Source organism: Lemur catta, chromosome 12, assembly GCF_020740605.2.
Source record: "Lemur catta isolate mLemCat1 chromosome 12, mLemCat1.pri, whole genome shotgun sequence".
In the NCBI taxonomy this organism is placed as follows: domain Eukaryota; kingdom Metazoa; phylum Chordata; class Mammalia; order Primates; family Lemuridae; genus Lemur; species Lemur catta.
This window is the reverse complement of record NC_059139.1, coordinates 15,661,480-15,805,658: the sequence shown is the minus strand read 5'-3', so window position 1 is coordinate 15,805,658 and position 144,179 is coordinate 15,661,480. Positions and strand designations below refer to the sequence as shown.

General features: G+C 32.8%; 1 protein-coding gene across 2 annotated transcripts; it reads left to right on the top strand.

Annotated features, from left to right (window-relative positions):
• The first annotated feature begins 54,279 nt into the window (after positions 1-54,279).
• On the top strand, positions 54,280-141,462 carry CDH10 (cadherin 10). 2 transcript variants are annotated; one of them, XM_045565688.1, is made up of 11 exons: positions 54,280-54,516; positions 97,591-97,885; positions 99,470-99,589; positions 100,026-100,193; positions 119,366-119,553; positions 121,062-121,315; positions 124,658-124,794; positions 130,287-130,408; positions 135,758-135,866; positions 136,831-137,082; positions 140,421-141,462. In XM_045565688.1, exons 1-11 carry the CDS (start codon positions 54,286-54,288, stop codon positions 140,903-140,905), a joined length of 2,361 nt encoding a protein of 786 aa, XP_045421644.1. In that variant the 5' UTR covers positions 54,280-54,285; the 3' UTR covers positions 140,906-141,462. The 2 variants fall into 2 exon arrangements, with proteins under 2 accessions (XP_045421644.1, XP_045421643.1); XM_045565687.1 differs by having other exon boundaries at positions 140,415-141,462.
• Positions 141,463-144,179: the final 2,717 nt, after the last annotated feature.

Genomic DNA, 144,179 nt, shown 5'->3' with positions numbered 1-144,179 from the left:
ATGAGTTCAACTTCTTAAAAATTCTGATGACTACATAGGGCAGAGAAATAATGTAAGGGAAAAATAAACTTCTAGTTTGTTAAGAAATTTTTATTTGGGGAAAACATCATTGCAACATGTATTCAAATTAATAAAATAACATTTTATCTCAGATCTCAGCCTTTCATTATTTTTTCAACTGGGCCCATCTAAATATAATCCAAAAATTCCTCACATTATACAGCCATTTATTTTGAAATTATCAACAAATGCATAATACTAGTTAATCTAATAGGAGAAAAACCTATGTTTTGTGTTTCTGTGTGTGTATACTAAAGCTGCTGCATAATTAAATACTACATATTTCTCTTGACAGCCAACTTTAATGTGTCAACAACGGTATTATATTGAACACTACATATATATTATGTTAACATAAATACACACATTACAGACACACAAATGGAATATTTATTTTCACCTGACTCTGAAATTAAGGCACTCTGTCGGGAGGGGGAAAAAACGAAACAAAACAAAAAACTCTGGGCAAATGATCTAGAGTTAACTCAGAATTATAGCTTTATTATTATAAAACTTCAGAAGGGTCTTTAGATTTTCCAGATCTTAATGCCCTCATCTCTAAAATTAAGAATTTCAAAAATCCCTTTCTGCTCTAAATACCATTTGGATGAGTGGAAATGTTTGATATCTTTAAATATAAAACTGATGGGTAGTCTTGTGGTACACTAAAACTTTTTGGAAATAACGTAATTTAGAATCTTCCTCTCCCTTTTTTTCCCCCAGATTGAGTTCCTTTCTTTTTTATTATGCCAATTATATAAGGGGTCTAGGGATTGTTACAATGATCAAATAGGTACTGAGGCGGCAGTATTGCATCCCAGAAACAATATTAAACTGGGAGTAGGAATTTGGCATTATAGTTTTAACCTCACCTCTAGTTAGCTCTGTGACCTTAAGCAAACCATTTAACACTCTGAGCATTGCTATCTGCTGGGAAGGAAAAAAAAAAAAAATCACAGCTGGAAAAAATAATCTTCATAATTTCTCCTCTAGCTTTAAAATTAGTTTTATAATTAGTTTTAATAGTTTTAAATGTATGTACTTTATTTATGGATAGCACTTTAAAAAGAATCTACATACAGCCAGAAAAATGTAAAGATGTTAATTATTTTGTGGAGTTATACTGACATCCTTTGGTAAGGTTTGGTTGATTGCAATTTGATGTAGGCAGAGATAAGTAGGGAGATAGTTAGCTGGTTGATAAGTAGCTAAAACCATCCAAATGTATTCAACATCTGTCCACATACTTATTTGGGCATAAAACTCATATTTATAACCAGAAGAAAAAAAAAAGTTAAAAAGAAAAAAAAAAAAGGAGATTGTGTCAAGTCCAAGGTCTAAATATTTTAATAACATTAATTATATATTTAAATTAATAAAATATTTTATCTACAAAGCATTAAAATTTAAAGCCGTCAAAATTAAGCAGACAAGACCGGCTCACGGACATTCCAAAATGATGAGCAAGGTATGTTCCCCCATGACAGTAAGCAACAAAAAATGATCTTTCGAGCATCACGAAGAGAAAGTTTGCTGAAAGCAAAAAATAAACATTTAAAACTGCAACAGAAATCACTCCGGTAACGTATCAGATCTGATTGCAATTTGACTTGGCACTCCGCGAATACTTGGATTTCGGTAGTCTGGCGTAAGGATGGTGCAGGAATATATATGTCAGAAGAATTATCTGTTTAAAAAAAAAATTGCAAGAAGCAGTCCTGTTTCTGAGATTGTATTACGGACACAGGCGGATTAGATCGGGTTGATTACCTTAGCCTTGAAACAGAGAGTCTTTCTGCCCCGCGGGGGAGGGGACGCCTTTCATGCAAAGCCCGCCTCGCCGCTGCGCCCTCCCCTCGCATTCACTTGCAAATCGCTGTGTGCTCGCACCAGCCAGCGCTGCCCAGTCTCCAACCTTCCCATGGCGAGTGCTGCAGCTCTATCAGCAGAACCTTTCTCTCCGTGTGAGGAAGGGCTTTTTTCCCCCTTTGCTGTTTTTTTTTTTTCTTCTTTTTTTTTTTTTTTCCCCTTAATCAGAAGCACTGAATGAAAGCCAATCAGAGAGAGAGCTCGCCCCCGTTTTCTCCGGTTCCCTGCCGTCCAGAGTTAAAAGTGATGCTGAGGGAAAGCTTGAGTTAGATTGAAGTAGAAGCAGGGATAGAAAATAACAGCGGAAAACAAACAAAAAGGGGACATAGTGACAGTTTCTCCTGGGTTATTTTGACTGGAGCCAACTTCCATTATCCAGAAGCTGATAAAAAAAAAGGTAGGAAGACTTCACGTCTCTTCTTTTAACTCCCTTAAGGTCTTGTATTTTTTTTTCCCCCTGGGGGCAGAAATGTTTGTTTTTAAGTTGTATATAGCAATATTTAAAAATAATTTTCTTTAATACGTAAATAAATAAGCATACAAACTCTATATGTTAGATTCTGGAAACAACTGCTTTGAATATCTATATAGGTAACGTAAAGCTGGATAAATTATATATTTTGCTCAACAGTAGGTCATGATATTAGAGTTTGTGAATTCAATCACTCTGAAAAAATGCTAAAAATATATTATGGAGTGTAATTTGTCATGTTCATACTTGTTCATCTTTATTTTAAAAATCGGTTAAGAGATAACATTGTTTCTGGGAACTCTAACATCATCTAACATTAGTTTGCATTCCATATGAATGGATTCACTCTGCACTTATTCATAGTCGTAGTTCATTGTACCTTCAATATAAAGAGAAATGACAGCCAGAAGACAGAATCCTTGAAACTGTCAATGGTCACTAAGCATCTACATAAATATAATAGATTGACATTTATCAGGAATAGAATAGGCATCATTTCTGTTTTCACATCTTATATCTGAGTCAGAAGTATTAGGGATGAGAGATAAAGAAGGGGAGATTAAATCCATGTAGTCAGCAGTTGCACCATTTATTGTCTCTGCTGCAATAAAATCCATATTTTATGTGGTGTTAAATTAATGCAGCATATTGCAAGTCTAAATGCGTGTCCCCAACAAGTAACTATTGATTGCACTGTAAGTATGGGCAAAAGCAGTAGCCTGAAAGTGGTTTTATGCTATTACAATAAAAACCGACTATCTCCTTATCATTAAAATAGGGGAGTCTACAGGTATAAAGACAAATACCGTTTTAAAACTGACGTATCGTCTTTTGCTTTCATAGTACAGATCTCTTTCCTATAATTGTGGTCCTTCATTCCAGTAAAAGCATCTATTATCCAAAACTGCACATCCATTACTTCTCAGCTCTTTGGAGATGCATTATTTTTTCTTCTCTCTCTTTTTTTTTTTCTTCTTGAAGGATCTATATTATAATAAATATAATCTGTCCCTCTGACGCCAACAACTGTTATACTTCAATGCATATGTTAGTAGACTTTCTTCCTCCACACCATCCCCCTCTCTATCTTTCTTTAAACCGTAGCTACAAGAGCTTCTCTGTGGTGAATAACACTTGGCAAGAGTGTGCTCATTTTTTAGGTCTGGTATGGTGAGGATTTTTAATTAGTAGAACTTTCATGAAAACATTATGTCATTGACAGAGCTGTATGTTCATTTTTAGTTAAAGTGATGAGAGGAAAAAGGAAGAGGTTATGTCCTATAGAAATAGGTAAATGATGAGTTGCATAGATAATAGTGTAGTAAATGTGGCACATATGTATTCGATGTGCAATGCATAAGGAAATGATGGTTTATTTGGGGAGGGACGTGGTGAAGGGATTGGAGAGTGCACAAATATAAACAGCATGTGCCTGTGCCTTAGGTACACATCAAATACAAACCCATTCTGATGATAAAAATATAAAGAAATGCTTCTTTCTTTTGCTTTCACTTTTTTTTTTTTTTTTGGCTGTGTTTTTAAAGTGTGAGTCAATGTCTGCTTTCATTAAATCAGATACTTCTTTGGTTTCAAATACTTCTTTGGTTTCAAATACTTGCTGCTAACAAATTGACTTCCCTGGTGAATGTACATGCTTTCCCTGACTCCAATCAAAGAATAGAATTTCATACACTTAGATGTTTGGGGGAAAAAATGGGAAGAGAGAATGCACACTATATGAGCAACCCACTCACCTACGCATATGTATGATGTCAGTGGTTACATTGCCTAGTACCTGATTTATGCTCCAGGTGATGTTCCTTGCTGTTTATAAAAACTAGCTGTTTATTGATAAGAACAGTACTATACAGGTAATCAATTTAATATTTCATTGTTAGATTTTTACCTACACTAGGGTTTTCTTTGAAAGAAAAAAAAGGATAGAAAAATGATTTTCTATCTAGAGAGATATAAATTTCTGGCACATTATTAATAAAGTTAGTGTAATCTGAAAGAGATATTTTTTTTCCTTGTTGAAAAATATAGAATATTTGAAACTAAAAAGGCTAATTCCAAAATTTGGCAATCCCACATTAAACATAGGGTGAATTTCTTGACCCTCGTTAATTTCACATGTAAACACATAACTGAGGCAAAGTGTATGTTATCTGGGGGATTTATGGGCATATGACTTATTTCCTGTGTTTCTTAACCTAACCTACTTTGCAGCCAGTGATAACACCATGTCCTACAGGAATATGTCATTTTTATACCAAATCATTCCACTAGGCTGCAGCACAGGAACAGTTTTGACTCTGATGATGCTGATTCAGCAGCAAAGTGAACCATATTTCTGTTAAGTGTTATTATCAGTAATATTGTTGCATAGTAAGCAATTAATACAAATTAGGGATGTAAACCCAACTACCTCTAGTCCAACACTTGGGTGGCAAAAGCATTAGTCAAAATATATTCTTACTTTTAGTATGCCAGTCATATTGTAATACTGTTGTCATTTTAAAAGTGCTTGTGAAATACTGACAGTACAGAGAAATATAAAAATTGTTTATGCCAATCACAAGTAATTTTATGCAGATATTTGATTTCTAAATTTCAGGTCTATCTTTGGAAGCTACTTTTGATTAACCAAAATATTACATGATTAAAATAGGATTTCAGAAGAGTCAGTTTACTAACCATATTATGTTTAACAGTCATGTCTGAACTAAACTGAAGTTAAAAGCCAAGTAGCAAGGAAAAGTCCCTCATTTCTATTAGACTTCTATGGAGCAATGGTGAAATTGATCAAGCATTGCACTAAGTATGATGTATGATCCTTATGACGAATATTTTGGGGAAACAAAACAGAGTCCAGGGAATGACATTATGAATACATATTTGAGAAATTGAAAGTTAACACAGACAAATCTATTTTTTTCTTTTCTTGACACTTACTCAGACCAATGAGTTCACCAAAAAATTTATTTTGTCATGATTACAATAAACTGAAACATACAGATAGAAAAAAATGTTTAAAAAATTGTAAATCTACCTTTTTTTTCTAGTTAAAGCCTTTGGATCAAGTTCACAGAGCATTAATATAATTTTCTGCTTTTACCCCAATAAGTTCAACACTCAAAATTACAGATTTTTTTTCATGCATAAGAACAAGAGAAATTTTCAAACAACCACCACTGGTTTTTTTCTGAGGTAACAGTATCAGCTCTGGGTCACCTCTGTCCTCTTCTTCTTTCCTGACTCTATAGCAGCCTCACTCACTTGACATTTTAGTATGAGCCCTTGAGCCCTTTTACAATCCAGTTGTGCTGTCTTTCTTAAATAGAAGGGTACCTTAAACATATAAGGCCATTTTGCTTTGCCATACATTTGCTTGTCACCATTCAATTGAACTAACTCAAGACACATGTTGCCAAAAAATCAGATCTATCACATTAAAGTTGTAGATTTCTGGGAATATATTATCCCTAATGAAATATTAACATTGATCAGTTAAAATAATCAATACAACTTTTGCTTAACTCTATTACCAATGCAACTTCTCACACAAAAAAGGGACTTTTTAAAAAGAGTATAAGTGCTTTATTTTCACCAATTTCTTTACATTTTTATCCTATTTCTTTCCTGCAATGTATATGATGCCCTATACACTATATGACCAGGAGACATTAGTTAAACATTTAACCATATTGGAGGTGGAATTAAAAAAACAGAAAGCTGCAAACTGAGTAAGAATGGGTAAAATAAAATGATATTTTACGTCATTTTAGGGAATAAAATGTAGCATTCCTTGAAATGATGCCTGCCTGTGGGAGGCTGAAGTGCCTTCATATAACAATCCCTCGCAGTAAAGGGATTCATATCTTTAGAGAGTTTGTCAGTAACATTATAAAGCACTTTATCAAATCATGTGATCTCAATTTTCAATCTATTTTTTTCCTTAAGAAAACAATCTTGATTCTACATACTCTATATGATGCAGTGGTATAAATTAAAATTAAATGGCATGTCAAGCTTCAGGACAGAATTAAGCAATAGGCTATAAGATATAACACAACATTGCTTCACAACAGGAAATTCAGCATTAAATGACATGTCTAAACACTTCAGAGCCCTGCTGATCCTCATAAATCTAGCAGGGCATCTTTCTCTCTCCCTCTCTCTCTCTCTCTCTCTCCCTCTCTCTCTTCCTCTCCCTCTCTCTTTCTTCTCTCCCCCTCCTTTCCTTTCCTGTCCTTTCTCATTTATAACAATTACCAAAGTCCTTGAATAAATTTCCCATGTGCTTTTTTTTTAATATTACCCCATTATAAAATATTTCTGTAAATCTTGTGATTTTTATGGCCAGAATTCTATCCTCTGCTACATTATACATTAAATTTATTATATTATCCTTTGTATTACAGCATAAAGTGTATGACAGTTCAGTTGGCTGCTAGTTGTCTTTTAAAATGAAAACAATTCTTATAAATATTATAACTGTGTGGTTTCTAAGGAGTCAAAATTGGCACCAGTGTAGTTTACTGCACCAGCAAGCAAAGTATGGGCACTCAGCATTTATTAATGAAATGACTTCTCCAAATTATCAGAATGTAGAATGCATAGGCATGGATTATTATACTCAATGTATATGTTATTGATGAGGCATCTTTGTTGATTTACTGTAAGAGAGGATATTTAAATAGTTGGACAGAGCCCTAATTTTAAAAATAAATTAAATGTAAATTACATGTTTCTAGAGAGCAGTGTTTCATTAGACATGATGATTCTTCTTTGCTGAGCTAAACACATATTACCACTTTGTAATATAAAGTGAAAGCTGATACATAATGAGGAAATCTCTATTCTAGCCATTGTGGAGTAAAGAACTACCATTCCTCCGTCTTGTTTCCAAGTGAAAATTTGAGAAACATAAATCGTAACAATAATCAAGTTAAGCAGAATGTGTGACAAAGTAAAATCATCAATAAACTGAATAAAGTAAATATTTTAACATGAGTTTTACTGGGAATTCTCTACAGTGTTAATGTAATATGTATAAATATAAGAATTGAAGTTGAATTTGATACAGTTACTGGAAAAGATCAAATGCAATCAACATGTTTGCCTCAGGAATTAGAAAATGAGGGGTAAATTTTGTACATAACATTAATGTAAGTTTTTAAAATGTAACTGAGTCTTTCTTTTTTTATGTACCTCCACTCCCAATAAAATCAAGTTAAATAGACTTCCTTTGAATCCATTGCAACTTCTGGGATTTTTAAAAGTAATAAATATTTCCATAATTCTTGAATCAAACTTCAAATTTAAATGAGGGACCATACTTCAAGATAATTTGACTTCTAAAGATAAACTTTAAATTAATAGCCTCATATTTAGGTAGATTTGAAAATATTTGAACTGTCTGAGGAATTTTAAGGGTTTTGTGTTTACTGTATAAATCTTCAACCTGTGAAGTATATTCAATTATATTATTTAAAATATTTGCTTTCTTATCTCTTTTTATTACTTCAGAATATTACGGGGCTCCAATGTTTAGGTTACATATATTGCCTTTGCCCCGCCCAAGTCAGAGCTATAAGCATGCCCATCCCCCAGACAGTGCACACCGCACCCAGTTTGCTTTAAATAAAGCAAAACATTAAAATTTTTCTACCGCTAACTCAAGTGGTTAATAAAATAAAAAATATGAATTACATACTTTTAAAACCAATAGTGTGGTATTTATTTGCTTTAGCTATGACATAGAGAAAAGAAATCATTGGAGTAAAATAAAGTGTCTGTCAACTTACTTCATCAAATAAGGAACTGAGTACACAATGATTAACCATTAGCCTAGTCATCTATAAAATTTTCCATTTTTTTTTTTTTACTTCCTCCTAAAGCATGATAAGTTGAGGGTTATTGCTGCACTGTAGTCTTGAGCCATATTTTGTCACTAGAGTAATTTTTCAATATGTAGTCTCTGGAGAGTGAAAGCCACAAACATGCAGATTTATTCTGTCTGCATTTGCCTCCCTACATTTGAATATTTCTCCATGAATAGGAACTTATGGAAAGTCTTTATTTATCTACCTCCTCAACCAAAGCTTCAGTCATTCTTTTGGAGATTAGTTAAAAATTGAATCCTAAGCACAGGCATATATTTAGAGGCACTGTTCTCTCTTTTTTCCTTTTTTCTTTCTAACTGCTGAGTGAAGAGTGGAGGTTTTCTATAGAATTTCTACACTAAACAAATGATTATTCCCCCTACTGACATAAAGCTTTTTGGATGGATGCAATAAAAAAAAAAAAAAAGTGTTCCTATCTCTCCTCATTCATTGGGTGTGGGGCAGGTGAGAGCGGGGAGGAGGGGATGGGTATATACACACCTAATGGGTGCGGTGCCCACCATCTGAGAATGGACACGCTTGAAGCTCTGACTCGGATGGGGTAAAGGCAATATACGCAACCTAAACATTTGTACCCTGGAATATGCTGAAATAAAGAATGAAAAAAAATTAAAAAAAGTGAAAACACTGTTTTTTTTTCTGAGAATCTCTTCTAGCTACTATGCCTTTTAAAACATATGTCCTAATTTTCAACAGTTAATAAATAACTAGATAGTTCTACATAGTTTTTTAATTAATTTGTAAAACTTCACTAATTTGGGAATAAACACAACTATTTATTGTAAGTACTAAAAAAATGGGAGGCATGAAATACTAAAATCTAAGTTAAGAAAACTGTTTGATTTACTAAACATTTTTTTTCTTGGAATTGGATTATCCACCATTATAGAGCATGAAATATGAAATCCGGCCCAATGGAGATGTGAAGTCAGAGAAGTGACAACAGTAATCCTGACTTCAGAGCAAAGACATTAATTCACAATTCACTTCACTTTGTAGGTAAAAGTTAGGTCAAGCCTATTTCTAGGTAGGTCCAAGAAGATAAAAATGTGGTAAGAAAAATCTTGTCCTTGATTGAAGTAAAATAATACTTTGTATATAAACCATTGTCTCCAAAAACATTCTCATGGAAATTTTCAATTTTTAATAGTGCTAAAAGTCTCAGAATTATGACAGGGTAAAATCCACAATCATTAATTTACTTTCTTTTGATTTTGGGCTGTCATATATTGCTATTTATTCTTTTGCATGTGTTATACTTTTTCTTTCCCATTTTCCATTATAAGTTTAGATGGTTTCCTTGTTTCTATAAATAATTTGCTCAATTATTCATTGGCTCCTAATTAATTTCACTCATTTTGTGGGAAGTTACTATGAGACATTCCCTTGGGTCACATCTGGAGATATAAGCATGAATTTAATACACATTTTGTCCATGAGGAGAGGCAGATTCTAATGTGAGATAGTCACAGTTAAATATCATATGATTTATAATATAAATTACATTAGCTATGTGTTAAATGTTTCCATTTTTATGGACTAGTACTAAAATTAGCAGAGTATCATTGGGCGGTCAGTTACTCCTCCATCTAACACAAAGTCTTGAGTTTTGATCTTCTCTTATAAATACTACTGAAGAAAATTCTCAATATCTTGCTTCATTCATTCATTCATTCTTTCATTCTTTCATTTGACAAGTCTTATTTAAGTTCCTACCATAAGCCAGGCACTGTGCAAACAACCAGAGATACAAACATGGGGTTGCAGGGAGAGAGAGTGACAGAAAAACAAAAACCTCTGTTGCAGTGAGGCATTGTATGAATAATCATACAACTTGTTATATTCCAGCTTCGATAAACATAAGAAGGATAAGCACTATGGGCTTTTACAGTGACTAATACAGGGATCTAACTTCACCTATATTTTTAAAGCTTCACTATGGTATTTAAAGCCATACGACATCTTTCAAGAAAATATCAGAGTGAGTTAGCAGTTTGATTCAAGATACATGTTTGTGTAGCTTAAGATTCATTCAGTAGAATTTAAATTTTAACTTGTATCATGTAGTCATTTTGTACTCGAGTTGAAGTGAGAAATTCTTGGTGTTTTAAGTCTGATTCTCTCATTAATTCTATTGACAACATAATGCATTCTTCATTCCAAATTTTGTTTTGGGGGAAATGGAAGTTTAAACCATAAAATTTCCAAGGACACAATAGATTTATCTACTGTTGTAATCAGAAAGGGTTCATAAGTCTACGTGATAGTGAGAGTGGAATCTGAATTGGTGCTTCAGTGAGGAGCAGCCTCTTCGCCGGTGATCTGTGCTGTACTTCAAACTTGCGATAGCCGGTTGCCATTGAGATACAGGGGACTGTATGGGATAAAGCAAGGGCTCAAAGTGGAGACTGATATACCCATCCTGGTCAAGAAGTCTACAGAAAAAGTATATATCTTAAGGCCAAGTGGACTCCAAAGTTCTATTGCTGAAAATTTTTATGAACAGGAGCTTAGATGCCCTCCAAGTAATGAAAATATGCACTCCATAGAAGCCACTGAGTTTCAAACTCAGTCACTCTGTGAAAAAGACTCTCCATTATGTAATATTATGTTTTTGTGAGCAAACTTGTTGAAGGTCATGTTTAATAGAAAGACTGTACAGTGATAAGGTTGCATGCCAGCGGTCCTGAGATTTCTTTTCTTAGAAAATGTACTGAGCCTGACCTAAGTGCTCTCACGAAAAACTCTGATGCTTGAAAGCATGGCCATGGCACCAAGCTGTCTGGGTTTAAATTCTGGCTGTGCCAGTTTGCATATGCTTAATATTTAACATTGCTGGTAGCTTTTCATCTGTAAAATGGGATTAGTAATTGCACTCACACAGTAAGGCAGCTGTCATGATTAAAAGAAGCAGTTACCATAAAGTCTAACGAAAATACCTAACACACAGTAGGTGTTCTAGTGCTGCCTGTCATTGTTTACTGGTGTTATCATTAAGTGTAAATTCATGTGACCTATGTTTTTTCATTAATATTGAGTGTGTCTTGTCTTAACCATAGCGTATGATATGACTTAAGCTAAAACTGTAAAATTTTAAAATTTTAACTTGTATCATGTAATAATTTTGTACTTGAAGTGAGAAATTCTTGGTGTTTTAAGGCAGATTCTGTCGTTAATTCTACTGACAAAATAATGTATTCTTCATTCCAAATTTTGTTTTGGGGGAAATGGAAGTTTGAACCATAAAATTTCCAAGGACACAATTGATTTATCTACTATTATAATCAGAAAGGGTTCATAAGTCTATTATTGTAACTGGAAATGGTTCAATAGGTAACTATTATAAATATTATATTTATTCTCTAATGATTGTGAAAATGTCAGTTGTATAAAGAATTTACTGTAACCTGAAAACTTCAGTTGCAGTTTCAGATAGTCATTGCATGAACTAGGGAATTACTGAATATGAATTTTGAAAATAATGTGAAGGTCTTGAAACAGGGATAGAGGAGGGAGAAAGCATTAGGAAGGAAGACTGAGACTAACTGTTGTGAGTTCCATAAGCCACATAAACTCACTCAGGTGAATCATGAGCCATTTCTGAATATACTGCAGTAATGGTTCCTTTCACAGATTCTCCTTCTTGAGGTCAGAGTAATGAGAATTAGAAAAAGAATGATGAACAGAGGCAGTGCATTACAGAAATTATCCCATTAAAGTTTTGATATCTATAAATCTCAAGAATAATTCTACAGTCTATATTAGAAGCTGAAAGGTCAAGAGACTACTGATTTCCTAGACTAGGTCCCTGAAACTGTTTGATGAAGACATAGAACTTGCTGCAAAATGTGAAAAATTCATTCTATTCATTCTTCACATTCAAGGTGATATGAAGAGCAATTTAAAATCACTGTTTCTGTTTTTGTCTTCCTTTTTTTGTGCATCTATTTGTGTAGTAATTAAAAAGCATCTGGAATGATCTCTATGGATTACATAAACAAATGAAAACATTGAGGTTATAAAATATACATATGTATGGGTCCATAAATACCCTTCTCTTTAAAACTTTAGTTTAAAAATTCAGAACTATATCATAGTTTTTACTTTTCAGTATTATTTATAGACTGGGACTGATTAATGTATTATTTTAGAAATTCACATATTTAAAGGACATACTTAGCACTTTTACTTATCATTTTTGTTAAATGCTATGGCCATTTAATAGCATTCTTTGTCTTTGCCACCTTACTGTAATATTTGGCAAAATGATTTAACTATATGGCTGATTGATCAGGGTGGCTAATTTTATATATTCTATTATTATATACATTTTAAATTTAATTTACTTGAAAATTTAAAAGTATGCACTTTCAGAATTAGGCCTTGCATGGGCTAAAAAATTAGACATAACTTTTTCTTTAATTTTAAAACCCTTTAATTGTACTAGAGATAAAGTTCATTAGTTTGCATATGTTTTCTATATTTTTTTATTTAGTTGGAAATAAAATGAGACTAGAATTGTGACTAATTAGAGGAGAAATTAATTTTGAAAACCTAAGAAAATAAGTGTTATTGACTCATTAATTATGTAGACTATAACAATCATTTCCTTTCAAATTCCTTCAAATTCTTTAAAGGTTTTCAGCCATTTGATGTATTGTTTTGAATGTCTTCAGTTTAATACAACATCAAATAGACTTAAAAACTTGATCAGAGGGTTGAGATAAATTTATGGTTTTGAAGTATTGACCCATTTATAGGGTAAATTGATGCTAATATTTTTGGTAATATGCTGTTCACTTAACCAGAGGGAAAATAATATATATATTTTGGTGTTTGGAGCCACCTTGTGGCCATGTCATAGTATCTCGGAGAACGCTCTCTGGCTTCAGATTCTTTTCCCAGTGAACATTTGCAGTTGGAGCATTGAAACAGATGTGAATTTACATTAAGGGCTATAAAATGGTATTGGAAATGAATCATGTTTAGATGAAGATCATTTAATTTTTACATATTGACATGCATTTTAACAAATATTGTTTTACAAAAATCTAAATAAAATATTTAAACTACACTTTTGATGCAACATATAAATTTTAAACAAAAATACTTGGCTGTGTGGCTGCAAGTAAATTCCCTCCAATAACTCTTTAAACATTTAACTTTCTCAGAGAAAAAAATCCTTCCAGAATCCACTGGTGTACAACACAAACCAGGGGCTGCATTATTGTTATTTTTGCATTTTGTAAAACTGAAATGTAAATATGCTGCCTTCAAGAAAAGCAAGGAACTAATGTCAGAAAACACTAGTCATTGAATGTGCTTTTCAGTGAGTTCATTGGAAGTTCAGAGAGACAAATTTGTTGACTTCATTTTCCTATAAATAATAAAATAATTTATATTTATTTAGTATAATGCACATAATCATCAAATATCAAGCCTCTTTTACTAGATTTTATTTTGTGTGTGTGAATGGACCCTATAGTTACTGCTTCTATTGTAACTTTACAAGGATGTTCCTATGCTGATCTAGGTATTTAAAGTCTAGAACAGTTATTGATTGCTTATATTACTCACCATTATTTACTTTTTTATTATCTAAAGGTTAAAATGAAGAAATTTGATCAAAATAAATTTTCTTTGTACATATAGCACAGCAATAAATGAACATAAAAATTTCCCCTATTTTATTACTATATCTATCTATAGCTACAGCGATGTCCATAGTTTATCTATCTATCTGGACATATTTATCATCATTGTGTTATCATCAGTGTCATGATCATTATCACCATAACCATCAAGACCTGAATAAAACTTCAAGTCCAAGACTGGGTATGAGAGAGCTTAGTCACAATTACAGGCTACAATGTGAACAACTCCTGTATTGCCCTTTTTGGGATATGGGATAATTTACTTTAATTAACAGAATAGAGTTCAATGGGAACTGAGGACAAATTTATAAAATTACAAAAAAACCTTAGAAGATTATGACTATGTTATGTATTAAAGCCATGAGTTGTCCATCACTATAAGGCAGGTTATTTTCTCTCTCTCCTTTGAACATGCCAGATTGCCTTTTAATGTAGAACAAGTGGTTACAGCATGTCATTTTTAATGCACAGCCCAACATTCTGACTGAAAACAAAGATTACTTTGCTTCCCATTAAACCATGCTCCTTCTGTCAACAAAAGTGCTTCTACTTTGAGAGATATTACTATTGATTTGCTTTTACTCTCAAAAGACTGCTAGTTTTTTCTCTGCAATGCTGCACACCAAGTTTTATTTCAAATGAATACTAAGGTATTTATTTCAACTCCAAAAGGTAGACAGAAATTGAAATGGTGTATTTAAGAGTTTAGAAATGTTTAAAATTTGAATGCAACCTTTGATGTTATCATATTCACATTTAGTGCTATTGCTTAGGGCAAAGTTTTTTTTGCAGAAGGAATAATAAATGGATAAGAAACATGAGAACATCTCCCCAAGTGAATAAAAACCAAAACAACCCAAGATAATTTTAGCTATAAATTTCTAGTTACTTCTCATTTTTTTTAAATTTTTGACCTTAAATTTTCTGTTTACCCAAGAAAATTATCCTCAAGTGATAGGGCGATTTCCATAGTCAACTATCACCCCGAGACCACTTTTTAACTGTTTTCCATTTTTCACTGACCTGGGGCTACAGATGCATTGTCTATAAATTTCAACTGTGTTTTCTCTCAAATATAATTATTTGATAAATCATCTTATTTTGATCTCTATTAAAAATGATATTTTCCTTTTGATTCCAACTCCACACTACAGAAGATGTTCAAATTATATCTTCCTTTACAAGTCAACCAAATTTTAGAGTTTTTAATATATATTGTAAAGTTTGCTAGGAACTTGGAAAATGGATGTAAATGAGATATGGCCTCTTTCTCAATGAGATGAAAATATAGTAGGAGAGTTAACATTTAAAGGTAAATACGCAGTAAATTATTTAGTGTTTTGCTTGTGATATGAAAGGAGTTTTAGAAGAATGCAGAGAAGGGAACGCGGTAATTTAATCATAGCAGAGCTGACAGAGGACTTGAAAGGTGAGTACTCGTTCATTGGGTATTAAAAGATGAAACTCATGAACCAGGAGGCGTGGGTGTCTGCAAATCCAAAGACCTGGCTGGTCTTCATGTCTGTTTCTCTTTCCCCTCTAATCCTTCCTAAAAATATTTTTCTCATTTCATTTTTCTACAATTCATTTAATAATATGTATTTATTTTCTGTTCTGGAGAAGCCAACATGTTATCCAATAAGATATGAAAAGATATCAGACAGATTGAAACTGCCTGACCTTGAATGACTTCTGGTGTTTTCCATGAGAAAACCAAAACAGAAATTATAATATAGCCTGATAACTGCACAGAACAGTACAAGCACAGAATACTGTGAGTATTAAAAATGAAGGCATATGCCAGTGTTAAGATCTAAGAAATGCTTCCTTGAGGGACAAGGCTAAGCCAGGTCCTTAAGGCTATGACACTTTGTGCCACTCTGTAGTTCAAAATTTTTCCCATACAACCACATTATGAGAGGCACTACTGCGTAGTGGTAAATTGCTCTCACTCCAGAGTTGGGCAAATCTACAAAGAGTTTTATCTCTGCCACCAAGCAAGAAGCTTAAAAATCTTGGCCCAAGTTTTTAATCTAGCTAAGCCTCAGTTTCCTTGTTCAGAAGATGGGATAAAAATGTAGCTACCTCCTAACTGTGTTGAAAAGATTGAATGAAGCTATACTTGAAAAGCACTTAACAGTTTTTTTTGAATTATCAATTTCTATAAATATTATCAGCATTATTATTGCTTACTAGGTAAAGGTCAGATTTCTTAACCTAGTCTGTTCTAATTTTTCCTTCTTTAGATCATTGTAGCCCCTCTGCCCCTCCTGTAATTTGCTTCAATATACAGACAGATAGATCAATTTTCAGGTTTAGGAGAGTTCTCTTTATTATTTTATTATGATTATTATTTTAATCTCCAGTTTTGTTTATATTGGTCACTCTGCCCCCAGACTCTGCATGCTAAAATTCATACCTAATTCAAGTAAGCTTCAAATGTTAAGATATTCTTTGAGCTCTCCAACTATAAGGGTTCTCTAGCTTTGGAAAATTCATAACTATTTAAATGTCTCTTTTACTGTGGATCATCATCTGCCTTGAGTCATTTTTTATATGCCTTATCCTTTTTGTATATTTGTACTTTCTTAAAACCAGGGTTATTCTTATTTTTATCTACAACCCCAACACTTAGCTCAGTATTTCCCACATAGTAGCAAATAAGTAGAACATATGTTATGGCTTGCATTTTACAGATAAATATATTTCATTGAGTAATTGAAAGATTAAATGACTCATGAAAAACACACAATGTATTTTTCTTTCCACTGGACAATAGTCCCTATCTCTTTAGCCAAAAACAATTTTCTTTTTGAGAAGAAGAAACTCTAAAGCAGTTTTTTTTCACCTTATGAATTTGGTTTTTAATTTATTTATTTGTTATCTTATTAATGTAATATACACAACTGGCCTCACCCTAGACCTACTGAATTCGAACTTTTGGAGTTGTGGTATGGCCACATATATTTTAAAATTCTTGTGCAGTGATTTGATTGTGCACAGCAGATGAGTAATTGTAAATAGAAAATACTGAGTTGTTTTTATGTTTGAGCCCATAAGCTGATTCTAAAATCAGTTTTAAAAGTGAAACTTGCCCAAATACCTTGAAAATGACAAGTATTAATTCTTTAAAGTAGGCTTATTGAAGGGGACATTACTCATTTTAAGATATACAAATTATTTATTTTTTTGTTAAATTGACTCTTGCTTTATAGCCATTTATTGTTTTAAGCACATATTCTGTACAGAGGCTCGTGTTACAAACTGAGATAAATATAATAGAAAAAGTAAGAGATATATATTTGAAAAACAAAATAGTGCATGGAAGTATTAATACTTAGTGGCTTATAATTAGTGCCAAAATGACTCTAATAAACCAGTGAGTACTAGGAATCATCAGTATAAGTCAGAAAACCGAATTAATGGGGGAGATGGAATTTTCACTTGACCTTGACTTGGAGAATGTGCAGACTGTGTGTGAGGGACAAATATTCCAGAATTTGTATCATTATGAGCAAAGGCAGGAATGAACATGGAAGTTTGGTTGGTTGCTGAGGAATCAAGCTGGATTTATGCTGAGAAAATTATTTGTGAAGAAACTTGAACATAAGCTTAAGGTGTTCAGACATGATGAAAAAGCTTGTAAAAAGGTATTATTTTAACAGCTTATCTAAAAAAGCCCAAATGGACAAATAAGTTAAAAAAATAGCACTATTCCTAGCATTTTATATGCATGAACTGGTGGTGGTTAATACACACCCAATGCTTTCCTAGTCAACCCAAAGCTATTATTTCTCCAAGGTAACCCAATACGGGGGTGGCAACAAAAAACTATACTAATAAATAAACATATGCCTGTCTGCCCATTCTCCACCCTGAGCAATTTTCTCATATGTGTGCTCCCAAATACATATGTGTTCTGAGTCACCATCTGGTTTTTGCAGTTTCCTCCATTGCATTCCCAGTGCCTCATGGTTTGATTGCTGTGTAACGTCTTCTCCCACTGACGGAAGTATAATTTTCTCTAGTCCATGTTTGCTGATGGAGTCCTGGTGTACCATATCCATTACAATTACTGGTGGTCGCACTGATGAGTTAGCATCTTTGATGTGCCAGAGAGTTTTGCTTAAATCCTACTTCAGTATAGGGTCATCTGTGTAACCAAGGCAGGGTTATTTATTTCAAACTATCGTTTTGTTTTTTTAATGAGAAAAGAATTTTCTCTTAATCTAATAGCTGGTCATTAGCAAAAGACAAAGTAGAACTTATGCTTAAATTTCTATCTCTGTGTTACTAACACCATGCTATACAAATAGTAAAAGTTTTCCTCACTATAAAATAAAAACTTGGAGAATATCAATGTCATGAGTTTCTTGTTTTGTGATTAACTGAGATAATCCATAAAATATGCTAGTGTGTGGTGTGCAGTACATACTTTTCCTATAATTAAAGCTATCATTGTGCTTTCACTAATATTGATTTTATGTAGATGTTAGTTCTATTACACAGTTTTAAAGCAAATAATTAAATATTATATAATACCCATAATAATGATAGCTGTCATTCATTGAGTACTATCTGCATACTAGACACTGTACAGAGTGATTTGCCTCTAGCATTTCCATCATCATGTAAAGGAGGCAAGTGATACTATTATCCCCATTTTACAAATGAGGTAACTGAGGCACAAAGAGGTTTAGATAACATTCACAAATCACAAAGCTAGTATGAATAAAGAGAGAGTCAGAATGAAGCTCTCATTATATGGTCCCTGCCCCCCCATATTTAACCTCTACCCTGTATTTAAAGATTGCTGATAGGAGAAAATATGTGAATTGTTTTTTCTACTCTGCATTTTCCCCTTTAAAATTTTCTATTTATAACTGGCTTATTTTTATTATTTCTTTTTTAAATGAGAGGAAAATGCCCTAAAATGAAGCAGAATTAAACATTTAAAAGTACACCAAATGTATCATACTTTAAACACTGTTTTATTTTATTAATATGTAAAATTGAGTTGTCAAAATGTATTCACAATAAAGCAAGAAGACTTGCATTGTATGTAATAAAAAGTCACTAAAATAACTAACTTAAAAAGTAGCCATAAATTCCTCATTGAACTTCATGCAGTTCTCTTAGCATTATATAGTAGTTTTTTTTAATATTCCCAATATAGTGATATTTTTTAATATACATAGAATGTTTTTGAGTATACATAGGAAAATAGTCATAATGGTCACCTCTGGGTAGAAGGGTAAAGGATTCATATGTCTACAGTTAAAGGATTATTTTTCATTGCATATACTTAATTTTTTAAGAAATTGTTGTGAATATAGATTATTTTTTCAATGAAACTAGTTTATTTTAAAAAGCTTATCAATCATCATGAAGCCTATCATGTAGGAGAGAAATGAAAGATTCCAAACTTTAAATTCAAATTCATCTTTATGACATAAGCTGACCCACTCATTGTCTCCATGTAGCACATGTACAAATACACACACACACACACACACACACACACACACACTCACACACAACCCTCACTGAGTTTCAGCAAACTGAATACCATTACCAGGAAAACATTCGATAATATTTCTTCCTCATGTGGTTTTTAACCATAAGAGGAATTTAATATTTTTATAAAAGTTTACTATTAGAAAACCACGATGAAGTTGTGATATAGGCCAGTGTTTCTCAAACCTTAAAGTTGTATAAATTTTGAAAACTGGACTTTCATGTGATAATGTGAATATATTTAAAAGAATTATGTGTTTAGATGGATGACCCACTCATAACAAATTACCCTTGTTATTTCAGCCCCCACTTTTCCACTGTGATCCGTGAACTTTCATGGCTCCTTCAGGTTTCTGAAAAAGGAACAGAGGAGGACGTCTGATATGCTTTATTGGTTTTTGCTAGATGAGCTTCAAATGATTTAATGATTAATTATAAGAATTATAATAAAGTTTTGTAAATTATATAAAAGTGAATTAAGAATTATATGAAAGTTTTATAGATTATACAAAAATGGATTAATAGTTTACCTTACTTCATAATTATCAATCTCTAAACAATCTACGTTAGCTCTTCATGCCATATTCACATAGTCATCAACCACTTTGTTTTTGTGAGCCAAAAGAATCTACTTTGTAAAATTAACATTAAGTTGAATGGCTATTGGTTTTGTTGCTTTGGTTTACAGTTATTTTTACTTTTTGTGTTGACTTTACAAGTATTAGCACAAATATTTATCATTAAAAATGCATACAGACTTTTATGGTTAGTTTGTACACGTTCCAGTCACATTATTTATTCTACAAATAATTCACATCACTGTTAACAGCAAGTATCATGATAAGAAAAACAACTCAACAGAAAAGCCCAAGATAAATCTGAAATTCTCTCTCTCAATGTTTAGTAAAAATTTTTCAAATCATATTTCTTAGTGAGAGTAATATATAATGAAGGTATTCTATTCTGCAGCAAAGATTAACATTTTAAACTGTGATGAGCTTCATGATAAAAGAGAACTTTATAGATCCTTAACACCAAGAGCCTAAGACGGTTCAAAATAATGCTCTCCATGTACCAAAATCTAAAGTGCATATCTGGTAGGGAAAAAGCCTTTGGTACATTTTAATGTTTGTGAATTTATGAATATATGTATATTTGTGGACCTATCCCAGTCAGGCAGATCTTTCATCTAAATGTAGAGATTTAATCTACACACTTCAGGAGAATGCACCTTCAGAAATAGTTTGATATATCTAATTACATTTCCATAATGGTCATTTGGAAATTTTACCCTGGCTATAGAAAATTAATTCATTAAACAATAAGTATTAGATACTTATGTGTAGAGTAATGTACCACATCAATGCTTGCTGTTGCGTCTGTGTTACTAAGACACCTGGTTTTTTAATATTAGTGTGATAAGGTTCAAGCTTGGTCACTTCAAATATAACTGAAGAGCATGGAGAGTTCTGCACCTTCACAAAGATAAAAGTGGTATTAATGGTATATTGGGCCAATTCCCTTTAATAGTGTAGAATTGATTTATTGCATGTTTTTTATCTAAACCTTTTATGAACCTATTATATTTTCAGCCTGTGTTACTTCCATGAGCACTCTACCTAATAAATAAAGTAGTGTGGCACTTCCCATTATTTGTCCTAAATTTATCTCTTTTAAACTTCAAAGGGTGCCCTTAGACCTTGTATAATTGAAGTTTGTGGATAGCTTAGCTTTCACACTATCCACCTTCTTCATGATTTAATAGATGTCAGAGTTTCCAGATTGAAGATTCTAATCTTTAAAGCCTTCTTATACAAAGCTACTTCTTTTCTTTAATGATAGTTTAGTTGTCTTCCTCTGAACATTTTCTAACTCCATTATATTTCTTTGAGGTAATGCAGTCAGCTTGTGTGAGAAGATGCAGGCACGTAGCTCATGCAAGTTAATCATAGAAAGGGTGAGCATTTCAGCATCTGGGTTCCAATCCTCTCTTTTTCATCAATCAAGGGACCTTTACCATGTTCCTTAATATCTCTTGATTTTAATTTTCTTCCATAAAAAATAGGTCATTTAGGAGAATTGGCTTCTAAGTTCCATTCCAAATCTAGAATCTCAGAAATTAAATTACAACATTATTATTTTTTAAAGAGAAAAAATATTTTGGGGTGATTAATGAAGCAAGCAATAAAATGAAGTGATTTAGACTTTACCTTTGTGTGGTAATTAATATAGAAATAGCCATGCAATTCCATATACCAACATAGAAACCTTCTCAGACCTCACTGATCACCAAACCCAGTCTTGTCACCTCATCATACCTTTCTTTAAATGTCTCAGAAAATTATGTTTTCCTCTCTCTTTGTGTGTGTCATTTATCCACAATTTGTAAAATTTACAGCAATATTTGGTAATTATTTTATTTATTTATTGAAACATTGAGGCAGTGGAGAAAAATCCATAAATAGACTAACATCAATGACTTCATAGATTTTATATTCTAGAGTAGGGATCAGACAAAAAAAATTTAAATAACAAATATATTTAATGTGGCTAATTTTAATAAGTTTCTATGTAGTAAATAATGCAGAAAAGAGAGCTATTATTGGTTTATAAATTGTTCCTTCGTCATAACATGACACTGCTCCTTGATGGCAGGGTCTTTTATCCTAGTTACATCTCAGAGCACCTAGTGAGCTCTCAAAATAACAAAAAATACAAAAAACAAAAATAAAAACAAAACAGTTGCTGTGTGGGTATCTGGCTATGTTCTATTTTTCCCTTCAACCTGCTGTTATACTTTGATAGTGTAGTAATGTTACAGAAATGTATTTCTTAGGAAAAAAAGAAAGAACTTTCATTTCTCACTAGATAAGGTACAGTTCAGAAAGCAAAAAAAAAAAAATAGTTTTGAGTGATACATTTTTCATTTTCATCACTGATATCGTTGACAGTTATGTGAAGAAAAAGGACACATGCTGTGAGACAAATCCCTGAAAACACATATGCTGTTATTCAAAAGCACAGCTCACCCTGGAGTTGCCTTTGGGATTCAGCATTACCTTCTACTTGCTTTGTTTCTGATAGCTTTCCTTTTTTTCGAGGCAAGAGATACTTGCACTTGAGAGTTGTTTCAATTCATAAATATTTTTGTTCACATGATGCTTAAATGCCATTGAAAAATTCCTTACAGACCTGAATATCTGTTTGTTGTTTTCTTATTTCTCTGCTGCTAACTTTGCATCATTTTCCATTCACGTATGTTTGAGGTGATTGAAAATAGAGAATTTCTCTGATTCTTTATTTATGATCTGAAAGAAATACTCCACTATAGGAATGCACATTATAATGACAGTTCTCTTTTAAAGTTTGTTATGCAATTTACACTTTTGGCCTGGCACTGCACATTTGTTCCATTGCATATTGTTATTACTCTTTTTCCTCGTCACATGTCATATTTTATATGCAATCATCAGACACTTTCATGCTCAAGTGGTCGTTAGCTGTGTGCTCTCCAGCTGTTCAAGACTGTTAAATAAAACTAGTACCTCCACCAGGAGTGTGTCTGACTAGCTTCCCTGCATCTGCAGGACTGCTGGTTTGGAATTGGCTGCAGAATGAATGCTGTGAGGCTGCTCTGATCCAGGAGCTGTATTTCCAAGTCCTGTATCTTCCTGTGTGATACAAAGGAAAGGTGAAATAACACTCAATTCTGTCCTAGGCATACCATTTTTTTTTTTTATTTCCACATACTTGCCATTTTAAGCACAGCACCTTTTGAAGCTGTCTCACAGTTTTACGTGTCCTAGAAGGTGCCAGAACTAAGGTCAAATATGCAAGCCACGTAAATTTATTTGGTTTCAGAATCCTCTTTTAGAAATGAAAGGATTAAACTAGATAATTTTTAACATATTTTCCCTGAGTTTTACAAAATGAAATGATATTAAGTAAAGATTTTATTTTTAAAAAATATGTGAGTAGAATGTAAATATTACAGGATTGTTTTTTCTTCCTAACTGCCTATATTTTTATTTCTTTGTAATTAAAATACATGAAACAATGCTTGTTGTTTTGTGCATATTGAGAGCCTCCTCACTACCAGTGCCTCTGCCTTATAATTTTATTAAATTCTGGGGACCCGAAGAGGAGTTAGACAGAGTTTGTGCTCAAAAGTTTATTTTAGCAGATGTAAAGTACATTGTGATTATCACTGTTAAACTGGCAGGATTTTAGATGGGGCTTCATTCTGTAATCAGAAACTAGAATGATCTGGCTAAAGCACACATCTGATTCTGCAAATTCTCATCCATCTTAATAAATTCCAAATTCTGCAGCCCGCAAAAACAGATCCAACAGAGCTTGATACAGCTAGCTAGGAAAATCTCCCTTCTTCTCTCAGGCCAGCCCTTCTCCCTCCTTGCAAATTCTCACAGCCCAATTGTGATTCAATGTATTCTTGATTCATCATGTGTACTCTTGCCTATAATATTCAGAAGCTGAAAAGTTTTGTCAACAATCATTCACTGCATCAAATTAACATCTTTTGTCTAAAGTCGACTATAACTAGTGAGTTTGAGTTTGTGCTGACACTTTCTGGACTCTTCAACTTAACTGAATTGAGTAGCCTTCCAAGAGGTCTCTTTGTTTCTGTACTTGTCCCACCTTAATCTCTCTCAACCCAAGTAATTGCGATTATATTAGTCTTCTATGCAAATGTCTCACTTGATCTAAAAGCCAAAGACATAGCAAGGGCTGGCAAGATCCCTACACAGTTGAGTCTGCATTCCCTCTCTAACCTCGTCTCTTTCTGCTCTCCCAGGGCTCACAGCACTCCACCCATGCTGGTTTTTAGCTGGCCATGTAACATTCTGTCATGTCTCTGCCTTGGATAGGTCCTTTAAATTTTGCTGTTCCTTATACATGGAAAGATTTTCATATATGTGTATGTATATACACTTATGTATATCATATATGTAATGCATATAAATGTATACATTATATACATACATGTATATATGTCTATTTCTCTCTCTCTCTCTAAGACAGATAGCTATCTACTAGGCTTACCTTCTTGTCCCTCAGTTCTTTAGTCAAAATGACTTCTTCAGGAAGGCTTCCTTAGACTTTCCTGTTTAAAATAGAAATCTTTCAACACTTCTTATGCCATTTTTCTGTTTTGGGGGTTTTCTAAACACTTACCATGTGCAACATACTATGTGTTTTACTTTTTCCATTTGTTCATTGTCGACACCCTCCCAGTGAAATCCAGCTTCTTGCTGACAGTGAATTCACTTGTTTTGTTTATGCTGTGTTAATTATTGATTGTGTTTATTGTCTGAATCTTTCCTCAGAAGTGTAAGCTTGGTTCTGGCTGAGAAGGCTATTTGATTTGTTTAGATCAATGTTATCTCAATAGCTATGCATTGGTCCAATGGATGAATACATGAATGGGTATGGGGATTCTGTGGGGTTTCTAGATGGTGCCCAATGCCAGAGATTTCAGGGAGACCAGACTCCTCCTGTGCTTCTCCTTCTCCCCAGTCATCAGTATTGTGGGTGGGAGGCAAGATCTAGTGTGCTAAGAGACACTCTCTAAGGGCTCTCCTGACCTGACAGTTCTGCCGTCCTTGAGGAGACAGCTGATGGAGACTGCCTCCTGAATTAAACTGCATCAGGCCTACCAATATTTGCTGCATGCTGGCAGATATATCCCAGTTTTGATCTCAAAATATTAAGTCAAATGCTGATAGGTCCAAGTGTCTTGTATATTATGCCGGCAGTTAGACCTTGACGATAAGATGGAACTGAAAAGAGTTTTCCATAAACCTTCAAAAGTTGAAACAAGCTGTCCAGAGTTAGTCAGTCAGCTGAATTGATTGCTGCTTTATGGGATTTGTATATTTTGTTTGTGTCCCTTCTGTCAACATTCTTTATGTCTAATATGAATACAGACTGGTACAGGCACCAATTACAAAACGGTGGCAATGAGGAGAGGAGGAAAAAAACACGCTCTGCCCTGTAACTGTGGCAAAAAAAACTGGCATATTCAGAGTTGATTGCCTAGAGCAATTCTAGACAATATATAAAGGTCATAAAAGTATGACTTCAACAAGTATATGTCCTGTCCTTACTACATTCCTGGAAAAATAGTTAAACTTGTATGTTTTTAAATCAAATGCAGTGTTAATGTACATTTTCATTTTGAGAGATCTTCCTTTATTCAATAACCAGACTTTGAGAAGAAAAAAAAAAGGTGCAATCACATTTTCCTTATCTTTGTAAGGTCTTATCTTAAATTAGTACTAATTTAGGCCAATTTGTTTTAGACAAAAATGAAGAACTTTGCTTTTTAGTAAAATTCTTTCTCAGGCCATTTGGAGACCTGATTCTCTTGAGACAGATTATGTACAGCTTAAAAAGAAATGGAACCTTCTTTTAATATATATATGGTTTTGTCAAAATATAATAGATGTAAATAATTAAGTACTGAACTTTGAGCTGTCAGACAGAAGGCTATCAGGGAATAGTCTAACTTCAGTTACATTAGCAAAACTATTGCTATATCTTCTCTGATAAAAAGAATTAAGCCTATTAACATGTGTGAGAAGATAAGAGCTTTGTTATCTGAAGTTAACAAAGTAGAATTTAAAAGCAAAGAATTTAGGGTAGATTTTTGGAGAAGTATCTATGCTGATACATGTAAGTATGTATCATTAATTTTGCTGGTACAAAGTATTTCCTTTGGGAACAAAACTCAATGGTGACTATTTTAGTCTGTTCTGGCTGCTATAACAAAACAACATGAACTGGGTAGCTTATAAATATCAAAAATTTACCTCTCACAGTTCTGGAGGCTAAGGAGTTTAAGATCAAGGTGCCTGCTGATTCAGTGTCTACTGAGGACCCTTTTTCTGGTTCGGAGATGGCCCCTGGTCTCTGTGTTCTCACATGGTGGAAGGGGCTAGCTAGCTCTCTGGAGAGAGAGCTAGCTAGCCCCTTCTATAAGGATACTAACTCCAATCACAAGGGTGGGCACTAATCCCAATAATGACCTCATCATCTCTCAGTGGCTCCAACTGGTAATACCATCATTTTGGGAGGTTAAGATTCCAACAAGTAAATTTTGTAGGGAAATAAATATTCAGATGATAGTTTCTACACCTGGCTTTGCAAAGTGATCCCTTTCGTGCATGCCATATATATTTATTTTATCCCAGTAGCCTCAAAAAATCTTAACTCATTCAAGCACCAACTTTAAAAACTAAGTTTAAAGTCTCTTCTAAATATCCTCTAAATAAGATATAGGTGAGAGTCAAATAAGTATTCATTCTGAAGTGAACTGCCCTCTAAATGCGAATCTATGAAATCAAACATGTTATATGCTTCCAAATACAACGGTGGGGCAGGCATAGGATAGACACTCCCATTCCAAAAGGAGAAATAGGAAAGAAGAAAGAAATGACAGGTCCTGAACAAGTCAAAAACTTTTAGGCTCAAGAGTAATCATCTTAGCTTAATACTCTGCCTTCCAAGCCCCCTGGGAAGGAGATCCTGCCTTCAAGACACTTGGTTGGTGGCTCTGCCCCTACAGCTTTTGGGGGCACCACCCAAGGGCAGGGTGGTACAGTAGCCTCACTTCTGGGGTCGCTCTGTGCCTGAGTCATGTGCCTCTGGCTTTCTCTGCCTGGAATTGGGCTCTGGTGGCTTTACTGGCCTAGAGTCATGATTAACCACCATATAAGTAGTTAAGAATTTGAAAATTTGCATCATTATTGTGTATAATTGATCTTCCAAATCACAAATAAGCTCAATTTTAGGAGCTATTTTAAAATCGACTATTTTAGTGTATTACTCAACAATCCCATAGAATACACTAAAACAATAAAAATAACAATTATAAAAATTAAATAACCATTTGACACAGAGGTCTTTGGAGTTTGTAAACAATTCAAAATTAAATAATCCAGCATTTTATCAAATGTATATTGAGGATGTTTAAAAAGATACAAAATCATTACTCACAATACAAATTGCCTCTAGATGCCTCTTAGTAAGTCATTTTGAATTCTCTTTTTAAATTTCAGAATATTATGGGGGTACAAACATTTTGGTCACATGAATTGCTTTTGTACAGTTTTAGTCAAAGTTATAAATATGTCCATCACCTATATAGTGTGCATTGTACCCGTTAGGTGTGAACTTACCCATCCCCACTTCCCCCTTCCCACCTGCTTGAATTCCATTGAATTTTACTACCATGTAGGAAATCAAGGTTATCCACATGGGGAAAGAAGAGATCAAACTATGGTTCTTTGCTGACAAATGATCGTATATCTAGAAAACCCCAAAGACTCTGCCAAGAGACTCCTGGACTTGATAAATTCAGCAAAGTCTCAGGCTACAAAATCAATGTACACAAATCAGTAGCATTCCTATAAACCAGCAACACTCAAGCTGAAGAATCAAATCAAAGACTCAATACCTTTCACAACAGCAACAAAGGAAATAAAATACCTAGTAATATATTTAACCAAGGAAGTGAAATACTTCTACAGGGAGAACTATGACACACAGAGGAAGGAAACTGAAGAGTATGTAAACAAATGGAAACATATACCACACTCATGGATTGGCAGAATCCACATTGTTAAAATGTCTATACTACCAAAAATGATGTACAGATTCAATGCAACCCCCATTAAAGTACCCATATCATTTTTTGCAAATATAGAAAAAAATAATTCTATGCTTCATATGGAACCAGAAAAGACCTCAAACAGCCAAAGCAACCTAAAGCACAAGGAACCAATCAGGAGGCATCACTTTACCAGACTTTAAGCTATACTACAAGGCTATAGTAACCCAAACAGCATGGTACTAGCACAAGAACAGAGATCTAGACCAATAAATCAGAACAGAGAACCCAGATATAAAACAATAATCATATTGCATCTAATTTTTGATAAAGCAAACAAAAACATACACTGGGGAAAAGAACCCCTATTCAATAAATCGTGCTGGGAAAATTGGATAGCCACATGTAGAAGACTGAAAAGGATCTGTACTTCTTACCACTCACAAAAATTAATATGTCATTTAATTTCAGTGTAAAAAACATCTACCCAGGAACAGGAAGTCAAATTAAAGAAAAGGAAATGTTTCTGTAGCTATTGAGTTTTACAATCATGAATAAACATTTTATTAAAATATTATAGACAGTTAAAACATGATTTAGATAATTAAACAATACAACCTTGTTTTCTTCTATGATTCTACACTAATGGGCTACTTATTTAATCAATTGGATGCTTATCAATTAGATGGAATCAGTACTTGTTTGAAATCACTATGTCAAATAAAATTGAGGAGAGAGAGGTTAAAAGAAATATTTAATACAAATTTAGACTTTAACAAAAATATGAGGTACAGAAAAGAAAAAGGATTCATGCTTGTCCACTTAATGTTTGTGCAAAAATATAGTATAACTATGTCAGTTTTAATAGTGGTATTTAAGTTATTACGTAAATATCCTGTTCACTGAAAGGATTTTAAAAAACAAATGGTAATCAAGCACTCAGAAACTGTCTTACAGAATTGACTCTTCAATAGCCTTTCTCCTAAACTAGTTTCACTTTTTGCTTAATAACCAGTCTGCCCTCAGTCACATTCAAGAGAGTGCAGTTTCCAAAGATTCATAAATTATTGCCATCACATCCATGTTAAATTATTTTAAAACAGTTTTATCCATAATTATGCTTACAATAATGGTCTGTTTCTCTGAGTTGGGTTTCCGAACAGACAGATGATGAACCATGTCATGTTTTACATATAATAGGGGAAAAACCTAAAAACCAAAAAAGAACCCCTAACCAAATGAACATTCAGATTAGACTCTGGTGAGCATAATCTACCCTTTTATAATAGCAACTACACATGACACAGGTAAAATCATAAAACATTTTAGACACTTATATAAAATAGAGGGTGGAGAATATACTGATTGCTAAGATTCCTTATAATTCTAAAACTACATGACTTTGAAGCCAACAACCACTACATCAGTATTTTGTAGTTCTCCTTACAGAGATTTTTCATCTCCTTGGTTGCATGTATTCCTGAGTATTTTATTTTTTGTAGCTATTTTAAATTATATTGAGTTCTGGCTTTGATTCTCAGCTTGATCATTATTGATGTATAGAAATGCTACTGATTTTGTACATTGATTGTGTATCCCTGAAACTTTACTGAAATCCTTTATCAAATCTAAGATTCTTTTGGAGGAGTCTTTAGGGTTTTCCAGGTGTAAGATCATATCATCAGAGAACAGAGATAATTTGACTTCTTCTTTTCCAATGTGGATTCCTTTTCTTTCTCTTGCCTGATGGCTCTGGCTAGGACTTCCAGTACTATGTAAAATAGGAGTGGTAAAAGTGGGCAACTTTGTCTTACTCCAGGCCTTAGGAGAATGCTTTCAACTTTCTCCCATTCCGTATGATGTTGGTTGGGTGTTTGTTGCATATGGCTTTTATCATTTTTGGGTATGTTCCTTCAATGTGTAGTTTGATGAGGGTTTTTATCATGAAGGGATGCTGAATTTTACTGAATGCTTTTTCTGAATGTATAGCAATGATCATAGGGTTTTTGTTTTTAATTCTGTTTATATGGTGAATCATATTTATTAATTTGCCTATGTTGAACCATCTTTGCATCCCTGGAATAAAACCCACTTGATCATGATATATTATCTTTTTGAAGTGCTGTTGACTTTGATTTGTGATGTTCATTTATGAGGACTTTTGGATCTATGTTAATTGGGGATATTAGCCTGTAGTTTTCTTTTCTTTCTGTCTTTCTTTTTCTTTTCTTTTTTTTTTTTGTTTTTTGGTTGCTGTTCTTATGTCTGTTACTGGATTTTAAGCAAGGGAAAGAATGGCCTCATGGGATATGGAGGAAGATCTGCTTTTGTTAACAATGCAGACTCAGAGACATACATTTGGGAGCTTGCGGTACATTGAGATATCTGGATCCAACCATGTTTCTCTACTCCAATTTCTAGATTATTACATTTTCTAAGTCAAATCACTAGGTTTCACACTGGGTCGTGATAAGACTGTATGCAAACAACTTTAAAATTTACAGTCAGCAGGTTCAAACTTTTGAGTTTAGTGGTCTGCCTTTGGTCTACAGTTGCAAATGATACAAGATGAAATATCAGAGTTATAAAATTCTCATAGTTTTGTTCCATGCCTGGAGCCAAGATTTTCTTTGTGCTTGTTACTCTTTTTCTTCAAGATGTCAATGCACTCTGAAACAACCAACTCACCTTCATTGTATATTCTCTCCAAACAGCCACCTGACACCTCAAAGCCTTGTGCTCAGTTGGCATTGTACTCTAGGTTTCCATAGGAAATAATTTAATTAGCTATGTTGCTACTATGAACCAAAGGATGACATCTCATTTTTCATTTCAGCTGCGTTTTTTTTTTTTTATCAAGCCAGCTATACCAGGCTTAATAATAAAGTCAACATTTTTTTCTATTGTCCTGAGGTCCTGTTGCCTGCAACCACTTCTTCTACCAATTTATGTATCATTTACCATTTCAGTGCATTAAATTTGTGAAGCCAAATTCACATGTGGGTTTCCTAACTGCAAAGGAGACTAAAAAAGCTATTCTTTGGAATTCTTCTTTATGAGTAGGGAATTATAAGGCATTTCCTATGGTATCACTCAATATAAGAAAGATATTTGAAATAGACTTGACAGCAAAATAATGATAAATATATTTTACAGCAATTCTTAATATTACTTTGGGTATTATCTATTCATTACTCATTTTTTAAATTGTGGTCCTAATTGCTTTTTTCTTGTTAAATTATCTAAATACTCTTTTTCTTAAGGATATTAAATACTTTATCAAATATGTTGCATATATTTTTTTCCAAATATGCACATTGTCTCCAAAATATGTAGGTTTGTTATTATTGTAGCTTTCACATGTACTATCTTATTATTTAAATATATTAAATGTTTTAAAGACTTTTGAAATTGTCATACCTATAATTGTAGTATATATTTTTATAATTACCTTTTGGCTCATTTTGATTTAGATTCTATTAGGATCCTAAGTTTAATTTAGTTTTATTTTATCTTGTTTTGTTGTGTTTTTCCAAATATCTCACCAAAAGTTGTGAAGTTACTTTTTCCCACTGATATGAAATTAATGTATGTTTGGAAATATAGTCATTGATGCTTATATTTGTCAGCTATTTCCTTAATGTTGTGGAATAAACAAAATAAAACGGGACAAAGAGTATAGATATGTACTCCTACCAAAAGGAGCAGATGAAGCATTAAGAACTGTTGTTTAATTATTTCTATATTATATCTCCTATTAATTGATGGTTAGACATCTCTCTATTCTTTTGTTCTATTTTTATTCTAAGATCTGATAAATATTAAACAACATGTTCTTAGAGCTTTTAAAAATATTTTCACTTTCACATTTACTCTTAAAGTCATTTGGAATTTACACCAGCATGCGTAAGCAATGAGGAACCCAATTCTATTTCAAACAAGTCAACTAATTTTATCAGCAAATTTCACCAACTGTATTGGCAAATTTTATCAGCAAATTATAATGCAGAAATTATAATTTCCATGTTGTAAATAAGTAGAAACAGTTTCTTTTTTAATTTGGGAAAGTATTGTAAAACTGAATAATATGATGCAACCAAAGATTGCTAAGTTGTCAAAACTACCACAAATGACATTTTATTGTCATTATTTGCCCCAAACACAAAAATGGAAACATTCTTTCAAAAAGAATGTTGGATTAACACATTCCACTGAAAATCAAGTTGAAAATTGAGATATATTCTTACAAATAAGAATCTGTCTTATCCGTTGCTTATGGATAATGACTTTTTGAGCTTCTCTGAACCTAAGCATTCTTCCCTCTACCTACTCCCACATGCCTCAAGTGCCAGTTTTTCCAGCTAATTGCTTTGTCAATTATTGCAGAATACATCTTACTAAGCCTTATCAATCAAGTATATACTTTAGTGTAAGTGATCTTTTAGATACTTTCTTAAGTTTTAGTTCAGTGCATTGTGGGAGAGAGCCTATTTGTATAACTGGGAGTATACAGAGTGTTTTAGGGAATTTGATGTGAGACTGGCATATAATATTTTGGGTTTTTGGATCAGCTATGCTAGTAAGATCTCTTGAGAAAATGATTTACCTTTATGAACACTCATTTTTTGAATTTACGCAATTATTTATTTGGATTAGACTAACTCTGAGGTCATTTTGAACTTTAAGCTCCTATAAAAATAGCTTAGAAGTGGGAAAACACAACAATATCCTGTAAAAACTTGGCTTGCATTGTAAGTTTGCTTACGAATTAGTTAGCAAATATATGCTTAATACCTACTTCTATTCAGGACTTTAGCCAGGTCCTAATTTCAGTCTTATTTTTTTCTTTAAAATTGCACATTGTGTTTAAAATTTGCTTTCAGTGCTTAAGTTATTCATCTATACATAAATATTCTAGGCAATGTTACAATTTTGTGGTTCTCAGTTTGGGCAGGCAATTTTTCTCCTTTTCTTCCAGGATACATTTGGCAATATCTGGAAACATTTTTGTTTTCCATGACCTAGGTAGGGGGAGAAGACAGTGCATTGCTACTGGTATTTGTTAGATAGAGGACAGGGATGCTGCTAAACATTTTACAATAAGCAACAACAAAGAATTATCAAGTCCAAATTATCAAGAGTGTATCAAGAGTGCTACTATTGAGAAACTCGGAAATAAAGTTTTGAATACATTTTGAATACAACTTGATAAACTTGCAAGGGGATGAATTTACCATTCCTTTTCTTAATAAGTGATACAAAGATTTTTGAGTAAAAGGATATATATGTTTTGAAAGGATGAGGTGTTAAATTCAATAGAGTTATAATAATGAGAGTTTTGTGTTTTTCTAAAATTGCTATCTTGCTTAGATGCTCTTAAATAAAAAATAAAAAAAAGATATGTTCTTAAGATAGCTGTTAGAGGAGAAATAGTGTATGCACTCTGAGAACCAGTATAATTTATGGCCATGCCACAGAGTAAACTTAGCTGATATACAAATTGATAAACACAAGACTTTGGCTTTAGTCCAGTGGTCTAATAGAAATATGAATTTGATACTCCTGTTTATCTGGAATCAATGAAAGTATCTGAGTGCCTACCAAAACATTCAGGAGAATAAGTTTTATTTTGTTCCATATCAAAGCCCTCAGAACAAGAAAAATTGATTAAAGAATAACTTTTTAAAATATGGAAAGTATTAGTTATACCTAGATTTTCCAAAGATAATTGCAATCTAGTAATAGTCTCTACTTTGTATGAACTTCATTCACATTTATCAATGCTACTATTTGTCTTTCTATGTATCTTACACTTCACTTTACTTTTTGCCTTTCAGCCTTAAAAAATCTTGAGTATAAAACCCATCTTGAGTATTCTTCCCTAAAATGTAAAAAGTCTTGAAAATCATGTTAGGAATAATCCATATTTATTGGTTGAATGACAAATCCCTGATTCTAGTTAGCCTTGGGAAACACAAAAATTATTTATTTAGTGACTTAAGTAGTAAACATTTAAATATTAATTGGTCTTTGCAGTAGAAAAATGAGAAAACTGAAGTCTACTTTGTTTAGGAAACCGCAATATCTTCTCTTAAAACCAAATACACATAGATCTTCCTCTTTTTTTATAAACTTGTTGAAAGAACCAAATCTATGCAATTTAATGGAATATATACTTTTTGAAAGCATACAAACAAATAAAATAATTACAATTAACATTGTGTAAAATAGTATGGCTCTTATTGGTATAATTTGAAGTAATTAAAACAAGGCATGTTAATACCTTGGCATTATAAAAGGGTAAATGAAAAACATTATGGTTAAGCTCATGGCCTCTAATTATTACAGGATTTGGGTAATGAATATCTACTAAAGATGAACACATTAAGGACCATCTCATGCCTCAAGGCATAATTTCAGAATAGAAAATATTTGAAAAATGTGAAATATAAGTAGAAGAACTTTCCATGTAGGAGGAACAGCAAGTGCAAAGATTCTGATGCAAAAGTGGCCTTAGTGTATTTGTGGAAATGAATGGAGGCTATTGTGCCAGAAGAGAATTGATAGAAATAGTCAGGGACAGGATTAGCATGCATGTTGGGTAACTTAGGCAAGCTAAGAAGAAAGCATAGTTCACAGTGTATGTTAACGTGTAGGGGAGATGGCGACATGCACTAGTGACACCAGAACCTGAGGATGCCCCAGGTGTTTGATTTCTGCAGGTGAAGATGGCCTGATGGGTAAAGCCACAGCCTGCACATCATCATTGGCTATTGCTTTAGGCAGCAGGAATGCATGGGGAGACCACACAAAAAATTAGCCCTATCTTCTCAGGTTTTCACAGAACAATCAGATGGCAAAATGAAGAATGAAAGCCACGGTAGACATGGGTTTTGTATTATGCTACAGTTTACACAGGTACCTAGGATTCACACCCAAATATCACATTTTAATCTAGCTGGGAGAAGGAGTTGTTGTAGGTAGGAGTAACCTAATAATTGTGGTTGATTCTCTCTCTGTTTACTTGATATGGAAACCAAAACTAAATTCTAGCTTTGTCAGATGGTGGTCCCAACAATGAGAAGGTCATGAAAGGCAGGGGCAGAGGAAAGAAAAAATGATGAGATTCACCCCTAACCCATTTCACTGGCCTCTGCAACATCATGCTTCTCGTTTTCCCAAATACTTAATTTATCAGCCTGCTGTTATTTGATATGCACACCCTCAATTATGTTGAGACACATAGATAGTTTTAAAATTCGTATTTTTTCCATTTCCAGTTAATATTGTTCGAATTCTGTACCATAGGATCAGGAGGAAGTATGGCTAATATTGGAAGGGTATAACCTCTGGAATTAATTTCATGACAATAAGAGATCTATTTCTATTTATTTATAGTTTTAAGAGCAATTAAGGGATATATTGCCAGATTCCATTATTCAAATATCACTTTTATCCATATATGTTTACATTTTCCTACTTCATAAATGTTCATTGCAAAGATATAGCCTATTCCTAGAACTCACAGAGTTTTTCTTATGAATGGAAAGTAATTTTTTTAACACTTTTGGATCCTCCCTGTTTGTATTAGAGATATATAACAACACTGACCATGCAATAGAACCAGAAAGCACCCTTATAAAAATTATTATCACATTATGTTCTTTATCTGTCTGCTCTAACTTTAGTCATACTCTTCGGGAATGCATATTTTTACCCATAAAACAAACTGTTAGTTTTGGTGTTTTGATATCTCTCCACATAGGTAATTCTTTAGATTCAGTGTTGAATTTGTCATTTTTCCATTCTTAAACAAATGCTTTATTCAACATTTATTTATCGACTAGCATACAAGATGTTTTTAGTGGGGCGAAGGAGCAATAGATCCCTGTTCAAAAAGGCCTTTCTGCTAAAAGTCTTTCTGCCCCAAAATTAGTGAATATATTTCATCTGTATTACAAAAGTATATTCATGAGAGACTGATTCTTAAATGACCAAAAAATCATGTTCCCCCCAAATTCATTTATTTAAATTTTGAGACAGTTGCCACAATGTCCTTTGTAGCAAGATTGTCCCCATTTGTACTTCCTGAGAATGTCTTCACCAGCTGTCCCATACTTCCAAGGACATTCTTTCACTTTTAGGGTAAATGAAAGCTGTCATTTCCTTCTTTTTTTCCCAGCAAAGAGGATGTTTGCAAGCCAAACAATAGAGTGAAGAATACAATGAAAACAATGAACAAAATTTTGAAAACCACTATACAGTAAAAAAAGATAAAATATAGAAAATAAAGATGATTTAAGCTCCCTTTTTGTTAGGAAGGTTGTAAAACTGAATCACATTGCTGTGAAAATGAGTCTTTCCCAACTAACCGTTATTTATACTTGCTCATAGATATATTAACAGCAGAGACTACACATGCATTGTTTTTCCTGAGTTTTTTTAGTGGTACTTTTACTCACCACAGCTGTGGTCAAAGCGTGAAATAATAATGGGTCAATGCTGATAGCTAAGCCACTCTCTATGCATTCCCTACTGCTGATTTGCTGTTCAGTTATCCATTTTGAGTTTGAGAAACAGATACCTCCAGTAAGGATGAAATGAAAACCATTACATTGCATTCTTCTACATTTTTTCTACTTGAAAGTCGTCTAGAATTATCCTAGATAATAACAATGACACCCTAAATCAGTTACTAGTAATTTGTCTCAGAAGCAGTAGATATGGGTTACATCTCACGGAGGGCTTCCTCGGGCTTTGCAAATAGAATACTGCACAATCTTGATAAGTCCAGTCATCCTTAAAGATATTGAAAATACAATAGTAATATTCCATCAGGGTCTCTGATTACCACATACATTTTATGATGAATTTAAAAACTACCTTACGTTTCTAAAGTTCAATTTATGTCACATTAATTTTACTTTATTGATTAAATAAGAGCACACCAGTAAATTTGAACAAATGAAAAAAACAATTTTTAGATGCTATAAGAAATATGTGTATAAAACTGGGAGCTGTATATTTTCTCAGTTCTCATTATTCTAAGGGCCAGTGTGTTCATGGAGCTTTTTTGCCTAATAATAAAGAAATAAAAAAGCATTAAGTAATTTATAGCATTAACATATTTATTAATTATTGTAGTCCCTCAGTCGTATAAACACCATTATTTTGTGACACTAAGTAAGTAAACTGTTCTTAATTCAACTATGCCATTAATTTGAAATACGTTTTCTACATTCTCAAATGGTAAAATATGCAAAAAAGTACTGCATTTATGAATTGATGAGAAAAAGTCATAAGTAATGGAGTTTGGGCCAAAAATATTTTAAAGCTTTTTAAAATTTCCTTCTTGGGATATCTTACCGCAATTGGGGCCACATTAATGACAACATTTATTGTAGTTTAAGGAACTGTTCTTACTTCCAGTGGGTCACTAGGACACTTTGTCGCTTTCCTACATGTATTTGTATGATCATAAGCAACTGATACTTGTTACAAAAAGTATAATAAACAATTCTTATTAAAATTAATTTGATTATTATTGATTAGGTATGTGTTAATATGTAATATATTAACACAAAATTAAGCTGCTTAAAAGCAGCGTACATTTATTATCTCACAGTTTCTGCGGGCCAGCGATGCAGGCATGTCTTAGCTGGACCCACTGCTTTAGGGTTTTGTACAGGCTGCAATCAAGGTATCATCTGAAGGCGAGCTGAACAGATGGTTGTCGGCGGGATTCTATTTCTTTCAGGTTGTTGAGTTGAGATCCTCAGTTCCTTGATGGCTGTTGGCCTTTGGCTACAGTCAGTTCTTTGCCACATGGCAGCTTGTTCATGCGAGCATACAAGCTGAGAAGGCAACAGAGAGCCTGCTAGCAAGATGGAAGCTGTGGTCCTTTGTAACTAAATTGTGGGAATAATATCCCTTCACCTTTGCTGTATTCTATTTGTTAGAAGCAAGTCACTAGGTCAGCCCACATTCAGAAGGATGGGATTATACAAGGTTGTGCATACCAAGAGAAAGGGATCACAGGGGACCCTCTTAGAAGTCTGTTGTTAATAAAAATCTACTCTGAAAAATAGAAGATGGACATTCTGTGATCCCTTTTTGGTGATCCTGTTTTATTCTCCTCCTATAACTATGTTTTGTTTCTTTTTTGCTGTTTTGTAAGTGGGCAGTCTATTGTTTGAACACAATATAATAAAAAAAGAGAAATACTTTTAAAACCCCAGTTTATCCACTTACTAGCTATATTGTATTAGCTACGTTACTTATTTCCTAAGCCTTGTTTGATTTATCAATTATATAGAATTAATACTGAATATAACCTTTTTATGGGCATCTTGTGAAGGAAAAATAATAATATATTACTTTCCAGAAGTTATTGAGCAACTATCTACACAGGGATCCATGCTAGATCTAGAGATCAAAGCTAAGTAATAAGTAGTCCTTTCTTAAAGCAGTAAGAAGTCTAAAATAAGAAACAATATTTAAACTATATAGAAATATGCCTGGGTGGTAACAGCCACTCGGCAAATGACAGCCCTGAAGAGGGCTTTTGTTCTTTTTCTATTTTCTTTTACTAAATATTGATTGTTGAGCCTCACTGTGTGTCATACTTTCTATCTTTCAGTGACTACAAAGGAACAATTTTTATAGTCTTAGGAGGACGTCAATTAAAGGTACAGCTTCCCTCTTTTTCTAGCACTCTAACCTGTTAGTTTACATTTTTCTAGCTCCTTTACATCTCCAAATTGTCTTCCCTATCCCCTAAATGCACATAAGTACAAGGCACTTAAAATCTTCTTGAGTGTTTGGACTGAGGGAAATAAAATACTGAGGATGAGAACAATGCCAGGAAATATTTATTGATGTTAGTATGAAGATTTCTCCCGAAATAAATTAAATCAATATATAATCTCTATATTCAAGGATCATAATTCCATTTGGTAGAGCTGTTTAACATGCCATTCAGAGGCAACCTAATGTTTTATTCATGTGTTTTTTGAAATAGAGGCCAAACATTCATATTTATAATATGAAAAAAACCACATTAATATTTAAATACCTATCTCTAAATTTAATCAAATACAATTAGTACGGTGGAAGCAAAAATACAAATGATCCTAGTCAATACAATTTTTAAATGTCCTCTAAAAGTACTATTTAGTGGAATTAAGATAAAAAATTATATTTAAGAAGCTATTTAATATGATACTCTTTTCTGTATTCCAACACATGGATCTTTAGGATTCTTTGCCTTACTTTCCTCATTTGTATAATTAAGAATCTGCTTCATACCATTTCATGAATTAATTTAGCATTCATGAAAGTACACTGTTCAGTGGTTGGCATGTAGCAATTGGTCATATGTGAAAGTTTATTTTCCAGAACTGTCTTAGGATAAAATTAGACCCTCCAAATAAAGGTTAACTAGCTAAAATCTCCAGTGTATGTGTAAAACTATGGAACATTCTAGGTCCAGGGTCTCTTTACAACATGTTGGGAAGTGACTTTTACTGGGCTTTCCTCCCTGCTCTTCTCTGTATCCTGCCTTGTATTATAATGGTGACTGGATGTCACAGTCTGAATTCTGTGAATGGTAGGGGTAGGGGTTGGATGGACATCGCAACAGGCAGTGAACAGCATGATCAGTAATTTTGGTGGGAGCTCCTGACCATGGAGGCAAAGCCGGCTGGCTGGGGAGTTAGGAGATTGTCAGCAGTTGTGCAAATGACTCAAGCCAGGCTGGGAAATGTGTATGAAGGGGAGATCTAATAGGGAAGAGCAGAAATCAAAACATTGCAGGGAAACTTACATAGCCTTTCAGTGGTGGCAGGTGGTCTCTCGGATTCCTGTTGGTCTCTGCAGCAGAGGAGGTAGTAGTCCCTTAATATACATATACTGTAATCATTTGACAGGTGATCATTTTGGTAGATACCCTTGGGGTTGTGCTGGCCTCTGATGTAGTGTGGTTGCTTAATATTTTCTAGCAGTGTCCTGTCATAATCTGTGGCTGAAATCTGTGGTCCCCACTTTATCTTTTCCTTTCTCCCTTCTAATTTTTGTTCTGTTCCATGAGTTACACCTTAAGCACGTACTGGGCTGTATGGGGCTCTGTGAGGTTGTCTTCCAACTCATCCACCCACACACTTTCATCAACCATTTCTTATCTACCACACAGTCTGTGCTTCTAACTTTTCCTCCCCACCCCTCAAACAAGCCTTAGGGATGATGACTGGAGCCATAGAGAGGAGGAAAGAGCCTGACCCTCTTTGATCATCCACATTCTATTTCTTTCCCTGAGAACCATTCTTCAGAATTCATAATGATTTTCTGATTCCCAGTGGGGCTGGAATTCTCCTACATGTTCTCTTTAGTTTTCTCCATACTGAGAGTTTTAGTAAAGCTTTACAAATACAGCAATGACTGACTTTCAAGGCACTGATTCTACAAATACACTGAGGAAAATATAATTTGAAACTCAGGGCTATATAATCACACATTTATTCTATTCATACCTTTGGAACCTCACATCCAAAGCCTCCTGCTCAAAGAGTAATGTCAAGCCAATTGGGGTGTAGACACATATAAAGTGTGTCACAGGAAATTTTTAAATGCACAAATTTTAATAAAAATGTTGCTTATTCATTTTACATTGCTAATATGTCTATTTCTTCATGTTGAATTTTAAGATTATTTAAAACAGTACTGTTGTGTCTTTATGTCCTCATTATGGAGCTCAGTATCTGGTTTGTATGAATTATTAAATGATTGAACGAATTCAGTGATAGGATAATAAAATTTTCTTAAGTTTCTTTTCACTGAAACATTGTGACAATGTAATTTTCATTACAATGTTATAGTTTGAAATCTTTTGTTAAAAAATTCAGAATGTGAGTAAATCAAGGCGCTGAGGAGCAGCGCGTACAGTGTTGACAGAATAGGAAACGTTTTAGAAGTTTGCTCAGTTTGCCAATAAAACTCATTACTGTTCTGTATTTTTTCTTATTGCCACTGGTTTAAGATGGGATAATTCTATTAGCTGTCTACTGCATTTCATAATAATGCTGTCTCACATAGACTGTTTAGCATCCTTTCTCCTAATACTAACATTTCTAGTCAAGGATATTTCAGTAGCAAACAGTGAGGATTCAAACACCGTCAGACACCTCAAAATATCCAGGTTGATGCTATCAAATAAAAAAAAGTAGAGGACCTACTTTAAAGTATAAAATTATTCATATAACAATACTGAGTTAATAATTTTTACAGCCAGATAATCTTTCATATTTATATCAGGCTAGGAAATAAAATACTTAAAGTATTAATAAAACATGAAAATTGTAAATATTTGCTTTTTCTTCAATATGATCAAAACTTTCATTTGTACAATCTCAAATGAAAAGTCCTTCCTAGTTCTGTAAATGATACATAATTCAACATTTTTTTGAGCAATCATTAATTTGACCTTTTCTTGTATAATTTTAAAAGATATAAAAAATTAACAGACATCCTTAGAAAATAAATTATAAAATGCAATGTGTGGAATTCTAAGTCATATCATTTAAATTTCTATGGGATTTACAAGAGATTGTTAGAAATTTAAGCATATGTCATAAAAATGTTGTTCCTTATTTATAATTTATGTTGGAAATTTGAATGAATAAAGTAGGAACAATACAAGCCTGATGATGTCTTTTGTAACTTTCTTTCTTATAAATAATGCAACCCTGTCAAGTTCATTTCCCTCGTTGGCTTCCCCTAAAGTGTGCCTTTCCCTATTTCTGTTCTGTTCCATCAGATACTTGTAAATCTAAATCCCTTTGAAAATAGCTCTCCCACCCTTGTGTCTGTCTCCGAGGAAAAATATAATCTTACTTCAGTCATCTAATTAGGAGTAGAAGTCTCTGGTCTCCGTGCTGCAGGCATCCACATCAACACAAGTCTGATGAGCCAGTGTGCTGACATCAATGAACACTTTATTAAATTACACACTCCCCTAAGCAGCATGGATTTTCAGAGCCCTAATATTTTATGCACTATTGCACTGACTTTCTGTTTGCTGAAGCTGAGGGTATCCAGGCCAAGCTGAGGAAATAAAGTCCTGATGGGGTTATGGAGATTTTTTTTCCTAAAGATATTTGGCATGCTGTTAGGTGTTAGGTTTACTCTGTTGTTTTGACAACTGATAACTATTTAATAGCTAGCATCAAAGAATAACAGGAAACAAAACAAGTCATAATTTAGGGCGTCTTTCTCTTTGAAACACCAATGTCTCAGAATAGAAAAAAGAATCCATTCACCTAAGTAAAATTTTTAAATGATAACTCTTTTCTAGATGCTGCATATTTAGATAAATAATTAGTATGTACAGGTTTTTTCCTGTATAATTTATAAAATTAAATACTCTTAAAAGTTTTTGATTATTAAAATATTAACATTTAGTATCTGATGAGCAAAAATGTAATAAATGTAAATATCCTTTTTTAAAAAAGAAATTTCATTTATTCATTTATATAGTAGCTATCCTAACAGATGTGAGATGGTATCTCATTATGGTTTTGATTTGCATTTCTCTGATGGTTAATGATGTTGAGCATCTTTCATATACCTTTTGGTCATTTGTATGGAGATTATATTTATATACAGTAAAATACATACTTTCTAGGATAAACCTCTATGAATTTTGACAAATGCTTACAGTCTTATAACCACCACTTTAGTCAAAACAGAGAACATTTCTATATCCTCCCAAATTCCCTTATGTCACCTTGTGGTGACTAGACATTGATAATTACCGATCTATCTCATATCCCTATACTTATGCTTTTTCAAGAATGTCATATGAATGAAATCATACACTATATAAGCTTTTGAATCTAATTTCTTCATTTTAGCATAATGTATGTCAGGTTCATCCACGTTGTTGCATGTATCAATAGTTCATTCTATTTTATTGATAAGTAGTATACCATTTTATGGATTCACCCTAGGTTATTTATCCATTTGTCATCTGGGTTGTTTCCAGTTTTTGATGACATAAACAAAACAAGTACAAATATTTGTGTAAAGTTTTATGGGCACAAATGTTCTTATTTCTTTTGTACAACTACCTAGCATGGGAATGTTGTACCAAATAATTAGTACATGTGAAACATTTTAAGAAACTGCAAATTTATTTTCTAAAGTGGCTATGATGTTTTGTGTTCCCACCAGAAAGGTATAAAGTTCTAATTGTTCCACATCCTTTCCAACACTTGATAAAGTCTTGTTAAAATTTTATTTTATCAGTTTTAATTCAGTGTAGTGGCTTTAATTTTCAAATTTTCATTCCATAATGATGAATGGTGTTGAGCATCATTTTATTTGCTTATTTGCCATCTGAATATATTCTTTGTTAAAATGTCTGTTCAAGTCTTTTGCCCATTTCATTTGCGTTGTTTTTAATGATTGAGTTTGGACAATTCTGTATGCAGTGTGAATTAATCTTTATAAGATAGATATATGTTTTATTATTATCTTCTCCAAGTTTATAACTGTCTTTTCATTTTATTAATGGTGCCTTTTGAAGGGATTTTGTTTTTAATTTTTATAATCAAATTTTTCAATTTTTTCTTTTATGGATTATGATTTAGATGTCATCGCTAAGAAATCTTTACCAACTAAAAACACAAAAGTTTTGGCATACAGAGCTGGCGTATATATTTTTTAAATTTCTATCTAAATATTGCATTTTTTTGTACTTTGGTAAATGGTAATATTTTTATTTTTATTTCAATTACAATTGTTAAGTTTTAGTGTGTAAAAATTCAGTTTTGTTTGACCTTGTATTCTTGTCAATTTGCTAAACTTTTTTATTAGATTAGTAGCTTTTAAAGTAAATTCTCTGGGATTTTCTATGTTTAAGATAATGCCATTGGCAAAAGGAGGTAGTTTTATTTATTTTCAACATGCATGATTTTCACTTTTTTCTTGTTTTACTACTTTGGATCGGACCAATAGTTTAAAGTTGAATGTAAATGGTGAGAGCAGATATCTGTACCTTGTTCTTGATCGTAAAGGGGGAAACATGTTGTTTTCTCACCATTAAGTATGCTAGCTATAGAATTTTGTAGGTGCTCTGTATAAGATTAAGTTACATTTTGTTTGTAGTTTATTGAGAATTTTTATCATGACAAATGTCAAATTTGTCATGATAAAGATATTTGTTCTTCTACTAAAATGATCAGTTTTTTTTAATATGTTGATATCACAGTTACAATGATTGGTTTTCAAATGTAGAACCAACTTTATACTAAAAGAAAGTATGATGTCTTGTATGTTTTACATAGTGCTGTGTTCCACTTACCAATATTTTGCTGAGAATTTGTGTATCTTCACAAAGGTTATTTTCTACAATTTTGTTTTGTTTCGTTTTTCTCTTCTTACTTATTCTGTATTGTTTTGGTATCAGAGTAATGATATTATACCTTCCTAAAACATGTTGGGAAGTGTTTTCTTCCCTATTTTTCTTTATATATAGTGCCTATTTTTCTTTATATATAGGCACTATAATACTTTTGTATTAGAATCCAAAGAAAAAATGTGGAGGTTGAATTGAATGATCTTCACAACTAAAGCTAAGGAAGGCAGAAATTGACACTTCCGGCTGTACAAAACTTTGCACTTTCTTATTGCATTTGATTCTCTTTTCCTCTTGATAGAGCACAGATGTTTTATTTCTTCCCTGGTGATTGTCCTACCCATCTCTTATTTGAAAATTTAAAATCTAAGTTTTAGAGATTCATTATCAGATAAAAGTACTGTAATCTAAGATATGTTATGAGAATGATCAATGGGTTATACTGAAAAGAGTGAAGGAATATACATGTTTACAAAAGAAATCATGAGACATAGTGAATGAATTCAGGAAGTTCCTGTTCTAGAAAATTAGGGTTTGAGACATATTCTTCCCTGTGACTCCTTATTCATATTCCATAGATGATTTATGGGAGCAAGAGTGAAAAAAACTCAGTCTAAATAAACTCTTAACATTTTTTTTTAGATATCTCCTTCCCACCTCCCTACCTCAAGGTATCTACTACACATATTCCTAGATTTTGGGAGCAGGCAAGAGAATAAATGAAAATGACCTCAAAAGGAAATTCTTCCCTTGATTAATTCAGTCCATTAAAGTTCATTAAAGGGACACACACACATATAAACATGCAAAGCAATAAAATTATACCTTTCCCAAGTAGCAAAATGTCTATTTAAGGACATAGGCAAAAAGTGAGGGTATAACATTGTGTAGTAAGTATCGCTGAGCAGAAATTCAGGAGGTATCACTTAAGAATGGGGCGGAGAATACAGAAAAGGTCTACTGCCTGTGCAAGGGAGATAGGAAATGCTGAGTACCATTCTGCTGGAAATAGTTATTTTGTAATTAACTGAATGATGGCACTTTATAGATCGTGGTTTAATGGTCCAGAATTTAAATGTATTGCTTTGTTTCTGGTGCTGATTTTCATCTTAGCCCGCCAAATTCTTATTGAAGTGATGATCTCTCTGGTTCCCACAGTAATTGTGACTGAATATAGACCAAGTATATAACTGTTGTAAGGACCAATGCATAATCTTTTTTAATGTTTGAAAGCTTACAAATTTCACTGCCTTCAATAAGTGTGGATTTTGTTGTAGTGATTAGTTTAGTGTTATACTAGATTCAGGCACCAAATGATTCACTGATGCAGACCTATAAATTCTAATACTTCTAATGGTTAGAAACAATGAAAAGTAATGATTTCTCCGTTGGTGTTTACGCTACAAAAAAAATAGTTAGACATAAATACACAAGAACCAAAATTTGTTAAAGTGGGAAGTTATAAAATTCATCACATGAAAAACTGCAAGCCTTATTTTAGTTGGAATTGCAAGAGTGGGAGCAGGGGATTGATAATGGTAACTTCAGGATCGGGATGTGATGTTATGGGGAAGGCATCACTTAATGTATCCATACTGTTAAAGGAAATTTTAAAAATCCCTTTTCATTAACTAATTTACAACCTTAACCCATTCAAACATTCCTTCCATTGGCACAATTCTTAAAAAAGCAAACTTAACTATTGAATTTTTGTTCTCAAGGAGACATGAACAGCAAATGCATACTTAAAATTCAACATGTCAATAAGTTTCAAATCAAAAGAAGTCTGTGGAATTTAGATGTCCAACAAGTTTTTTAAAATGTTTTGAATAAATATTCTTTACCCAGAACCTAACTATGCATGTCCAAATACTTCCATGAGGTCTTTAATTCGTACTCTTCCCACTCCCAGTGGATCTGTCTTAATTGTGCTCAGCGAACTAGAAGCTAGCTGGGATGTATCCCAGATAAGAGCATTAAAGTGTAATCTTTAATCCTAACAATATTAATTTATTACTAAATTATGCAAGAGATTTCAGGACAGTGCAAGGGGAATCTGGTGACCCAAGTTATATTTCTGGTTATGACACTAACACTTTGAGACTGAACAAATCACGTAACATTACTCTTGAAACTGTTTCCGTATCTGTCAGATTAACCCACAGGAGAAAAAATTGATTTCTGAAACTGAGTTTCAAAAGTCCACGATCACATGTTTGCTGCTAAGTTCGGGGTCAACTTCCCCATTAGGCACGGTAGGTCCAGAGCTGAGAGCCTACGATACTTTTAGGGGCCCATGAAAATGTATTAATTTCTTTTAAAATTTAAGAAAAATATTAACTTTTAGGCTAAAGTAACAATTTAATACATAATATTAACATATGTGACTTTATCTAAATGCAGTTGTAAAATATATTTTCTAATTAATTTTTAATGAAAAAAAAAGTCCATGAAGGCAAACTGCCTAAGGCTCATGGAAGTCATATCGCAGCAGTGGCTAAGATAGAGAAACTTGTGGCTGAAGTCTTAGCTGATTTGGACTCCACATTGTATCAGGCCTGAATCTAAATTTGGGTTTCAACTTAGTCACTTTAGAATTGCCATGCAAAGTGAAATTATTTTATTTCTTTAATACATATGTTCCATTTTTTGCCCTGAGCTTTGCACATTCTTTTCCCTATTCATGACCCATTGCATACTCATGACCGATTTTCCCAATTCATGGAACACATTTCTTATCCATTGTGTTGCCACAACTCATTTTAACACCTGCACTTGTTTGCAAACATGTGCACATGCATGTACTTACAGCACACACATGTACACACACCCTGACACTCTTTCCTTTGTGTCAGCTAGGACAAGATTTCCTCAAAGAAAGATTTCACAGAAGACCCATGTCTGGACTAGGTGCTCTTTTCACGTATTCCCATTGTTAATTCTTAGATGACAAATAATATTTCAGTTTTGTTTACATTTGACAGCTTTCATCCAGAAGAATTTGTGCCTCCACAGACATTGCTGAAAGAATAATTCTAAGCCTCAATCACACCACTTATAGTAAGAAAATTCTAAACACACTCCATTGAGATACAAAAATAAAACCAAATACAATGATTTGTTCAATAACTGGTTCATTGAGGTGCTCACTATAGTATAGCTAAGTATTTGCATAACTAATAACATGTTTCAGAGAGGCATTGATACCTTTAAGAATTAAAAAAACAATAAACCTTGCGTTGTCATTTTTGTTCAATTGAAAACTGATGAAAGTACAATTTATATATACATATATAAAATTCAGGAGGTTATCCTTTTTTTATGGAAAGGGCCTCCACATAAAACATGAGACAGCCTATCTATAGGTGGGCTTTTTAGTATTGTGCAAATATTGAAGCATAATTAGAGTTAAAAATTAGTGCTGATAATTTTTTTCTGCTTCTTTTACTTATGTCTGACCATCTCACAACGACATGCCACAAAGATCTCTCTTACGATTACTGTACTTATCTCCAGGTAAATGACACTATTTATGCTTTTAACTTAAGTAGATTTTTAATGGCCAATTGTATATCTCCTTATATTTGTACCTTTGACTGATTTTCACAAATGAATGCCAATTAAGTTTTTGCACATTATGTATAACAGCAAAAACACATTTTATAGTATAGTTTAATCCCAGTTTAATGCATATTCTACACATTTTACATAATAGAACACATTAAAGTGTGTAGCGGTTTAGTTTACACACTAGTCATTTGTACGTGCACAGAAGGTATTCACAGAAGTAACTCAGAAGAAAAATGATCTTTAATGGATTCTTTCTTCCAGTTATGGCTGTTTCTTTCTTGAAATTCTAATAATAATGCATTAAGTGAAGAAAGACAACCCATCTAGCATAGGAATTCCTAATAAACCTCCCAAACACTCTCTCCCAATCTCTTCACTCATTGTTTTACAGAAACAGCTCAAGTCCTGGGTCAAAGAAAATTGGAAACCAGATGGCTTTTATCCATACATCTTTAAGTTACCCTGAGAGCATTCTTGCTACCAGCCTCCACATAATGAAATCAATCCTAGCTACAGTAAAATGAGACTTCCAGCAAGCAGCAGGTGTGAGGCCACAGCTGTATTAGCACTGCTAACTTGGTCATGGATCAGGTTACATCTGGGACTGTCACATTTGCTGCTGAGTTAAAAAGGTTGCTAAGAGAGTAGCAAGAACTCTTGGATGCTGTTCTGTAGCCTATTAGCAGGAATCTTCGAGATAACAGCCACGTCAAGTTATGTGCCTCACTCACCAGCGCTCTTTACCCCTGCCATAAGCTGTATGCACTGCCGTTAATTACCATGGGTTACATCTGGTTTTTGCAAATTATCATGTGCAGATGTTAGCGCATAGTATAGCAGGAGAAGTGTTTTACCAGTTAGTGTGCAGGTCACATTCCTGAAGAATAAAACTAATTTCAAACGGTTTTGCTTGAAGGGGAATTTTAATCTGAGAAGAATAGCAAGGACCAGAGCTTCTTGGAATTCTTTCTGCATTGGTAACAATCCTAGCAATGTGTGATAACTTATCTGAGACTACCAAACCTTTGTGTTGCATATTTCATTCAACAGTGATGTATTGATTGCCTATTTGATTAATGTCTTATATGAGTTCTGTCATGTTAAATACAAATAGGATATGAGCATAAAATGGTCCTTGACATATTTTTAAGGAGAGGGACCAAGTTTCCTTTTCATTGAAATATTTTAGAAAGAATTATAATGGTCAATCCAGTTGAAAAATATGTATTGAACATTTTGTATGATTGCCTATGTTAGTAACTTTGCATGCAAGACAGAAGACCTTGCTTTAAACTTACTGCCTAAACAGAAATACATATGCAGAATACTTAAAATAGAGTGATAAATATTCAATGCAGTATTATATATTCTCTATGACATTAGAGCACAGTAGGTAATGTGTAATGAACTCTTGGAAAATATGATCAAACATATGGACTCATATTATTTTAGTCCTTAGTGTAATGCTTTGATTCAATTATCTCACATAGTGCTTCATGCTAGATGCATAAAATGGTATCAGCTGAATAAAAAGGAAGTATTTAGTATGCACTGACTCATTTTAATTGTATAAACACACCAGAAAAATGTTCCTTTGTTTCTCAATGTTGAAATTTCATTAGAATGTATTTGTTTTATAAAACTCTAAAAGGATTAACATTTCTACCCATAGAGGCTTCGGTTTGGTTTCAGTAATCTTCAGCATTTTCTATTACTGTTATAAATGGTAGAATGTTTTTAAAAAGCTAGTACATTAAGATCCTAATCAACATAATCAATTGACTGAAGAATGACTAATTCCTTTGATTAGCCAAGGATGGATTGTAGCTTAATTGATCAACTGTGATATGTTGAGACTTAATTAGTAATTGAGATGTGCCAAAAGACTTATTATATTATATTCTGTGGTCTTTTGTTCTTGGCTGCCTATATAATCAAATTAACAGGTTATAGAGAAACTAATATTTGTGATGAGTATTTCAGAAGAATAATGAAAATCCTATGACTGTAAAAGTAAAATAAGGCCCAATGAGACAAATGCACAAAAAAACACATATAGCATGATCAGGAGAAAAATTATTATAGCCTGTGCTGACTTGAATCAAACATATTCTTCTGGTTAAAAAATTGTGGAAAAAGACTTAGAATATTTAGAAATAATGTTCTGATCTTCTCACTGCAGTCACCTTGTATTTTATCTTCCCACCATTGTGGTAGGCTACATGTCTGAACTCTGAAGCACAAAACAAGAAAAGGTCATAAACAAGTTCTGAAGATGATTTTAGGTTTGAGGCAGGTCTGCAGCTTTGCTATTCAAAGCACATGGTCTAGCTTCACTGGCATGACAGGAAAGCTTGTTAGAAATACAGAACCTTGTGCCTCATCTCAAAGCTGCTGAATGAGAACACAGATATTTAAAAAGTGATCAGGAGTTTTGAATGTGCATTAAAATTTAAGAAGCACGGGTCTAAAGGAAATATGAGAATGTAGAATGCTAAAGGATGGTTTAATAATTCTTAAACTTTATGTGATATTCGTATTAAATTATTTTTGAGATTAAAATCAGGAAATGGGGTTTTGAAAGCATTTCTTGGAAATGAAATTAACTGGAAATAATATTATAGAATTTCATTAATTTTTTTAGCATTTTCATTCAGGGAGATAGTTTAATTGTGGTCTCAACCCACTTGATTCCTTTTAATTATAGTTCTGTTAATAATTGCAACAGCTCCCTTATATAAAATTTTCATACTCTAAAACTTAGATATTATTTTTCATCATAAATAGTCTAACATTCAAAAACACTTTCATAAACATATCAAGTACTTAATTAAAGAAATATTTACTGATACACCTATATATACATAGCAATGTGCTATTCACTAATGAGGGAACTTCAATAAGGTGTAATCATTTGGAAATTATTCAGTATTACATATGAGTGGGGAAGTAGTTTATACACATTAGAAGTTATATATCAGAGTTGAGATAAAGAATAACTGGAAATGTGAAATAAATGTTTAAAAATTATCTGGTTCCAGATATTGAAAGAAAATCTAAAGTTTAGATGTTATTTTCCCATACTAGACATATTCAAAAATTTTAATTGATTTGAGCCTTGGAGAAGTGGGTTTTGGAAAATTAATTTAGCTAACACCCTGCAGGAGATAGCTTTAATAAGAAAGATTGAGGTTAAGAAAACCTGTTAGGAGATAATGTATGATGTTTGCATGAAATGATCATCATTTAAAATAGTGTGGTGGCACACTGAATGGGAGAAGAAAAAAGAGAGCTTAGAGCCATGAAGAAAGAAATAAAAGCAATGGGATACATTGACTGACCATGTAAGAGGTATACTTGGTTAAATAGAAATGTCAAAGATATTTGAGTCAGGTTACAGAAAGGGTGATTATTTGTGGTATTTATAGTAAAACATTGAAAAGTTTTAAATATCTAATATATAGGCTCCTAGCTACATAGAACATACCTAGGAAGAATTAACTGTGGGCAAATTAAATGTTGGGTTAGTTTCATATAATTTGCTGTTTTCATTTAATCATGTCATTGTTTGAAATGTTTTTTGTCAAATAATGTAGTTTTTTATGTACAGTATATTTTAATTATCTTATGTCAGTATTAAATAATGCATTTTACTGTGAATTCTTTGGGAAATTTATCATTAAATAATTGAAACTAGAATAAAAACAAAGAAAATGATCTCATGCATTATGTGGAGCTCCAATTATTTACTGACAACATTTATAGACACATTCCCCACCTACTCCTTCCCAAAACATTGGTGTTTAGGGTCTTAATGTTGTAGGTAAGGTTATAGTTTGTTGAAGGTGATCACTGATACAGCCTAGACTTGCTGGCAATTTTTTTAGTGAAAAAAGAGAAATGAAATGAGAACAATTGTTGCTTTAATAAGTTTCTTTTGTAGAACAGAGCAGAAACTCTCAGTTACGCAAATTCTCCCTTGCCCCTTAGGAAGAGTGGAAGTATTTGGAAAATACCATCTAGCACATCCTAACACATTAAAAAATAAAACCAAAAGCACAGTTTTAGTAAATATTCCTATTACTTAGAATACAATGAGTCTGAGTTTCTGTAAGTTCAGTCCTTTGTGATATAAGACCATTTTATTCATCAGATAATTTCTAAACTCCAAGTATTACATTGCATATTTTAAAATAATTTATGTCTGTCATGGTGCATGTCTTCATGTGCTGTGGAGGGCTCTACTCTCATTTGATACACTCAACGGAGAAATTGCTTCACCGTTAATCTTATTTCTGTGGCATATTTATATTAACCTTTAAATCTTCTTAATAACGAAGCAAAAATGTAAACAGATGGCTAACAAATAATTGTGGATGTAAATGCCAAGGTACTTAAAATGCATTGCCATGTTAGAGAAGCAGAACTCAATCCTTTGGGTCCTCAGACTACTTTGTATAACACATGTTTTATCATACCCTGAAATAAAATCCATACCTATTAGAAAACAAAGGACAATCTACACAAAAAAATTTCAATAAAAATAATGTACTAACAGTAATATAAACAAAGACTAAAATAAAAGTACCTATGATTTAAAAATATGTATTTTCATACATAAATGCTTGGGCTTAACAACATGTAGGAGGTAATGGTGGTCAAATATTTTTTATCAACTTATATTTTGTTTATTCATTTATCCAAACTGATGAGCATCTATTATGTGAAAGATTTTGTTTCAGGCACTATGAATACAGTACTAAAAAAGGAAACCTTTCTTTTGTACATGGGATTATAGCAGAAAGAGTATATACACAATAAATAAATAAAATAATATATGTAGAGTATATTGAGATATATGAAATGTCAAGGAATGTTTCAAAGAAAGGCCTCAAGAAAGAAGGGGATCTAGCTAGGTAACTGTCTACAGGAAAAACATTCTAGGCAGAAGGAACAAGTAGAAAGGTCCTGGTTGAGGAAAGGAGCATGTGACATGTGGTGCAGGGTGAAGCAAGAAGGACCCTGTGGCTGGAGAGGAGTCAGTTTCAGGGGGGTTTAATGGGGGGTTGAAGTGAAAAAAGGTCAGAGAGGTAGCTGGTAGGCATGATATTGAGTGCAGTATTGTTTGACAGTCTTTGAGTTTTACTTAAAATGAAGCCATTGGCATATTTTGTGCAGGGAAGTGACATGATCTGACTTATATTTTAATAGGATTCCTTTGGGAATTCTATTGAGAAAATAGTGACAGGAGTGGGTGGAGGACAGTTCAAAAGCTATTGCTTTAGTCAGACTGGGGAGTCATGGAGTTCTAGACCAGGGTAGTGGCAGTAAAGGTAGTTAGAGGTGGACAGATTGTGCACGTGGGTCAGAGGTAGAGCTGACAACATGATTACATCCTCCTACTCGCTACTATTTATTATATTACAAATAACTTCACTAGAGTAGTAATTTTTTCTACTTTAGGAAATCCTATGGGTTCCACAGTCCAACCTAAGAGGGAAAAGAGGAGAGGCCTTCAATACAAGGCACTCCTGGTTTTTATTTGTTTGTTATGTTTTGTTTTTGCCTTTACTTTTAACTCTGAGTAGGATTAAATTTGAAGAAACTGTGACACTGTTTAAAAAACATTTAAATATCATTTCATTGCACAACAGAATGCATGATTCCTGTAGTTTATTTAAATACCTATTTTGTTTTCAAAGTTTTAATTTATGCTAAATTACTCTGAAGAAATTGACATGCAGAATGAACTGTATCTCCACTCTATATAGGAATTATAATTCCTAAAAACTGTTAAAGTGCCAAAACAAAAAGCAAGAAGTGAAATAATGTCCCTTCTTTAAAATTTGTCTGAAAGAAATTATCTACAATTATCTTTTCATAAATTGTAGGCATGTTACTAGACAAGTACTGTTTCTCAAAACGAATCACAATTTCATGACTAATAGAAAAAATAAACATTTTGTTTGCTGTTATTAATAAATTATTGCCACTGTAAATTTAAAGTGACAAGTGATATTCATAATGTTATCAACTGACATTTTTTATTTGTTTATTTGTTTGAAGCTTTTGGAAACATGTACAAAACATTGATGAAATGTTGGAAACCAGTTGAAACGCAGTAAAATCCAACCCGGCAAAATAGGACTGCTTTTTCTTCATCCACATTGAGATTTGTCAAGAAGGGAACTATGACAATATATCAATTTTTGCTACTGTTTCTACTCTGGGTATGCCTGCCACATTTCTGCTCTCCAGAGATAACGTTTAGAAGGACTCCTGTGCCACAGCAAAGAATTTTAAGTGCACGCGTGCCAAGGAGTGATGGCAAAATTCTGCATCGTCAAAAACGAGGTTGGATGTGGAATCAATTCTTCTTACTGGAGGAATATACAGGATCTGATTATCAGTACGTGGGCAAGGTAAGTCTATATTGAAATACTTATGTTCTTTTTCTATATGTCTTATTGAGGACAATTGAAAGGTTATCGATGTCATCATTCTTATAAATTTGATTCTCTAAAACTCCCTAATGCATTATTGTTTAGGAAATACTAATTCTAACTTGAAAAATCTATGGAATGAATGTAACATGATAAATATAGGAATTCATATACTACAATTAATTTTGCCCAATAACTCATGGAGTAAAGAGGTACTAAAAGCTGTAATTTAGGAATTTTTAGTTAGAAAGCAATGACTGTAAGAAAAAAATGTATGTCAATATAGTCATTTAAATGGCAATGTGTGTATATATATATATTTTGTGTGTGTGTGTGTGTGTGTGTCTGTGTGTGTGTGTATTTAACATTACTGTTGGCTTCAGTGAGGAAGAAAAGACATATTTAAAAGTTGCTACTGGGCACAGTAGCTCACACCTGTAATCCCAGCACTTTAGGAGGCTGAAGTGGGAGGATCATTTGAGGCCAGGAGTTCCAGACCAGTCTGGGTAACATAGAGAGACTCCATCTCTATAAAAGTTTTTTTTTTTTTTTTTTAATTAACTGGGTGTGGTGGCACGTGCTTGTAATCCCAGCTACTTGGGAGGCTGAGGCAGGAGGATCGCTTGAGCCCAAGGGTTTGAGGTTACAGTGAGCTATGATGATGCCACTGCACTGTAGCTCAGGCAACAGTGAGACCCTGTCTCAATACATACATACATACATACATACATACATAAGTAAATAGTTTAATCTTTTATAGAATGAGAAAGCAAATGTCATCAAAAATATGACTGAAGGGCAAAAAAGTTGCTTAGTTATAAGATAACTTATTCCAGATATGAGTGTTATTTATTTTTCTTAAGTCACACTATGGGTGCATTTCTATAAACAGAAAGCAAATAGGAAGATTAGCAGGTAAAAAATATTTTATTTAAGTGCAGTACAAGATGGACAGAGAAGAGTTTTCATTCTATTCAATTATAAAGTTAGTGAAAATTAGTTGTGGTTGGGAATGAAATGAAATGTGAATCACACAAGTAATAATGAATGCTTTGATACACTAGATTATATTAAATTCAAAGTTTCTTTCTTGATACTATTTGAATCTAACTGAAGTTGGCTAATGTCTTAGTTTACTTGAGAATTTAAGAAGAAATTCATTTTAATAGTGTTATTTTTATGGACAGGTTGTGAGAATATGTCAAAAAAAAGGAAAATCAAGCACACTAACAAAAAGAAAACAGATATAGTCCCATGTGAATTCATCACGTTAACACTGTAAAATTAAGACAGATACATTACTGTGTTGATGACTTTTGCATTAACTTAAACTGTGATGGTTTCATTCATATAATTTAAATTGTGCTAAGATTTTTTGTCTTCTAAGAAAAACTATTTTTGAGAGAATACATTTTCATTGATATTAAAACATTTTGATATGTTTTGTCATATTTAAATCATTTTAGTCCTTTTTAAACATCTGCTAAGATGAGAAAGTTGACATTAAAGGTTAAATATAATATTGACCAGAAGAAGAAGGAAAAGAAACAGCAACCTAAGCAATCTTACCAGAAAACACAAAATAGCAGACTTATCATTAGTCTCATTGATTGAATGCCTGGGAACACAAGGTGAAGGTACATTTTATGGTTGCTCCAATAGTTGACTTTTACTTTATGAAACTAACCACATAAAATAGGATAACACAAATCTGGGCTATAGAAACTATAAATAGTTTTCTTTGTTTCTTCCTGGACATGGTAGATAGTTGGGCTATTTGCAGCTATTTCCCTTCATCTAGTCCTTAATGAGGATTTAATAAATGTTGGCAAATTTAGTTATCATTAAATTATGTACTTTAATGATAGTCAAGCTACTTCTTATTTACTTTTTGTTTTTCCCTCTTCTATAAAATATAAACACCTTGAACTCAAGAACTGTACTTCATATCTCTCTTTGTCTATGTTTCTTAGACAAGAGCTTAATATATATTTAGCTGATTGAATTAATCTCAGTCATATTGAATTGAATTCCCTCAGCCATCTGGTGCCACTTGGCTCTCTGGCAGAGAAAACTAGTCTAGAATTTTAATCATTGTGGACAATTAAAGTTGGTAAACTTAAGATATATGTATCTGGATATACAACTCAAATTTTCTTCTTCCTACTCTGCTTTATAAAAGCAAATTAGAAAACTTTTTAACCAGAATGGACATAAAGAATTTATAAAATGTGTTTACCATTTTTTTCTATATAAACTGTGCTGAACTCCTAGATCAACAAAAATTTATTATGTGCTGTAGCTCTCACACTACTTTGAGTCTACTGTTATTAGCCAGTGTCTATTTTTTAGCTTATATTTCAAGTCCCTTTTGTAGTTTCTGTGGTTTATTCATGTCATGACCTGTGAAATACATGTTTTAAGATTTTTTTGTGTATAATATTGTATTGTATTAATTACTTATTATTAGTGTCGCATTAATTACTCATGCAATTAAAAATCTTACTTTAACATAAACATACAGATTTTTATATGCCAAAAAGGCAATGCTCAACATATGATATTTGAATAAACATACATTTCAGTGAATATAAGTTGAGGCCAAGAATATTTTCTTCATGAAGTATAAAAAACTTAAAATCTCCTGCATATTCTCTGCAACATTATGTATAATTAATTTATTACACAGTCATCTTTTCCTTCAGAAATGTCTCTTCCAGCTCTTACTTCCTTTACAGTAGGCATGTGATGTTAATGCTAAGTGTTGCAATGCCTGTAGGCTGGTTTAGCCGTGGGAGTGACGCGTGTTCCTATTACTAGACATAGGGGTAGAAAGTGACAGACATGCCACTGTAGTGGGGGATGTTTTGGGAGCTCAGAATAGGGAGCAGTGGAGAGAATTACACTGGTGGGATGAGGACAAGACTAGAAACCATGTGTGTGCAGAGGGAGAAAAATAAAAAAATACCCCAAAACAATTAGTCAACCAGATCCTAGAAAGAATGGATGAATATAATTTCTCAGATAAAAACCCATTACCACTCATAGGGTTAAAGCAGAGGGAAGCTTAGGAAAACAAGCAGCTGGCAATCAGAAGACCTAGGATGTGATATTGTTCCTGCCACTATTTCTCTCCCCGTGGTTAACTAACTTCATTTTCTCATTTAAGAAATTAAAGAGCATGATTATGTCAGAGAATATATATGCATATATATTCATTTTTAATATTATTACATTGTAGATGTGACATGTGACATGTATGTGTATGTTAAAGCCCATTTAGAAAAAAGAAAGAAGAAATAAAGAGAAGGGGAGAGACAGAGGGAAAGAGAGAAACAAAACCCAGTGGCTAAATTATCACTGCTAAGACTCTTTTATTTTATTATGAAACAAAGTAAATCATAATGAACTTAAAGCATTTCTTTGTTCAACTCTCAACACCAAGAAGCATTTTCCTTTTCTTCTAAATCATTAAGTCAAATACATTCAAAACAAAAATATATCCTTCATGAGATCTTGTTTTCTTTTCCATGAGCTAATCATAACTCTGACATTTAAGAAATTTCTGTATATAGGAATTTATAGGAATTACAGAAATTCCTTATGTATTTGCTCCCTTCTTTCATCTTCCAAAGCAAGGTTTCTAATGTTGAAAATCAAGAAATCTACTTTTGAATTATGTTGCCTTCACGTTATAACCTTCTATAAATATACAAAAATTTCCAAATTTAAGATTAGTGAAGTATCCTGATTATAAACTCCTATTTTTTATTGTTATTAATGGTTCAATATATTTTTACAAGCAGCTTCTGGTCATAGTTTCCTATTGCTCGATCCAGTTGCTCAGAACAAATAATTTCAAATTTCTCATCTTTCATATTTCAAAATCTAAGAAAAATAATAACATCAAACTATAGGATGTCCTGAAGTCTCCATACAAAGGATAAATTTTGTAAAATTTTGTAATGAATATTTTGTAAGTAAAGGTACATTTAACTACAATTTCCCATTTTCCTTATTTGTGACTTTTGGGACACCCTATATATACTCTTCAATTTACTTTTTCCTTTTTTCTTTTTTTTTATTTGAGCATATTATGTGCGCACAAATGCTTAGGTTACATATATTGCCTTTGCCCTGCCAGTGTCAGAGCTTCAAGCCTGTCTATTCCCCATCCCCTTCAAGTGCACTGCACCCATTAGATGTGAATATACCCTTCCCCTCCTCCTCCTTCCCACCTGCCTGGCATCCAATGAATGTTACTATCATATGTGCACATAAGTGTTGATCAGTTAATACCAATTTGATGATGAGTACATATGGTACTTGTTTTTCCATTCTTGTGATACTTCACTTAGTAGAATGGGCTCCAGCTCTGTCCAGGATAATACAAGAGGTGCTGGATCACCATTGTTTTTTTGTGGCTGAGTAGAACTCCATGGTGTGCATTTACCACATTTTATTAATCCACTCATGTATTGATGGGCACTTGGGTTGTTTCCACATCTTTGCAGTTGTGAATTGTGCTGCTATAAACATTCGAGTGAAATGTCTTTTTAATACAATGTCTTTTTTTTCCTTTGGGTAGATGTCCAGTAATAGGATTGCTGGATAAAATGGTAGTTCTACCTGTAGCTCTTTGAAGTATCTCCATATTGCTTTCCATAGAGGTTGTACTAGTTTGCAGTCCCACCAGCAGTGTATTAGTGTTCCTATCTCTCTGCATCCATGCCAACATTTATTGTTTTGGGACTTTTTGATAAATGCCATTGTCACTGGAGTTAATACCATACCACATTATGGTTTTGATTTGCATTTCCCTGATGATTAGAGATGTTGCACATTTTTTCATATGTTTCATGGCCATTAGTCTATCTTCTTTTGAAAAGTTTCTGTTCATGCCCTTTGGCCACTTTTTGATAGGGTTGTTTGATTTTTTCTTGCTGATTTTCCTGAATTCTATATAGATTCTAGTTATCAGCCCTTTACCAGATATGTAGCATGCAAATATTTTCTCCCATTCTGTAAGTTGTCTGTTTGATCTCATGATAGTTTCTTTGGCTGTGCAGAAGCTTTTTAATTTGATCAAGTTCCATTTATTTATTTTTATTGCTGCTGGGATTGCCTTTGGAGTCTTCTTCATAAATTTACTTTTAATTGTAACAAACATACAGTTCTAAGCCAATTACTATTTTGTTTACTGCACAAAGGTTGTATTTTATATAATAATTGGTCTCACGTGGTTAAAAGCATGTTAAATATAAATTTTAATCAAAATCAGAAATTGAGAAAAATCCCAAAACACCAAGAAAATGAATAACATAAAGGGGAAACCATAAATCTAATTCTGAGTCAGTATAGTAAAAAATTCACTCCAGGAAGTAAAAACATAATAATGTGTATATATTTATAATAATCAGGATACCTGTCTATATCTCTTTTATATAGTGAAAACAAACACCAGAGACATCATAAGAGATTTGGGGCCCTCCAGGCCATTCCAAACTAATAATACCTCTTTGATATACTTCTCTAAAAACAGAATCTATTTGGCATATAAATTCTTAAATCGTTGCTGGTAAATCTTGTCAAGTTCTCAATTGTTTAGCATTTTTTAGAAACAGGAACCATGTTCAATTATTTCTTAATTTTGTATTCCTTGTTCCTGAAGAATTGATGCCTTCAGAGTGCTAGAACAATAATGATTGTTTTCCATTTTAGCAGATTAAGAATCCTGTTGGTATTTATAATTTTTTCTCCTGACAATTCTTTGAGATTCCTTTCTATCCATGAGCCACAGTAAGCCACATCATTCCCCATAGTCTACTATGGTTTTGTCCTTCCATAATATATAACCCAGGATGAACACTCATCTTTCATGTCAAGTAGCCAATTAGAAACATTCTCCCTACTCCTAACAAGCTTCTTCAGTTTGGAAACAGCTGCTTTTGTTTACACAAAGTCACTTGGCTTTTAAATATTTTAATTCACACTTTCTGACTCTAAACTCTCCCATAATTGAAAATCATGGAATGAGTCATATATTTTGCCAGTGTATCTCAACTCTATACCTTCAGTAGTTTCTTACTGGCTTACATCTCCTGAATGAGTATGATGAGCTTAGAGTAGCCTAGATTAGTGGTTCTAAATGAGAGTAATTTTTGTCACTTAGGGGACAATCATCTTGTGTCTGGAGGAATTTTTGGGTTTTGCAACTTGGTGTGTGCGTGCGGGTGGGTGCTACTGACATCTAGTTGGTACTGGCCAGAAATGCTGTTAAACATCCTGTAATGCACAGGACAGACTCCCATAGAATTTTTCAGTTGTCAATTATCATTAAGGCTGAGATTGAGAAACCCTGTCTTAGACCCTTTTAGTTTTTTAGAGGGTCTTGCCTTTTCCTGAACAGCTCAGTCTTACTTTTGATTCCTTCATTTGTTATTTCTGAATCTGCTCTCAAGTATGATCATGTTTCTTCCCTTCAGGGTTACTATTAGTGTTTTGTTCTCATGTCTTGGACTTCTATCAAGACCTACCCTTCTGTTTCTGTCTTGTCTTACTTAAGATATATATGTTTGGCTCCAGCCTCTAGGCTATCCTTTTTTGTAGATTTGTGGGCTCTCTGAACATCCACTATGAATAAAGTATTTATTCATTATTACAATAAATATCTAGAGGACTTTCCAGGTACTACTCTGGGATTAAGCATGCAGAGGTGAAAATATAATTTCTCTACTCACAAAATGCCCGCCTTAAGGAGGGAGGATAAATAATAAATAATGATAACTGGAAGTCATCGGGCTCTTTTTGTCTTAGATACAACACAGGCCCCAAAACTAAGAACAAAACAATAGGTGCCAAATATCCCCATGTGCCATTTCTGCAGTACTTGTAAATAACATAGATATAAGACAGTTTGGGGATTTGTGTTATATGAAACAAATATTATTGAATGTTAAGATTGAAGATTAAAAGCATGCTTTTATTTTTTATTAGTCTGTTTATTTCTTTGGAAGGTTTTTTTGATGCTCAATGCCTCATAAAGAAGTGATAATTAATAATTTCTAGAGGAAGGATCTCCCAGAAACTGTAAAACACTGATCCATGAAAGACCAACTCAAATTTTAACATCAGTAATGGCTGGAAATATCAACTGTGACCACTAGATTGGACAGTGTCCCTTTTCCCCTTAATAATAGGGGCACAATCAAGTCAAACCTGGTCACAGCTGGAGAAGGGGTAGTTGGAAATAAGAGAGAAGAAGCTGACTCCCACTACTTCAAGCTCCCTAGGGTGAATAGATTTCAAGTGCACAGTGCTTTGTATTATAAGAGTTCAATCATAGAACACACTCTCTTGGACATTTTGGTAACTGATATGAGACTTTTCTTGAGACTAAATATTCTCAGTTAACTTTTTTTTAATCCAAATATGAACAAAAGGACTGACATAAAATACATCTAGCTATATTTTAACAACCTGTTTTTAGTGATGAGATGGGGATGTGAAGAAACAGTTATTTTCTATTTAAACCTTGTCAATTGTAGGCTTAAAATGGATGAAGCATGAATAAGATAAATGCATTAGGTAATTACAGTTAGAAAAAGTCCTGGAGGAAAATAAATCAGGGTGGTGTGATAGACATTGGAAGAGACTTTGTTTGGATTAATTTATAAATATCTTTCTGATAAGTTAGCATTTGGAAATTTCCAAAATTTTCATTATTTTCCTGATATGTAAATACCACACAAAAAAAGTAAACCTGTATTAGAGTCTACAGGGCCTTCATCATGTAAGAGGTAAATAAAAGCATTTTTAAATAGAGGCATGCCCTGAAGAACCCTGATAATGTTTTCCAGGTGGACCACCTGTTTATTTTTAATTCTCAAAATCTGTACCATGTATGTGTCTCTCAATGCAGTAATACTTCAGCTGGTAGTTAGTTACAGAGAGAAAATGAGCTTGCATCTTCAAATCTCACTATAACATTTTAACAAAGTAGTATTCAGGAAGATCTTGACTGCATAAATTTTCCACTGAAAATTTTCCATCATACATTTTGAAAAACTTTATCTATTATTTAAAAATATTCAAATTCAAATAAAAGATTTAAATCTATAATACAACCAATCACTTTTAAAATATAGAACTTTAAAAATAGTAATTTAAGAATTAAGATTATATGAAAATTGAGTCAATGACTTTTAGCAAAAGCTCCAGAGAAATCTCTGTAAATGAAAATGTATTAAATCTCATATAAATTTTCTCTGCAAAAAGTATCTCAACAGAATTTATCAATAACAGGTACATGTATAATATAATTGCAGTGAAGTATGAGTAATTATTATTATGGTGTTATGAATGTCTATTAGAGTCCTCTCATTTTCTTTCTTGGAGACAATATATAATTATACGTTCAGTTAAATTTTGTACTCATTGTACTAAAGAATAATGTTCTTCTAAATAAAGAAAATTAAAAAAGAGGGACGTTTTTTATTGTGTTTGTTCATCAATGTCTCATACTTGGTACATGTTCACATATACAAATTCTCAGTTGTTTCATATGAAAGCATAAATAGAAGAGAGCACTTCAATACATTTCCTAAAACGAATTCTTACATATTCATTTAAAATATTTAAATTTCTACATCCATTGTCTTAAATAATATTTTTTATTTTATTGTTTTCTTCTTATCATCATCATTATTATGTTGCTAATCTTATAATCATGTTTCATGACTTGGTAATGTTAACTAAGAGTTAAAATAAAAGCATGTAAATTTTCAGGCAGATAGACTAAAATTGAGAAGAGGGAGCAGTAATTTTGTTGTAATGTATATAACATACAAACCTTTGGTTCTCTCCTTAGAGCCCTAATCCACAATAAGCAAAGGGTATTTTATGTAAATTTCAGATTCACCTTTTAGCAAAATATTTTCACTAATTTCATGTTTTAAACTGTACTTTATGCATTTATAGATTACATAAAGCTATTAGATTTAGAACTTTAAATTAAAATTTTAAAGCCTAGCCCAGGATTAGAATTATATTATCAAGTAGGAAATCGAACTATATGAGAATGTACTATTATATCAATTATTCTAAAGGACTATTTCATATTTGGCTGCTGGTTAGCTTACTTATATCACTATATTTCTCAGAAATCAGTAGTATCACTTCCAAATATATTTTAAAAAATCGCAAGACCACTGAGTTGGTTTTTTCTTTTTTAATTTTCCTTAACACTCCTTTGTCGCTATTTACAAACCAGCATCGTAGGCTTTGCACCAAATCTAGTTTGTATGTGTTTGATTTACCTGAGTCCAGCAGGTTAATGAATGCAGAGGGTTGGAGTTGTGAATTATGAGTGGACTAAGCTTCTGCATCCATGATAGTTGAGCTTCTGAAAGAACACAATAAAGAGAAACAGCACAGATCAAGGACAAGATCTTTGATTACGTTTACTCCTAGAGGGAGGGTATATCCAAGAAGACATGTATGTGTTTTGGGGCAGGAGTTTGTGTGTGTGTGTGTGTGTGTGTGTGTGTGTGTGTGTGTGGTATAGGCGACTAGGACTGTTTTAGACACCAAAGGAGAAAAAAACTCCAAAGAATTGACTACTAATCATGTTGAGTGATGCCTAGGCATTAAGGAGACAGGTTTAGCAATTTAGAGATAAGTGCAGGCCCAAAAGGGAGTCAGTCATTCTAATAATATGGGGCAAATGGGAGTCAGATGGCTTTGGTTTCTCCTGGAAGGAGGTCATAATACCCGTTTCTCAGAGGCATGTTATTAAGATAAAATAAGTGAAGATAAAGATATATTTGAAATGATAAAGAACTATAGATATGACATTATAATATGGACAAAAAGAGAGGATGGAAATGTGAACATCAAATGAGATCACCTTTTTGTTAAAAAATTAGAATTAAAAAATCAATATTAAGCTGATAGCCAGCTTCATTCATAACCACTAAACAAAAAAGCATGCTCATTTAAATCACCAACAAGAATAAACAATTTCTAAAAACACTTTTCTCACTATCGATATTTGACATTCTTCTGGAAGCAAAACAGTAGTGTAAATGCCATCACAAAGACTTTTTTGTGAGAATTAAATGAGATATATAACATTCTGAAACCTCCTGACACATCCTGATGATAATACCTCTAAAATTTATATTATTATTTTACTTAATATTCCAACAACCTCATGAAGTAGTTTCAATTATCTTTCATTTACAAGTAAGAAAAAAAGTATGTCCGTGTCTAAATAAGTTTTCTAGTGGTACAAATCTAGAAAGTTTTAGGGATGGGATTCTAACCCTGAATGTACAGCTACAGAGTGTATACTAATTCAACATTATACTTTATTGCATCATTAATAATAATATTCTCATTCTTACTAACATTATCTGAGGATTACCACACCAAATCAATAAATTAAGCAGTGCAATGATAAATAAATTAACTGATTTTCTTTTCTGATTGAGTACAAAACTAACATTGCAAAGGTAACAGGGATATTGTTACTATTTTACAGAAAAATCCAATTAATTTTGGAGCCATCATGTGTTTATTGATTAATTTATATTTAGAATTGATAATGCATGCACTTCGTGTTGAATTTAAAGGGAAAAAGTTGTATACAGATAAAATTAAGATTCCCATCATAAGCCTTGGGCATCCATAATTCTCTACCTAAAATAGTTCCTCACATTTTCTAGTGTTTTTGTTTATACTCCAAGAGAAATTCTAGAGCTGTGTAAATACATGTGTGTGATCTCGTTTTTTAAAAACATGGCGGTATAGTTTATGAAACGTTAATAAAACCTGCTTTTTTTTTTTTTTTTTTTTTTGAGACAAGGTCTTGCCTTGTGGCCCAGTTAGAGTGCAGCAGCAACATCATAGCTCACTGCAACCTCAAACTCTTGGGCTTGAGCGGTCCCCCTACCTCAACCTCTAAAGTAGCTGGTACTATAGACACGCGCCAGGCTATTTTTTGTAGAGATGGAGTCTCACTCCTGCTCAGGCTGGTCTCGAAAACCTGGCTTCAAGTGATTCTCCCACTTCTGCCTCCCAAAGTGCTAGGATTACAGGCATGAGCCACAGAGCTCAGCCTAACTTGCATTTTTTACTTAAAAATATAACCTGGGGACTCATCTCTTTTCAGTACATAAAGATATTTTTCCCTTTTTTTTTTAGTAACTGAATAGAATTCTTTCTAATTGCTTTACCATAATTTATTGTACCGTTTTTACTTCTGAAGGAAATTTAGTTCTTTAAAAAAAAACATTTGCTAATATAGCAATATGACAGGTGCTGTTTCACGCAGTGTTGGTAAATCTTTAGGACATATGACTGCAAGTGAAAATACTGAAGCAGTGTCTTGAGAAATTTTAAACTTTGATAGGGATTGCTAAATTGGTCTCCAATGAGGTGGTTTCAGTTTATACCAACAATAATCTATGAAAGCAACGATTTCTCTATAACTATATAAAATCTTTGTATTATCATAATCTTTTATTTTTTAATCTTATATATGAAAACATTTATGAGTGATATTTTATTTCCCTTATAAGTGTGCATAAGCATCTCTTTATATGTTTAAATCATTTTGCATTTTTAAGTGTATTTATTTTCTTTGCTACTTCTCCTATTAACAAAGTAGTCTTTTTTCCTTTTGATCCACAAATTCTCCTTATTAATTGACCTTTAATTATTTTTTAAATTCTTAAACATAATTCATACTGAAATTTGCAAAAAAACCGCATATATACACTTTAATAAATAAATATAAATCAAGTGAAATGACCACTACTCAGTCCAGGAAATGGAAAATTGCTAGCCCTTAAGAATCCCTCTCTGCAGTGTATTAACAGCAACACTAATCTCCTTCTTAGAGGTGACAATAAGCTTCATTTTGTGATAATAATGTCTGTAATTCTTTTATTTTATACTTATATGTAGCCATTCCTAAATAAAATACTAGAATTTTGCCTGTTTCTGAAATTTACGAATATAGCCATAGTTCAGATATTCTTTTGACAAATGTTGTGTAGTTTCTTTTTATATGAATATGTTTGAATTTAGTTCTACATCCTATCAAAAGTAGATATATGACATTGCTCCTTCCCTTAGCTTTGGCCATTACTGATAATGCTTCTATTTAAATTTGTGTACTTACATTCTGATACTTACATATAATAACTTTAAAGTACATAAAATTGGGGTAAAATAGTGTGTACCTAGCTTTAATTTTTCCACAAATTGCCATATTAATTTCCAGAATTTTAACCAATATATACTCCCACCAGCAATATATGACTTCCTGTTATTCAATGTTAACAACCAAACTTCTTATTTTTAGAATTTTTTAAAAATCTGTTATTAATTTTAATTTTCTTAAATAACAATAAGTTTTCATCTTAGTGAAGATGTTTTTCCAGTGTTTTACAAATTGTTTCTTCAGGTCATCTGTTCCTTTCTTATAGATTGCTTCATTCCAAAATCCATAACATGTGTGGAGCCCCAATTACTTTCCAGGCACTCTCTAGGTCACTAGGTCACATCACTGAATAGAGGGTAACCATCCTGTCCTCATGAAGCCCACATATTTAGTGGGAAATGCAGAAAATTAAAAATACAAGTAAGAAATATATTACTTAACAATGGTGTGTTAGAAGATGATGAGTGCTATCATAAAACAAGAGATAAAGCAAGGTAAGGAATAGTGGAGGGTGGGACAGAGCACAGGGTAATGGTGAATTCTTCCTCACTGAGAAGGTCATATTTGAGCAAAGGATTTGAAGGAAGAGAAAAAGGTAACCAATTATCAATGGGATACTATTTTTATGAAGAAAAAAATAGTCACTTCAAATGCTCTAAATTGGGAGATTCTAGTGAATATTTGAGGAAAGCAAGGAGATGAGTGTGGCTGGAGCAAACGGAGCAAGAGGCAGGTGGTAGAGGAAGAGGACAGGGGGGTAATGGGGGCCCAGAAACTGTAGGGTGTGTTAGATAGAATAATGGCTCCCAAAGATGACCATGTCCTAATCCCCAGGATTGTGAACATGTCACTTTAAATAGTAAAAGGGACTATGCAGATGTGATTAAACTAAGGATCTTCATGTGGGGATATTATTGTGGATTACACAGATGATCGCAGTGTAATCACATGGGTTTCTACAAGAGTGAAGCAAGAGTGTCGATGTCAGAAAAAAAGAGATGTGACAGTAGAACCAGGGTTGGAATGATGTACTTTGGAGATGAAGAAAGGGGACACAACCCAGGGAATGCAGATAGCTGGAAAAGGCAAGGAAACAGTCTCCCAGGAAGCTCCCAGAAGGAATGGAACAGTATCAGCTCCCAGATTTTAGACTTGTGACCTTTAGAACTATAATAAAATAAATTTGTGTTGTTTTAACTCACTAAGTGTATGGTAATTTGTTACACTAGTCATAAGAAACTAACATATAGGGTCTTGTATGAATTTTGACTTTGACTCTAAGATAAATAGGAAGATATTATAGAATTTTTAGCAGAAGACTGACATTATACTAATTATGTTTTAAAATTTTCACTCTGGCTTCTGGTTTAAAGTTGATACAATAGAAATTTTTGGAGATTACACAAGGAGTGTTTAGAGAGTGTTGTTATGGATGACTCTGAAGGTTTTGACCTCAGCAACTAGAAAAAAAATAGATTTGCATTAGGAGAAATAACCAGATTTCAACTTTGAGTGTAGTAAGATAAATGGAGTTTTGAGTTCTAAACTGACCTCTTAGGAGTCATCGGCATATAGATGGCATTTAATGTATTTAATTTAATGGAACTAGATGGTATCAAAAAAGTGAGCATAGTGAGAGAGGAGAGACTAGGTCTGTTTTCAGGGGCAAACCCACATTAAGACCTGTGTACAGTTAAGAAGGGTGTGGGGAGAAAGAAGAAAAAACAACAGATGAAACAGAATAAATATCCCTTGAGCTGCAGGGAAAACTAAAAACTTGAAATGTCTTAGAAGAGAGATGAAGAACATGCACGGAGAAGAGAATATGTCAACTTTGTCAAAAGATTCTACTAAGTCAACTATAATGAGAGTTTTTAATTGACTGTCAACTTTAGTTTCAGGGAGATAATAGGTATACTTGATGTTTATAATTTCAGTGATATGATGTGTCTAGAATTCATATTGCAGTGGATTTAAAAAGGAATACAGAGAGAAAAATTGGAGAAAGTACATGTAGGCAAAAATTAAGGAATTTTGCTAGAAAGGAGCAACTATATGCAGCAGTATCTGGTAGGGTACAATGTTAGCGTTCTAGAGAAAAAATATTTTTTTAAGTTGTCTCCCTGCATTGTTAAAGACCAATACAATATTGAGTAGAACGTTTTCAAATAAACGTTTATAAATAAACGTCTTCATTGTAATGCTACTTTCTATACTGTACTCTTTGGAAACCAGTCGCTAAACATACCTCACATTTAAGAAACTAATAGTTATTCTCTAACTCCTGGAGGGATAACATCTAAAAAATTATTTAAAATTCTTTTGTATGGGAGATTTGTCTCTTCTCCCATATTCATTTATTTAGTCATTTCATTTATATTCATATGACACATGGATATTTATTTTTTACTTTGGGTTATAATCTAATAATACTTGACTGACTTTCTTGCTCAGATTGATACAGCTTTGGCCATTAGTAGCTGCACTCATTCTTTTATTTATTTATTTATTTATTTATTTATTTATTTATTTATTTAGAGCACTCCCTTACCTTCTTGCACAACAAGATGTTCCAGTCTCATCTTGTATATTTCCTGGCCCAGCTGGAATAAGATATTTCACAAATAATTCATTTTTCAAAGAGAAGTATAGTGAGGAGATTTAACCTTCCAGAATTTTTTAAATTTCATTTTAGAATATTATGGGGTACAAACACTCTTGTTGCATATTGCCTTTGCACCACCAGAGTCAGAGCTGCAAGCGTGCCCATCTCCCTGAAAGTGCGCACTGCATCAGTTAGGTGTGAATTTACTTATCCCCTCCTCCCTCCCACCTGCCCGATACCTGATGAATATTACTTCCATAAGTGTTGATTGGTTAGTGCCAATTTAATGGTGAGTTCATGTGGTATGGAAAAACTTTCCAGAATTTAAGTTAAATTATGTCATAATCCTGCAAAGCACATGGCTCTGAGTTGAAACAAAAAGAAAAAAATCCAATACAACAAAAGAAATTCTAAAAGAGTATATAAAATATTAGGATATTTTAATTCAATAGGCATCAGGAACAACTCAGTGATGGAAAAATCATCCTAAATTTAATTACTAGTGTAACTACTAGATAGGAATCTAGAAAATTCTATTTCAGTTTATAGCTGATATAATTGAGGAGATGCAGGTGATAGATCATCACATAAGAAAATCAAATTGTCTCTCAACATGAGAAAAATAAATATCCTAAAATAATTAAAGTTGCAAAAATAAATAAAAATGGTGTTGGCAGGTCTTCAAGAAACATACACATGAATGATAGCTCTGTGACTGGATTCAAATTATCAGGAGTCAGTAGTTCAAACAATAAGTGAAGAACAGTAAATTTTTAAATCTTTGCTCTGATAATTCCATTTTGAACAATTTAGAAGTTGTTAACCCCAAAGAGAATAAAAATAATGTTTGTAGAAATATTATTTATAAAATAACAAAATGGAAATCTATACAAACTCCCAACAGGAAAATGCTAAACAATTAAGATACCTAAACACAATATAAAATTTGCCCAGTTCTTAAAAATAAATATACAGATTATAAAACCACAAGGAAATATTATTGGAAAGGAATAGTTTCATTACTATAAAGAATGTTATAAAATGAAAAGCATGCACTCTTTACATTTAAGTGAACATATGTGTTTGCTCATTCACATTCATTTATTAAGTCATCCAATAAATATTTGTTTGTTTGAACACCTACAATATGCTATCTGCTGAGAAAATAGTATGATCACTCATATGTAGCTGTGGCCTTCAAAAAACTTATATTTTGACAAAATTCCAAAACATTGTAAAGCAATATGAATAGAGAAAAATGGTCATGAAGTTCATTTTTAGGTAAAAATATCTTAATTCATGAAAAGATAGAAGCAATTGACTTCTATAAAATTTCAGACTGAGGATGTAGAAGACATTTTGAAGGTGAAGTTAACCTCTTTGTTTTAGATCAGTTCAAATGATGATGAAAAATCTACCTGAATCTCTTTTTTATAGTAATGGTTAACTTCATTTCTAAATAATATATTGAGGTATAGGTATTTGGACTATTTACATTTAATATATCTTTAATATATTTAGTTTTAATCTATCATACTATTTGTTTTATATTTGTAACATGTGCTTTTGTTTTTTTTCTTTTTAACCATCTTTTGAACTAATTGAATTTTTAAAAATAATTCTATATTATTACTTTTTGTTTCTGTTTATTTCTAACTCTTCATTTTATTATCTTAGTGCAGGAATTAGTAAACAATGGCTAATGTGCTAAATCTAGAAGGCAGTGTCTATGCCTTTGATCTAAGAATCATTGTTGGATTTTATAAGGCCATGTAAAAAAAAAAAGAAAAGAAAAAGAACATGATGTTGTGATTTATGTGCCCCTCAGAATCTAAAATATTTACTATCTGCCCCATTACAAGTAAAAAAAAAAAAAAGAAAACCAATATTATTGTGTATACCACAATTTAAAACATTAGAAACATTGAGAATTAAAGTTTTTCCTTTATTTATAATAAAAACTTAAGCATAGTTTAAATATCACTTGCTTTCTTCTCATCACAGAACATGATACAGAGTGAGCATCTATTTTATACCTTGGCAAATTTTCGTGCTCTTTACTAAGTTTGTTATAAAATATCTGTGAGTATTACTTCAATAGGATATTTTGTACTGATGTCACTTCCTCTGTGACATTTTATCCTTTTCTTCACATCCACTTTCCTCAATGTATCAATATTCTGTTCACCGCTCCATTGGCTCCATATCTGGATCCTCTCAAATGGTGCAGTAAGTGTCAATATTCCTATGGTCATGACTTCTTCTACAGCTGTACTTGTTTCATGTAAATTTCACTTTCAACAATGTCATGTTTTATCTGTTGGTACACTTTCATTTTTGTTGACCAATATCCTCTTTCAATTATCCATTTTTGTAAAATGTCATGAGAGCCAACAAGGCAACACAACCTTGCATTTGGGTGACTGTGCGTAAACTGAATAACAGATACATGGGGATTAATCACCAGTGGAGTTTGAAAAACTTGACATAATTGGTCACTAATCATAATCACTGTCATTTATGTAGTGGTTTGTGAACTGCACAGCTAGCATGAAATTAATATACTATGCAATTGAAAATTGAACTGCATTGTTGAGTGAATGGTGTTATTGAACTAAACTATGATAACAAATCCATTCATAAAAGAACTGGGCTCCATATACACACCTTTAACTTATCACAATTTTTGTTATATTTTATCACTTCCTGCATCATGTCAAAATCTGAAAATATTTCCATTTCTCCCCTTTGGGCAATATGGGTAGCGGTCTCTAAGACACAGGAAACTAAAGGAGATTAAATACAATGTTTTTCTCAGCATACTCCCTTGAGACACAAGTGCATGGAAGAACCCAGGTGGGGCGGATGCTGATGGCAAGCTTGTTGGGAGTGTGGGAAGACTCAGGTGGCTGGTGTCCGCAGGACAGGATATCAGAGATGAGAATGCTACACAAGAGAGAACTCCACAGATTTTTACAGTGTTCACTTCAATTAGTCAGCATGTATGAAAATTACCTGAGGCTGGGGAAAGAACTACCTAAAGGGATTAGAGGAAACAGTGCCTCATGCTCATAAAGTGCTGGGAATAGTGCTCATTCTCTTCAGCCAGACAGGAAAATCTTGAGATTTATGGATGATTGTACCTGTCACTCTACAATTTAGCCATATAACCAAAAACCACTTGTACCTTTAAATCTATCAAGATGTAAATTAAAAAGTACAGATAGATAGAAAGAATAAGTTCTAGCATTTGATAAAACAGTAGGGTTTCTATGGAAGCCCTGGTGTGGCGTGTGCACCAACAGGAGAAAAGTACCAGCTCCTGAGGAGCCCCGGCTCAATCATCTCTTTCAGCACCCATGGGTGGGGCAGGCGAAAGGGAGGAAAAGAGTCTGGATGTAGGAAAGCTACCATTCTGGTCGTCTCTGTCCCTCTCTCCGGAAGGCAGCCCACCCAGAATGTCCAGGCTCTGAAGTCAAGCAGATCCTGGGACCCGCTGGTCCCCTGTGGCTCCCACAGTCTGAGCCAGAGTTGGGAAATGTTTGTGTGGGAATGAGCAAGATGAAAACTGAGGGGCTAAAGGTCCCTGGGGAGGACAAAGGTGCACCGTGGGTGGATAAGCAATATGGTGCCTGCAATCTCAGCTAGGGTCTGTGGTCACAGGGAGCACCCCGAGGGGGCTGGCAGACTGGAGCTTTGTCCTTAAGAAGCTCCCAGTTCACTGGCAGCAGCAGCTTTTTGGGCTTGTGAGCATGGAAAGGTTCTCCCGCAGCTCAGGAGCCTGCCGACTGCCAGAGATGTGAGGGCTGGAGAATAAAACCGCTTCACCTACCCCTTTCACTGGACTCCAAACCTCTCAGGAGTTATCTCTGCCAATATCTTGCTCCCTTCTTTTTTCCTCTGCAACTTCTTCCCATGGAATCTCCTGTAGGTTCTGGCATTTTTGCCTTAGAATTACACTTGATCTATGATTGATTGTTTTTTTTTTTTTTTTTTTCTTTTTCATCTAAAACTTTTCCTTCTTGGTAAGATGATCTGGCAGCTGGTGTCTCTGGTCAGCCATCTCATCTCTCTCTCTCTACCTTGCTACTTGCCCAAACTGATCCGTTATGCTCCTACCATCAGCCCATATAACCATTCCCTTTATTCTGAATAAGCTGGTGTTAATTTTTGGGGGTCGTATTATATAAATTATTTTGTCAAATTGAACTCTTCCAGCTGTTTCTTAGATCCTCAGCTCCAAATGCCCTCTCCTGTTATCTTTTCCTCTTGATATTTTGAAATTCATAGTGTGGATATGGCCTTACCAAGTGTATCACTTGGTTTCTTCAAAGTGGGGACTGGTATTTTTCCTTCTCGATCTCCCAAATTCCTTTAGGTGTTTTAAAGAGGAAAAAAATGGGAAACTCTCTCTGTGCATTATTATTTTAAAACCAGAAGTTGTAAGGCATGTTCCAAGATGCCATCCTGGATGCCCAGAAAATGGTTGACTTCATTCCTCTGACTTTACCTCTTGGATTTCCATGGTCCTTGTAAGCTCCAAGTTAATTTTGATATCTTTTCCACCTAGAGCTCCAAGACAATATTGACTTCACCAAAGACATTCAGACAACCACTTTCTTGTTGCCTTTGTTGTTTATTTGTTTGTTTCTTGAAGATTGATTTCATAAAAATATGTATTTTTGAATGAGAAAAATTTTACATAAACTGGAGTCTACTATTCTATGAATTTCTGATTTGTAATAATGTCTTCATTTGTAAAATATACATAGCAATGGTGTGGTGTGCTTAAGCATGGTGGTCATGCCTACTTGCAAACGCACAATGTTAATTTTTTAGGATTTTTACATCCTAGCTGATGCCATGGGGGTAGTTTTCAATTGGGTGCGGTGCAGTATTCATACCATAAAAATTGGCAAAAACTACAAATCAAGCCTCCTACCCCCAGAGAATCAGTTGTTAAAGATTTGACATCTTATCTCTGTGTAAAATCATTGTTTTTCATAGAACTATTGCTAGAACTGGATGTAATCATTTATGGACTACTTTAAGTATGTTTCTGGCATACTATAAATGCTCAATAAATCTCCTCCCCTTCTTGCTTTCCTGCTATTCTGTTCTAGTCAGTGTCTTAACTTCAGCTCTCACTGCCAATATAAAATTTCTTCTGAATTGTTTCATTGTTCTTATACTGACCTTGACTCAAAACTGGATAATAATGCTTTCTTGGCTTCTGACTTAAATTAATTTATTTTCCTGTCACATAACTCCTCAGTTATTTCTTTCTCTGAGGCATTTTCTTGTTGCTGACCCCTGTGGCTTTTAGCATTAATCAATCCCTCCTTAGTTTAATTGAAGTTGTTCGTATTATTTCTTACATCCTGGGTTTTTTAAAATTTTTTTTCTAACTTCTTAAAAAAATCTTTCCCTTTATGTCTACAATCTTCAAAACTCATCATGAATCTAACTATTAAAATGCACTGAAGCATATAAATTATTAATATATTTACCCTATATAGCCAGTCTGCAACTGACAGCTGAGAGGTGATTGTGATGGATTCCATAATAAAGTGAGAGAGGATTGGTTCTCCCTAAAACACTTAAATTGGGTGTTCACTGGTACAAAATTCCATTTTGAATAATATGAAACCTTTAAATGAAGGAATGAGTTAATGGACACTGTTCCTCTTCTTTATCCAGATCAAATTTTAAAACAGTCCATCAGGAACAAATCTTTATTAAAACAGGTAATAAGCCAGCAGAACTTCAAAACCAAAGGCTACAATACATTCACACTACACACTGCAGTGACTCTAGCCCGGTCATAAATTCCTTTGGAAAAAACAAAAACGATTTCAAATCATTCACAAAAATGCTTATTTCTAAGTGGTAAAATGTTAATGGTGCCAAAGCAAATTAGATGAAAAATGTGAAGCACAAAACTATGAAAAGCAGACATTTTCTATATATTCTATAGAGACAGTTTTTAATGCAAAGACTATTTTACTAATATAAATTATTTACAGTAGTCAGGTAACAAGCAAATATTAATAGTGTATATTTTGATTGTTGCACAATGCAGCCTTTTAGAAGACCTGGAGGTAGGCAGCTTTTTGAAGCTGAGGCAATCCCTGAAAGAGATTTCATACAACTGGAGTAGCATTCTGTCCTTGAAGGTAGAACTGGGGCTGGTAACTCTATGCACAAACCACAGATGAATACTTTAGTCTTAGTGTTTTAACTTATTACTTTTTAACTTATTATTATCTGAAATTTATTGTTTGTTTCAGTTAAAACAAAGTTGAATGAATATACTTTATCAGAATTAAAAATCATATGCAAAAGTTTCTACACATTAATATCTCTAAGAGGATAATAAATTCCCAATGCAACAAAAAATTAGGACAATTTCAGACAAAAATCTCACAGAAAACACACACTTGCTCACAAACATCACACCAGTGGCAATGAATCTCTCCAATAAAGGATAAAGATTTGAAAAAAATACATATATATATTTGGAATGTTTACTAAAATTTTATTTAAAATATAAATTATTTGAATGAAGAAAATAATTTTAAAGAATATACATCTGCATAGATTGTGTTAGTAATTGCATTAATGGTTCTGAGGAAAACCCATTATTTTTGACAAAAATTATTTTGAAAATATCTAAATGAATGTTTATAGGTATGCACATATAGCATTTCTTTTAGCATATATATAAAGGGCATTATACATCAAGTTCATTAAAATTAGTGTGCTAATAAAATTCCTAAAACTCTCTTTTAGCATTGTCTTAAGTATATATAACTTAACATTTACTATGTTAACCATTTTTAAGTGTACAATTCAATGGCATTAATTAAATTTACAGCACTGTACAAACATCACCACTATCCATCTCTGGGGCATTTTCATCATCTCAAATGGAAACTCTGTATCCGTTAAATAACAACTCCGCTTCATTTCCCCCCCCCCCCCATCACCCCTAGTACCCTCTGTGCCATTTTCTGTCTCTATAAATTCATTTTATTCTAGATGTACCTCACATAAGTGGAATATACAGTATTTTTGTCCTTTTGTGTCTGGCTTATTTCACTTAGCACAATATTTTCAAGGTTCATCCATGTTGTAATACATATTGATACTTTATTCCTTTTTAAGACTAAATAATATTCCATTATATGTATATATATATATATATATACACATATATATATTTTGTTTGTTTGTTTATTCATTCATCTGTCTATAATGTTTCCACATTTCGGCTATTGTGAATAATGCTACAAAAATGCTGGTATACAAAAAGCTGTTCATGTTCCTGCTTTCATTTATCTTCTGTATATACCCAGTAGAATTGCTGAATCATACAATAATTCTATATTTAATTTTTGTGGAAGCATCATATTAGTTTCCACAGTGGTTGCACCATTCTATATTCTACATTCCCACATGTGCATTCACAAGTATTCCACTTTCTCCACATCGTTGCCAATATTTGTTTTTTGTTTGTGATGTTTTTGGTAATAACTGTCCTAGTAGGTATGAAGTGATGCCTGTTTGTGGTTTGATTTGCATTTCCCTGATGAGTAGTAATACTGAGTATCTTTTCATGTGCTTATTGGCCATTTGTATGTCTTCTTTGGACAAATATGTATTCAAGTCTTTTGCTTATTTTTAAGTGGGCTGCTTCTTTAAAATTCTGTTATTTTGAATGATTTTATTCTTTTATGTGAATTAAGAATACATTCTTCAAGGCCGATATTTCTTTATGGAGGTAATATATTCAGTATATTAATGTTTCCCATTTGGTTTCTATTCTATATTTCTTGATTTATTTTATAAGAGACCTTAAAAAAGTTTTAAAGTTGCTTATACTGAAAACTTAAAAATAAACAAAGCAAACAGTCTTGTAGATATTTTTCTGGAGAGTAGATCACGAGAATTCTATTGAATTCCATGTTCTGCTACTAACTCTCTATACAGTTATAGGGAAATCATTTGATTTCCTGAATTCCTGATTTGATCAGGATTAAAAATGGAATGTCTGGGTGAGGTTGAATTTGAGACATAGTTACAGTCTGTAATTCTATATTAACACTGCTGACAAAATGAAAACAAAAGAAAGGAAAAAATACATAGTTATAGGAAGATGACTTATTGTTGGGTTATTTATAGTTGGTCCCACATTTTTATAAGTTTGTAAGTGATTCAAATATTTTTTAAAGTCTTTTTTTCACCTTTCCAATTAGTACACCTAGGATTATATTTCTGTTTACTAATTGCAATGGTTAGGATTTTGATTATTATGTTAAATGGGAATAAGGAGAATGGACAATCTTGCCATTTGACCTTAAAGGAAAATCATTTTGTCTTTCTACATCATCAATATGTTAACTACAGACAGGAATTTTTGTAGAATAAAGAGAAAATCAAGTTTTCAATTGGCTTATAGTGAAACAATAAATAAAAATACATAGTTAAGGCAGATAATCTTTATTTTTACTTTTTTATTTTTTGAGGCAGAATCTCACTCTATTGCTTAGGCTAGAGTGCCGTGATATCAGCCTAGCTCACAGTAACCTCAAACTCCTGGGCTCAAGCAATCTTTTTGCCTCAGCCTCTCGAGTAGCTGGGACTACAGGCATGCACCATCATGCTCAGCTAATTTTTTCTATATATTTTTCGTTGTCTGGCTAATTTCTTTCTATTTTTAGTAGAGATGGGGTCTCACTTTTGCTCAGAGCTGGTTTCGAACTCCTGACCTCAAACGATCCTCCTGCCTCGGCCTCCCAATGCAGATAATCTTGTAGATTATCTTTTTCTGTAGGTATATCATGGGACATGTTGAATTCCATATTCTCCCACTAATTGTCAGTATGATTAGGGCAAATCATTTAATTCTTTGGATTTCTGGTTTGATCATGACTAAAAATGGAGTACTTAAATGAGATTAAATTTAAGACACCATTACATTCTTTAATTCTATATCAGCACTTCTCATAAAATACAAATAAAAGAATGAAAAAAAATCTCATAAGTATAGAAAGAAGAAATAACATTTCTTAACTTAATTTTCTGTATAAATCTCTTAAAAAGAAGTCTTTTTAAGTTATTGGAATATAATTTATACACAGCAATGAAATATAATTTACATATAGCATGGCCACATAAATATTATGAATATATTTTTATAAGTATAATTTGTAAATTTACATGAATGAGATTTTGTTTTCTTTTTCTTATTCTATTTTTTCCTCATTTTTCTAATTTTTCTAATTTTTGAAAGTACATATATTTTAAAGCTCTATAATATAATAATTCTGACATCTTTATTGTTGCATCTAACGATGACACATTATTTCATTATATACACCTACCAAATTAAAAAAAACCAAATAAACCATTTATCAGCCTTACCTAGAAAGATTCTGATTGAATTGGACTAGAGTCATGGTCAGATATATATATATATATATATATATATATATATATTTTTTTTTTTTTTGCTTTTGTTTTTGTTTTTTAACATTCTTGTGCATGGTCCACAGTGGGAAGAGAAACATGAGACTGACCTGCCCTAATGGTCCAAATCTTTGTCTTTAATTAATTACTATGATAGTCTCCCGTGACTGCTTTATAAAATTATGATGTGTTACTCCAAGCTTGAGCTTCTTTAGGATGTCCCAGAGAAGAATTGATCTTATTGTTGACTTTTTTTATGCTGTGGTTTTACTTTGCTTTAATTTTCCATCATTTCAAACAATCTGTGTTTAATTTTAATATGTGAGTACTTTTCAGACACTTTATAGCTTCTGTTCTAATACACTGAGTGGCTTTGTTCTTCAAAAAACAGAGGTACCTTCTTTCATTTTCATCTAATTGTGGGAGAGAGGGAATGACTACAAATTAGAATATGTCCCCTAGAATTACTACAGGGAGGGATAAGAGAACAGAAGAATGCAATAGGGTCATGAATGATGGGTCATTTCGAGCTAATCACCAGCAAATTACCCTTAAATTAGGTTCAGAGTAAATTAACTGTGACTCTGCTAAAAATGTGTATAGCATTGTCTTTGGCTTCTTTCCACTGAAGTTTATCCCCACGATTCTCTCATAGAATTGTTTTTAAAATTCTATTTTTCTTGATTATGAAATAAATTCAAATTTATACCAAATACCTATTTATGAAGTGGCTAATATAGAATATGAAATTTATGTTAATCCTTCAGAGATTTCTGCTTTTAAAAAACATGCATTCTGTTCCATTCATTTTCAATATCCATAAAAATATTATTGACATAATATTAGCATTATGTTTTAAAAAATGAAATATATGTGACACTTTTGAATGCAAAATTATTAAAAGAATACCAGTTACCTCTCTTGAGGGCAAGTGTGTGCCAGTATTGCTGGGCACTTTAGGTGCTGTATTTCTAATCTACTCAGCACTATTGCAAGACAAGAGTTGTCGTTCCTAGTTAACAAAGAGGAAACTAAAGTTTAGAGAGGTTGGCTATAATATCTAGCTATTTAGCTAATAAATTACACAGCTAGGCTCCAAATCTAGTGCTATATAGCCAAGAAACTGAATCTCACCATAGTGTAGTAGCATTTAAATAAATTTATGTAAAACATCAGGAGTCACTACAACTTTATTTTATTTTTGTGGACAGGGTTCTGATTAAATATATCAATCTATCAGCAATGCATTTTAAGAGTGAAATTGCTTTACCCTAAAAGCATTTATACAGATAAACATTTATAGAGAAAAGAACCCTGCAATTTTCATTCCAGCATCGATTAGCAGCCAAGATTCCTCGAAAACATGACCTAATCTTCCAGTCTCAGTTTCCATATATTTAAAAGAAATAACAGTATCTATTCATGCAAGCTGTAATTTTAGAAATCAAAATTCGGTGATAAATATGCAAACTCTTTAAAATCCATCAAGCCCCATCCAAATGCCCATCATTATTAAAACTTAGGGCACACATCAATTAAAAAAAGCATATTTAAGTCAATGCATTTTAATTATTTAAATGAAAAGAGGAATCTAAAATAAATAGAAGTGGAAGTAGCAGCATAAGTAATAATTATATTTTGGCAGTGTGCTGTGTTAATGATTGGGCTTCTTTCCCAAGATACTTTCCTACCAGTCTATTTAATATGCAGGAAATGTGAAAGCCAAAGGAAACGTGTAAAATATTGAAACATACACACATATGCACAGGGTTGGAAATATTTCCAAAAGAAACGTCATTATCTTATTTTTAATTTGATCCAGAAAGTAAAAAACAAAAAATAAAAATAATAATAATCTTGCTTTGAGTTGAGCAGCTGGGATCATGGATTAATAAAGTAAAATCATCCAAAATGTTAAATTAAAAAGTTAAAGGGAAGTCGCAAATAGTCATATGTTCACAAATTTGGAGATAAAATAATGAAAACTGGTAAGTCATTTAAGAGAAGTGATACAAAAGTGGCAAAATAATATAAAGTCACACTTTAAAAACAGAAAGTATGACCCCGTATTTACTTTGTTCTCTGGACAAAAGCCATATAATAACTGAAATCTGGCTTATCAAATAAAGAAACTGATTTTTTTGCATTTTTATCAGCTCAATGATTCCAAATGAAAATGTTTATTTTTCATTTTGGGAACAGTAATTTTAAACTAGACTGTAACATTTGTTTCTTATGAAATTTGTACTTTGCTTTCAAAGCATCATTTTGCAACCAGTCTTTTTCTTTAAAGCCCATGAATTACTGTTGTCACCTGTTTTATTGTCATGCAAAGATGCATCCATTATTGGTAATATTTAACACAATATTACTATATCAGAAGAGACTGTTTTTTTCTTTTTTACCCATGATATGTTTTCAGCTGACCAGAAACCTTTTGAATTTTCTCTTCCAATAAATACATTTCCCAAGATAAAGAAAGTACTGCAGTATGAATCAGTCCAACAGTAAAATGCCTAAAGGAAGTGTTGTTGATTGAGCATTGATCAATCAACAGGTCAATGTATGCATATTGAAGGCATGCATTCACCTGGTAAAAAAAATAATTTATTGGGAATGTTCCTCTTATATGCCCAGACATACATTTGTTTACACAGATTTATAGCTGAGTCATGTTAGAGCCAAGTAATAAATTTCAACAGATGCCTATTCATTGCTAAAATTGTGTGATACAACTTGGCTAAAACAGGTTTATGGAATGATTTGTCCAAAGAGTAAAATGTTAACAGCCTATTTTCTTTACCTGTTTATTTCTACTAAAAAAACAATAACAAAATTCCTCTAATACTTCTTTCCAATAGCATATTTATTTGTATGCACTAATAAAACAAAATACAGGATCAAATCTGTGTTTTTATGGGAAGAATTATACTACTAAAGAGACTAGTTAAAAAAAATAATTCAAACTAGGCAGGTTTCTTTATTACATCACCCCAAGCAAAATGTTTGCTTTTAAGGAATAAGATTTTAAAAATCAGTAAAATAATTCAAACTAAAATAAAGATGCTGAATGAGATTGGATTGGCCTCATGAGAGAATAATCTGGATCTTAAAACACATTAAAATATTTTGATAACTAATAAATGTTAAAGTGCATATTGGCATGTTACAGCAAAGTAAAAATGGAGACATCATAATTTAATATCCTGATCCTAACATAGTGCACATGCTTTGTAAGTATTTGTTGAACCAAACTTATATAAATTATAATAATCCGGTTCTGTCTTTCTTCTCACAATATTTTTTTGTTTTTTCTATGCTTTTTTTCTCTTTTGATTTTTATGCTGGCTTCTCCATTTCTCACCTCTGACATTTTTCCTTGTTCAGTTTCATTTCCTTGAGATGGGTCATGAATTTTATTATCTCTTCAAGTATATACTTACACCCTTTGGGAATTAGAGCATTCCTCATAAGGCATATAAATTATAGTTATCTAAAATATCTAGATTATGTTTTCTTTAAATTTCCATTCCAATAGATAGGATCATTTTATTTAGTTTCTTGTAATTCCCTTGCTATAATGTCACTGCTTGCTAAACACAAAATATAATGGGGGAAAATATTTGAAATTTTGAATGCCCTGGAAAAGTTTGAATCCTGGTTATAATTTATAATAATGAACTATTAAACAATGATGTAATATGTGTATAACAAAATATTCTGAAATGATAAAATATACTAACATGGCATTAAACAACCTCAGTTACTGACAGTTTGCCCAAACATAAATAATTTTCAACATTACTTACTGAAGATCCTACAGCTTTTCAGCACTTAAATGATCTTTGGTTTACATTGTACTTATTAGTCTAAGTTTAAAAAAATGTAATTGGTCTTTTTTTAATTTTTCCTATGTTTATTTTGGTTAATATCACATAAAATTATAATAGACACAAAGCATTTTATTTTTATACTTTGCCTCTTGTTTCAAAAAATTGAATTCTGGAGGTGGTTAAAAGTTTTAGGCAAAATATAAAATTATTATCATGATTTCTCAAAGGGTTTAAAAACAATTAAATGTAGTTCCTGCTTGAGAAAACTGGTATGCATCATTAGTTGCACCTTCAATCCATTCCATTCATATTATTTTGTTTAGTGACTATACCAATTTTTAAGTAATTGTTAGATTCAGCAGGGAGGAGTTTATTGGAACATCATTAGTTGCTGCAGAAGCTGAAGTAGTTATTTGTTCTCATATTAGACAGAGATACTTATTGGTAACCTCAGGCTTTTTTTTTTAACTAACTGGAAATAAGCGCTGTGAATTCATCTCATTTTCTTTCCCCTTGAATAATGACTAAAGGATGCAAGCAAACAACTTAGCTGAAAAATGAAATTAAGCTATAGAATTTTAATGGTGTTATCTTTATTTTTAAATGAAGGGGGCTGGAATCACAAATGAAATTAAGCATGAAATTATATGGAAATAAATTGAGTCCTTTTTTTAGCCCACAATTGGTTCTGTTTTACTAAAAACAAAATGGTTATAAATTGAAAATGACATAATGGGAAATAACAATGATTCTTTAAATTAAGGGTATTAAAATGGGGGAAAAAAATCACATCTTTCTTAGTTGGCAATAAGTTAATTATAAGTAATGCAAACAAACCAGATAATTTCAGCTTAAAATTGTGTAGAAGGTATCAGTGATAGAAATCATCTAATGCATAGTAAGCAAATGCAAATTAAAAAGGAATGGATTTTAATGATCCTACATTTATCTTTGTTTACATTTGCAGAATATAATACTAATAACAAAAGCTATCCCCCACTACCCTTGTTTTCTAGAGTTGTTCACAAAAATGTATTTTTATATACACTCCCACTTATTTGAAATGATTTTAAGCTAAATGGATAAATTTTAATCTGAAGGTTAAAATTAATTTTAAGATTAATTAAAATAAATTTAAATTATATGTAATAATTATCATAGCAATACAAAGAATAAATTATACTCAATTAATTTCCTCTATTACCAAATGACAGGCATAAGAAACAGATGGGCTGAATTTTAATAAAGTTACATTATGTATTTTATTGAATTAATATTTTAACTTTATTACTTAAAGTTTTATGGTTAAATTTTTAAAAATTATTCAATTAGCATTTAATGGTTAATTTAATCAAAATATATATAATTTATCAGTAGTGGACAGAACTTTAAGATTTTTTTTAGTAAAGATGGAGCTTAGACTATAATTTTGATTTTAATTAAATGTTATAAAGAAGGCATGGTGAGCTAATTATATAAAATAATTGTATTTTATAAATTTTAAATATCCTCAAAATTTGGAGGTTCTTCAGCAAAATATAAAAATTGACACAACTTTCACAGTTACATTTCATTTAATAATATAAATCAAACCATAATTATTTTTAAAGCAATTAGAGGCTACAATTCAATCTGACTCAGCAAATTGCATTACATTTTTAACATGCAGGTTTCCTTCTACATGGTATAAACTATTTACTCTTAATTATATCCTTTCTCACCTAATGAAAAAAATGAAATGATAAGTGTAGATTAGATGCACAAGAAACAATCTGTTGATACATCAAATGAACAAATACTATGAAGAATTTATTGGAAACAAAAAGCGAATTAGATCTCCATGATAGCTACACCAGTTACCAGAGCAGAAGTATACACTGATGAGTGGAGTGTAGAAGAAAGCTGAGATGGAAGTGGGTATTATTTTCACCTTTAATTTGAACTCATTTTTTATTTATTTTTTCCTTCCTGTTCAACAACCTGTTGTATTGATTGGCTTCCCATTCCTACCTCCCGAACTCCCACCTCTGCTAGTAGTATAAGTAAAACATCCAATAAGATATCTCCCCAGAGGTAATTATGACTCCCAATTTGGGTGTCACTACCTAGTTTCAAGCATGATATCTGTGTAGGATAGCAGAGTGGCAGCTCATCGTCCTCATGTTTCAGTTCTTCAAAAACCAACAGACATATGCTAACCTTGCTGGAAGACAATTTTTTATAAATTTCTCATATTTCTTCATTTCTAGGTATCGACAGCCAATTCACTTAGGTTAATTCACATTCCACAATAATACAAATATAAAATAGCTCACTCCCAAGTGATATTTGAGTATAGAAGATAAACTTCTCCTTCCCATTCCCCATGAAGATTGGCTCACATTCCAGATAAATATAGGTAATGCTATTGCTACAATTTCCCTTGGAGGTTTCCCGGGCGAAGAGTCTCCCAACTGTGACACAGAACCACTATATGATGTGTGGGTCTGTGATGCTGCATCATCCCAATGGGACTTCCAGGAAATGGGAAATGATGCAAATACAAAACTTATGCTGCCTACTCTGCTGACAGAGTAATCGACTGTCTAAAACTATATGGACTCATTGTGTCTTTAGTGGCTAAATCTATGGAATGTGACAAACCAACCTAATCGAAGTGTGGCAAATCGACCTTACAGCTGCTACTATGCTACTGTTTGGGAACTGCTTGACTGCTTGACAATTTGGATAGCTTGTAGTCCTTGTGTTCATTTAGTGATCAGGCTTGTAACAAAAGGGAAAAGTCGTATAAGCCTCTAATGAACCTTTTATAAAATTGCAAAAGAATAATATAATGTCACTGATACTTTAGGAAATCCAGCAGCACACACACACACACAAGAATCTCATTTAAGAACCTTGCTCTCCAGAGGACCAAGAAATAAGTCAGAGAAGAGTAAAGAACTTCAAAATAATTAAATCATATCTTCCAAGAGAGTTGAAAAAGTGTAAGACATTCTTATAAAAAGAATCATTTGAAGCAAACAAAAAGTCTATTTCAAATAATAAATAATTAAAGAAAACTTTAAAGGGAGCTCTGGAACCAATAGGTATAAATTGAGGTCTAGTAAATCTTTAACAGAAAATTTAAAGAGAGAGAAAGAGAAGAGCTTAAAGATCAGAAAATACAGAGATAATCAAATATTAATTTACATATTATTTTTTCCAGGGCTGAGGAAAAAGATTAATGGTCAGACTTAAAGCCCTTGACGATACATTACCATATAAAAAAGAGCTTAATTTCTAGAATTATTATCATGAGATTTTAAAACCACAAGGACAAGATCTTCACTCTTAAGTATTGTCAGAATAATCTCTTTTTTTTTTACCATAATTAAATGAAAATCAAATTTTGACTAGACTGCTCAACAGCAATATTGGGCACTAGATGAAAATGATACAATTTCTAAAATCTTCTGAAAAAAATTAGAAAATAATGTTATGTATCTAGTTAAATTATCATCCAAGACATTTGAGGAAAGCCATTACTAAAAAGCACAGAAAACAAAACAAATGGGAAGAAAAGCAATTTGAAGGAGTTGGATAATATGCAGAGAAAAGATAAAGTCAAAGAAAGCACCAATTTTCCAAGTATGTAAGATATCTTACAATATTAGTTAATATATATTATAGTCATAAAGTAAGAATAAATGACACTTCTGTTTAGCTCTTGCTTCCTAACATCAGAAAATTTAATGATTTAGCACAACAATAATTTTACCTGTCATAATTCCTGTGGTTCAGGATAGTGGAAAGGACTTGACTGGGTGTTTCTTACTTAGAGTTACTCATGAAGTTACAGTCAAATGTCGCATGAGGAGCTGGAGTACCTGACGAGTGGCTAGATCACCATCTCTCTTGTTCTCTGACTCTTGCTTTCATTTTCACTCTCTCTGTCTTTATGTGGTACCTTGGTTTTACCATGTGGTCTCTGTGTGGCCTCGTGGGGGGTTCCTCAGAGCCTGGGAGCAGCAGAAGAATCCCATTGTTTATATGGCAACTCAGGGCAGTAGTGCAAGTGCAAGTGTCTCACCCAGCCCCCCAAATAATGTAGCATCACCTTAGCTACCTACAATCTGTCCATTACAAGAGATTCAAGTGGAGAAGAATTGGATTCCATCTCCTGATGGGGAATCAATGGAAGATATATTGGATTATTCATCTTGATTAGGGAATGGCAAGTTATTGAAAGAGGATATGGAGTAGGAGATGTTGTTGTGGCCCCCTGTGGAAAATATTATCTACTACATATATAATAAAAAATGTATTCACATAAAAGAAAAAAAGTCTTTGGAAATTAACCATATGATATCAACAATAAAAATCTCAATAGATGGCTTGGGAATATTAGGAACATGTGACCTAGGAAGTGAAGCAAGAAGACAAAGAGATGGAAAAATTAGAGCTAAGGGACAATGAAATTAAAGGGAAAAGCCATGAGGACCAATATTTGAATAAATAGTAGTTCTAAAAAGACTGAACAAGAAAAACGAAGGAGAGAGGACATCAATGAAAAATTTATAGAATGTCACAGAACAGAATGGCATGAATTTCAGAGTGAAAGGGCTTGGCCAGCATCCTGTAATTTTGATAGAAATGTACACACACCAAGTAACAATGCCATCCATTTTCAGAAATCTGAACAAACAAAAAATTCTACAAGCTTCCAGAAAGAAAGGAATTCATGGATCTTTTCCAAAGATCAGAGATCAGAATACCTACAGATTTCTTAACAATACTAAAATGAAGTTAATTAAGTAGTGGGTTCCAGATTCTCAAGACAAGCTTTGACTCCTTTGCCCAACAAGATAGTACATGTACATCTAGTATTTTGATGTTACATAAAAATCAAAGAGTAAACAAAAAAATTTAAAAAAAGAGAAAAACATGTGGAAATTGGAAAGGTAATGCTGGTGAAGAACTATTACAGGATGATAACTGTAAACAAAATTTGAATCATAAATTGTCTCTTTTTGAACATGTCAGAAGGCTTTGGGAGATTTGTCTTCAGAAAGATGAAACCCATTTGTCATCAGCAGCTTGAGAGGAAATTTAGGCAGTCATGGAAGAATTTGTGACTGAATTTTTAAAAAAATACAAAGGAGTAGAGAAAAATAAGAATTTAGACAATTAATAGCTGTAAGGATAAAAGGAAATATAGCAGTAACAAAGATATTGAGTTGAAATTGAAAATTAAGCATTGTGGGGATGGAGCAATAAAACTAAAATCAACTCTGTGCATGCACGAGTCACTGCATTATTACTTATATTTGCAGAGAAATCTGTATACACAAATAAAGTTTGAAATCAATGAATGGAAAATAATATATCAATCAAACACTAAAAAAAGAATAATTTGACAATATGATATGATAATAGACAAAAAAACTAGATACATTGTAGTGAGGTATTTCTATCAGATTGTTGGAAAAATAAGAAAATTGCAAAAAAATGTTTAATGAAAAACATGTTGTATTGGTTATAATTATATTGATGTTGATATGCATACATAATGAATTTTCTTCCAATTATTAGAATGCATGTTTTGTATACAAGAAGTGACTATGCTAATAAAAAGTACATAAAAGATTCCACTCACAATAGCATAAAGTCTCTAGAGAGCTAACAAAGAGTCTTACAAATTCATATGATAAAAGTCAGTTACATATACAAAAAGTTAAATTATAGTGAAGGGCATTTGGATGTCCTGAATAAATGGAGAAATATATAGTATTTGAGAATAGAAAGTGCTCGTATGTTTAAGATGATATTCTCCTTAATTGAATCTGTAAATTCATTGTAATCCTGATCAAATTTTTGCAAGAATTTCATTTTTGTTTATTGTCTTGCTTTGTTTTTTAATAGAAGATAACACACTGATCTAAAATTCCAGGTAGTAAATACCAGGAACCCCAAGCCAATTTTTCTAAAAGTTGGAAAAGGAATGGTGTTTATTTGAACAGATAATAAACGTTGTAAAGCTTCAGAAAGTAATAGTGTTATTAGCTCAATGATGTGTGGACAAATGGAACAAGATAGAAGTCTCTAAAACAGACTTGTTTCCAATGGCAGAATTGGAATTAAAAATCAATGACTTAACCAGTATGTTATAAAATCTCATTAGAAAAAAATAGATTGTTGCTCACACCACACACGTGCACATGCAACCACACATTCAGACGGTGAAAGTGAGCTAAATGTCAAAAGGAAAGCCTTAAAAATATTAAAAGTGAAGAGACTATATGAGACCACATATATCACATTGGCTTAGGAAAATATTTCTTGAATAAGATACAAAGAAGGGTAACAATAAAAGCAATGATTGATAAATCTGACCATATTAAAATTAAACATTTCTCTTTTACAAATGTAACTATAATTATTTTTAAATTCAAGACTTGAATAAGACATTTGTAAAAATATAATCACCAAATGTTAAATCAGAATATATAAGAATTTCTTACAAATTAAGAAGACTATGACAGAGCAAGAGGAACAGAGGGAAAAATAAGATATAAAGAAGAATACTGAATAGTCTATAAAAATTAAGTGAGGGAGGAAGTCTCACTTGAAGGAATAGCAAATGCAAAAGTAGAAATAAACTTAGCATTATGCCAGTGTGGGAAATGGTTAAAGGAGAGTGGAAAGAGATGAGGTCAAAGTGACAGGCAGGGGCTACATCATGACAGGAGTAGTAAATTAGCCTAAGGGGTTTAGAATTTTTTTCTAAATGTGATAGGAGCCAAGGGGGGTTTTGAGCAGAGTAGTGACATGCAGCGTTTTGTATTAAATATTTCAACATGATTCCTCTGGCTGATGGGTAGAAAGTGCCATAGAAGGATGGAAATAGAAGCAGAGGGACTAGATGGGAATGGAGGTAATGGACTAGGAAGATCTGTGAGATTCGCGTTGGAATGGCAATAGAGAAGGCTGTGAGAAGCAATTGGAGGTATATCTTGAAGTCAGAAAAGATTTGCTTACTGACTAAATGTGTAGAGTTGGAGGGAAAATCAATGACTCCTAGGTTTTTTATTTTGAGCAATTGGTTTGATATTGTGCTGTTTAATAAAATGGGAAGAGCGGATTTGTGGGAAGGGTAGAAGTGATAAATTCTGTTTAGGATAAATACTATTACTCAGATTGTAAAAATATGATACATGAAAGAAAAAGATGCACATTGACTGCAGGATGGTGGTATGTGTAAGGACGTAAGGAAAGGAATGAAAGGACAGAGAAGGCTTTAACCATATGAGTTAGAATTCATTTTAATTTTATTTCTTAAAGTAAAAAGATCTGATAGAAATTTGGCAAAGTATTGACACCTATGGAATCCTGGCACTTGTTCTCTGTTTTATTACTCTATGTGTTTTCTTTATATTCCATTATGCTGGCATCAATTTTCTTGAAGGATTATAGCTAGACTTACAAGCCTGGAGTTGATGGTGGATGAAGGTGGTGGGGTCAGATTGGGAGATAGAAAGACATAAATCAGGAGGATTTAGTTTTGCTAAATCCAATTTAAGAAATATTTACTTAAACTCTGTTAGTGAATACTTATCCCTAGCCTTCACCTTCTTTTAAAACCTCCTGTCACAATGACTTTCTTGGTGAAAAGGAAGAAAGATAGATTCTCAGCTGTTTGTGTACCCCATAGAAAAGAAGTGATCTTTCTTTACTAATTCTTCTGTGACCTCTTTTCACCTTATTAATAAAAATGAATCTCTTCATTTTAAATATTTTTCATGTAAAAACTTTTTAGACATCTATATACATATGTCCCTGTATTGTAAATCCAAGATGCTTAAGAAGACTTTTCCAAGTAGATGGGGAAAAGTAAGGCTATAAAAATATAAAATGAGTCATTTTCAGGCAACAAGGTGATGTTTTTCATAATTTAGTGATTTTCAAAAATATAAGAAGAAGATGCCAGGCTTTTAAAGGAATATTTTAAAACATTTTTTCCAATAACTGTCTTTACAAAGGATAAGCTAATACATTAGAAAAAATATGTTTTTTGTGTGTTTTACAAAACACTCAAGGTTTTGTAAGGTTTTTTAAGTCATGTACTTAAATCGTTGGACTCTGAAGCAGTAAATGCTGATAAAATATATATATATTTTAAATTTCTGTCCTTGGAAGCACATAATGCCTGTGAAAGTATGTCTACAAAAAAAATTAAGTCAATGCCTTCAATGTACTTTTGGTAGTTTTCTAGTACTGGCAAATAATTATACCCTAGTTGAGAAATTTCAAGATTTGAATTAGCAGCATTTCTGACAGAGTATGTCTTCTATTAATAGAATTTATGACACTCTCTGCTAAGAGTTCTAACCAGTAGTATCATTTCAAGTAATTTATAATAACTTCACAAAAACACCCTACAGTTCTAGGATCATCCAAGATTGAACTCACCAGTGAGGGTGGCCCTGAGCACAAGGCCAACTTTGAATAGGATGCACTCTTGGAAGACCAAATGGGAAGAGGAATTCCTGGCTAATATATTTAATCCAGACCCCACTGGAGTTTTTCCTGTGGGAGGAGATCTCTGAGGAACCCCGTCAAATGTGAAAAACAAACCACTTAGCCACTTAATTTTTTGCCAGGCACTAACCTATGCAGACATGAGTGTCCATCCATCATTTAAATCCTTTATACTTGCCTCTGGTCCCAGAAATAAATTGTTAAGAAAAGTACTTATGAATCTAAATCATATATAGGGGGTATTTTTAAATTATTATAGTTGTTTTTACAATCCATTCCATTAATAGGCTTTATTTTTCCTCCCCATTTCCTTTATTGAAGAAAGAATTGTTTCTTTGGGATTCATAAAATTGTGTATATTTTTATATCATTAATATTAAAACAGTGCCCTGCAGGGAGCAAACTACACTCAAACTACACTTGCAGGAATATTTTGCTAATCTTACTCTGTAAACTTCCCATGCTCCAAGTCAAGGTTTGCCATCTTTCTCCCTTTTTTCCCCACACCCAACAAAATGAGTAACTACTTATTTATTTCTGACCAGATGGTGTTTGCTGGATTTAACATATTTTCAGCTGCTTTTTGATGCTGGGCCATTTTAACTGGTATTTTTTATTGGATGCAAATTTAAAGTTATCTGATTCAATGCTTTAGTTTCTATTTGATAATTATGTTTCTCACAGGAGCGAATAGAGCAGAATGCTAATGTTGATGCCACCAGAATAGCATAGTGTATTTGCCGTATTCTGGATTTTTTTCAACAAATAAAAAAAAAATTTCTCCATTTGAAAGAAAATCAGACATAAAATTATCACTGTACATTGGAAAAATTGATTCAACATTTTTTGACAATTTAGGTTAATGTGTTAAAAAGTAGAAATTGTTAAACCCAGGTAGTGAATGTTATAGTCCTTGTGATTCATTCATCAAAATTTATTTTTCAAGAAACTAGTCTAACCATTGCAAATGTAATTCTAATATAATTCTATAAATATAATTCTGATTTTCTCTGCTTTTCCTAGTTTTTGAAAGGGAACCAAATACCAATTGTCAGTGTCTAAAATGGTTATCAATATTCTGAAAGAGAAATAATCTGCCAATATAAGCAATATAACTTCCTATTGATAGATATGGTTTTTCACTTTTTAAAATTGGTTTTTAATTTTTTTTTCTAGCCAAGGGTGAAAATATAAGGTAAAACCTTTCATCTGTTATCCTTTTGGTAATAAGTTACTTAAACTCCCTGTACTTTGTAAATAGATAATTTGATTGTCTTTTATAATACTTACTCCAACATGAATTAATATTGCTGTGGTCTGAATGTTTGTGCCTCCCTCTCCAAATTCAAATGTTGAAATCTTAACGCTCAAGGTGTTGGAAGGGGGAGCCTTTAAAAGGTGATTAGGTATGAGGGTGCAGCCCCCATGAATGGGATTAGTGATCTTACAAAAGATGCCTGAGAGACCCCTTGTCCCTTTCTCCATGTGAGGACACAGCTAGAAGGTTCCATCTATGAACCAGAAAGGAGCCCTCACTAGATACCGAATCTGCTGGCACTTTGATCTTGTATTAATATTTCCGAGCCTCCAGAAAAATATTTCTACTGTTTATAAGCCACTCGGTCTATGCTATAGTCATGTATCACTTAACAACAGGGATACATTATGAGAAATGTATTGTAGGCAATTTTGCAATTGTGCAAACATCATGGAGGATACTTACACAATGCTAGATGGTATGGCCTATTACACATACAGGCTCTATGCGTGTAACTGTAACGCTCCTGGGTTATAAACCTGTACTGCATGCTACCGCGCTTCATACTGTAGGTAATTGTAACACAATGGTAAGTATCTACATATCTAAACATAGAAAAGGTACAGCAGAAATATAGTATTATAATCTTTATGGGACCCTTGTTGGTATGTGTGGTCTGTCATTGAGTGCAACGTCGTTATGCAGTGCATGACTGAAGTTTGTTATTGCAGCCTGAGCAGACTACAAGGTTCAGCAAACATAGTCCCTTTCCTGAAGTATAATCTTTATTTAATTTCTAAGTTATAAACCATTGGTTGGATCTCCTTTTCCGCTTCTTAAAAAATGTCTTAAACTAGACAGGCCACAAGACCCCTTTTAACTTATAAACTTCATTTTATATAAATATCATAAAATGAGTGTTTTTACAAGAAATGTTATAAAATTATCAGAAACCTACTACATTTCAAATTATCAAGCATTACTTAAATAATTTGTGTTTAAAATGTTTCTTTAAATTCGATGGATTGTTTAAGATATTAAAATTACGCAATATAAGCAAATACCATGATGAGTTAAAAGTAAGCATATCTGCAGAAAAAAGATAAATAATAGGAAAATGACTTTTAAATGTGCAGTGCAGTACCAGTTGTTCTATTTTCATTAGTTGTCACGTATCTTGCCATGTCCTTTATCTGCTTGTGAATTTACAAGGAACACAGCAGGCTGTGAATTTTTAATAGGCTTTTCTCAAGGAAAGAAAAGGTCAGTATTAACATAAAATTCTTCTTAAAAATTTGTGACACAAATGTTTCACACCGGAGAACAGGTGTTACTGAGGAAACTAAAGCCACAATAATCTAATATTTTTGTCTATGTTTAAAGAAAACTCAAATGTCTCACAAAATAGCACAAGACAAATCAATATAAAAGTTATTTCTTTCAAAGTAGTTGCTGTAAGTTTTTTGGCACATGACTCATTTATGCTAACTTCTCCACGACAGAAACGATGATTTTGTTCAATTAAATGTTTATTAAATTTACCTATTGATACCTAATATCCAAATAAAAAAGGGAAGAGTAATGAGAAAGCTACAGTTATAAGACTTAACCCTTGTCTGGTTATTACTTCATAAATGAGTTGAAAGGCGAAATTAAATTGTATCTCACACACACGAGCAATGGGGGAAGGAGATAATACCAAAACAACTGTGGAGAAAGTATACAAATAAGAGATAATTAAAATATTAAGGAGACACTAAAAAAGAAGACAGGAAGCCTAGGCAGGAGGGTAAAATTTAAGAACTTTATCCTTTGGTCTGTTTCTGTAACTGTGAGGAAAAACATTACCATCAACACACCTGTTGCTACTTAGCTCTTATTATATAACCCATCAGCATAATCTACAGGAAGAAGCAATTCCCCAAGTCTCAGGAGATCTGGAAATTCATTTCTCTGCCTCTCTTGTTATAGTAAATAGCTGCTGTAGTGACTTTAATTGTCCATTAATCAAATACATTTTTAAAGAAAATCTTTCATTAGATTTAGGCTAATGTCCTATGCCCAAATATAGTCCTTTTAGTCCTTTATTCTAGTGTTCCTGTTCAGTTATTTTCCTCTGTAAGAAAAGAAAGGACTTTTTAAAATGTAAATTATCATTAACGCAAGCTCTAGTGGTTCAAGAAAAATTTATTATAAGTCTGGCTTCTTAGGATCAAATCCTATAAATTCGTAGGTGTAATTTCCTCCTCTTAATTATATTCCCATTGGAAAGGTAGAAATCCTTTCAATTTTCTGATTTTAAAACCACAGTCTACTTGCAACCCTCATTTCTTTGATTCCCTACTACCATGTTCAATTTTCTAATCCAACAGCAACTCCCACAGTATGTGGTCCAATTATAAGATTTAATTTTCACTCTCTGTAGTATAAGTGAATGTAAAAATCCTGCTGTGATTTATATTCTAAAACTGAGCTTTATAAAAATTAAAATCTCACCATCTGAGCAGAATCTTTTTGTGTGTCTAACTGATTAGAATAGGAGAATGGATTTTAATGATCTCCATCTTGACTTGTATCCTTCTTAACCCCAAATCTATGCTCTATTAATATATTCATCCAGTGTTCTTTCTAAGATGTAAAATTTGTAAAATATAAAAATTTCCTAGGTTCAAATTCCTACTCATTCTTTGGTAGTTTAGGTGTCATATGCTTAAGAAATCCTCAGTCATTCCTGATGGCTAGTTTATGGGCTGTCCTGTGAATTTTCATTACACACAATATTTGACTCTTCCATAAAATTAGAATGGAGTTGTTGATTTGCTTTTAGATGTGTACCTGGCTCTTATAAGAATAAACAAATATTTCTCAATTAAAATTATTGAATGCATAGACAATAAACATTGTAACTATGTACTACAAACCTCAACATTATCTGATCAAATGATTGATAATATCAGTAAATTTTTCTTCCGTTATTTTGATTCTCAGACAGAACAAGAAATAGGGACTGCTCACATCTGTCATTTGGAAAATTGCCACTGTGTTGCACATGTATATAATTGAAAAGTTTCCCAGCAAATATATGCATTTTCAGTTACTAAAAAGCATCCATCTTATGGCTTTTTGAGAGTAGTTTCCTATACAACACAGTCACATGTTACTTCTTAGAACTTTTTAGTTAAAAGGAGATATTTCTTAAGTTTCTCAACTTTATTGTTTATGAATATCTAAAAATGTAGTAAAAAGTATTTGTTTCATCACTTCTTTATCTTTTTCACCAAAGTACATATCTAGTTGGAGTTTTCTTTCTCCATTATATCTATAATAATGAGTGGTTTATCCAGAAATCAGAAAAATGGAGTTTCATCCAGAGTTGAAGGCTAAATACTAATTACTACAAAACATTAATCAAAAAGTAGACTGCTTTTGTAGACCCAACAATAACTAGTAATACAAAATATTAGATATATATGCAAAGTATGTATTTATTTCAAATATTTTAAATGTTCATATGAAAATATTTTCACAGTGAATTTCATTGACTTTAATTCTCACAAAGAAAAAGAATCAAAATTTTACTTTAAAATAGAAACTAATCAGTTTAATATTCCTACGCTTAAGTACATGAAAGTGCATGTTGATGTAAGTAGTCTAAAGACCAAGAATCATATCTAGTTAGATAAATGTCTAACATAAAATTTCTACATTTTATGTGAACAGTAAAAGATAAAACATGTCAATTATTATGTCTATTATAACAAATGTTTTGTAAAGATTAAGAAAATCTACAGTTTTTTTATATCTCTTATAAATAACAAAATTTAAAAATTTAGAAGTATAATCTCTTATTGCAAATGTTAAAACCGTGTTTCTAACATATAAAAATATGTTAGTGGTTGGTGGTGCAACTAAAGAAAAACTTATAATTCTTGTGTTTTTCAAGAGGCACACTTTGTTCTTCCTGTGGCCAAGGTTTTTCCTTCAGAGTAAGAATTTCACACAGGTCATGGGAAATATTCATCTGAAATCTGCATCTCCACTCCAGAGCATCTTCAGGGTAGCTGAGACCAGTTATCCCCTGCCCAAACATCCCTGAGCTTGCTTGTAGGTCCTAGGAGAGTCTCTTCCCAGGTTATTCACCCAAAGGGTGGACAAACTAACTGGTACATCCACCCATAAGCCTGTGGGCTAGCTTTACAGATATATGTTGAAAAACAATATATATGAAATTTGCCCATGACACATGGCTCTTGGGCTAGCTAGCATTTGCACTGCGAATGTTTGTACATTGGACTGAGATGTCCACACAATAGCATGCAAAGATGTGATGAATTGATTCTAAAAGATTCAGTGTGGTTGTGTCTTAGGCACAGACAAGAGGGCAAGAAACAGGCCTTGCATTGCCTTGTTCCTGCACAGAACTTGTCCTTTGAGGTTTTTAAGAAGATAGATTTGACAAGGTAGGAGGCTGGAACATATTTTATTTTGGAGCTTATTAATTTGATTTATAACTTTAAAATATATAGACATGTATTGTGTGGACATCTATCTGTACCCTTGTTCTGAGTCTCACAAGTATTTGTGGGATAGTTACTGTCTATTGTATGAACCAAAAAATGAGGTATCGTTCCTAAAGTAGGAGCTATGTCTCATACAGCTTTGCCTGTCCTACAGTTCTCAAGATATCACTGATTCTTCAACAGAAATACAATAACTAATAATAAGTTTATGAGATGAATTTCCTGTACAGTATGAGAGTAAAATAATTTTTTATTCACAAAAAGATATGAAAGATCAGTGATTACACAATCTATCAAGACTGATGTCTTATATCTTTATCAGGATTTACTTGCCCATAAAAAATGGTTATTCACCAAGCAAAGCAAAGAGAGGAGCTTGGTTTATTTTTGTGACTTTTTTCCATTTAGGATAAAAATCATACTGATATATAAAAGGCTATTCCTATTATTTAAAGAATATAAATGAGTGTGATCAAACATATTCAACTCTCATTTCAAGAACTAAGATAACTGACTCAATTGTTCAGTGATGGGATTTGAAGGACGTCATTTGGATTGTTTCAGCAGTATGTACCTTTAGACGTTATCGTGAATATACTCTTTTTTATTTCCCTTAGCTTCATTCAGACCAAGATAAAGGAGATGGATCACTCAAATATATTTTATCTGGAGATGGAGCTGGTACCCTTTTTATTATTGATGAAAAAACAGGTGATATTCATGCCACAAGAAGAATTGATAGAGAGGAAAAGGCCTTTTATACTCTACGTGCACAAGCTATTAACAGAAGAACTCTGAGGCCAGTAGAACCAGAGTCTGAGTTTGTGATCAAAATCCATGATATCAATGACAATGAGCCAACGTTCCCAGAAGAAATTTATACAGCTAGTGTTCCTGAAATGTCCGTTGTAGGTAAGTTCATTTATAACATTTATGATGGTATTCTACTAAAAAAGTCTTTTTAAAAAATCAAGAAATCCTTATAATAATATGATCAATTAATTGAAATCCTCTTTGATTCCTTACCAAAAGTACATAGTTAATGTTTTCTTTTAGGAAACAATGAGTCAGGGAAAAAACGATTAATGCATTTTACTCTATGGATTTGTACATCTTTACAGTACACATAGGTAGATACTTTCCTCAAAAATCAAGAAAATATCATTGAACTTCAGTAGAAAACTATAAAAATGTTGTCACATATATTAGGATAAACATTGTGTAAAATCTTCACCACAAACATACTGTAAGTATGTTTAGAATGCCATAGATGTAATATAGTCTAATATAGTCTTTATATCCATATTCTAATCATAACTTACCTAAGGTCTTTATCTGGATTATCTACATATTTCAAATTATGGAATTGAATAGATTATATAATTCTTTCTTATTGATGATCAACAAACATCCTTTTATTATAAATATTGTATATAAAACTCAGCTGACAGAAATCTCATATTCAAAAAAACCAGTTGAATAGCCACATTCAATAACATACTGATACAGAATTACAAAGTTAAATTGTGGAACCTGTAAGACAGAAGGCATGAAAAAAGTAGAACTATAACATTCAAGAAAATATAATTCCCATTTTCAGTGTAAATAAATGGAAGATGTATTTGTAGACAAAGAAAGTTAAGGCTGCTTTAATATTTTTTTTTGTCAAATATAGAATGACAGGCAATAAAAAGCATCAGGAAACACTGACAGCATTTGTAGAGACATATTTTGAATTTAGTAGAATAATGGACACTTCTCAAATGTGTGTGAAGTTGTTTAAACTGATTAAACAATTGGGATACTTTTTTAACATGTAACAGTTATAATAACAAATTTTTAAACTCTGAATTTCTCAAAAGCATTGTTCTGGGATTGTTATTTAATATTTACATTACTAAATCCCAAGGACTTTTGGCAGTCATCTTACTATAATATAAAGCCCTTTTAAATATCTTGAACTTTTTATTAAATAGATTTTAGTAGTTCATGGAACTTGGGAACATCTTGGATTGTTTCTAAAATTAAAATTTAATCTATTCATAAAATTGTATTCTAAAGCAGATGTTAATTATTTTTAGAGTTAATTAGTGGAGAAGGGGAAAGAAGAATATACTTACTCCTTTGTGATTAGATATGTCCTTTACATGAAACAAATCTATTATGTGAAAATGAGTTTAAATATCAAACCTGAGCATTTGCAACGTGACTGCATTTATTATATTCTGATAGAATGTAGCATTATTTATTGCATATATAAATTACACTGGTTAACTAAATACATATCAGGTGGTTGAACTCAGATTTTACCTGTATTGACACTATATGTGTGTGTGTGTGTATATATATATATATATTTTCATCAAAATTATATATCAAAGTTTCTTTAAGAGGTCATTATTACAGCCAAAAATCATTTAAGTCTTCAATGAAAACCAGTGCTTTTGCTCCTCCTTCTGGTACTGTGCAGAACTAAGCTGAATTTGGATACTTCAGGTACTTCTGTGGTGCAAGTCACAGCTACAGATGCCGATGACCCTTCATATGGGAACAGCGCCAGAGTCATTTACAGCATACTTCAAGGGCAACCCTATTTCTCTGTGGAGCCTGAAACAGGTCAGGAATAATGAATCGGTGTTTGTTAATTTAATCATCTCTATGACCTTTATCAGTAGAAAGAGGATGGGAGAACAAGAACAAAACCTTAACATGAATACTCACAGATGAGTGATAATGCAACACTTAAAGATTTAAAAACTCAAAGTTAAATGATTGAGTGAGCTAATGGAAACATAATCATTTTGGTATTTTTACAGATGGGTTTACATCGCTCTACAGCACATGTGGTAGGTATTGCTAGGAATTAGAAAAACAACACAAATTATAAAATATTTTCACTTAATTATTTTACAATTTCTAGACAATAAAAATTAACAATAAAAACATATTTTGTCTTTCAGAAATCACTAGTTGATGAATAGTATTTGTGGGCTTAATCAAATAATAATTGAAACCTCAATGAAGATAACAAAAGCTTTTGTCTTTTCTCAAGGTATCATCAGAACTGCTTTACCAAACATGAACAGAGAAAACAGAGAACAATACCAAGTGGTCATCCAGGCGAAAGACATGGGTGGCCAGATGGGAGGCCTATCGGGGACCACCACAGTGAACATCACGCTGACAGATGTCAATGACAATCCACCTCGTTTCCCCCAAAGTAAGTGCCCTTTTATGGTCATTCTGCAGGGCAAAAAATTTAGAGAAAAAATAGAAAAAGGGAAAAAAAAGCAGTTGTCAAGTATTTGATTTAAAACACATTGAAAATGTGCCACAAAAATGAACAAAGGGTGTATATGCTGATGGAATCACTGTTATTAAAAGATAAAATTAAATATTTCAGGCATATTTCATTCAGAGACATGAAGACCTATGATCCCAAAACCTCTCCATATAAGAACTTTCCATCTCTATCTGTACTTTAAGACCTATTTCTCAGTTAACAAAAAGAAATAGTGTTTTATTAGAAAACAAAATAAGTCATAGTTTTACAATAAATGTTTGTTTCTACCTAGAATTTAATAAAGATGACCCTAACTTGAGGATAAAATTTTTCAATAAAAATCTAATTTGACACATCATAAGGAATCTTCTAGAAAGGGAAGTATGTGAAGAACCTTGGAAACTAATCAGACTTGAATTTAATTTCACCGTATGAGGAATGGCAACCAGACTTGAACACTTTGTATTCCTAATCTATGCATAGACGTATTTTGAATTCACCTGTCAAATTCTTAAAATAGGTTATGAGTAGGTTAAGAACCATTAGCTTCTAACCATACAACTGTACAATTTCTTGTACAAATTGAGTAGACTACATGTCTAAATCTGTGTTATCTTAAGTGATTTAATTTAATTTTTAAAACAATAATTGAAGAAAAAATCTATAGCTTACCTTCTAGTGACAGGCACTGTGTTTGCAATTAAGAGCATGAAAATTAATATGTCTTTATTACTTATTACAAGTGGCTTATCATCTGTCAGGAGAAAGAATATTTCAACATAAAATAATAAGTGCCATGAAGGAACTATGCACACATTGCAGTGGGCGTACAGAGGAACAGCACTCATCTGTATATAGGGTAATTGGCAAAATGAATGTACTCCTTACAGTGGAAGCTTTTTTAGAGAATTCATCTCTGTAGCTAATTCCTTTTTTAGAACAACTGTAAGCCGTAAGCAGAGAATGAGAAGGACAGTTCATGAAGTTGGACATTAGCAGAGTTACCAATTTATGAAAGAGCACACTCTGTGCAGGAAAAATGGAAAAGGACATATTTCAAAGTGATGGTGAGGATTATTCTAGATGTTGATCGAAATACTAGTTCCTTTTAATATTTGTTTATATTGGTATTTTTTATATATTTTTGTAATTTGAAAATACTAAGGCAAACAGAATACCAAGGAATGAAAAGTGACAATTGTTTCTAAAAAGCCTAATAAGATGAACCCTGGACAGCAGTTATTGGAATTTGCATAATGAGGATTATTGTAGATCCTCTTTCCCAGTTTGTTTTAGTAGAAACTAAAAGAGAAACTGGTGAGTAATACATTAAAGAATTCAAAACAGGAAGAACATCCAAGAAATAATGCCTGCATTTTAAAAATCTGGGATGGACAAGAACATAATGTAGAAGAGAAATATTTTATAGCAGTTAAAGAAAAGTCCTGGTTTAAGGGTGGGTCAGTGGATAAGTTTTGAGATCTTACTATCTGCCAGGCTTTAACCAGGATTTAGGGCTCAGTGACCAACAAGAGACCTGAGCTTCTGTTTGAAGATGTGGACAATAATGTGATAAACAAATAAATGTATGTGTGGTACATGCTGTGAAGAAACATGGAGGGTAAAGGGGTGGAGAAGGACAGAAGGGGGGTAAAGGGCTAGAAAAGGACAGAAATGCTATTTTAGGAAGCATGAATAGGGAAAGCTTTTCTAAGAATACATGAACAATTTAAGAAACTGAAAATGCATACAATCAGGCAATTTAGCTTCTCTGGACCTTGGTTCCTGCATGTATAATACTTATCTCTCATAGTGTTACAATTAAGAAATAGGTCACATAAATAAATAGGTTCTCAATAGATATGAATTTCTTCCCCTCCTTCTCAAAGATTGTGTCTCATATTTCTAATCTTAGTGTTTTCCTTGCTCTGATGCCATGTTACCATTCTTTTAGGGCCAACCAAAGATGAAATGAAAGCACCTTAAACCTAGAGAGATCTGACCACGAGGGCCACAACAAAATGAATGCATTTACCTCCTATGTACCAATTAACACTTCCATTCACAAGGACTCCAGAGCTAATTTCCCTGCTCTACAGCCAAAGATTCAATAAATCTTAAATTTTGCTGTTTTATTGTGCTAATGTTGAGAAAACACACTTCCACACCTTAAACCTACTGGCCTGGTATTCCTACTTTAATATTTTAGTACTATTTACCCCATTTATTTTCTTCTTTCCCTAATATCATCAAAACATGGAAAATTATGAAATTGTGTAAAATCATAAAAATGTAGACCATGAAAAAGATCTCTGAAAAGCCTAAATTACTGGAATGTGATCGTTGCTGGGCTTGGCAAAACTAACTGGGACAATAGCATTTGTTTCAAAATGGCCTTTGAAAAACATCCCTGTGGAAATGTTATAATATTGGTTTTTATTCAGTCCAGAGTCAATGATTAAGGGATATTTAATCTACTGAGACCAGTCTAGTCAAGCATCTTTGCCTTAATGCTACAGAGAATGTCTGTATGATAAGACTCTCAAATCTGTTCAAAGAAAAAAAAAAAGACAGGCACCAGAAAGGAAGATTCAGGCCTACAGAAAAAGAATTTGCAAAGCAATTAGCAGGCAGTCAGGTTCCCAACCAATTGGCTGGTGCCTAGGACTTGGCTCTAGTTCTTGAAGGAAATAGATGGGGCAATATAGCAGTTGGACTCAAGAAGGAAGGGAGGTAAGCAACTGAGTGTTAGGCAAGAAATTCCAACCCACAAATGAGCTGCAAAACCCTAGCAACATAGTTCAAAAAGACCACAGCTCTTTATTCACATGGAGGGCTTTCCCATACATCCTATTCCAGAGACAAAGGGCAGAGAGAGCAGATTGTTTTTACATTCTGCTTAACAATGGAAATGGGCTCCAAAGAAACCCATCTCATGTAGAACCATGCTTCTGTACACTCATTGATTCACAGACATTTTTGCACACAGCTTAGGGTGACAAGCGGAAGTCAGAAATGAATAACATATAAATTGTATAATGTCAGTTTAGCTGAACCTTTATGAGGGAAAAAAATCTCATAAACTGCAAGCAAAAGGTCATTCTGTGATTGAGCAACTCTCTTATTTGTATGCAGGATATTATGTATATAGATAATCAATATCAAATTAATGAGAATTTGATATGGTATTTATTATATAAGCATCCAGATCTATCATAAGTGCACTCAAAAGAGTGAATTTATTGCTGTCTGCTGTATTTTCCCCATGGATTATTGAGAATAGTAACAAAAATCAGTTGTCCTTTACCATTTGGTTAATGTTAGCTCTGAAAATTAATATAAAATTCCTCACTTACAGGAAAGTATTTATTATGACAAATTATAGGTGATAGACGACCTTTTAGTATACAAACAAACTTAAGGGGGTTTTTATTTCTTTAGTATTTGAATATCAACTCTTTATATTTCCCACCAAATTATCTCTAAAAATCATACATAACTATAGCCAAGGCAATTCAGAAGCAATAGTAGACAATTCCAGAATCACTTGGAGCCTGAAATAGATTTCATGTCTATGCATGCTTGTTTGACTACTGACTTTAGCCCATTATATTACTTAAATATGGATTATCTGGTTTGTCCAAAATAAATAAACCAGAGCAGCAGTATAAAAATAATAATACTATTAGGCATTGGAATAGCAAGTATTAAATACTATAAAATATAACACAAATATTAACTCATTTAATCTTCACAGTATCTGCATGTGGTAGATAATATAATTATCTAGCCCTTTTTATTAGTTAAAAAAACTGAATCATATAAACTTAAGTCACTTGTTTATGATTCTATAGCTAGGAAATAAGTAAGACGGAGGTTGGGGATCCAGGGTTTTGGCTCTAAAAATCTGTGCTTCTAAGAACTACATCAAAAAAGAAATTGGTACATCAAAAATTCTCTTTATCTTACTTGGTATATCCCTCTTTTAGTTAATTCTGTGATTCACTACTTGTATATAGATTACAGGACCCAATTCAGGATGAATTCTTGTCTGTGCCTTTTGATATATAGATAAGGAAATTTTATTTTGCTTTTGTGATGCCTGTGGACCAAACACCACTGACTCCTTTTCTGGGATCCTTATACTGCTTGGGCAGATAAACAAGTTTGCATGAGACAAGGTCTTTTAAGGAAATGTCAATATGATATACATAGGATTTAAGACACGTACGCTCAGTGAGCTGTGAGACTACCGTAATCCCTGCCTGGTACAAGAGAGATTTGATTTAATAAGTGCTGATTTTCTCTTTGTAAATAGAGTCAACCTCTCCTCTACTGAGGATCCCAAGGTAATGTAGGCCCCAGGCTGATTTGCATATTTTAAAATTATCAAGCACTTTTCAACTAGAGCAACTGTCAGGTATACCCCCAAGGAAGATGCCTCAGCATGAAGAAAGAAGGGAATAAAATTAAAAATGTCTCTTTTTCCCTTTTTTATTATCTGGAAAAAATGAACGTACTTACATTCAAAAGGTCTATTCTAATATTTATATTGGCTAGACATAGTGATTTCTACTGTGACCACCAAAATACCCTCAAATATTTGTAGGATTTTTTTTCGTGGTCTCAATGCCTATAGTTTGAAAGAATTACAAAGAAATGATGTTATTAAACCATTCATTGATTTATTAACCATTGACTGAAATCCTTCTATATGCCAAGAATTATGCTAGGAAATAATCATAAATTGTAATAAACTGTAATGTTGTTAAAGTAAAAAATAAGATACAGGATACATCCACAAATAATTTGAATTTTGATAGGGTATATAAACACAATCTCTCTCTGTGTCTGTCTCTCTCTCACACACAGACACACACACACACACACACACACACTTTCATACAGTGTAGTTTTCGTTATACTCGTTGTCTCATTCCTTTTCTTGCTAGCTTTTGTACAGAGACAGTCACGTACTCCATAACAATGTTTCAGTCAATGACAGATCACATATATGACAGTGGTCCTGTGGGTTAAAATACCATACCTTTACTGTAACTTTTCTGTTTAGATACAAAAATACTTACCATTGTATTACAGTTGCCTACAATATTCAGTACAGTAACATGCTATGTAGGTTTGTAGTCTTGAAGCAATAGGCTATATCATAGAGCCTAGGTATGTAGTAGGCTATATCATCTGGTTTTGTGTAAGTACACCCTGTGATGTTTGCATAACAATGAAATCACCTAAGGACACATTTTTTTCAGAACACATTCCTGTTATTAAGTGACATATAACTGTACATAATAGGTTTTATATAAATATGTGTCTAAATATAAACATAAACTCACATATGTACATATATATACATAAACACATGTGCACACATAATTGGAGAATAATGCAATACGATTAGTGCTACAAGTATCCAAATCATAAAATGATAAACTCTTAGGTATAAGGGGATCAGGAAACATAAAATTATTTAAAACTATTTCTTAAATAAATAGAGTTTTCCAGGTAGAAAAAAACAAGGAGGAATTGAAAGGAAGAGTGATTTTTTGTTACGGAGAACGGAATGAATAAAGGCGGCCTACAGTGGAATGTGTGTAATTTGTTTCAAAGCAGGGATTATGAGAGAGAAGATCTTGAGAGATAAGGCAGTGTTAGCATCATGAAGAGGGTTGGCTACAAATATAAAATGCTACATATATTATCTAAGAAATCATTGTTTTGTAGAGCATCAGGCACAGTTCCTCATTTTGACTAATTACTTTGGTAGCAATGAAGCACACCACTTGTATAGGAAGACCAAGTGTTGATAAGAGTCTGAACTAGTGTTGAGTAAAGGAGGGATTTGAAACATATTTCAGACAGGACTTAGTAACTAGGTCGATAAAAGGTTTGAGGGATAAATGGTAAGAGTATCAATAAAAAGATACTTCCAGCTTTCTACCAGAAGCATTTGTTTGAAGAGAGAGACAGGGATTTCAATTCGAATTGAACATCTTGAGTTGAGATGCCTGCAGAAAGTTGATGTAACTATCCAGTAGCTGGTGAGATGCACTGTGTCAATCTGAGGTGCATACATGACATATTAGTGAAAATAGACATGTAAGATGTCAGTGAGACTGAATGTTTAGTGACAAAACCTGAGAAAATAAGTAACTTTCCATATGTGATGAAATATATAATTCTCTAAGAAAAATCGTGTACATGGAAATTATACAAAAACCCACTTGAAATGTTCCAGGTATTCCAGTGGAAAGTTGCCTTGGACTAAACTGTTAGGCATTTTGCATAATGGGCTTGATTCAAAGTCCCTCTGTATTATAGTATACTCTAGAACTGTGGTTCCCAACCCCTGGGCCGTGGACCAGTACCTGGATGGGTGAGCAAGTGAAGCTTCATCTGTAGCTGCTCCCCATCTCTTGCACCAGGGCATAAGCTCTACCTCCTGTCAGATAAGGGGCAGCATTAGATTCTCTTAGGAGTGCGAACCCTACCATAAACTGCACATGTGAGGGATCCAGGTTGAGTGCTGCTATGAGAATCTAATGCCTGATGATCTGAGGTGGAGCTGAGGCGGTGATGGGAAGAGGCTGCAAATACAAATTATCATTAGCAGAGATGTTTGAATGCACAATAAATGTAATGAGCTTGACTCGTCCCGAAACCACCCCTTCCCGCCCCTCCCAATCTGTGGAAAAATTGTCTTCCGTGAAACGGGCCCCTGGTGCCTAAAAGATTGGGGACCACTTCTCTAGAACAACTTGGACAATACTCCTGAGTAGGTATAGAGATAGAAATACTGATGTAAAACTACCTATGCTAACAAATTAGGCTGTTGTTATAGAATTTTAGTGCATCTACAATTTCAGGCTAGACACATTGTAAAGAGACTGAGTACTTGGTACAAAGTAATGCATTTTTAAATGACTAATTGAAGGTTTGTTTTAACCTCCCTTAATCCTATATGCTTTCTTATGTTTATACACATTGCAATTGTGTGTACCTAGTGGTGCCAATTAACGTGGAGACAGTTTCAAAGACATGTATCAAGATGGATTCCATGGACTCTGGGGATCAATGGCAGCTTCCCTTAAAGCTCTGGCATGTTGCTTTCTTCAGCAGCACGAACAGGAAACCAAGATAGCGCACAGTGTCTCGTTTTGCTCTAATTTAACTTAAACGCCCAAAGCTAAGTTGGTGATCATGTCTCCAGTGCTCACAAATTTGGGTTGCTGTCTTTCCTCTGGTAAGAGTCTTCAATTCCAAAGCCTCAGTAGTTGTTCAGTCTCTGGTGTGACTTTCAACTCTCCTCTGCTTTCTCCTAAATGCCCATTTAGCATTGCATAATTTCCTTAACTACTCTGCCATTCCCTCCAAGGAGCTTTATCTTGTTTTTAATTTCTTCCTGTTAAGCTCATTAAAAAACATCTTTTAAACATTATACAATGGAATGGTTTATAAACGTGCATAATTGTGTCGTTCTTTTCTTAAAGCAAGTATTGTTCCAGATTATTATGCAGCATAGAGATGTTACAATATGATTATACACAAAGCAAACAAAAAAATTAAGCTAATGTTAAATTATTTCATTGATTCATATATGTGGGTGCCTTTTTTATCTCAACTCTGAAAAAGTGGAGAGTTCTTATGTAAATGTGAATAGCAACAAGGGTGGAGAACAAAGGATAAAAACAAATTATATCTCTTTGAACGTTATTGTCTTTTCCCAACAAAACAAAACAGCAGCTATTTGTTGCTAAGCTCAAAACCTGGAGGTAAGTAGTTTGCCTTTGTCACCCTCCCAGTTGATTTCTGGGATCTCTTTTGTTCTAATTAAGGAAGTCACTTTGTCACATGTTATCTCGTCTATCTTAAATCTTTCTTCCAAAGTGTATTCCTCACACTGAGCCATCAATTATTCCTAATTCTAGTGCACAAATTGGCAGTATTCTTAATGTTTAAGTTCATGGTCCTATTGATCAAATTTTTGATAGAATATGTGACCAAGAATATCAGTCTTCAATACTGAAAAACCTGAAATACATCAAAAAAATGGTTTGAAAGCTTTAATAATGACAATACAGGTATCCTGTGAGGTTGTTAATAGCAGTTTGAATGTGCACTTATTTCAGTAGCCATATGTATTTTTCTCAATCCTTAGGAAGTCTTTGCAATATAACCTTCTAGATTTGTACCTGCTCAATATAACTTTCTGTATGAGATAAGTAATGGTAGTTACCCCTCTCTTCCTCACATTTACGCCTTTCTGCTTAAGTGGATAACCAATCTAAGAACATACCAGGAAGAAATATTTATCTGTCCTAAACATTAAAGGAGAAGCAGATGATTCAATCTGACACCTGGGAATGAATTTAAAACAACTATAAATTGGAACTGATAGGAAAGCATACCGCATAATTAAAGCTCCATCAACTGTAAGATAAAAAATAAGGAGCATGCAAATAGGTGCCTTTAAGGACAAATGAAACTTAAGGTGCGTGACAGGCACTCCTTTGCTTTTGTGGGTATATGCATAACAATCTATGCTTCTTTGGAATCCCCTAGCTACTGTTCCCCCTACATGGCAAACACCCTTGGAAGGAAAACTTGCTGGCTCTCAACTAAAGTAATTTCACTTTGCTTGACAAACTAGGATACTTGGCTAGAGTGAGTGCTGTGGCGTCAGCCTAGCTCACAGCAACCTCAAACTCCTGGGCTTAAACGATCCTCTTGCCTCAGCCTCCCGAGTAGCTGGGACTACAGGCATGCACCACCATGCCCAGCTAATTTTTTCTATATATATTTTTAGTTGTCCAGATAATTTATTTCTATTTTTAGTAGAGATGGGGTCTGGCTCAGGCTGGTGTCAAACTCCTGATCTCAAGCGATCCACCCGCCTCGGCCTCCCAGAGTGCTACGATTACAGGCGTGAGCCACTGCACCCGGCCCAAACTAGGATACTTGTATTCAACAGACTAGTATTGGAAATAGATTTAAAAATGTGAATGAATCACTATTTCATACATTTAAAGTATAGAAATGCACTTTTCAATTTTGAAATACACCCAATAAATCTTGCCCTGAAAAAGACTTCTAAGCATAAACATAATTGTGGAGAAAGCATTATCAAATTATGTAGGTAGGGTACTGAATAGAAATTTGTTGGGAAAAAAAGAAATGTGTTGACTAAATTAATTACTAAAATCGCCATGTAATCAATTTTTGTTTCAGGGAAAATAAACATATGCATGTGCATGTATGCTTTAGAAAAAAGAAATATATGCATGCACACACACACCACTCACCTATATTCTTTCTGACAAATTACTGTGGAAGAGAACTGATAGATAATCAATGTGATTATATTGTATCATCAATAAAATTATAAAATTTAGGCTCATTATATTGTCAACCAATGGAGCATGATCGCTTTTCTGTTTAAGTCTTGAAGGTATTAAAAATTAACATGAATAACAATAATCCTAATCAAAATGAAATATACCTTGTAATGAACATTGTCTCTGTACCAATCATAAACTAAAATGAAATCATAAATAACTTGGGATACTTTACCAGAACTACAATGGCAAGTTCAAAGCAGACAGATTTTTAGAATCTAAGTATAGGCCCAAGAATACAAATCAAGCAATCTCAAAGTCCAAGCTATTAAAAAAGGGAGAAAAAATTCCCAGAGACAATACAAGACTCACAGTGAAATCTATGTGACAGTAAAATTAATGGGACAAAGAAACATTTTTTCTTTTGTTCTCTTTCTCTTTCTCTCCATCCTCTTTCTCTCTCTCTTTCTTTCTGTCTCTATCTTATCTCTGTCTGTTAAGAGATCCTGGAAACTTTTTGTCATAACCTGATCGTTTCTAATATCATCAGGAAAATTTTTATTAATAATTTAATATTTTTGGAAATAATTTTTACTGAAGTATTAAATGTGTGTGTGTATGTGTGTAAAAATAAGCTACCCTTCCCATTCTAATGATCACAGAAAATAACTTTAAACAGTTAGTCTTTTTAGTTCATCTAGAGTTAAGCTACAACTCTCAGTAATATCTCCTTGTTCTTTATTGAGATATTTTTATGCATTGCCTACTGACTTCCTTTCATGATCAATGAAAATGGAGCTCAGTTACACCTCATTCTATTCTCTCCAAATATAATTATGTCACCTTTTTCTAGCTTTCTCTATTGTTTATCCTGCAAATTTAAATACTATGCTATGAAAGGTTTTGTTTTGTTTTGTTTTGTGTTTTTTTAAATATTCAACATTGTCAGTGTCCCCCTCTGCCTTTCTGTCTCAAGAGTGCTCGCACTGCAGCACCAAATATATCTAAGATATTTTTATTGTCTAAAAAATAAACTGATTTTTTAAAGTGTGATTTTCAAAACGCTTAGCCCTTAATTGTGTAAAACTTAGGTCCTATGTGCCAAAATTTATAATAAAGCATACCTACCCCAGCTTGCAAAGCTCAAAGAGAAAAAGACAGACATTTTATTTCCCATGTAATTATTTTAAACTGCTGAATATTATAGATCTTCTTTAGTAATTACATTTTCACAGTATTACAGGCTTGTGCTTTTCCTGTGCTATATGTACAGCTGCTCAGAATTTATTAGTAGGCAGTTTTATCGCTTTCAGGTTCAACTTGACAGACCCAAAGATGCAATCCTAGAGCCCTGAGTATTCTTGTTCCAACATGGGCTTGCTAATGTCTAGTATCAAGAAAACCTGCCACCCCAGTCATTTCTTTTCTTTTTTTCCCACACTTTGGATACCTAGCTTTCTGGATCTCATGTATCCCTATATCTTAATTTAGCCTTTTATTTTCCTGGCATATATTATTCACTACCCTTCTTAAAAAGGTCTAAAGGCACTTTGCTGAATCTAAAACTATGTTCATTGAGTTATCACACTTGATTATTATGGTGGCTGGAGTGAGCAGTCAAAATTGAAAATAATTTTGTCATCAAAGTTTGATGACATTGCTCCATAATGCCCAGTACCTCAGAATGTGACCTTATTTGGAAATAGGATCTTTACAGAGAAAATCAAGTTAAAAGGAGTGTATTAGAGTCAAGGTCTTAATACAATATGAATGGTGTCCTTATTAAAGGGAGCAATTAAGACCCAGAGACCGACATGCTGAGAGGGAAGGTGATGTGAACACACGGGGAGAAGATGGCTATTTAACTGAAGTGTTGAATTTATAAGCCAAGGAACGCCAAGGAGTGCCAGCAAACTGCAGAAGCTGGAAGAGGCAAGGGAGGAGGGTTTCCTAGACTAATCAAGGAAAGCATTGCTTTTTCAGACTTTTAACTTGTAAAACTGTAAGACAATACATTTCTGTTCTTATAGGCCACATTGTTTTTAGTACTTAGTTACAGCAGCCCTAGAAAACTAATACATTTCTAACAGTCATTGGGCCAAATTCAACAGCTGTCAGCTCTGCATAGTAGTTTCTCTTATGCCACTTACTTTTAACACTCGGTTTTGTCAGACTTAATTTTTGTTAATGTAGTAGGCATAAAGTGTTATCACATAATGGCATTAATTTTCATTTGTCTGGTTAAGATCCAGTAAGTTTGTTTCTGTTTATTTATCTTCCTCGTTTCCTCCACTGTAAATTGTTTCTTATTCACATCCTTGACTAATTTTTCTACTAGGTTATCTGTCTTTTCATGTGGATCTTAAGACTACTGCATTTGTTAATATGTGTCCTGAAAATACCTTCTCTTTATCTGTAACATTTAACTTTTTCTACATTGTCTTTTATTTATAGAAGGTTGTGAGTATAGATTGATTTATCAAACTTTTTTTTGTTCATTATCTTGTTTAAGAAATCCTTTTCTAACTAAAGATAAGTAAAATATTGACTTAAATTTTCTTATAAATCAATTTAAACATTTGGAAACAATTCTTTATGAGTTCAGGATTGCTGTGGGAAACCAAAAAAATACAAACTGAGAATTTTTAACTAAAATTTTATATGTGTGAGAAAAAATAAAAGGAGTCCCTTGTAGGATAAAGCTGGAAATTTCCACATCTCAGTGTAATCTTCTCTCGTGTAGGTTAAAGCTGCCTTTGGCAGTAAAATAATTTTATTAATATGCAGATATGACTCAGTGTTTTGCAGTTAATGTATTATTTTGAGACATGCCAAGAAAAGGGGAAAAACTTATAATATTCATTGGAAGGGGAGAACTTGTGATCTTTGAGGCAGAGAAAACTGCAACACTCCAGCAGAGCTGAATTTGTCTTCCTTGGGAAATTTCAAAAGCTTATCTATAAAAAGCATGGATAAAATATTGCATTAAAATATTACAGATCTATTAGTTTTCTAAAACTATCATCTATCCACATATGTACATATCCACATATATATTTATATATGTATGTATAAATATGTATATATGATACGTATATATGTAATAGATATACATATATATATGTGTGTATGTGTGTGTATGTATATGTCTCTCTTTCCAATAAGCATTTGGAATATTGTTCTATATCCTAAGGTAGCTGGCTCCATCATTTCCCTTATTCTGTAGCTTTAGGAGCTAAGTATTTACAAATATATTTTCATTGGACTATGATATACTTTTCCAGAGCTCTTAATGTCCCTCACTTTTGTAAAAGGCACAAGCGAGGGAGAAAGGGATGGGGAGAGGGAGCCAAGAAGAACCCTCCCAGGTAGGATGAACTCGGTGATTTTCTTGTTGGTATGTAGATTCTCCCTCAAGTCATTTTGATCCATCAATCCACCTGTTGTGGATGCTACAGTGTCATCCCTCTCTCCTAGCAGTGAAAATTGCCTATGTCTGCAAAAATATAGATGATCTGAGCCCAGTCTGTGAATCTAAAATACTGTCCGGGGTAGCTTTCATCCAGATGCCCCTTACACCTAGTGCAAACCTCTTTAGTTTCAGTTAACTGTGGAGTCTATTTGCTGCTTGAGTACCCACTTTGTGAGTAACCTGAACTTTGGTCTCTGTCCTCTTTGCCTCAAGAGGCCATGAAAATAAAGATCACTTCTGTGAAAATGGCAAATATCATGAGGCCAAAGGGGATTTTAGTTTTCCATTGACTTCTCTAGGTTCTTATTTCCTTCTCTTCAATTTGGGGTTCGTGTTTCTACCTTCATATGTCTATGTCTGTCTCGACCTATAATCCATAAATATTAATTGTTTTCCAGATAAAATGTTGAACTAAATTATCTAGCTTGCATTTCCAGAAACCAAACCTGTTTTAGTGTGTTTTGATTAACTAAATTATTATTCTCTTATTGATGATCAAATTTTCTAAATGTTGGCCAGTGGAAGCAAGTTGATTGGTTTCTTTGTACTTTTCTATGATCCCATTAATCTTTGATATCTCACTTAATTTCTGTCTCAAAAAGAAATCCTAATCTCACATTTCCTTCAATTTCTCAGACTTAGAAACAGCACGTCTCCAAGACAATGTAGTTTATATCAGAGTAAAAACACTGGTGCTGTTGACCAGTGCTTGGGTACTAGGGTTTTCTTTCATGCCAACAGAATGAAACTCTAGGCCTTTTTCAGCAACAATGATTAAAATAAAAATGTACAACTACTTTACAAATATGAATTTATAAATCAAGATATGTATAATCAGTTCTAATAGTATAATGTTCCTATTTAAATACTTTTATTCTATCCCTGTAGAGAACTTTCTCTTATGCTGAAAAGTCTTAAATGCTAATATTATAAATCATAGAACTCAAAATTCCTTTCGCAAGATACAGATATTTGATTTCTAAACAAAGATCAATTAACATGTTAAAAGACAATAACTTATTGTTATTTAAATTTTTATGTTAAAGACATAATTAGATTTAAAAAAATACAAATAGTTATCTTCCTTTTGGATTTTTGACATACTTATACATTGTAAAGCAAGAGTTATATTTTCTTTGATTTTTCTATATTATACTATATTAAAAAATTATGGTTCTTTCTCCAGTAAAAGAAACCAGGACTCCTTGGGAACATAGTTGATTTTAGGGCTTGAGCAGAAAAAAGAAAGATTAAGGTGGAACATTTTGTGATGTCAGAAATTAAGGAAGTAAGCTTTAAAAAATGATGGAAGCATGTTGAAAAGGCACCAAAGCCACACTGAAAAAATCACCCCATCACTGAATCTGGAAGAAGTTGTAGAAAACAATAAATAACCATAGTAATGGATTCTAATACATAGAATAAAATAAATGTCCTTGAGTCTATACTGATACAAGTAAATAATAAATAAAAATAAATGGGAGATAAGGGGCAGTTTTTTCTTACAGAATAATTCCAAATAATAAATGTTGAACTGAATGAAGAAAATTGAAAATCACAATTAGTAAACCACAGTATTAATTATTGTAGACAAGATCACCAATTGATGCTAAAATTAGTGGGCAGATTTTTTTCTTTTTTGGGGGGGCAGGTTTTTACTTTGTAGCTCAAGCTGGGGTGCAGTGGCAAGATCATAGGTCATTGCAGCCTCAAACTCCTGTGCTCACGTGATTCTTCTGCCTCAGCCTCACAAGTAGCTGGGACTAAAGATGTCCACCATACCCATCTAATTTTTAATTTTTTTGTAAAGACGGGGTCTTGCTATGTTGCTCAGGCTAGTGTAGAGCTCCTGGGCTCATGCGATCCTCCTGCCTCAGCCACCCAAAGTGACCCACTGCACCCAGCCTAGTGGGCAAATTTTTAAGCAGAGATAGGATATTTGCATAAACTCCAAGTATTTCCCTCAAGATATGTATTAATTGTGAAGAAAAAATTAGTAACAACAATGGAGAAAACTGGCAGAAACACTTTAACCATGTGAGCAAGGTTAATATCATTAGTCACAAGACATATCACTATCACATACTCCCTGATATGATATGATACACTGAGAAGAGACCACTTCTGGGATATCCTTGACAAAAATGTGTAACCTTAAGTAATCATGAGAAAGCATAGACAGACTCCAGTTGAAAGGCATTCTATGAAATAACTTGACCAGAATTCTTCAAAAGGGTCAAGGTCATGGACAACAAAAAGAAAAAGACGAAGAGCTCTCACAGATTGGAGAGTAAAGAGACATGACAATCAAATGCAAAGTGACATCTCTGGAAAAGAATGACTTTAATGGAAAAGCTGATGAAATTTGAACATCAAGAATTTAGTTAATAGTAAAGTGATTAGAATGGTGTTTGTCATGCACTCAACTTTATAAATGTGATTGTGAATTAAAAATACAACACGAATTTACTGAATGTGACATGTTTACATCTGGTAGATCCTGAATTTTGACCGACATTACGTGATCACTGGATTTTTCTTGTCTGCTTTTTTTATCTGGGTCATACTGATCTCATATAATGAGTTAGGAGAGAGTCCCACCTTTTCTTTTTTCCAGAAGACTTTGCAGAAGATTAGAATTTTCTGCTCCATGAATGTTCCCTGAAAACTATTCCAGCTAACTGTTTGTATCTGGGAGGGGAGGGTAGAACATTTTAAATCATGCTTTATTTCCTCTTTAGTAGATTTTGGTATATTTTTAAGAATTTGTCACTACAGCTAAATATTCACTTTTATTGGTATATGTGTTCGTAATATTCTCTAACCTTCGCAATCTTGATATTATCTGCAGTTACATTCTTTTTTTGTTCAATTCTTAATGCTACTCTTTGCCTTTTCCCTCCTTTCCATAAACAATCTTGCCAGATATATGCTTCTATTGTTAGCTCTTAGGAAAAAAAAGAAAACCTTCTGGCATTTTTATTTTCTTTTTGGTGTATTTGTTTTCAACTTCATTAATTTCTGTCATTTTTATTGTCTCCTTTTATTCTTTGGCTGTGGCATTATAATGTCTTTCTTTTCTAGTTTCCTATGGTTAATGCTTAGCTCATTGATTTTAGCATCTCTTTCTTTATATATAAGCACATCAGATTATAAACTATCTTCTCGACTTAGTATCATTTTCTCTGCACTACGTTTTAATTTCTTTTCATTACTTTTTCAGTTGTAGGTGTTCTGTGGCTTTTATTGTCTTCAAGTTTGTTACCTTTTAAAAACCATATAGAGTTATTTTTAATTTTCTTCTTTTTAAATTTCCAAAACTATAAGGATTGAGTCTTTCTTTTGTGTATTAAACTCTAACTTAATTTTAGCATGGTCAGAAGATTTAGTAGATAGTGGTTTATTAAAATTAATTCAATCTTGCCTAATAACTCAGTACTTGATCAAGTTGAGTTAAATGCTTCACACCTGCTTTAAGAGAATTTATATTCTCTAGATGGTGCATTCAAGTTTTATATACATATTATCATATTATATATATTCATATACGTATATCATTATATACATATCAAGTCATTCACAGTCTTTGTTTTGTTCTATACATTTATAATTTTTTGTCTGGTTAACTGATCATTAATTAAAAAAGCATCAGTATGGCTGCTTTACATATATTCTCTAGATTTGAGAATAGATAATAATGGTACTGAAGATTTTATCAGAAACCAGATTTTATATGACTTTATAAACAAAATGAAATTAAGCACTTAACATTAACAAAAAGTGCTTTCAGTGGGGCAGTGACATCATTTTTCATTAAGGAGTAAGAAATCAACTTATTGAGGTGCTGTTTATATAAAATTTAACTTGTTTTTTAGAGACAGGGTCTTGCTCTATTGCCCAGGCTGGAGTGCAGTGGCATGATCATAGCTCACAGCAGCCTCAATACTCTTGGGCTCAAGCAATCCTCCTGCCTCAGCCTGCCGAGTAGCTCGGACTACAGGAGCTTGCCACTCTGCCTGTTTTTTTGTTATTTGTTTGTTTGTTTTCTTTCTCTCTTTTTTTTTGTAAAGGTAGGGTCTCACTATGTTGTTCAGGCTGGTTTTGAACCCTTGGGCTCAAGGCATCCTCTCAATTTGGCCTACCAAAGTGCTGAGATTACAGGCATGAGCCTCTGCACCTGACCTAAAATTTAACTTTTTAAAGAAAGTTCTTGCAATAAGCAGGTTAGAGTTTATGCTGTTCTATGGTAGAATCATAAGGAAACAGGACTATATCAAAAAGAAGAGTATGCGGTTGCCAGGCAGACTTGTGTGAAAAATCTTTCATAAGGAGAGAAAATGTATTTGAAGTAAGAAAAGTATGTTAGAAAAATCCAAAAGAGACCAATGCTAGCAGAAAGACTGACAGGATAGAGGGGCTAAATTATGAAGGGCTAGCCTATGGATGTTTTATTTTATCTCGTGTGCAATGGAAGCAATCAAAGACTTTTGAAGCACTGAGTAATGATTGATAAAATTAATGTTTTCAACAGGGTAATATACCTGCAGTGTGGACTTAGAGTATCTAAGAATTGATTGGATTTGGCCAAGCATAGGAGCCAGTAGATGACTTAGGAAGCTTCTATCCAATATACAAACAATTTATCCAATATACAAATACTTACATAGCAGGTACTACACTCAAAGGAACCCAATGAGAACATAGTGTTAAAAAAACACAATTTTTTTTCTATTGTCTGTTTTCTATTACACTCTTATGGTACATGCAAATAAATAAGTAAGTAATATAATGCCTAGCAATGGCAAGTGACAGGAAGAATGAATGGGAGCGTTTTTCTCATTAATGCCATTTTCAGTTAGGTTATTAGTGAAAGCTTCTGAGGAGGTCCCAGTTGAGCAGACCCTTGAAGGTAGCAAGAAAAGGAACCATCGGAATATCCAGGCCACAGGTGTTCCTAGAAAAATCAGCAGAGGCAAAGAGAGCCAATAAGAGAGTAGCAAAGGAATGAGTTGAGAGTTGCTTTCAATAGAGTGTTACCGGAGACAGATGGAGCAAAAGACGTAGAAAAATATAGGCTAAGAGACCAACTGTAGTCTGATGGAAATTGAGTTCTAATGATGTCTCTTAGGAAATGACTTCCAAAACTGAGTGGATGCACATGGCTACCTACATTTGTTTGTTAGGGCTGCCACAACAGAGTCCCACAGACCTGGTGGCTTAAACAACAGAAATTTATTTTCTCACAGGTCTAGGGGCTAAACTTCTGAGAACAAGGTATCAAGAGGCTCATTTCTTCTGAAGCCTCTCTCCTTGGCCCCTAAAACACTCAGCCCTTTAGAAAACAGTGCCATGTCCTCAGATTTGGGAAACTGAATTATAATTATATGAGGGTAATGAGGAAGGAATTTTACGGGAGAGAAATGACATGAGAAAATATATAAAGTGATATAAGAAATTAAGTTTTGACCAGAAAACTCTGAAAGATCCAGTTTGGTGCAAATCTTTCATGGAAGCGACTAAAAGCAAAGTACAGTAGGAAAATATACTCAGGCAAGATCATGACTAGCTAAGAGGTTTAGACTTTATTGTGTGTACTAAGGAGAATTACTTAAGGTTTATGAGCAAGAAGGTGCTATAATCAGAAGTGTGCTTCAGGTCCATTAATCCATCAGAAATATGTAGTTTATGATCAGGTGCTAAAACATAAATCTCATTAGCACTTCTAGGTACACCAAGGGCTTAGATAAATTCTTGTTTTGTTCTGTAATGAAGGAGAATTTGTCAGAATTTAGTGTTTTTGCTCTGACACTGTGAAGGGCATCTTTATATTTCTCCCACAGACTATCCTTTGTTTCTGCTGTCACAAATAGAAATGGGATTCCTACCCATTATGGCTGATTTCATGGGATTTTTTAATGTTCTGCTCTACAGCCGAAATAAATAACTAAATGTAGCATAGTAAAAACAATTAAATAGAAACATTCACCGTATATGCTGTGGTTTGTTGTGATCGGGTAAGCACTCATGGGTCCACATGATACTATTAGGGGTTGGTTCTCATTATTCATAATAATGAACCAAAGCTCCCAAAGTTACACTTTTCCTGTTCCTAGACCTTACTTTAATGTTATCATATTATGTGTATTCAACACTTGAACTAGTCAACATTTAATGTAGAGCTTAAGATTTTTAATATTCTCTCATGTACATTTTTACTTCTGAATTTCTATTGAGAAATCTGTCTATACATATCTCTGTCTCTATTCTTTTCTTATGCTTTACAGATACTATCCATCTTCGGGTTCTCGAATCTTCCCCAGTTGGCACAGCCATTGGCAGTGTAAAAGCAACTGATGCTGACACTGGGAAAAATGCTGAAGTAGAATACCGGATCATTGACGGTGATGGAACCGATATGTTTGACATCATAACTGAGAAGGACACCCAGGAAGGCATCATAACTGTGAAAAAGGTGCACAGCATCAGTGCAAATCAGCATCTGTGTGTTTTCAGAGTAGACATGGCATTATGTACTATTCACTCATGCATTATACCTTAAGAAATATCACTGTGACGTTCAAAAATATAATTTATATTGTGTATAAATAAGAGGGAAAAAAAGCCAAAAAGCTCCTTAAACATTTTGACCACTGGTTTTGTTGGTTGAAACATGAAATCTGAGATTTCACAAAATTTAAAAGGCAAGTTAATATATGTGTGATTATATTGCAAAGTTATGATAATAAGAGGTGACCATAATGACATTGTTTAGTTAAAAATTATAGTTAATAGCTAATAATGGCGATATATCATCACAGTACATAGAAAATACCGAGCCATCTATCCAGATGTGTGAATCAATAATTAGAGTTACTAATTAAAGGGATGGCATAGATTGGAACATAATTTAATTGTTCACATCTTCCCTTCTGCTATATAAATTAAAATTTTCTGCTAGCATATGCTCAGTGATACAATTTAAAGGTAACTATTTTTTCATGTAGAGTCAGTTCAGTAGCATCATTATGAGATAAAAATAAGGCACAGTAAAATTTAGGTTCCAGTGAAATGTCACACACAAAGTAATCAGTGAGCAATAATAATAATAAAATAGGTCAATAATAAAATTATCCTGAGATTCTCGTGCAAGGCATAGGGACACAACCAACGGTTATTAAATGGACAGTGACCAGCAAATGGCAAAGCAGCTGTCTTGTTTTTCATGACCAGGTAGCAGCAGTAATGCAACTAGAATCTGGTGCTTCTCTGAATAAAAAAGAAGATTGAGGGAATCTGAGCCAACAATGTCTTTTTACTGTTAACAAAACATATTTTTTAAAGTGCCTGAGAAGCAAGGTACTTGATTTTATACTTGTGAAAATTAAATTATATCAATATTTAAGGTCCTGTTTTTGTTTCATAATGTAACCTAATTACCACACTACTATGAAAATTTTCTCTTTTGTAATTACATAAGATTTTCCTTATTTTGAATGTTTCATATAACTGTTGAAAGTTTTATATTAGTCTTCAAAATTTCATAGTTTATATAATACTACAATCCCATTATATTGGAAATATCACAACATAAATTTAAGAAGATAATTGAATTTTTTTGCATAGACAAATTTAGCAGTAGCCAACACTTCAGTACATGCACATTCACAAACACACACAAACCACCAGCTTATTTTTTATAGAGTCACCACCTTATGAATATCCATCCTAATTTTTCCAAGGTTTAAAATATCATTTTCCTGTGTTCCAGGGTATTCACTATTGAATACATAAAAAGTAAAAGTTGAATCCAAAATGATATGTAAAGATTATACTATTATTTGCATTACTCTTTTTTATTTATAACTAATGAACAACTTGCCAGAACTCAACTAGGACTTAAAAATCATACTGTAACTTTGGGGCAGCATAGCACCTCACTTCCCTCACTCTAACTTGATGACTTATCATCTCTTTCTGCAGCCACTTGACTATGAGAGCCGAAGACTTTACACTCTGAAGGTTGAAGCAGAAAATACCCATGTGGATCCACGTTTTTATTACCTGGGACCATTTAAAGATACTACAATAGTGAAAATCTCTATAGAAGATGTGGATGAACCTCCTGTTTTTAGCAGATCCTCCTATCTGTTTGAGGTTCATGAAGATATTGAAGTGGGCACAATTATTGGTACTGTTATGGCAAGGGATCCAGATTCTATTTCCAGCCCCATTAGGTAATTATGCCTGAGTTGAAAATGAAAAGGAAAGGAGTTGAAATACATACAGAGATCATGAAATTATATTTAAAGCATGTAATGCAATTAAAGATACCAGAGTCTCTCCATAAGTTGCACGTACATTTGGTGAGCACAGTGCTTCAAGTGAATTATTTCTAAATGCTTTTGGGGATGGCTTGCATAGCCTCATAGTTTGCTTATTCTTATCATGCCCATTAGGTACCTGGCTGGTATCATTATCTGATTGTCTTCTTAAGCTGTTTGTTGTTCTGACCCCGGGTAAAGATCAAGGGCACTATGTCAGCTGTATGTTCACAGTGCAACCAAATTACTATATTTGTACTTCCAAGTTATTAAATAACATATGAGGTTGATTGAGAGAAATTTTAACAGTTAAAAAGAAGGTAATTACAGTGCCACACTGTGGTTATATTATTATTGTAGACATTGCCCTTATACTCCAGCCATCAAAGTGGGAAGTTTTTTGTTTTGTTTTGTTTTTATTTTCCTATTTTTTTGCCTATTTCAAAAATATTATAATATCCCAGAAATATTGGAGTCATTTCAATGTTTTTTTTGCTTTTCTTTTTTACAGCAGCCTAAAAACATATGAGATGTGATAAACCCATAAAAACGTGAAAGACTCAAAGTTTTCATTGTCTGTTCTATCACTTTAAAGAAATGCAGATATCTACATACAATATTCAACATCAAAATGAATGCTTGCTTTAATCTGTTAGTGCATCATGTGTTTTGGATTTCATCTGTTTCCTTGATTTTATTTGCCCGTTGTTCCACATGAGCCAGTCAAGTATGAGTTCTGATGATTATTGTGCAATCTCTGAGCACACTCTCCTCTGACTCTAACTTATGTGGCTACATAAAGTAGGGAACCTCTAATTTCATGTGCCATGGGACTCCCGCTAGACTTAAGTTAAAAATTCTATAGAGTTTGCCATTTCTTCAGTGAAGTCATATATTTCATGTATATATATATGCATATATATAAGTTGCTCTTTCACTTATGTAATTTTACAATAATATGTTTTCTTATATTCACACCCAGCATTACAGGCTACATACTGGCAGAAAAAACCTGAACATGGTAATCATGTAGAGTTTCCATCTGCCAGAATGACTTACCCATAAATGCCTCTTCCTTAATTCATTTATCTTTATCTAAATTGCTGCATTCCTTGGATTTTTTTCCCTTAGATGCTTTCATAGAACCAATACATGCAATCAATTTTCCCCATTAAATAATCATCAAGCTTTTCCTTGGCAGAGATCCTAACTGACTTTAGCAGGCTATGATCTGTGTTCTTGATTTTAAAATGAACTTTTTAAAAAATAAAATAGGATATTTTTAGTGAGTTAAATTAATGTCAACTGGCATTATTAAATTGAAGTATCAAGATATTTCTCCATACAATGATTTATATTTTGCTTCTGCCAATAGACTGATGGTTATTATATGTCAAAATATATCTGTGAATATCTAAAATAGAATAAAAAAATGTTTAATGAGGATTCAGGCCTAAGGACCAGGAGGAAAGAATGAATTTATATATATGATATGCAACAGAATTAATGATGCATTGCTTATCAAGGGCAAAACATACACCATGAAGGTTGTTATATACGTTAACTTTATATTAACTTGTAGAAAATGCAAATGAATATTCTTGGATGTTATTCTTTTGTTAGTACATGTGTATACATATACATAGATATACACATATATATATTCAAAGAAATAAAATGGCTTTATTAGTGCAATGTATTTATGGGATGGATCATACTGGACATGTTATAAATTATGTCATATGTTGTGAAGAATATTAATGCAATAATCAAAGGGATTTACTTAAAATGTGTGTTCTGGAAATGATTTTAAAAGAGAAAATGAGTTAACACACCTAATTTGACAATAGAGAATTGCAAAATATAATTATACTTTCAATTGTATTTGAAAAAGAAGAGCTTTAATCTCTCTTTATCTTCAAGGTAATGTCACATGATATTTTAAATTCTATCATTATTTCTTTGAACTACAAGAAATAATTAGGAAAGAACACACATGAAATGAATTTGGCAATGTCAGTGATGCATTATTGATTTGCATTTTGTAACTTTATGTCATAGTTCCAGAGAAATAAGGAACTTTACTATTTGCTAAATGCCAAAGAATTCAGTCATTCTTCCTTTCATTTAACAAATATTTGTGGATCACCATATCAGATATTAACTTGTTTCTCAAGGAGTTCTCAATGTATTAGGGAAGAAGATTCAGTATGAGAATCAAATAATTTTCATTGAGTGCCTGCGAGTATAATGCTTGGTATTTTTATGTTTTATTCTCTGTTTGAAATGTTAGATAAATAAATTCCTTTGAGTGGTACAAGATGCTTTATGATGGAAGGGAACAAATAGCTTCTACTTTAGATAATCATGAAGGAGTGCAAGGAGGAGGTGAAATTTATGTTGGATTTTTCAATAGTAAAATAATTTTGTCAACTTCGGATGAAATTTGAAAATCATTCTACATGTAGGGATACAATTATTTGCTTTATTGTTAATGGTAAAACATGTAGTTTGATAAAGATAATACGATTTATTCCAACTACATCAACAAGACTGATAAACCTAGTGTTAACTTTAGATGACATCCAATACCATCCATGTAATCAGTTTGCAGGATAGTAGTTGTTTTTAAAAAATACATATGGACTTTATTTGATACAGATATATGAAACTCATATCCCAAACTTTTTTATTTTTAAAAGAGCATGAATTAAAAGTTATACATTTTATAATGATACATGTGATTAAGAAACTGATGCTACATGGGTATCATATCATTAAGTCACTAAACACCATAATAATTTGATGACCTACGACTTTGATGAAACTAATGTTATCTCCAATTTTCTTGCTAACAAAAAAAACTCAGCTTCTGGGAATGATCTTTTGCAATAGATCCTTGTAGTTATTTCTCAATAGAATCCTTAATAACCAAATAAAGTCAGTTGGTAATGTAAACACATGTAATCCCAACTATTGTTGCCAAATGCATTAAAGTGAGTTGAATGTATATGCCATTAGATAATTATTTCAATAACACAAAACATCCTGAAGACTAGCATTTGAATGCACAACAAAGTGCCAATGTATGCCTTGGGGAGAGAGTATGCGTGATGCTGATAAATCGATGAAATAGTCTACATTCTAGATCACTACTGTGTTCTTTCAGTGATATGTGTGTCTGTGCATTTCGCCATTTTCTCCTGCAAACCATTAATAATGCTTCCATTATTTTTCTCTGCCCTCTACATTCAGATTTTCCTTGGATCGCCATACTGACCTTGACAGGATCTTTAACATACATTCTGGAAATGGATCCCTTTATACATCAAAACCTCTTGACCGTGAACTATCTCAATGGCACAATCTTACTGTTATAGCTGCTGAAATCAGTAAGATGAATTTTATGTATATAATGTATATTTATGTATGTATATATTTATATTATATATTTTATGCATTTCAACATATATTTATAGGCCTTAATTTATGTTAAAATAATTTATTCTCATTGCACACACAAATGTTAATTTTAATCTAAGTTTTTAAAAGACTTCTCAACACCTATAATTTTTTTCAATATTTTCTGTGTCTATACACAGAGGGATATCTATAGGTATTGTAGAAGAAGCAAAGTTTTACCTGTTTTTTCTTAAGGTTTTTGGCTTTGCCTAATAATTAAATTGGCAGAAAACAGATTAAAGGGAGAAAAACATACTCATTTATTTAATACAAATTTTACATGACACAGGAGCCCAAATGAGGAAATGAAGACCCCAAATAAATGGCAAGACTGAAACGTTTTATACTGGATGAATAAAGAGAAGCAATTGTAGACAAGTAATTCAATGTATATGGGGAGGGTAAATGAAGAATTTTTTTTAACAAGATCTGTTTGTATAGAATTTTCTTGGCTTCAACTTTTCATCCTTGATGATAAAAATATGTCCTCCTCTCTGTTATTTTTCCTTGGTATAGGAAGGACATCTTCCATAAGAAGATTTTATCTCTTGCTTTCAGTAAGAAAAATGGTCAGAGCACCCTTCATGCACCTGTTGCTTTTTTTAAAAAATTACCATTTGCTCAAAATAATACTTATGCCAATGTGACATATTTTGCTACCTTTCAGTATCTATAAATCTACATTTAATATTAACTAATAAAAATGAGCTAGAATTTATGAATTAAATGTATTATCATTTGGGGAAAATGAAAAGTATTAAATTTGTTGCATGGACACTATGAATTAGAGTCTATGCTAAATGCTGCGTATATATTATATCATTTCATCTTAACAAAAACATGTAGGTAGATATTATTACTTCTCTTTTACACATGTGGAAGCCAAAGTATATATTAGTAATCATAGTTAACATTGATCATATGTGCCAAGTATCATTTTTAAAATATTAAATTTATTTTTCTCTTTCTAATATTATTATTAATCTCCTTTAACAGAGAAGGTACTAAGGCTCTGAGGATATTATAACTCTCCCAAAGTTATATAATGCTGGGAATAGCAAATCTGAGATTTGAAACCATTCCAGTTCCAGATCCAATACTTGATTCCATACTAAATTTATAAAATTTCATCCCACTAGAAATTGGCAGAACCAGGATTCCAAATGATATCTGTCTCTAATTGTGAAAGTTCTTGCCCATACATTGGACTAGCTGCATAATTTATGGAACTCATTGTAAAATGAAAATGTCAAGCTGCTTATTAAAAAAAAAAAAAAGAAGAAGAAGAAATTTAAGATGGCAATAGCAGAGCACTAAAACAAGTGTGGGGCCCTGCTATGAGTGATACTCTGTGCAACTGCTCAGTTCACATGCCCATGACATCAGCCCGGCACGCACACGCACGTGCAAACCTGTTCATATTTTGACGTCCATACTGTGATGTATATGGAATGGAGCAATTCTTGAACTGTTTTAAAAAGTAGCATTAATGTGGGACTGAATCATGGTGAAAAACTAAGCCTATAAATTCCATATCTGAAATACTAAGATGAATCCACACTTACCAAGGTCAAGTTATTTGAAGTAATCATTACAAGTTTTGGAAAGCAAAATGTTGAGGCTGAATCACCAAGTTGTCTTAGAAGGATGGAACTAAGCTAAGCAGATCATCAACAATGAATTAAAAACCTCGAGATCAAGTAATAGATTTAGTTTTTTTCCTGAAATCTGCCTCTGAAATACAGATTAACCCCAAATAATCCATTTTTATCCATAGGGAGATATAAATGGCTATGCCTTTTAAGGCTAACTAAAGATTTTTGAGTTTTTCTTTTAAGGAAAGCTTTTATTTCTATATCTGTATCCATATCCCCATAGTTAGATGCACCCAACATGATCCAATCTGGTCATTTCAGAATCATGATTGTTTGTGCTCTCTGCTTGATTCAAGATCCTTATTCAAGCCCAGTGAGCTAGGAATTGCATTTTCCATTTCAGATGCTCTGAGAAATTTAATTTCTAAAGCTAGTTGAAGTAATTACAATTCTGTAAAAAGCTAAGCCAATTACTTCTTTTTAAGAACTAAACCTATTTTGGGCCCGTAAATGAAATCAGTCTATGGAGCAACTACTGAAAATGCCTACCTGCCAAACTACAAGCCGTCAGGGTCCCATTATGCTGTTCTGGGTACTAAATGCAATGAGGATGAGAGGGAAGCGGCATAGAGGAAACTGTTTCTACTAGATTTGAAACACTGGCCTTATGGTGTATCATGCACCAAGCCCCGAGCACAGCAAAATCATGTATAAATGTAGTTCTTACCAATATGTGTCCAGGCCCTGCCTCTGATCATTTAATTACACATTCCACAGCCATACATCATACCGTATAGCAAGCACTACTGCAAGGAATTATTTAGTGCATTATACTATGGAATAACTTCTATTTTTCTTCTTTAAAAAATATTTTCCAATACCATGTGATGAATAGAAACACCTAAAACTAAGGTCACAATCAATGACTTAATAACAAACTTGGGATTTTAGAACACATTTGTAATAGGAACCAAAGAGTTCCTCTTACTGCATCTGAAAGTTTAACTGTAATCTTTGCAATACATTCTGAGGACCGCAGAGCAAAGGTATAACTAAAGGACTCCATTATCTATACCTTGTTCCTTATTAGTGGAAATTCTTGCCCTAAGCAGGTAAAAAAGTCACATCCTTCTAGAAGATTTAAATTATCTCTACTTGGTGATATGAAAAAGCCTGTGGATGCAAATACATGGCTTCACCTTAGGACATACATTTTAAGATCCTTTATTACTGATACATTCTTGCTATAGTAGTTTCCCTGAAGAACTTTGATGGAGACTCAGGTGGTAAATATATGCTAGCTGCTATTCAGTATGATTCTTCCTTGGGATGCTTTATATTAATACTTTTATTTATACATAAGTTGCAGCATCTGCCAGCAAAAAGATTAGTGTAAGCACCATTTTTTTTTGAATAGGTGACTCCAGGTCAGATGCTTTACAAAGCACATTCATCCCTGTGGATTTAGCTTTTGATTTGAAAAGCCTTGAGTTATTTGTAAAGGGGCTGGAGAAGCTCCATGCTGTGTTATGAAAGGGTCTGACAATGCAATTTTTACATATGAAACTTTTCTCTCTCTTGGCTTCTGTGGCACAGTTAGAAAGTGAATTGCTACCAAAAGAGTTATTTTTATGTTAAGATTTTATATTGAAATAAAATATTTTGTTAATGTCCACATACTATATAAGTAGGTTAAAGAGCACATTCCAAAATATATGCAGGAAGCATAGCTTCCCTCTCTTCTCCATAGCAACAAGTAACTAGGGACTAGAGGGTCCATTTGTAGGTGAGCATCATGCCTCTGGGTATTAGCAAATGGTCCATGAATAAAGCAGGTGGAAAAATAATGGGATAGCATTTTTCTCCTCTTGTTCTGTCCTCTTCACTTCACCCCTCTTCAGACTCATATGAACTACAGGAAAGCTAGTTAACACATTTTTATTGTGTGGATGCTTTGTGTGGAGAAAGATAGCATAAGCTCTTAAGTAACATAAGGAAGTGAAGAAGATACGCTAGTGATAAGAAAGATGATTGTAATGATAGTAGTTCACAATTACTGCTGATCACCAAACTGAAATTTTGAAAAGAACTTTCATGCATTAACTCCTAATTTTCCAAATAACTCTGTGACATTGGAGGACCTACTTTTATTTACATTGCGTAAACTAAGGCATTGGAGAGATGGAGTGAATTGGCTGGAGTAACACAATGAGAGAGTGGTGGACTTGGGAACGGAGGCAGCTCGGTTCTACTCCAGGGGCTGAACTCTTAACCATGTGAACACTATGCAACAATATATGAGCCAATGTGACATTAGAACCTGACAACTGAAAAAATATATGTGGGTTAAGAAGACTGCAGTAAGATTTAAAGGGAGTGTTAAAGAAGGGGAGGCATTTTAAATTTCCTATTGGAAAAAGGAAGGAAAGGTAAACACACTTCAAGTCGTTTTAGAATTCTGTCTTCCTTTAATCTACTTCGGCCTTGTAAGTATATCCCTGCTGAGTAATCAGTTCTTACATATCATCTTTAAAAATACTGATTTCATGAATTTAGTAACAGTGCAATTAGGTAGAGAGAACTAGAGGGGGATTAATTCTTTTGCGTAGTGATATACTCCCTATTTGTATGTGACAATGTATTTTACCTTTGTGTCTGAAAATTATTTAGGTAAAATTAAAAAGTCCAGATAAAGTTTACAAGGTTAAATGATATTACCCATAACCCATATTTATAGAGACTATTTAATAAACTTATTACTGTCCCTCAGCTCTTCTGCTATTGTTTTGTTTTCAGCTAATTATCTCCTTTTCTTTTTATATTGCTCTTCAGCTACACTTTGTCAAAGTTCACACAGAAATGTAGCTTTGCCCAAAGACTGAGATATTGATGTCACAAAGGCTGATGAATATAACCTGAATTTAAGATGTAAACATACTGTCAGATATCAGTAGAAGTGCCTAGAAAAATCTGTAATGGAGATAGTGCAATTATGACTAATACAAGGTTGTTACTCAAAGCTAAGCTAAATAAAGAAACATTTATGTGTTTAAATGCTATTTACAAATCAAAACAATTTGAAAAGGCATCTTTTTATGTGAAAACTTTGATGCTCTAATTTTAACATTTGTAGCCAAAAATATGATTAATGTATTCTTTGTTATTATTGAGCTAATTTGGGAACAATAAATTGTTATGCAAAATCAGACTGGATTATTGAAATGGTACCAGTAATGACTATATGAAATAAACAATTTGAACCTTTATATTTCATTGTAAATTTTCCACCCAATTATAAAATAAGCAGCCATATTTTTAAATTTTCAAAAGTAGACTTGAAAGTAGCTATTGGAATATTTTAGTGATAAAAGCAGTTGGGGGGTAGTTTTTATTATAACAATTACCACTTAAGAACTAGTGATGTTGGGAAAGTTACTAATTTATTTAAAAGTACTTCTTCATGCAAAAAATAGGTAAAGATTAAGTGATATAATGATGCATAATAAGAATTTAATAAATATTTGTTCTTATTTTATATATATGAACAGTAAGGACACAAATATAATATGAACTCAATTATATTGGCTTGTGCTTTTAACATGATTCTCCAAAATAATAATAATACCCTTGCGTCCTGTAATAACTGAATTCATGACTACTTAATTAGGCTCTGCTAATTTTCTTTATTGCATTTGCTCATTATGTTAGCAGAATGACTGCAATGTTTATTTGTATGTGAGCACTTAATATTCACAAGATGCCTATATAAATTAAATCTGATGCACAAATGTGTCTTCCTAAACAAAATTTTCCTTCCCCTTTTCTAGATAATCCCAAAGAGACTACTCGAGTGGCTGTTTTTGTGAGAATTTTGGATGTTAATGACAATGCCCCACAATTTGCTGTGTTCTATGACACTTTTGTATGTGAAAACGCCAGACCAGGACAGGTGAGCACCTATAGAATTGAAACTATGGAAAGATTTTAACTGCATGTTAAGTATTTTCTTTTTGTAATCTTGAGAGGAATGAATAAACAGATAGAAGCACTCATATATAGTCTCACTAACATAATTTTAAAAACCTATAATGGGCATTACAGTAAGAGGAGTTAAAAAAATAAAATAAAGAAGAAGCTGTAACTGATGTTTTTAAAGGTGAAAATATTTTAAATGGCAGTATGCCAGGTTTCGTATCTCCTTTGTAAGGTTCTAATGTGAAGAGATTTTATCATTGCCACAAAATTGAGGTACAATAAGAAATAAATTTTCAACTTTAAACTTTCAAAAATATAAATAAAGCCCTAAAACTACTACCGTGCCATTAAATAAAGATTGATAACTGCTAGAGAGATGGGAAATGAAATTTGGGGAAAACTCAGAGACAAATGTACGGAAACAGCAGAACATTTAATCAATATTCTGATGTATACAAATATGATTTTGAAGTAAGGCAGCAGAATTCACTTCTTAGCCTTATACATTGCATTTCAGCATTACAGCAATACATAAAGTGCTTAATGACTTGGTTTTAGTCCTTTAAAACATTTTTCCTTCATCAGCTTTGTTTCTAATTCTTTAAGTCTTTTCCTCAGTGGACTCATTTTGTTGATTGAAAAGCTCCAGTGTATATGGCTGAAAGAAATGCTCATAATTGGTTTGAGTGCTATCTTCACAGAAGGAAGCTGCATGTTATAAATAATAATTGGGAATCAAATGTGTTTTATTAAAGAAAGAGGAGCCATCAGAAAGTTGTATTGTGTTTTGACATAATTTGATGCTCTTTATAAACATCAATGTCATTATTATATTTTTATGCAAATTATATTGTGGAATAACTCAAATTCATCCTTTTGAAGATTCTAACAGGAATTCAATAGCCTCTCTATTGTTTGAAAATGGTAAAATTGTTGCAATTGGATTCATTTTTTTTTTTTTTACTTAAAAATGTTATGGAAATGTTTACTTTGGAATATTTAAATGACTTAGCTTCTTCCCACTTACTTCTTAATGAAACAGTGCACAGCCAAAAAATACCATTCCAAATAGTCCTCTGCTTGGCAGGCTCAGCATGATATGAGCTGAAGTCTTTTCTCTAAGAGATAAATTACCCACTTTGCTACTGCTGCATACACTGCTTCCTCTATGGTGGTTATTCTATTTGATTTTCAAAAGATATCTTTTCAGAGCATTTGAGTCATTATAAATACTGATTTACAAACGTATTCAAAATATACAAAATAAGGGATCGTGCTTGTTTATTTTCCTTTTGCTAATTTTCTTTTTAACTGTAGCTGGCTCAGTAACTTCTCCACACTTTTTAGACATTTAAAAAATACTTGGCACACTGAAGAAAAATAATCAAATAAAAGATGATTTTAATAAAAAATGAGTTAGCCTTTCTTGACCAATTTGATAGGAAGAATATGATAAATAATTTTTTGTTGAATTGGCTGCATGTGTAGTAGCCTCTCATACTAGTTATTTTTAATGAAACCAGTTTGTTAGATCTCACTTTGGTCACAGAGGCTGAAAAAATGCCTTGTTGAAACTGTTATAAATTAACTGATGGAATTCTAGGTTATGACATCCTAGCAGTCATACTCAAAGTGGTTATTTGATAAAGTTGTTCTTCACTAAGCCTTTCTTGAAATTCATTTGTTAGCTTGGTCTTTCCTTCTAGGAAGGTAGGAGCATGTTCAGATGCCTGGGTGTGCTTTAGTTATTTATAGAGTATTTTAATCCACCCAATACTCTTCTGAACTAAGTGCTCTTTAAGAGTCACACTTAAAATGACATAGGAGATGATTCCATTCATTTGGTGTGTGGACAAAATGAGAAGACAGAAATAAAACTAATTGCTATCCCTTCTCCTTTCCATTCCCTGCTCTTGCCTATTCCCTGATCCAAGGTAGAAGATTTTCCTTGTTGGAAAGAATGTAACTGCAGCTGAGGAAATATTAATAGTCCCTTCTTGTGCCTAAACTAGGCTACTTGACTCCTCACATTTTCCATTTCAGAGAGTGTTAGGGGACCCCCAAAAGAAGGAAGGAGAGAGGGCTAGCTTTTTTTTTCTTCCACTTTCCCTCATTCATGCCTACTCCTTCAGTCAATAAAACATATTTTAATAGTTTTTAATATCTATGGGAAGAAGGTAACATTTTCATTTCAAAGATTTCCCAAGAAGACTCCCCAAGGAAGGATGCTGTTTGTATTTACTCATAAACAGTATCTATCTAAGCAACTTGTCAAACCAAATATCAACTAATAGCAACATCAAACCAAATAGCTAGGCCTTTATCAAATCAAAATATCCCATTACATGTTTTCCATAGAACAATGTTTATTAGTTTCCTAACAGAAAAGGGTACATTTTATTAGGACAAAGGCAATATTTTCATCAAAAAAACTCCTAGGCTTCCTACAGAAAAAACTGAAACATATTAAAACTTAATAACCAGATATTCTATATTATATCTAACATCTACTAAAGATATTCTAACTTTAAATATCTTAAAATTTATTGATTATTCTACACGCTATTATAGTATGATTACTGAAACATCCTTCAAGTTAATTTAAGATTATTTTAGAATATCTAAGTGGAAATAAAAATCAATTATATTATTGCTTAGGAGGTAAAATAAAAATGATTTATCTGTGTCTTTTCTTCATATGTTCAAAATGAATACTGGGTATCACTATTTTTTGTTTGTTTGTTTGTTTTCCTAATTGTGGCAAACCCTTTTATTGGAATCGGATCAAATAATTTTGTCTCCAAAAGAAACAAAATAGTGAATGCTTACAGAGGGCCAGGAAAAAATACTTTTATCTCCTTTTTGCCAACTTCTGATTTCTATTATAACTCTTTATGTCACATTTACCAAAATAAGAGCACTGTGATTTTTGAATGCATAGTTGAAAATGGAAGGGAAGATTAAATTGATAGATAAATTCTGATATGAAGAAGTTGGACCACTTGAAGTCAAGTTATGTTTTAGAGGAAAAAAAAACTATATTGTAAAGGGAGTAAGTGCCTCTATCTGCAGTAGAGAAGTCTTAGGTGATAAAAACATAATATGATCTAGATTCTGCAACATGTGATTCCTCTTTGTTTGTATCATCAATATGAGTTTGACTTACTCCTTTTGCAACATTTAATGAAAGTAAATAAATTGACCACTGATCTTTAAATGAACAGTGCTACAATCTTTGACTAAAATGATACACTTTGATTGTTGATATTTATGTAAATCTTTGTAATTTCTTATAGATACATGTAAAGATGTGGTCATTTGTTTTCAGAAATGTATAATTTGGGTTCATAAAAATGAATTGAAATTGTAGTTTGTAAATTAATTTCGAGAAAAAATATACAGGTGCAAATGTATATTTTAAGATATTGTAGTTTTTATTTTAAAAGACTCAGCTCTATTTCTACATTTCATTCCCTTTTTGTGTCTATGTGTGAATATTAACATATTAATCTTAACGACTAAGACTTTCCATTAATTTATTATCTTTTTTGATATGTTATCCCATTTATGCCATTTATCCTCTTCAATATATTTTTAATAAATCATTATTTAAAAATGAAATCCTTTACAGTGTACTTGACAGAAAAGAAATCAGCCAAGAAATGTTTTTGTTACTGAAGTGAAACCTCTTAAATGGCATTAGCTAACATTATTTTGACATTTCTTTTTTTTAATTCATTCATATATTTATATTCTCTTATGGATATTTATAATTCTTGCTTGGATTTAATCTTAAATTACAGTTAAAATTCAAATAGTTATGTTGCTACATTTTAAACAAATACTGTAAAATGATTAATAGTTTTAAATCATTTGTTTTTGGTGCTTGTTTCTAGACAATAAACATCCATCTTTGTCTGGTTCAATTATATTCTTGTATCATTTTGAAATAAATGGTTAGCTTTGTAATTAAATAGGCTACTGTCTCAAATTTATCACATTTTTATTGCTATGAGATACTTTAAAAAACTGTAGTCCGCAATGCTGGGCCATGAGCTGGTACCAGTACTGGTCCGTGGCCTGTTAGGATCCAGGCCACACAGCAGGAGCTGAGCAGCAGGTGAGTGAGGGAGGCTTCCCCTGTGTGCACAGCCACGCCCAGTGGCTCACATCACCGCCTGAGCTCTGCCTCGCCCCATGCCCCGATCTGTGGAAAAATTGTCTTCCATGAAACTGGTCCCTGGTCCCAAAACGTTTGGGGACCGCTGCTTTAAAAGAAATCTAATATAGATCAGTTATAATGATTTCTTCACTTTTTCTAATTATTTTGCATAATGCTTTGAACTTGAAATCTCTTGTTAAACCAATAAACAGCAGCAACAAATATTCTCAACCAATATCCACACAATCTTGAAGTGAGTTAATGCAATAAAAAGTATATTCCTTTTAGTTAAGCATAATAGGCATCAACATACATATTTAACAACTACTACAGCTCTCTTAAAAGTTAAAGTATTAAAAAACATAAAAAACTTATTATACATATACATTAAAGAATACAAGGAATATATATGCAAAAGGTATATATCTGTTACATATATATCATTATATATATATTTTTATAATATTAATTAATCATATAATATGCCCAAAGCAGTGACCTGAGTATGTATAAGGTGTTTAAGTGTCTACTAGGTAGCATCTTATATTACATCTTATCTTAAAATCAATCAGAGTTGACCTTTATAAAATAACCACTTCAACATAGTATGCATACATTAAATTTTAAAAATATAAATGTGATGAAAGTGCAAATGAATTGAATGGTTACTGCTAAAGCAGATAATCATGTAAGACTTTCTTTTAAAAAGTAACATAATATAACCTATAAAATCTCTACATTCCTTGAATATTTTTCACTTTAATTTTGGGGAAGAGCAAAGCCCTAGTCACAATAATTTCCTAAAGTTTTCTGACATTGGACAAACTCTACTAGTTCAATGTTTAAATGCATATGAAATAACCTGCTTATTTCAAATGCTACATCTAAATCAATAGAAATATCAAATAATATAATATTTTCATTAACATTTTGAAGGAACAGGTAATATCCAAAAGAAATAGAGAATAGATAGAGAGAGAGAGATCATTAAAATCAAAGTAATAATAAAAAATGAATAAACTCAAAGATGCAAGCACTAAGAACAAAATCAATTATCTAAAAAAAAACTTAGACAAAATTAAGATGTTAAAAAATCACATACTATAAAGCAGATTATACACACGGATGTTTGATGATACAAATTTTTTCTCTTTTCTACAGCTAATACAGACTATAAGTGCAGTTGACAAAGATGACCCTTTAGGTGGGCAGAAATTTTTCTTCAGTTTAGCTGCTGTCAATCCAAACTTCACAGTGCAAGATAATGAAGGTAAATTTTAAAACTTGTTCATTATGATTTAAGATGACATTAACAGGAAATTTCCTCTAAAATAAGTGTTACAATATACATTCTGTATCAATTTATTGATCAGAGTTATAAAATTTTATGTTAATCAGGTATATAGTGATATTACGGTAAGGTCTTCTTTGATAATGTTTACTCTCCTCTATTTTAAAATGAAACATGTAAAAGAAATATCTTTATGGATGCTACAAAAAGATTGAGTCTTGAAAAGATTAAAAAGGCTGGAAATAGTTCCTACAATAAAAACGATAGGCCCTATGACATAAGAACGAAGGACTCAGTGAGACTCTCATGCAAACGTTGATGAAATTTAGCAGCAGCAGATTCACCAAAGCCACATAGGCATAGAGCCTAAGAAGAATGGAAGTAACCTTTTAGAGGAATCAATACAAAGACATTGTTGCAAAGGCATTGTTGCAATGGCAAGATTTATGACTCTTGAAGGTTTTTTTACTTCATTATTGATTTTAAGCACATACAACAACCCTTAAAATTTACCCAATCTTATTTTTCTTCATCAATATTGGATTAATATTCTGTGGTGTGTGAGTACACACATACACAGACATGTGTAAATGAAGAATCATTTATGATTTTTTTTTTGGTATGAAAATAGGTTTTCTGAAAACTGAAAAACAGCACGTTATCATCTATGCAGTCTTAGTAAATGATTCACTATAAAAATTCACTATTTTGAAAACATTATTGAGGAATTATGTGAAAACTTAATAAATAAACAATCCATAGTATTAGATTTCTCAAATTAATTTATCTTATCTACATATTAATTGCATTGTACATATTTTATTAAAAATGTTCAATTTTATATTTTACAAAAACATTTTTATTCATATATCAAACCATGGCTATCAAGTTGAGACAAATTTACTATCCCAAACCATTTTTAATATTTTAAAATTTATTTTAGATAATACTGCCAGAATTTTAACCAGAAAAAATGGATTCAATAGACATGAAATCAGTACTTATCTCCTGCCTGTGGTGATATCAGACAATGATTACCCGATTCAGAGCAGCACAGGCACGCTGACCATCCGGGTGTGCGCTTGCGACAGCCAAGGCAACATGCAGTCCTGCAGCGCCGAAGCCCTGCTCCTCCCGGCTGGCCTCAGCACCGGGGCCCTGATCGCCATCCTTCTCTGCATCATCATTCTGCTGGGTAAGAAAGAAACTTGAAAGAAAATGGGAGCATTGTCTAGATTTCCTACTATATTATGTTTTTAAATAAGAAAGGTCGCTATTAAAACACTTCCCCCAAACTAACCTCAAGTTTGAAGATACACACATAAATTATGGAATATTGTTTATATTAAAATATTTTATTTGCTCAGAATGTGGAAGAATATATAAAGAATTTTTTGTAGTAATGGGACTTTATCATGTGGGGCCTAGAAGTCATTCAGATGTGAGTTCAAATATACAAAAACAACTATCTATCTTTCACTACCATATATTAAACAAAGGGAAAGGCAAGAAAAATGAAAGTAGAATAGCTTTTGTAGGCACTTGGAAAGTTGAGATGGGCAGTAGCATTTCTTGCTAGCCAGGCTGAATGTTCTAATGGACTTATGTTTTCTCAGAAGCTGACATCCAGTGAACAAATGACAGAAGAGGCATCAATTCCAGTACCCCAATTATTTTATTGCTGGCCCATGATTTCTCTCGTGGGTGCTGTAGTAACAGATTCATGGCATTGTTTCTTTCTGGATCATCTGCCAAACTCCTGTAGGGGAGTAGAGCAGGAGCTGGAGGAGTTGGAGGAGAGTAGTGGGGTCTCAACCCTCAACTCTGGAAGTTGGAAATTAGCAAATCTCAATAAGACTAAACAAACAAAGACAAGTTGACAACTGTTTTCAAAATGGAAATTAAAGACTTGAGTCATAGAGAATCACTTCCCACAAGCATACCCGTACTCAATTATTGCTAATGTTTCATACTTACAAAGTTAAATAAAATCATTTGGCCTTCACTTCAAATTTTTAAATAATACTGATGATAAGCAAATTTTTATATGCTGTTAGGACATGCAACAAAAAATGTAATGAAATACTTAATCATTCGATGTAAAATTTATTGCTACTTCATTCTATAGAAGACTCCATTTTCCTACTTTTATCATAGCATATATACACTTTAGCTCTGTGTTTAAATAAATGAAAGGTAAATTAGTCATAACAGATAAATCATTAAATGCATGACATGAACAATTCTAGATTAGATATTTATGTAGTAAATGTAGGAAATGAGAACATGTACATTAAAAAATATATGTTATATAACCTGTTACTATGGAATGTGAGACAGAACAAGACTTTTCCCAGTACCACAAAGAGAAATAAACTTGATTTTATTTACTAGAATATGTAAGAATTGGTAAAATTTTATTTTTATAATCTGATTTGCCATTAATACAGTAAACATATTAAGGAAAGCTAATAAATATGCATTCTAGCAATTGAATCCATAATTGCAAATATGAACAATATAAATATTTATTTTGGGAGTTAATGTATTAAATTATGTAGGCAAACTCATTCTATTAAAATACCTATTAGAAATGAAAGTCTCCTGTAAGAATAATATTAGTAGTAACAAGCTTTTATTGTGTTTACTGTGTGTCAGACTCTAACTGGTAGTTTACTATAAAAACACTTTTTAATTTGACAAAAAATATGGAATATTTAAGGTTATTATCTTCATTTTACACATAATAAAACTGAAAGTTAGAACTATTCAAAACATTATCCAAGGTCACACAATTTCTGAATGGCTGGGCCAAGTTATCTTGTGTGTGTACTGTACATACAGATTTCCAATGAATTCTAAAGCTTATTTCCACTTTTTTTCTTATTATGGCTGGATGAAGGGCTCACTATCTTACATCTTCACTGAAATGATATTTAAAAAGCCTTTTACTTGGTTTATGTTTCCCCTGAATGATACCTGATTTTATAACCTAGAACAAATTGCTTTTAACTGCTTTTGCATTAAAAAATCAGATTAAATTTACTCTCTAGTTGCATTAATTTAAAATCATTTTTGTGAGTATTCCTGTGACCCTAATCAAAAAACATTTTATCTGACTTTTGAAGAAGCAGGGAAATGAACTTGGACTTGGAGCCAGTCTTAGTAAATTTTCATAATCCTCACTATTAGAAGATTTGTACTAGGTAAGATTTTTTGGTTGATAATAAGCAATCTGAGGTTTAAAATCTTTACATTATAAATTTTTGTGTGTGCATAAATACATGAATTTATGCAAAATAAAATATCATATTTTCTTAAAAACTTGAAGAATAAACATTTTTTTCAGACTCTGCCTATTTAGTTTTTAATCACTTTAAGGCCAAGAACACTTTATCAATGGATTAGCACTTTCTTTTTTGTAGCATTAAAATAGTTCTTTGTTTTCTCTTTCACATAAAGTTGAAGCCAAACTAGTCTAAGCTTTTGATGTGCATATATCACATAAAATTTTTCCCTTCTTTTTCACATCTGTTTCTTAAGAATCATTTTAAAGGATGAGGAAAAAAATATTTGGAGCTAATAAAGGTGGGAAACTCTAATGCAATTAGAAGAATTTGATATTAACTTTTTCCTGTCATTTATTCTATTATCATTATTATAATTATTAACATCATTATTATAATTATGTTATTGCTGTTGTCATTTTTTCATGGAAACGGGGAACTGTACTTTCTGAACAACACTCATTTCTATTTGTGGGTCTCTACTTGTTTAAGATGCATCTAGCCAAAATTCATACATATTTTTTGGCGTTAATTCAAAGTAGTAATTTGAATTTACTCTTAGCCATCACCTACTCTGACAATTTTGGGGTGAGAAGCTTTCATGCAAGGTAGATATTTCCGTGGAAAATCTCATAAATTTCTAAACCTATCTAAGGTCTACATAACTGGTCTTTTTTTCCAGTAATTAAAGCCTTCTTTTAATAAAGCAGGAAAAAAAAATCTATGTAAATCCATCACCAAAGCTGTTTATCATAAGTAATACTCAATATCTTCTGAAGGACATTGCTTTTTAATGTGGTACAGTCTGTGAAAAGAGAATATTTTTGTCCTTTTCAATTGTCTTATTTGATTTCAAATTCAATTTGTGTATTTTTTATATCACATCTTATGTTCCTATTTAATGCAAAAGATAAATTATGTCTGTATAATCGGGAACCACCTCTAAACAGTTCTTAGATGAATAGATAAAGGATAAGTCACAGTGTTTTGAGGATTATTCCATATTGCTTTAAAAATAAATTGGAAACGCCGATCTTAAGCACCAACCACCCTGGCTAAACCCTTCAACATCTCCTCCTCTAACCGTTACCCTACAAAAAATTGTCGGAAGCCCAAAATTAATCTTAAATTCTCACCTATCATAAAAAGCCTGAGTAACTTAAACTCCTTTATGTGTTTCCACTCATTGCTCAGAGGGTTCTGAACGAATCTCTAATGTGCCTTCTCGCCTTTTTTCAAGTCATAGTGGTGCTGTTTGCAGCTCTGAAAAGACAGCGGAAAAAGGAGCCTCTGATCCTGTCCAAGGAGGACATCAGAGACAACATCGTGAGCTACAACGACGAGGGCGGCGGCGAGGAGGACACGCAGGCCTTCGACATCGGCACCCTGAGGAACCCCGCCGCTATCGAGGAGAAAAAGCTCCGGCGCGATATCATTCCCGAAACGCTGTTTATGCCGCGAAGGACTCCCCCGGCGCCGGACAACACGGACGTGCGGGACTTCATCAACGAACGGCTGAAGGAGCACGACCTGGACCCCGCCGCGCCGCCCTACGACTCGCTGGCCACCTACGCCTACGAAGGCAACGACTCCGTGGCCGAGTCCCTGAGCTCCCTGGAGTCAGGCACTAGCGAGGGAGACCAGAACTACGATTACCTCCGCGAGTGGGGCCCTCGGTTTAACAAGCTGGCGGAAATGTACGGCGGCGGCGAGAGTGACAAAGACTCGTAACCTAGGCTATGTGTCCTGTTCAGACACGAGGAAGTGACTCTCTCGACGCTGTCTCCACTTCACAGTATTCGATATTCAGGAGAACTTTCCTGCCACTCAGCACAATTTTTTCCCATTTACTTCTTAATTTGTTCGTTAATTACATTAATTCCTTCCTGTAGGACGTCTCATGGAATATATATGACATTTTATTTAATCACTTCCAAGAGCCAAAGCTATGGAAATTCAGTGCTGGCCATCTTAGTAAACAAAAGAGAATTTCAGAAACACGAACAGGATAGTTCTCCCGTAAGCAACCTCGCCAACAAACCGCTTCTCTTAGGTACGTGTCCTGCCCTTGCAAATGAAGCTTTTAAAAAGGTGAAGAAAAATTTTAAGGTATATCCTGTTCTGTACATTAAATTAAAAGAAAATGTACATGTGGTGTTAGTAGGTGTGATATGCAACCTGGTATACAAACGTTTGTGCAATTTCATTTCATCAAATTCTATCTGCTAATGTTTTATATTTATATTTTTGTATTTATTTTTAAAAAAATAAACCAGTTTTTACAACTACCTTGTCTCCAGTTTGTTTTTTTCTTAGAATGAACAACTTTCTCCATGAACTAAATATCTTGATACAGAATTACATTACATGCAAGTAAGAACACAATGCCATTATAATTAATATTGAAAGCTCTAGCCAAATTAATATGATTTAAGTAAGACATTTTTTTCAGTGAGTCTTTCAGTGCATTTGTTGCATATACAGAGGTATGTAACAAACTCTTCATATTAAAAGTGATAGTCATTTAAAGAACACATAAAAATGTGTCATTTAAGCACATTTAAAACATGGCCATCCTTATGCTCAGTATCCCAAAACATTAGCAATGCAATAATTTCCTTTTGTTCATACTTGCTAAAATAATAGCTAGTATGAAAGAATAAAACATTTTCTCAGTTTTGTATGGCATCCATGCTATTGAAGATTATAGGCAATAATAGTTCAGACAGATTTCAGACTGAAATAACCCTTTAATGAAAAATATCTTACCTCCCATGGTGACTTTGAAAATGCCTAGTAATGACAGTAATAACATTGAATATTCCATTAAGACACAGCATTGCAATTATGTCAAGTTTTCAAAAATGCACTATACATTTATTTGTAACAAAGTCTGCTTTTTTGTCAATGAATGATTCCATAGAAAGCAAAAAATAAATAAATAAAATACTGGCAGTTAATTATCCAGAGTTGCTAAAATCATGGAGGTTAGCTGGCACTAACTGATTCCTTATTTCTCAGGCTCCACAACATATTTTATTTATAAATGGAGCACTTTCTTGGGCCTAGACTAAGAAGTCACATTCCCTGCTGAGTATATTGTAAATAATACCAAAGATTTGTGTGCTAATTAGTGAAAATGCTATGCTTTTGGAGTGATCCAGCATGCAATACTGACATATCCTTAATGCAGAATTAATTATTTCAATCTTCTTAAATGGTAATTTTTTCCCCAACTTTGAGGTTGAAAGGGCCCACATCACTGTGATAACAGATATTTTAGTTTTCATAGTAGTCTAATTATAAAAGAAAAACAACTCATGTGGTCTACTTAAAAATATAGTCACATTACGAGGCTATGTGACACATCAGATTATAATAAAGACCTAATCTGGCAGTCCGTCTTCTATTCTAAGAACTCACCCAGCTAGCTGTCAGAAGGACAAAGTTTAAGGAACAAAAATGTTTAACCACATATGTTGAACTGAAACGAAGGAAAATCCTCAATATCCTAAAAGGGCTATTCATTAAACATAAAATGAGTATACAACAGAAAAATAAAAGAAGGTATATCTTTTGAACATTTCACATTAGTTATAATTCAAAATATACATTTAGTTTATAATTAGCTTTAAAATTTCCAGCATTAGTTATTTTAATTAACATTAGATGTCAATAATTGAAATTCTTGTGTGAAGACTTTTAAATTTTCCTCCTTCAGATAATTTCAAAGTGACATTAACTTTCTCTGTCATTTATTTTGCCATCCATTTTTTAAAAAAAAAATTAAAGGATTGATCTCTAACATCATCTCCACTGGGTCTCCAAAAATTCTCTTTAAGGAAATTGATTAGCAGGCTTCTTTGTCAATATAAGGCCTATATTTTACAGATATTATTAAATAACAAATACCCTATTTGTTGATAATGAAGGTGGCATGCTAAAGAATTAATTTTTTCAAATTAATTTGAAACTTAAAATGTATACCTATAATGACTCACTCAGTCATCTCCCTGGTATTGTGCTCTCCCAAAGGAATGCCCAATACATAGATTATTCTATGTCCAAAATTTCTTTTACACGAGGAATATAGCAACCTTGTCTCAGTATGATATCATTAATTTTATTGAACAAATGTGGGTCTTTCATTTATTCATCCACTTATACCTTCATTCATCAAATATTTATTGAGCATCTATTATAAGATCAAGGGATGTTCTAAACCCTAGAGATATAATAAATCATATATACTTCTTTTATATTAGTGTATAATTCTTCTATTAATGAAAATAAAAAAGACAAAACAGTTATCAAAAAGCTTTGAATTTATAACAAAATACCTAACTTTTACTTTATAAATTTTTCTAAACACAGAATAAAGAAATCATTCTGTCCTCTGTTTTCATGATTTAAATATTCGTAATAAAATGATTTATAAGTCTTTTTGCTCATTAGAAATATAATTAAGATGATCAATTCTGGTTCTACTTTCAGCAAAATATCAAAGAAATTGTGTGCAATGATAAATGCATGCTCTTAGGCTGAGGTTTCTCTTTATATATCAAGTAGATACCGTTATACAACTGCAAGAATTGCAGACATTTTTTGGTAGACTTATACATGTAAGCTGTGAGTAGTTAGATGTCTAGGATCTTCTAAAATAGAAAAAAAAACCCTAAGATTCATGATTAAGAATACTACATATCTGAGTTTATTTATCAATATATCTACCTAAATGCCTATATATAATATCTACATTATATACACATATATGTACATATAAGCTATGATCATGACAGACTGATTCCATAAAACATTCAAAGAAATCATTCACGTTTTCTGATTTACCAATACACATAAACACACTTATACTCACATATCTTCATTAAATAATTTCATCCAAACACACTTATTTAACAAGAAAACAGAGGCAGTTTTCAAAAATCCCTTACTCATTACAGGTGCTTGTGTTCAAATAGAATGACAAAGGGATGAAAGGATAGAG

Coding starts and splice junctions, on each gene's coding strand:
- CDH10 (XM_045565687.1), top strand. CDS start 54,286: ATGACAATATATCAATTTTTGCTACTGTTTCTACTCTGGGTATGCCTG. Junction 121,316..124,657: donor TCTATTTCCAGCCCCATTAG/GTAATTATGCCT, acceptor CTCTACATTCAG/ATTTTCCTTGGATCGCCATA. Junction 135,867..136,830: donor CACAGTGCAAGATAATGAAG/GTAAATTTTAAA, acceptor AATTTATTTTAG/ATAATACTGCCAGAATTTTA.